General features: G+C 46.7%; 1 protein-coding gene across 1 annotated transcript; it reads right to left on the bottom strand.

Annotated features, from left to right (window-relative positions):
* Positions 1-82,143: 82,143 nt before the first annotated feature.
* On the bottom strand, positions 82,144-143,973 carry LOC149332332 (calpain-A-like). Its single transcript, XM_089557221.1, has 21 exons — positions 142,795-143,973; positions 119,442-119,621; positions 117,924-117,993; positions 116,784-117,036; positions 114,796-114,964; positions 111,852-111,929; positions 110,778-110,872; positions 110,015-110,092; positions 109,289-109,464; positions 108,267-108,433; positions 106,479-106,696; positions 105,053-105,095; positions 102,760-102,895; positions 99,611-99,697; positions 96,692-96,715; positions 95,378-95,436; positions 93,034-93,102; positions 91,127-91,205; positions 89,752-89,868; positions 87,184-87,242; positions 82,144-83,419 (listed from the first exon to the last, which is right to left on the bottom strand). Exons 1-21 carry the CDS (start codon positions 142,867-142,869, stop codon positions 83,393-83,395), a joined length of 2,259 nt encoding a protein of 752 aa, XP_089413347.1. The 5' UTR covers positions 142,870-143,973; the 3' UTR covers positions 82,144-83,392.
* Positions 143,974-144,179: the final 206 nt, after the last annotated feature.

Raw genomic sequence — 144,179 nt, 5'->3', positions numbered from 1 at the left:
AAGTGACTCTGCAGAGGAGCACTCTAGCTCTTTCTCTGTGCACTCTGTCAGTACAATTGCTGTTATCACCCTCAACTCAAATTATATCAATGTTATAATTTCAGAAGAGGGCGTTTTAAATCTATTGTTAAAACTGGATGTTAAGAAATCACCTCGACCAGATGATATTCCAAATGCCTTTCGTAAACAGTATGCAGAGTGGTGTTCCAAGTATTTGCGCGTCCTGTTCACTCGATCTTTGAAAGGAGGTGTTTTACCGTGTGATTGGAAAACTGCTAGAATTAAGCCTTTGTATAAAAGTGGAGAGAGGATGTGTATTGAAAATTATCGCCCTGTTTCACTAACTTCGACAACATGCAAATTATTAGAACATATCTTTCATAAGCATTTAACTAGTTTCCTCGACGAGCATAATGTACTGGCAGATGTTGAACATGGGTTCAGACGAGGGTATTCAACATGCACTCAGCTGGTCTAGACGATCCATGATTTTGCAACAGCAATCAACGAAGGAAAACAAACATGTTATGTTCATGGACTTTCGATAAGCTTTCGATAAGGTTTTAAGGCCGAAGCCTTTAATGCCTCATCGTTGTAAGCAGGAGCTGTCGACAGAAATGTCACGCTTTTCAATTGGTCGAAATGGTCGTGACGTCACAGTGCGTGAATTTCAAACTGGGCCAATTTTACTTTGGCTAGTAACCATGCAATCAATTAAAGGGATGGTGTGGTGATGCTCCATGTAATTGGGACTGAGTTTAGTTAACTGCTTAATTAACCGATTAGTTTAATTAACCTTTGTAGTCAGACCAGATAGATAAACAAAACTGAGTAGGAAATTGGTTGAGTTGAGGAATGGATCCTGGGTCTCCGGAGTGCGAGACGAGCACGCTAACCACTCCGCTATGCCAGCTCGATGGTTTGGAATGAACAAAGGTGCGTCTAGTGAATACTGTGTCTTCGTTCACTCCCATCTTCCTTCCCTTACCACAAGGTTCAGGTGTCCACCGAGATATGCCAGACAGATACATTTACTTTCCTCAAAAACCAATTTACTGACGAGCAAGGCGTACAGCCGAACGGGCGATGGTGTTCTGTGGACTCCCTGGCAGCATTGCAAGACGCTGTCGCATTCCACTCTTAGAGGCGACGCCTAACATTTTAACCACACATCAGTGACACAAGCAGCAACACTGCGCAGTAAGGCTTTCGCCTCACCGCACTTTAGGTCAACAAAGTGCCCCCCTGAATTTTTGCATAAAAAACTACTTCATAAACTAAGTTTTGTTACAAATAGTAAACAGATATTAACATGGATATGATCGTACCTGTCTGATCGCCATCAGCTTGTCGAACAACATAAAACATGCTCCAATCACGTTCCTGTCGATTCTGGCATTCCCCAGGGATCCATCCTCGGCCCCCTACTGTTTTTAATATTTATTAATGATATGGTTAATGACCTGTCAGTAGGTATTAAGTTACATGCGGACGACTGTGTGCTGTATGAGAAAATAAGTTCAACTGATGATCAAATTAGGCTGAATAATGATTTTGAAAAAATAGTTTCTTGGTGTGCGAAGTGGCAAATGTCAATTAATTTTGAAAAAAAAACCATATTCATGAGAACAACACTTAAAAAAACCTGTTCTATATCACTACACTGCTAATAATAATTTTCTTCATGAAGTTACAGAATATAAGTATCTAGGCCTATGGATTTCAGATAACCTTTTTTGCTGTTGCTTTTGCTGTTTGTTTGTTTGTTTGTTTGTTTGCATGCTATGTTACTCATTAAAACACAAATTCTCTCAATAATGCAGAATATTTATTCATTTAAAAAAAATTGCACATTGCGAGCACATCACTCATTTAAAAACTGTCAGATGAGTAGCATTAGAACTCATTCTGCACTCATGCAATAAATATGAGTACAAAGTGAATATTAAAATAATATACATTGAGGATTACAAGTACAATGTAAATAGTATCACAGTTCTTGAGTATACTGTCAGATGAGTAGCATTAGAGCTCATTCTGCACTCATGCAATAAATATGAGTACAAAGTGAATATTAAAATAATATACGAGGGGGTACCCAAAAGAAACCGGACTTATTTTTGTTTGAACTTATTTGTTCACATTTTAAGCATAGACCTTCAATCTCCTTCAAGGTATTCCCCACTTGCAATGATACGCTTGTCGAATCTTTCATTCCATTTTGCAAAACATTGTTTAAATTCAAATTTTGTGATGCTTGACAGTGCCTCCGTCGTTTTTTTCTTCACCTCAGCAACATCAGCGAAACGCTTTCCATTCACCTATTTTTTCATTCTAGGAAACAAAGAAAGTAGCACGGGGCGAGGTCGGGAGAGTATGAGGGTTTAGGAATAGGGGTCATGCCATTTTTGGTCCAAAATTGTCGTAGAGACAGGGCTGTGTGAGCAGGGGCATTGCCATGATGGAAAAACCAGTCACCCGACCGCCACAAATCTGGCCGCTTCCACCGCACACTGTTGCCCAATCTTTTCAAAACATCCAAGTAGAAAGCCTGGCTAACTGTCTGACCCTGCGAAACAAATTCTCAATGGACGACTCCTCTCACGTCGAAAATCAAATCAGCATTGTTTTGAGGTTTGGTTTCACCTGACGAGCTTTCTTGAGGCGAGGTGAATTTGAAGTTTTCCATTGGCGTGATTGTTGCTTTGATTCAGGATTCGATTCAGGAACACTTGAGTTGTCCCCATAGCATCGTCCTTGTACATCTTTCTTAATATTTCAAGAATTTCCATTCAACTTTTTCAGAGCAAAAATCAGAATTTCACCGGCGCACGCTGTTCACGAAAATCAGCCCTTGCAAAAACGACATTCACACAAAACAGTCGCCACTCTAAAACTCTGCCTGAACTAGTCGGACCTCCTTCAACGACGGCACTCGGCTTACTGACTCTGGAATGTTCGTTCTATGCGTTCCTAGTGGCAAAACGCGGTACCACAGAAGCTTTTCTGACCAAAAAATTCAGTTCGGTTTCTTTTGGGTACCCCCTCGGACATTGAGCATTACAAGTACAATGTACATAGTATCACAGTTCTTGAGTATACTGTCAGATGAGTAGCATTAGAACTCATTCTGCACTCATGCGATAAATATGAGTACAAAGTGAATATTAAAATAATATACATTGAGCATTACAAGTACAATGTACATAGTATCACAGTTCTTGAGTATACTGTCAGATGAGTAGCATTAGAACTCATTCTGCACTCATGCGATAAATATGAGTACAAAGTGAATATTAAAATAATATACATTGAGCATTACAAGTACAATGTACATAGTATCACAGTTCTTGAGTATACTGTCAGATGAGTAGCATTAGAACTCATTCTGCACTCATGCGATAAATATGAGTACAAAGTGAATATTAAAATAATATACATTGAGCATTACAAGTACAATGTACATAGTATCACAGTTCTTGAGTATACTGTCAGATGAGTAGCATTAGAACTCATTCTGCACTCATGCGATAAATATGAGTACAAAGTGAATATTAAAATAATATACATTGAGCATTACAAGTACAATGTACATAGTATCACAGTTCTTGAGTATACTGTCAGATGAGTAGCATTAGAACTCATTCTGCACTCATGCGATAAATATGAGTACAAAGTGAATATTAAAATAATATACATTGAGCATTACAAGTACAATGTACATAGTATCACAGTTCTTGAGTATACTGTCAGATGAGTAGCATTAGAACTCATTCTGCACTCATGCGATAAATATGAGTACAAAGTGAATATTAAAATAATATACATTGAGCATTACAAGTACAATGTACATAGTATCACAGTTCTTGAGTATACTGTCAGATGAGTAGCATTAGAACTCATTCTGCACTCATGCGATAAATATGAGTACAAAGTGAATATTAAAATAATATACATTGAGCATTACAAGTACAATGTACATAGTATCACAGTTCTTGAGTATACTGTCAGATGAGTAGCATTAGAACTCATTCTGCACTCATGCGATAAATATGAGTACAAAGTGAATATTAAAATAATATGCATTGAGCATTACAAGTACAATGTACATAGTATCACAGTTCTTGAGTATACTGTCAGATGAGTAGCATTAGAACTCATTCTGCACTCATGCGATAAATATGAGTACAAAGTGAATATTAAAATAATATACATTGAGCATTACAAGTACAATGTACATAGTATCACAGTTCTTGAGTATACTGTCAGATGAGTAGCATTAGAACTCATTCTGCACTCATGCGATAAATATGAGTACAAAGTGAATATTAAAATAATATACATTGAGCATTACAAGTACAATGTACATAGTATCACAGTTCTTGAGTATACTGTCGGATGAGTAGCATTAGAACTCATTCTGCACTCATGCAATAAATATAAGTACAAAGTGAATATTAAAATAATATACAATGAGCATTACAAGTACAATGTAAATAGTATCACAGTTCTTGAGTATTAAAAAATAGTTTCATAACAATGGGCACCTTGCCTAGGCATGAGCACTATCACAAACTTTCCATGCCTTACCACTGATCACAAACACAGCATCTCCAGCACTTGTTATGTAAAACAAGATAAAAGTCGGACTAAAAATGACGTTAATTTGTACACCCTTCGCTAACTTGCGACTGCAGAATTATGGTATTGCTTCTGTACACTTGACAAAGCTACCTGTTCCCAATGGCACATTAGAACCCTCAGTAATTCGAATGCAAGGGGATGAACAATATCTCTTAATAATGTGGAGTTAGGCACTGTTTTCTTACTATGTATTCTCTTAGTGAGCATTTCAGTTATATGAAGTAAAGACTTCTCTAATTGCATAGACAAGTGTACAATGAAATGTCACTTTCCATCACGGCGAGTCGCTTTGGTGTGTTAAAAACATAATAAAATGTAACAATGTGGAGTTAGTGCGAGCTTTTCTAAAAAAGTTTGTTTGACATTTCGTGAGTTCAAATGAAGCGAGTTAATTCAATCAGCGTGAAAACTGGACATTGTGACATTTTATCATGGCACTTTGGTTCCCTGGGGTTCACATTAAAGCAAAGTAAAAAAAGATTACTTAAAACTGGCCAAAACACAACTGCTGTCAGCACTTCATCAGGTATGGCACTTTAGTTCCTCTGGTATCACATTGAAGCAAAATGAAAAAAGATTACTTAGAACTGGCTAAAACACAATTGCCACCAACACTTCATTAGGTATGGCTCTTTGGTTGCTCTGGTATTAGAACTGGCTAAAACACAATTGCCACCAACACTTCATTAGGTATGGCTCTTTGGTTCCTCTGGTATCATAGTAAAGCCCAGTCATACCCGTGCCACACGCTCACAAGAAATGGCAGTAAATGCTTAAGGCCTTAAGTTGTTACAAAGCTGCATACTTTTCTACGTGTGGAATGGGAATGAGAGTACGCATTGCACGGGCGAATTAGTTGTGGCGAACTCAGTAGGTCGCGAATGGCAGTAAGGCTAATGCCATTAAATTTATGCGTGTGGCACCACAAGAATGTCATTAAAACTTAAGGCAGTAAGCACTTAATGACATTAAATCTGTCCATGTGGCACGGGTATCAGAAAAGGCCACTGCAGGCAGTGGGGTCCTTTGTACCAAGACAGTTCGTCTTTTTTTTTGACTGGGTCCTAAGCAGAGAATGCCTGCTGGCCAGTAAAAAAAAAAGACAGTCAGTTACTATTCGCTACATATTTTTCTATAACTGAGAGTACCTCTCTCTGGCACCTGATGAAGTCAACAGGAGACAAAGACCGCATCAGTGCTGCTGAGCCCTTTGCAAAGTGCGCAGCAGCGTCCTCTTGCTCCTGAAAGGCAGCTGCAATTTTTTCAATAGCTGCCGTTCTTTTGACCATCGTGTCAGTCTGCAATTGCCCACGATTTGCCGGCCTTGAGGCACTGCTGTGTGCTAGTACGGGACGGTCAGGCTCTCCATTGCTGGCACCAGGAGGTGGCTCGGAAACTCTCTCGACGTCAGGGGATGTACCTCTGTCATCGGGCTGATATGAAAAACACCACATCACTTTCAGTAATATGCTAATGCTGCAATGTTTTTGTAGGCTGAGCGCTATCAAAAAAAAAAAATGGGAGCATGTTCTTAACGCAGTGCAAGTATGCTGTATCGATTTTGCAGTACTTGAAACACAAGACACGAAGCTAGCACCACAGAGATTGATAAATAGCTGTACACATTGGCAGAAGACAACCAACTTTTATAGCTTATTTAATATACTATATGGGCTGGGTAAATTAAACAGGCAGTTGTCACTTTGGAAGACATTGGCACTAAATGGCATACTTGTTTAATGCAAAACACGGCCTGATGTGTTCTGATATGTGGATAGTGCATGAGGCAGCTGTAATCTTACCGCTTCGGATTCCTCGCCGAAAGCTTCGGTATACGTTCTGGACGATGCCGTTGGTTGTGTGGCGTCCAGAAACGCCATAGAGTTGAAGAATTTCCATTTCCCAGTGTAGGTTTCGCTAGCGGCCTGACCACTTTTCGTGGTTCTTATTTTCTTTTTTTCTGCCCTATAGGTCCTCCTCTTATTGTTGAAGAATGTGCGTAGGAGATCTGCAACAATGAGCAACATTTTGATTTATAACCGCACTCGAGACAGCGCACATTCGAAGCAATATATATTTGCTTGCAGTTGCCATACGTGCGCGTATACACCAGGCGAAAAAGCACAGGCGTGAACAGGCTAGTAGGATCTTCGAGCGATGTTCTTCGGAGCGCAGCAAGCGAAATTTTATAGATCATGTGGTTTCGGCGGGTAACGCTTGCGCTTAGGCGCTGCCGCCAGGCCGCGCGCACGAGAAAAGAACAAGCACCGGGCTCGCGACAAAGCACCTGCGCTGAAAGGTTATTTCGTTTGTCACGCAGCACACTGCCGTAGCGAAGGGGACAAGCCTGCTACCGTCTCTGCGAATGCCAGTAACGGCGAACGTACTCCCAGGACAACGCACGTGAGAAACTGAACAAATTACAACGTGAAGGAGAACTAGAGGAAATAGGTAACTCGGGGTTTTTTTAAACGTACCTGGAGTGTATGGGCCGCATTCCGGGTACTTGAGCTGCATTTCCTCGCCGATGTTCAGCCACAGCGCGGCACGAAGCGCATTATCGGCGTAATCGTCTCTGTGGGTATCCCACAGAGCGGGAAAACTTTCCACAAGGGCAAGAAAAAACAAGGTTGCGTCATCTGTGAACCTGGAACCGTACGAACAAGACGCGCTTTGGCCGTTAGAAAGTTCGCCAAGTGGTTCCATCTTCGCAGCTGTCAACAGGACTATGCAGTTTTTCGCGCTCCCATGTACTTTGGTTCGACCAGAGGCTTGTATTGGATTTTGTAAGCTTGCTCGTTGCCAGACTAAACAGTTTAACCGCTACTGCTTTGAGAGTCACGGCCAAGGATCTCAAGCGATCCGAAGTGTGAAAAGGTCTCTCGGCCATATCACGAATCGCTGCTCGCGAGTGAAGCGGAGCAGCAGGAATCAGTGACGTAGCGTCACGTGATGCCCATCCGCGAGGGCACTTCGCGATTTGGTCCGTCGTGTGAATCCACCTTAAAGGTCGTCGTTAGTCCCGAAAGAACGAAACATCTTCTCAGGTATACAACCAGTATCTCATTGCAGTTGAAAAATCGTTTCGCTTGAGTATTACGAAACATGGGGCTGTGGCAGAGACTGACATGAACGCAACATTGCACTCGAGGTGCAAGTGTGATGTCTGCTCCATGTTAATCCATTACCATGTCCTATGTGTTCTGCAGTGCTTAAGCGCAATGATTTCGCGAATGTATACAGCCCACAAGAAATCGCTGCCAACGAGGCACTCGAAAGCGTTTATACACTCACTATAAACGTTAAAAACGGTTTTATCGCCACTCAGAAGCGCAGAAGTCTCGAATGGAACTTAGCGTATACGGTGACGTGATGTTCTTCGTGCCGGGACCGGATTTCTGTCCTGACGACGGAGCAAGCAGTCAAGATGGGGAAGGGTAATCAGTAAACTGGTGGCGCGCGGTGTCCTGTACAGGATAAATGAATTGATTTATCCTATCAGCCCCGGCGTCACATGCAACATATGCCAGTGATAAATGGTTAAAAGAATGAATGGGAAAGAGAACTGTTACAAAACACAGCCACCCCACCATTGGCTTTGCCAGCCGGCCTTCGTTAATGCCATTCCTCCGAGTTTCCCCGTCTTCATTTCTTGCGACCAGACTGCAGGTTAGCAATAAAAGGATTAATCAGGATTACTTCTCTTCCACACTTACATGCTTGTTATCCTCAGCGTCGATTGGTAGACCCCGCCGATAGCGGAGGCCTATAGCGTCGCTTGAGCCAATCAAGAAGGAAAGAAAAACTACATAAATAAAATAGAATATAAAAGAATAAGACACTAATTTTTTTTTTTAATCGTAACGGTTTAGAGGCGCAGGAGCCTAGCCTAAACTTATGACAGCTGTTCGTTCGTTGAAGAGGTTCGAAAGGGGACAACAGCAATTTTATTGTGGCTGCCGCGTTTCGATGGAGGCGAAACGCAAAAGTGCGATGTCGGTGCACGCTAAAGATCCCCAGGTGGTCGAAATTATTCTGGAGACCTCCACTACGGCAGCTCTTTCGCTCTTTCTTCTTTCACTCCCACCTTCCTCCCTTCCCTTACGGCGCGGTTCAGGTGTCCACCGAGGCAAGTGAGACAGCGTCATTTTCTTCTACCACTTTTCATTTTCAATTTTTCATTCTGCTGCCTTAAACCGAGCTCTCACGACGGCCGAAGTCACGCCGGGCCCTGGGCCGGCTACGCATCGGTCTCATGGGTGGGTGTATACCATGACATAACACTACTTCGTCACTGCGCTTGTTCTTTTACTCCGCTCCTTGTTCGCCATGCTGTTTTTTCGACATGCTGTATTGTCGCCGTTCTGCTTCCTCAGCAGCGCAATTAATCGGCCCAATATTGGAAATGTATTGGCAAATGCCTGTCCTACAAAGGACCAAAGTGAGACCATCCATTTCCAATACTGTGCCGATTATCTGTGCCGCTTGAGAAATTTGTCGCCGTCCTGCTTTGTCAGTGTTCATTTCTTGCGTGCTCTTCACACGCGAGCTGTTTTGTCGTGCCCTCTTACGGCAATCCTGATACTTCTAGAATCAAGACCCCTGATTAGCTGGCACCGGCTTAAGTTTCCAATCAGGTGTCAGCGAATCCCGAAAACGATCTAGCAAACTACAACCGACGACTATAGAACGCCTCGCGCGGTACGTGTCGCACCGCTTCGCCAGCGCGCGCTCCGACCACGAATCGCGTAGCGCAGCGGGCGCAGGCGGCGATCACGATCGGTCCGGAAGCCCGGGCGGGCGTGCGCTAATGGAGATGGATCGAGCCGCGCCGCCGCTCCGCGACTTCCTCGTCACGCGCCATTCAACGCTGCTCACGTATACGCCGCCACTGCTTCTTCTTCTGCGGCAGCGTGTCGAACGCGCTGTGTACACATCGAAGAGGTCTTCCCCCAACCTCCAGCACCTCCCCCCCTCCCCTCCCCCTCCCTCCCCACTCGGCTACCGAGACGGTGCTCAGGGTGTACACATACATGCATCATCGCGAACAGCGCGTGGTCTGTATATCCCACGGCCGAGCGACAAGTATGAGAGATACGCGCGCGCGACAAGGGAGTCGGCGACAGGCTCTCGCCGCCTCCTTTGCCGTGAGAAGATTATAGTGCGGTGTTCGCGCGCGCGAATCGCGTTCGACACGTCCGGTCGAAGTCTCAGGCGTTGGTGTACACGGAGATATGAATTTTCAGGTCGAGCGGGTCGACGGGTTTGATGCTTGTTGAAAGGAGAGGAGCGATGGTGTATTTAGTCGTGCTGGACGGGAGAGGTTTTATGCGTTGTTTTGTTTCGCCTCCAGTGCTTTCTTTCAATCACGCCGTAGCTTTCGCTAGTTAATCAACAGAAAATTTTCTGTAATGACAGCAGATTTTCTGTAATGTTTTTGACCGTGAACTTATAGCAACAACAGAAATCCCCGTAGGAACAACATAATTTTGTGTAGTTACTACAGAAAAGTACTACAGAACAACAGACTACAGAAATCTAGCACAGAATAAATTACAGTACCGCAGAAAAATACCACAAAACAGTGACGAGAGGAGTAAGTTTTCTTTCTTTTTCATCCCCCCAGGAGGTGCTGTAAGCACTCGGAACAGAAGGGCGTAAAAAGGGAGTAAGTTGCGCAAGAAGACAACTTGCTCCCTTTTTACCCCCGCATAGGCATATTCGTGTTTAGAGTGCACGTACAACAACCTACACTCTAAACCGAAAGGAGTAAAAAGGGTGTAAGCTGTCCTCTGACTCCCTTTTTTATGGAAAGGGGTGCGCCAGAAGACAACTTACCCCCTTTTTACGCCCATATAGGCGTATTTGTGTTTCAAGTGTATGTACATTTTATAGCTTTCTGCAGATTATCTGTTATAGCTCGCAACGCGGCATCGCCGAAATTAGCTCACGATATTTGACGCCGTCGGTTTCCATCACGAAGCGGTCATTAATAACTTCCCAGGGCCACATCCGCAAGGCCTGTCAGCCCGCGGCAGCGCTACGCACGACTAATAAACGGAACCGACCGCAGAGGACGCCTTAAGCGCTGTTGCCATCACGAACTGCTTCCGCAAACCAACATGTAATTCCCGCGCCCGTCGTTGATTTAGAAAAACGGAAGGATTCAGCGCATACGTTTTCAAAGAGTCGTCTGCATGAAGAGTAAGTACGTAATTGTGCAGTTTCACCGCCAAAGTCGTTCGCACCGAACACCTACGCAGACTGGCCTAAACACGATAGTTCATGGAAGATTAATGTAGTAACACCGAACTGATGGAAATTCAAGCATGATAGAACGAGCTAAAGGGGGTGCGGGCGATCGTCTTCGTTGTAAAACGTCACCGTTCATCGGCCTCTTCGATGCTCGTGGCTTTTCAATTTGCTGTTTGGTGGTTTCTTCCCTACCGCTTCTGCTTTCCATTAGTCAAATGCACGGCGATGATTTCACGACTGCGAAGCATGCATGACAGCTAGATTGATTAAAAAGGGCGAGGCATAGACGCCGTAGTAGAAAGCTTCCATTTCTTAGGCTTCTTTAAAGTGCAATGAACTCTAACTGGCTCTTACGCATTTAGCCTCCATCTATATGCGACCACCGGAAACAGGAATGCATGACATTGCAGTGAATATTCAGATCGGCAGGACGGTTTTGCTTTCAGTACTGTATTTATTACACCAACGGACCAGATATTTTGGTACCTTTTTTTTTTTTTGTAAAACACGTCAATACATAATGACACAAACAAAGCAAAAAAAAATGGGTCAAATAAACTAAAGCGCATATACCTATTTAACGAATAATTACGATCTTAAAGAGGCACTGAAGATAACTCTATGTAGTTGCTGGTATCAGTAAAACGTGATCACCTGGCTGTTCCTGGGTACCAGTCTAAATACAAATAAGACTATATGCGAGTAAAAAAGCAGTTAGCTGTCCTCTAGAGCACTCTATCTTAGGGTCGGGTATGCGGCCCAAGTCCTGGAGTAGAATTAGATCGCAAAATATAATGAATGCTTACTTTCGGCAATGCAGGCTATTCCCACGGCAAAGCTTATATAGCAACTCAATGCAGTTAGCATGGGAGGAGGCTCTAAAACGCGACACTCGAGATATTGAAGTTGGCAAATAGAGGAGATCATCATCATCATCGTCAGCCTGACCACGCCCACTGCAGGGCAAATGCCTCTCCCATGTCTCTCCAATTAACCCTGTCCTTCGCCAGCTGCGGCCACCGTATTCCCGCAAATTTCTTAATCTCATCCGCCTACCTAACTTTCTGCCGCCTCCTGCTACGCTTGCCTTCTCTTGGAATCCACTCCGTTACCCTTAAGGACCAGCGGTTATCTTGCCTTCGCATTACGTGCCCTGCCCAAGCCCACTTCTTCCTCTTGATTTCGACTAGGATGTCATTAACCCGCGTTTGTTCTCTCACCCACTCCGCCCTCTTCCGATCTCTTAACGTCACCCCTAACATTTTTTCTTTCCATAGTTCGCTGCGTTGTCCTTAACTTAAGCTGAACCCCTCCACGTTTCTGCCCTATAGGTGAATACCGGCAAGATACAGCTGTTGTATACTTTTTTCCTGAGGGATATTGGTAAACTGCCATTCATGATCTGAGAGAACCTGCCATATGCGCTCCACCCCATTCTTATTCTTCTAGTTATTTCCCTCTCAAGATCCGGATCAGCTGTCACTACCTGCCCTAAATAGACATATTCTCTTACTACTTCCAGCACCTCGCCACCAATTGGGAACTGCTGTTCTCTTCCTAGACTGTTGGATATTACTTTGGTTTTCTGCATGTTAATATTTAGCCCCACGATCTGCTCTGCCTGTGAGGAGATAGCATGGTTAAAATCTTTGTAGCTGCTTGAACTTCGCATGTTTCGAAGAGGGAATTTGTTTCTGTTGCCAACCGTAAGTTTACGTATTTTTTGTGGAGGAAATTACCCCGGAGCTTGGACAGCACACCGTGCCGCTAAAAGGGAGCGCGCGAAAGGACAGCTTATACTCCCTTTTTACTCCTCTGCAGGCTAATTCGTATTCAGAGTGTATCTACGTTTTTCGGAAACAAAAAGCCCATTTATGACTACGAAATTTCAATTTTAAACATTTGCCCGCCCCTGGATTTAAACTCGTGATGTCAGTAACGAAAACGGATAGTTGCCGTAGTTTTAAAGTTCTGAGCCACACGAGACAAACGTGGCGGAGGTAAGAGTTAATTGAGAATGGAGGCAAAAAGTTAAGTCAGATGAAAAGTTCACATTCAGCTGTTGGAAGAAAATTTTAAAACTGTTTGCAGAGTCAGAAGAAGGATCTTTTCCAAGACCTATAAATATAGTACAACCTCGTTGATTGTGCATACGTTTAGAAACAGCGTTAAAAAAACCCTACAGCTGACTTCCATGCATGCTCTTAAGAACGAGCAGGGACTGCAGCGTCTTTTTCAGCATCCATCTCCACAATGGCGGAACCTTTAGTAGGCGAACGGGTAGCGAGGAAGGTCACGGTGGCAAGCCTATACAAACGGGTATTACATCGACTGAGGTCTAGGCCACTGCGCGCCAATGCCGAGGCCGCCGAGCGCTCAGTAGATAGCGCACGAACGGAAGAGGAAGAGGTGGTGTAGCACAGGTCGAAGTAGGTGAAAAGCTGAAAGAGCGATACTCCCCATGCATGCGCACATATGTGACACACACACACACACTCTTATACGCGCATTGACATCCACACAACGCGCGCGTTAACACGAGAACGCAGGCATGGGTCTAGGTCGTTGCTCATGCCTTCGCTACAAAAGCAGCAGCAGTGACAGCCGGAATACAGCAGCGACGAAAATTCTTCCGCGTCGTTCCTCCCTCGGAGACCAGATTAAATGTATCTCATCCGGCCCTCGTTCGCGATGCGCCGAGCCCCGAGTGTTACAGGGTCACACATACACACGCACGCACGCACGCACGCACGCTGAACCACCGCGAGCTCGCGCCCCCTCCCCATATCACCCCACTATGTACGGCCATATACCGCCGTCACCGCACTCGGCACGGGAGTACCTCGCGAAAGGCAAAGACGAACCGGTCTTCTTCCGCTTTTATGGGAACAGCGCGGGCAAAGGATGGGCAGGAGGAGGAGGAGGAGGAGGGATAGTGCTCGCCCACATGTCACCCCTCGTTCCAGAAGAGCGACAGAAGACGGTGCCACAGATAAACACAAAACAGCGCGCGCATCTTCCTCGATCTGCCTCTTTAATGGGAGAGAGGGAATATAAACCTAGACATACATACAAAGACTGACCGGGATCGGGGAGAGGGTATAAAGAGGGACGCTGGCACGCTGGTGGGTTTGAACAGAGCGAGGAGAAGGGTATAGGACGCATATAGTGTGTATATATATACATATACACAATATCAAACGTCGCGCAATTCACCGTCGCCACCGGCGGCCACCAGCATACACACTCGACGGAGGAGGAGGGGGATGAGCGCCGCCGCTTAACCTTTTTCCGGCTCGGCCCCGAAAAGACGGACGAGCACCTTGGCCGACAGATAAGCTCGGTCGCCGCCGCCAAGAGTCGCTCTTGACCCCGGCGCGACGCGCCGGGCACCATATACCGCTATCGGCAGGGCGCGCGACTCCCCTCCCCCTTTGCTGCTGCCATATGGCCCTCCTCCGGATTCGGAAACAAGTTGTGATTTATTTGGTGCACCCGCTGAACTCCGGCACGATCATCTTTCTCTCCTCTTCTTCAGTGTCCCTCTCTGAAACTGTATGCCTCTCTATTATTGAGCCCGGATGTTTCGCGCTTAAATCAAACGGTAGGGAACAGGAAAGACCCGCTGGTACGGGACGGGGGAGTAATCTTTCTTAATGCACCGATGGAGGTTACGGGCGTTCCGTTGACATTGACTCGGTCGCCGCGCGTCGTCGCCGGAAATTCCGCCCTGCACTATAACAGAAAGAGTAAAAAGGAGTAACCCATCCTCTAAAGCCCTCTCTTTTGTAGAAAGCAATGCGCTAGAGGACAGCATACTCTCTTATTACTCCCATATAGGCATATTCATGTTTACAGTGTGGAGACTGCAGACAGCACTAAGTGAGCTCTTCGGGAGCGTTCATTCTGTCTCCCAAGGAATGTGAAGGAATCGTGTGTACTGTGGTCGAAATCGCCTTCAAAGGACTTGTGGGCTAAGGAGGAAAGGGAAGACTCGAATACTGTGGCTCAGGAAGACAGCACCCGCTTTGTTTGTGAAACTTTAGAAAGCTTTAGCTTGGCGAAGACGTATACTAGCATAAGAATGGCTTAGAAGCAATGCAAAGGAAGGCAGCTGGTGAGGATCAGGTCGCAAGAGACCTCTCGAAGGACGGTGGGGAGAGTGTGCTAGAAAAACTGGCCAGCCTGTATACGCAATGTTTCGTGACCTCGAGCGTACCGGAATCTGGGAATAACGCTAATATTGTCTTAATTCATAAGAAAGGGGACGTTAAGGACCTGCAGAATTACAGACCGATCAGCGCACTGCGCTTTTTCTACAAGGTATATTTACAAAGGCTCATAGAATTAAAATAAAACAAAGTAAGACTTGAATAAACCAAAGAAACAGGCGGGTCTTCGTAAAGGGTATACTCGACCATATATATCATTTTCACTCTATCAATCGGGTGAGAGAAAAATGCTGATAATATAACGAATTCCTATCATAGATTACGCAAACAAGGGAAGGGAATGAGGGGCTCGTTATAAATACGAAAGAAGCCAACAGCCACAGAAACCAAGGGGCACAGGGGATTTTTTTTAATTTATTTGTTTTGTGGTGTTGGTCAATTTAGAATATTACTGAATATGTTATCGCTTAAAGCTAATTGTTTAGAAAAGCAGAAGAAAAAACAACCACTGCCGCCGGTGGGATCCGAACCCACGACCTCCGAATTACGCGTCCGGTGCTCTACCTCTGAGCTACGGAGACGGCTGTCAAATCTTCTGCTTTCGGGGGTATTTATGTTTACAAGTAACCTAACTTTTGAGAGTGTTCATCAGCGCCACCCACGTTCATAAGCGGCCGACGTAGAGCGTCCTGAGTTACCGCAGGTGTGACGTAGAACGTCATCGAACGGAGAGGGTGGAAGCTGCGTGAGAACCCTCTTATGCTTCCTATGGCGTCAAGGCTGCCAGAACCGAGGCCCTCGTTAAGCAATTAAGCAAACAAGGGAAGGGAATGAGGGGCTCGTTATAAATACGAAAGAAGCCAACAGCCACAGAAACCAAGGGGCACAGGGGATTTTTTTTAATTTATTTGTTTTGTGGTGTTGGTCAATTTAGAATATTACTGAATATGTTATCGCTTAAAGCTAATTGTTTAGAAAAGCAGAAGAAAAAACAACCACTGCCGCCGGTGGGATCCGAACCCACGACCTCCGAATTACGCGTCCGGTGCTCTACCTCTGAGCTACGGCGACGGCTGTCAAATCTGCTTTCGGGGGTATTTATGTTTACAAGTAACCTAACTTTTGAGAGTGTTCATCAGCGCCACCCACGTTCAAGGGTCATAGATTACGGTATACTTGCGGAGACGTAAAGCGGTCCAACCAGGTGCCTACTACGCATGCGCAGTGGCAGGTGGGAACATGTACCTGTCTCATCTCAGTAGTCACGCAGGCATTGTGGAATGAGGGTGTATAGAAGAGCTATGTGTATGAAAATTATTGTAAGATATCTCTAGCGGCTGCATAGCCATAGTCCCTCATAAAGAAAGCCACAAACTCCAGAAACCAAGAAGAAGTGGGCTCGGACAGGGCATGTAATGCGAAGGCAAGATTACTGATGATCGTTAAGGGTCACGGACAAGATTCGAAGAAAAGGCAAGCGCAGCAGGGGGCGCCAGAAAGTTAGGTGGGCGGATGAGATTAGGTAGTCTGCGCGGATAAAGGGTCCACTGCTGGCACAGCAGTGGATTAATAGGAGGGTTATGGGAGGTCATTGTCCTAGTCACGATTGATGTTGAATGCGGAGTCGTAGAGGGCGGGTCTCGTGAGTGACCCGGGGGACGTACTTTGCGACTGGTGGGTTTAGACAGGTGTGCAAGTCTTCGGATGGTGAGGCACTTGGAAGGCTTTCTTCAAGAAATTATTTATTACACATGTATATACAACTTATTTACATATGCCGAATGATTTCGGCCTCTCCACTTTAACTAAATATAAAACCTCAAAACTTCCATGACTCCGGACCACCGCCGGCCAACACACGGCCAACCCGTCCGGCCACCGCTCAACTAACTCGCGTCTCCAACTCTACGCTCTCGGCCCCGGGACCACCACCGGCCACACACGACCGATCTGTCCGGCTGCCACACACCCCACCCCGGCGCTCTCCTTCGCGCGCACCCATCTCGTCACATTCCCGCCAAAAACTCCATCCTCCGCCAATAAACAATCCTCCCGCCAAAACTTACTTTTTAGCCAATCGACGACTTTCCCGCCGTCGTTTAGAAGTAAGAGGTCACAAGGCAAAAGACAAGTAAACAATATAAAACATACACCTCGCTGTAAGCAGCCATGGCTAACTAAAAGCTATTACAACAGAAGGAAACAAACACCATTCAAAACACACGCTCCACTGTTAGCCGCTCTGGCCAGCTAGCAGGAACGAAAACAAGCACAGCGCGTGTCCTCCCCAGCCGTCCTGTCGTCGTCTCGGGTTTCGGACCGACTTCCTAGAAGAAACCATTCCCCACTCGCTGGGGCCGAGAAGCGCGACCCTCGCACGCTACGCCGTTTTAAGTCCTTCTCCTTTTGTCTGCGCATTCCCCTGCTCCCTTTCGGCGACACTCCTCACACTTTACCACGACGCATGCTAGCTGCGGCGTGACAGTCCTGCAGTGGGCGTAGTCAGGCTGCTTATATGATGATACTTGCGGAGACGTATACCGGTGCAGCCAGGTGCCTACTACGCATTCGCAGTGGCAGGTGGGAACATGTACAGTCTTTGTCAAAAGTAACCAAGCTGCATGGTTTGCTTCTAGCTCGTACAGTGGAGCCCTTACAGGTTCTTTGAAGCTGAAATGGTCGTTAATGGTAAGGACCGGGGGCCTTCTTACCTTCCAACACGTTTTGATCTTTAGGAAAGCCATAAGGGCTCCACTATACAAGCTGGAAGCAAACCATGCAGCCTGGTTACTTTTGACAAAGACTGTACCTGTCACCGCCTGGTCTGGCCCAATCGTACACTACAGTGCACGTCTCCGCTATGCTAAAAGTAAAGGTTAGTAGGTCAACGTAATCAGAAGCTGCGTTTCACACTGCCACATCTGTGAAATCATTTACTGCCAAAAAATACTGATACTGAAAAAAATAGTTTACGAGCAGTTCGTCCCTCTTTGCTGAAAAAGAGTGTTGAGAAGAGAAGGAAAGATTGTCGATGTGTATTTTCTGAGTATGCATAAAAGATTCTGTATGTGTACGGTGTATGAAATGATTTTTGCGCTGTTGGTATCTGCTATTTTACCGTATGATCCAGTGTATTTTTATTTCCTGTGTTGTATGCCTTTTATAGGGGTCCGGGGTCCCTCCAGTGATTTCCTATCACGTTTTGCCAGGACCTACCCCTACTATAATGTGAATAAATAACATGAAACACATATGCATCAGTAGTTCATCAATGAGGATTCCTTATACTAAAGCGATGGTGCTGGGTCACAGCATCCGGCTCCCACCTTGATGAATTTGTGGTGGCGCTAGATGTACTCTAAACAGAAAGGAGTAAAAAGGGAGTAAAGTTGTCCTCTAACTCCCTTTAAAATGGAGTGCGCTAGAGGACAGCTTATACACCCTTTTCACTCCGATATGGGAGTATTCATGCTTACGGGAGCCAGAATTCACCGTATGTTTTAATTTTTCCAGGGATAAACAACAAGGTCGACGCTGAACTGTTGATCAGAGTGTAACGGGAAAACGCTGGTTTCAACAGGGGCTCGGAAGAGATAAAATATTTCTTCATTTTTCACTCCACGAGACTAGGTCGAAGTGACCCCGAAATCCGTAAGCAAAAGATGAGGATAAACCGTCGCCCATTCATCTTTTCGTGAAGATGTCAAAAATGCCGGTCGCAGTTGACGAGAAAGATACTGACAAGTCATTATATTTGGTTCCTTGTCCTGTTCCTGGTCTTCCCGTTTCTGGCCGCAGGAAGCGCAGAAATCACGAACAAAACAGGCGTTGTTCGTCTTCGTGGTGGTGCAGAGACATGGCATACATGTTTCGATCACAGGTCACATAAAGTTGCCGGAAGTACGCTGCATCCTGCCACGTCTGCTACAAAATACGACGGGTCCGGACGAGCAGTCTTGGGGTTAGCAACTCAGGACAAAAGCTCCAAACCTTTCTAAACGCCATAGTTACACTTTAATGACTAAAATTAGGCTTTTCTTAGCGCGCTCGGAAGACGTGCGCATCAGCCTCGCATCATCTCCGCTCCCATAAGCATTCTAATCATAGCCAAGTTAAGCCTGTAAATTGGAAGCCACCATGCTGTGAACGAAAAGAGAGCGACCGACGTAGATACAGTACAGGAGTGCGAGGTCTAGCTCACTAACCCTTCACGCGTTAAGGTGCACAAACCCTTAATTGTCAAGCGCAGTTCAATTTTTCAACCATGCGCGCTCTTCCAGCACATAGGCTTGACTACTTAAACCAGGTGCACAGTGAAGTGTGGAGCTTCTATATAACGTCCCGTGCATGCAAAGCGAGAACGCAGTTTGCATGATGCAACGAGCTAAACGCTGGAAGCGATTTTTCTCTAACGCGTACAGTGTGCACAAAGGCTGCGTTCGTCCCATGACGGATACGTAACCTAAGTAACCTAACGTCACAGCCAAGCGCGGGCCGGTGCTTGTTTCGCACGGGCGCCGGGTGGCGGCGCCTCTGCAGCTAGCGACGCGTGCGCAGTCTCTCGGTCTTAGCACGCATGAAAGCGCGAGTTGAACGTTCTCCTTGACCACGAGCGGCGCCGAGTTGAGTGCAGTATTTAGAGAGCCATTTCGCGCTCTTAAAAGGCTCATCCGCTCGGCGATGATATACAAAGTAACCTTTTGCGCATTTTCAGCGACGATTCCGCTCTATATATGCGCTGTACGGTTCTCAGTAAGCACTGATCGAAGTACATGTGGGAAGCTTACAGTGCGTTAGTTTCTGTTACACGCAGCGCTCGAAGCAAAGTAATTACTAGCGGGTCTTTATACGTAGCACTGCGGTTAAAGACGAAGGGCGGGCTGTAGCCGTTGCATAGTCCAGCTACGATCCTATGTCATACACTTGACCGAACCGTGTACAAAGCACGTATGTACTCGAGCCATTACGCTTGCATCGAGCAAACTGATTCTAAACTTAGCATAGAAATCAACGCATCTATTGTTCTCCTTGATCGGCGCACGCTATAGCGTGGGCAGCGGACGACAAGAACAAACACCGACGTAATGTAGGTGGAGTTCTTGCTACCAGGTCCAGATCGGCACATCGTCCATGTATTCTGTGCGATGACATCGTTTGGACAAGGCGATATACCTACATAGTGGAACGCGACAAGCCGCAGTTATCGTGCGAACTGCGCCCGAAACGTTTGTGTTGCAGCCTCAAAGCTCATATACACAGCGTTCTAAAGACAGTGCCTTGCATACCTCGTAGAAGGCTATACACGCGAGCTCAGTTTGTCATAACGTGTGTGCGCTGCGCCCAACTGGCTTTCGTGAGCCGACGGCAGGGGCAGAAGCAGCGACCAAAACCAACAGGCGTCGCCCTAATGTGCTGAGCGTATGCGGGCGGGGCACTTTAAACAAGTGGCGCTGCGAAGAATAGGGGGAGGACGCGGGAGACAGAGCGAAACCAGACGCGAAATTAGCGCAGCGCGACTTAAATGCGCGCGCGGCTACGGCGGCGGGCAATTAATGAAGAGGCCGCCCGCGAATGGCCAACGCCGGCAGGTGATGATGTATGGCTGGTGGACACGAACACCGCGAGAAGGCGGCCTTTGTTTCCTTCATTTTTTTTTCTTGGGGGAGGGGAGGGGTATCTTCTCTTCCAGCCGTGGTGACGCGCAGTGACCCCAGGCGGCAGAATCGGACGCGCTGCTCTAAACCGCCGCTGCTGGCTGGGACCTTTCCCACTGCCAGATGCCGTGCTCCTCACTCTTAGGTGGTGGAGATGAAGGAGCCGCGAACGCACCACCGGTGAATGTCGTGAGTAACGTCTAGTGCGAGGACATCATAACGATTATATTCCAATTATATTCTATTTGGACTGATTTCGCTCTTAATAGTGCGGCAGCACTACACGAGACGTAGCAACCCCGAACAAGAATCTTGTCTGGGCTTTCCGGGTAAGCTCGGGTTAGTTCGGAGGAGAGTCAAGTAAGCTTCAGCTAATGGGAGGAAGCTGGGGAAAGTTCGGAGGTGCGTCGCGCCAGCTGCAGCCAATGGTAGGAGAAGAAGGCAAGCTGTACGGAAGCTCGTGAAAGTTCCAAGAAGTGTCGCGCTAGCTGTAGCAAATGGGAGGAAGCTCGGAGGAGCGGGAAAGCTCGGGAAAGCTCGAAGGTGCGTTGCGCCAGCTGTAGCCCGGTGGAGAAGAAGATAAGCTGTAGCCAATGTGAAAAAGCCTATGTGAGGAAGCTCGGGAAAGTTGGGAGCAGCGGTGCGCCACCTGTAGCCAATGGGCGGAAGCTAGGGAAAGTTCGAAGGAGCGTTGCGCCAGCTGTAGCCCGGTGGAGAAGAAGATAAGCTGTAGCCAATGTGAAAAAGCCTATGTGAGGAAGCTCGGGAAAGTTGGGAGCAGCGGTGCGCCACCTGTAGCCAATGGGCGGAAGCTAGGGAAAGTTCGAAGGAGCGTTGCGCCAGCTGTAGCCCGGTGGAGAAGAAGATAAGCTGTAGCCAATGTGAAAAAGCCTTTGTGAGGAAGCTCGGGAAAGTTGGGAGCAGCGGTGCGCCAGATGTAGCCAATGGGCGGAAGCTCGGGAAAGTTCGAAGGAGCGTTGCGCCAGCTGTAGCCCGGTGGAGAAGATAAGCTGTAGCCAATGTGAAAAAGCCTATGTGAGGAAGCTCGGGAAAGTTGGGAGCAGTGGTGCGCCAGCTGCAGCCAATGAGCGGAAGCTCGGGAAAGTTCGAAGGAACGTTGCGCCAGCTGTAGCCCGGTGGAGAAGAAGATAAGCTGTAGCCAATGTGAGGAAGCTCGGAAAAGTTCGGCGGTGCGTAACGCCAGCTGGAGCCAATGGGAGGAAGCTCAGGAAACGGTTAAGAGGAGTGTTGCGTCAGCTGTAGCAAATGGGTGGAGACGAAGAAGACAAGCTGCAGCCAATGTCAATATGAAAAAGCCTGTCTGAGAAAACTCGGGAAAGTTAGAAGGAGCGTCGCGCCAGCTGCAACCAATAGGAGGAGAGGAAGAAGAGGCGAAAAATGAACACATGTTTTCGGCCGCGGTGGTCGAATTTCGATGAAGGAAAAATTCTTGAGGCCCGTGTACTGTGCGATGTCAAAGCACGTTAAGAACCAGAGGTGGTTGAAATTTCCGGAGCCCTTCACCTTCACTCTACGGAGTGCCTTATAGCCAGAGTCGCTTTGGGGCTCTACAACTATACACCATAATCCAAAACACATGCTTTCGCACGTTTACTTGGCTAAGCTATATTAAAACCCTACCATTTTTTGTTCATGTTCCGTTACCATACGATTTGAGGGATGATAACGATGGAGTAAAATGATAATAAAAAAGCTCTCGAACTTTTCCCTCTCCCACGACGACGAAAGGTTGATAAGTTGGCATTTTGATGTGCGTGATATTGGTACCACCGCATGTTTACATGCTGCATGCGAGCAGATTTGTACCGAATTGCGGTGTTTTCCGAAGGCAGTTAAGCAGCATAAAAGCTCGCCCATACACAGCACCAAGCATTACGTAAGTAACGTACGTAATTGCCAGCAGGAGAGGGAAGTTAACTTCTTTTCAGACCTGCCGGTTTTCACGAGTGGCCGGAGGGGCGTCAAACTTCGATTGCATTCCAGTTGTGGTATTTCATGTAAATTTCATTTTAATTACCTACTCTCATTGCCATGTTGCGTCCGTGAAGACATCATGAACCTGTGCCAAGCCTCTGAGGCATCTTTAGGCATGCAATAAAAGGGACGCCGTAGTGGAGGGCTCCAGATAATTTCGACCACGTGGGGTTCTTTAGCGTGCACTGAAATCGCACAGTACATGGGCCTCTAGAGTTTCGCCTCCATAGAAATTCGACCGCCGCGGCCGGGATCGAACCCAAGTCTTTCGGGTCAGGAGCCGAGCGCCAGAACGACTGCATGCGCCACCGCGGCGGCGGCGGCAAAAAAAAAAAAAAAAAATGTTGGAGGGGTTAACGCTCGTGAAAATACCGTGGGTATAAGTATTTTAGAAATAAAACAGACAAGTACCAAATCCCCCGTTAGAGTCAGAGGCCACAAAAGACAATGTCGGAGAGTGAGTGAGTTCACTGGAATTAAACCTTGTTTACACATAAATGTGGCTATTATAAGATTTCTTCTGGCCCGCCTCAGTATCGTTTAAGTCAGGTGTTAAACTGACTATTATAAATAGGCCTCTCAAAACGGTTTTATTTATCTTTTGGTTAGCCGCTAGTGTTTTAGTAGCTTTGCGTCAAAGGGACTGATATGCCCTCAGTAAGTCAGCGAGAAGCAGGGCAAGCGAGCACAGTTTACTGAGATGCGGCCTTATGCAAGTTCAAGGGCAAAAGCGCAGCTGTATTTCCGGCTTATCATCGCGTGAACCGGCGTCAGGGGTCTCGGTGAGAGATCGTATATCATTTAGCCAAGCCGCAGAGTGGAATCATACGTTGGGTTCGCATCCGCTCGAAACGATAAGTGGATCGAGATCATCGAGGAGCACATCGCGCGATCGGCAAGCAGCACAGAGCAGAGTGTTCATGCGCTTCTGCGGGGAACCCCGATGCGGACGGGTGAACTCAGCTGACGAATTACCCTCGAGAGGAGCCGGGGCGCCACCAAAACGTGCGGCTGCCCCCTTGGCGCGCATACATATCGTGCGGGGCGTGATCGCCGTGCTCAGCGAAGCGCTCCGCGCTCTAACCGTGGATGGGAGATGCGGGGTTAACGCCGCCGGATCACGGAGCGCCGACAACGGAAGCCCAACAGTCATGAGGGCGAGGGCGACCAAAGTCACGAGAGGGAGAGTCAGGGGAAAGGCCCCAGCGAGAGAGAGAGATAGAGAGAGAGAGAGAAGCTCTACGGTGCACGGTGGACGCTCGTGCAGACCCGGCGGTGGTCATGCATGCTTTGTCTCCCAAACTTGCCTCTTCTCGATTGAGCCGTCCGCGTGATAAATGGATGCGCGAGTCGCCACCGGCGCTTCGGTTTCTCCGCTCCCTCGCCTTCCTCCTCTATGAACCTTTATTTCTATGCTTTGTCTGCTCAGGCTTCGCTATACAGCGCGAGCCAGCGCCACCGGATATTCCCTGGCGCCCGCCCGAGTATAATGCTCGCTCTGGCGGGTGCAAAAGCGTGTATAAACGGCCCGAATTCACGGAGCCTCTGGCGCGAGCGGTTTCGGGCCACGCGGCATGCGCGGAAGCCCGCGGCATCTGAAGGGCTAAGAAAAAGAGGGGGCAGGGGGGGGGGGGGGGGGGGGGGGGCGCCGTCGGCGCCCCGTAACAACAAGCTTTGTTGCCGCTGCATGCTCAGCAGCCTCGGATGACGGCGACTCGCAAAAGAAGACGTCTCCTCGAGCGCGGAAGAGAGCCGCCATTACGGCCTTGATTAATAGTGCCCCAGGAAGAAGACGAAGAGACGCTAGCTGAAGGAGGAGGAGGATAAAAATGGGGAGGGGGAGTCGATTGTGGGGGGGGGGAGGGGGGGGGGGGCTGAGCTGAGTGCAGACATCGCTGCCCCCTACGCTCCTCCCTACTCAACTTGTGGCGTTCCTCCTCCGATGCGCGGCCGCAAGTGGCAAGCATGAAGCCTCGGCAGCTCCGAGACGAGACTTCTACTGCGGATGGAACGTGTAATCACGCGGATGCGATGCCTGGCCGGGACCCCTGCGTGCGCGTGCTTAGCACATACACCGCATATCCAGCGCAGGGGCGAGAGCTGCCCCTCGTGAAAGCGAGCCTCCTTCTCTTGAGCGTTTTCTCACGTAAACACCGCTGCTAGCAGCAGCTGCGTCACACACTTCTCTCTCGGCTCGTGCACGGGTCGCGATGAAGCGAGCTTCACGCGCGCGAGCAACCTGATCGCTCCCTCCACAGCGCCCAGTCGGGGATCACGAACTGTTGTTGCTCCTCGCGATGCCTGGACGAACCGGGAACACAGAAGAACACAAATCGCAAAAAAAAAAGAGTAATGATGAAAGCTCTCTGTGTATAAACGGTCCGGCCTCATCCACCGTGGGGTCAAGGATGCCGGCCACATGATTAAATAATGAAATTCGAGCCCTTACGGAGCGGAACGTAGGTTGAAGGCATCTGAAAGCTGGTTGGGAAGATACAAATTAATTTGCGCCACCGCGGCACTCTAGTACAGCGGCTTGTTAAAGACTCGGAGAATGATTTTGCGTCGTTGGGAATGACCAGCGAATGTGGCGCAGCGATATCTTCTACAGGCTGTACAGCGTGAAAATGTTCTCTCTTAGGTTTCAGTGCACTGGTATTAGCAACACTCTAAGAAACTATGCAAATTTTTAAAAGCATGAAAGGTTACTAAGGCGGAGTCAAGAGGCTTCCAGCCACAGTTTCCGAAGTGCATCGTCTCGCACTTGTCAGAGGTTCTTGCCAAGGCTCACCTTATAATGGTTAGTTGCTGGTCTATCGTGTCCAAGAGCACAGAAATTCATGCACCACACAGGTCGACCCGCGAAGAGAACCATGTACTCGGCACCAAATGAGTCACGAGAAGGAGAGAGGTGTCACGAACCCTCAAACGGCGGCAGGTACGCGATATGGCCGACAGCTATGCTCATGACACCACTGAGTGCATGCACATCGAATTTCGATCATTCTAGCACGAAGAGGGCCGAAAATCGCTTCAGTTATGAGCAGTTCGAAGTAAGGGCTGCTCTTAGTACAGTAGACGTTCTTTTACGGCGAAAGCTATTATACGGAGGGTTCCATGGCGTAGAGCGCCAACATCCCGTCACGTGACCAGCGCAGCGCGCACCCGTTGCGATCGCCGTGGTAGCACAGGTTGGTATAAGGCGTGTAGCCTTTAGGGTTTACTGTTGTTCTTAGCCTAGCATTAAACGGGCTGAAGAATGGCGACAGCTTTCCACGAGTTTAGCGCATTGCGCAGAACAGTGTAGCCACTTCGCAATTTTTCTTTGTTTCCCCCATTGATCGAAAAATAGTAGGGGTGTGCGAATATCCAATTTTTCGAATACGAATCGAATACGAATACTTAGTTCCGAATATCGAATCGAATATCGAATAATCAAGGACAGACGCATTTAATCACTACGAAACATTTATTTGGGCACCCAAGAACATCGCAGTTCAACTATCGATGATTAAATGAACACAAAAGGTTTGTGTGGCTGCACAAAAAGTATCCAAGTCTCGAACATTATTCTTAGAAGAGTGGAAATATCCGAGAAGATGGCTAGTACACAGCATTGATTAAGGCTAGCTTGCCTTCAGCACAAAAGCGCGTTGCTGGGATGACGTAAAAGGTTGTCGTGAAGGAAAACCAGCTGCACCACATGGTTAGGCAGAAGTAGTTCCCTTCTAACTGAAACGACTCCTCCAGCTACAGAAAATGCCCTCTCACTTGGCACTGACCTGGCACGTATTGCCAGGTACTTCGTGCACACCTCTGACTATACCAGCTTCGCAGGTAGAGCCACAAAAAAGCTCATCAGTGCAGTCAGCTACCGCATGGGCCTTGTAGGAAGAGATAATTTTCCTTCCGTGTAGGCGCCGCCATGTTGTTATGTATCTGTCGATAGGGCTTGCGGACCGAAATGAACGCCAGTGCTCACAATGAATATTCGGCTAGGTACGAATATTCGTGTCGGGTCGAATATTCGAAACAACACGAATACACGAATCGAATTCGAATACTAAAAATATAATATTCGAAATATATTCGAAAATTTCGAATATTCGCACACCCCTAAAAAATAGCTAACCCGATCACTTTGGTTAACCCCCCCCCCCCCCCCCCCTGCAGTCCCCCACCTTCATTTGGTTTGCTTGAGTAATTAATGCGATAGCCTCAAAAGCCTCAAAGGGAAACAAATGTGTTGTCGGTCATAAAAGTAACCCACTGCCTAGAGAGAAGTGACGTCAGCAGAGCAGATAATTCCCACTGACTGGAGGTGACATCACTTCCGGTTAAAGCATCAACTGCTTCTAATGCTACAACACTGCCAGCACATAAGGCGATTAGGTGCGCCTATGAAATATTTTCATCTCTGTCTTTTTCGGAGCACCTGATTGTTATTGGACGAGCACGTCGTTCACGCTCGGAGTTTAACACCAAGAATTACGACAGGGACGATGGTGATCTTGCATTTCGATGATAAAAGCTGCTGTCAACCATCGTCTTTGTTTTTAAGGTTGAGGTGTAATGAATAGAATTTTGCGTGAAGTCTCTTATAGCTGCAAGCCACTTAAGAACAAAAAATCGGATATCACAGCTGCGAGAAAAATATGTGAAATGCAAAGCATCTTTGTTCATTCACATTACGGAAGTCACCTAAAGAGTTCGTATTGGAAGCTGATGAGAAACAGGAAAGCGTATTCGTTTAGAATTTTTGTTGACCATTCTGCGTTAATGAAATTTGCTGCCGGGCTGTACAGTTTTGTCCTAGCGGAATAATATGCGGTCACCACTCTCATGAAATTCGCATGAGAACTCGTTTTACAACAGTTTACACAAACCTAGTGCTGCCGCAGTAGCGGCTGCGGTTATTTTGTTTTCAATAAATGGCACCATAGAAAAGCCTTTCGGCGGCCGTTTCTACGAACACCCATTTGGGCACCAAAAAATCAATTCGGATCAAAAAATCCAGCTTCAAATTACCGGCAAAAGTTGTTCAGCATAGATTCTAAGCATCAAAAGACATCCCTCTTATTTTATTTGCCCCATGTGTCGCCAGAAGTACAAATCTGGACACTGCTAAGAGCTGTATGAAAGATTTGCTTTTTCGGTCCATCGGTCGATCGAGAGACAAAGTAACCGCTGCTCTTCTACCAGCTGCCACGTGACCTTGGAAGGAAGGACTGAATCCGTTGTGCGCAACGGCAAGGCGAACGCAGTTACAAACGAGAACCAGCATACAGCACATGCAGACGACAAGATAAATGACATCACCGTTACCGAGTGGCGCAACAAGGGATTCCCAGCAGAGGTCACTAAAAGAGGCAGCTTCTTATTTATCAAGTTCGCTCTGATCAAGGAAATGTGAAGGAGAAAACGAAGATAATGTCCGTGCACCTGAAAGTCGTAACGCAGAGCCGGGGACCAAAATTTATTCTCGACTGCGGCCAGATGTGCGTCCGGGCAAATTGCGCAGTGGTGTAGAGGTCACGGAGTCCTCTTTCTCACCAGTGATCTGCATAAGCATTTAGGTGCGAAACTTGCTTCATCTTTCCTTGAGAATGGTTCCTTTCTCTTTCTTTCTTTCTTTCTTTCTTTCTTTCTTTCTTTCTTTCTTTCTTTCTTTCTTTCTTTCTTTCTTTCTTTCTTTCTTTCTTTGTTTCTTTCTTTCTTTCATTTCTTTCTTTCTTTTCCTTCCTTTCTTTCTTTCTTTCTTTCTCTCTTTTTTTCTTTCCTTTTCTTCTTTCTTTCTTTCTTCCTTTCTTTCCTTTTTTCTTCCTTTCTTTCCTTTTTTCTTCCTTTCTTCCCTTCTTCCTTTCTTTCTTTCTTCCTTTCCTTCTTTCCTTCCTTCCTTCCTTCCTTCCTTCCTCCCTTCCTTTCTTTCTTTCTTTCTTTCTTTCCTTCTTTCTTTCTTTCTTTATTTATTTCTCTCTTTCTTCCTTTCCTTCTCTCTTTCTTCGTTTCTCTCTTCCTTTTTCTCTTTCCTTCTTTCTTTCTTTCTTTCTTTCTTTCTTTCTTTCTTTCTTTCTCCTGGCAGTAACCTGCAAACCATGCTGTTGCGCCAGGCTAGAGAAATGGACAAAGAGAAAGTAGGTTTTTACGACCACTTTTTCTCCCGAGTAAAGTGCTTTGAAATAATTTTTTATTCGCTTGCACAACACCTCAAGAACTGCGTAACGCCATGTGCACAGGTCTCGGCAAGCGGACATGAGCGCGGTCAGGCTATCTCGATGGAGCAATGGAAAGGCGTCTTGCCGAATTTTTGGCGCCGCTGACGGATCCGCGTTGCTAGCGATCTTTCTCGCACCATCGCCCGCATGCCTGTTCCAAGGTGCCTAGGCGGGTTTTCCTTCAACCGACCACAAATATACGACTGGAGACCGATACATGACAAACTTGAAGCGAGGATTATGCATCGCCCGAGGCGAGGAGCGCATGGAACGTAGACGAGCCGATGCAGCGCTGACCGCGCGCGCGCGTCCTTGGTGTTCGAATTAAGTCGGTAGCCGATTGTAATCGCTGTTCTCTGTGGAAATGAAATACGCCATGCGACCAGCTCCAGAGGAGTTGCATTAGCGTAGCTCCACTGCCCGCAGTCTCACGACCACTGAGTGCACTAGCTCTGTCTCCTTTAGATCTGTGCAGGCGTTGAAGGAGCTCCTCCTGTTCAACAGAACATCGAGAGAGATAGCATGCAGTATCACGCGCCGTCCATCCAAATCGTCTACGTAATTCCCAGCGTACTCGCTCCATAAATCAAGGTTTACGGTTTATGGCGGTTTAGCGTCTCAAAGCGACTCAGGCTTTGAGGGACGCCGCAGTGAAGGTCTCCGCAATTATTTCGACCACCTGGGGTTATTTAACGTGCATTGACATCGCACAGCACACGGGCACCTTTTCCCTTTCGCCTCCATCGAAACACGGCAGCCGCGGTCGGGTTCGAACCCGGGTAATCTGGCTCAGCAGACGAGCGCCTTAACCACTGAGCCACCGCGAAGACCCAAACCCCGTTGCCCGGTCATCATAATCATCATCATCAGCCTGACTACGCCCACTGCAGGGCAAAGGCCTCTCCCATGCCTCTCCAATTAACACTGTCCTTCGCCAGTTGCGGCCACCGTATTCCCGTAACTTCTTAATCTCATCCGCCCACCTAACTTTCTCCCGCCCCCTGCTGCGCTTGCCTTCTCGTGGTATCCACTCCGTTACCCTTCAGGGCCAGCGGTTATCTTGCCTCCGCATACATGCCCTGCCCAAGCCCACTTCTTCCTCTTGATTTCGACTAGGATGTCATTAACTCGCGTTTGTTCCCTCATCCACTCCGCCCGCTTCCGATCTCTTAAAGTTACACCTACACGTATGACGATGAAGAACCAAACTCCGTTGCCTGGTTACCTTTGCCAAAGACGGCGCCATTACCCATGGCCACGAAGAAACAAACACAGTTGCCTGGTTGCTTTTGGGAAAGACGGTACTTATACGTAGAGCAATGAGAACACTGCATAATCCGGAATTGAGGAGCGAGTGCTACGGAGGAAACAAACGAGTGCCGCAGAAGGGAATCTTAGCTCTTAATATAGCATGAGAATACATACTGAGCCCAGAGGAGAAGGCAACGCGCAGGTTTTCGCCATTCTTTTGTCTCAGCTGGACGACCAGCTGTTTCCTCGCTGTTGTTTCTCAGAAGGAAGTCTTGCGCCGGGTTATACCCTGGATGCACAAGGAACGCAGGGATGCTCTTGCGCGACTCCACTGCAACAATTTAAATCGAATTGTCTTTATGTGAAGTTAAAATTAAAATTCGACAGAGGTGAAACTTTAGAGGCCCGTGTACTGTGCGATGACAGCGCACGTCAAAGAACCCCAGGTGGTCGAAATCTCCGGCGCCCTCGGCGTCCCTCATAGCCTGAGTCGCTTTGGGACATCCGAGTTGAGGCCACTTCGGGGCAATTAATAGCGCTTCAAGCTGGGACAGTTGGTTTATTCGCGCTACTCAAGAAACGTCGACAGGACTAAGGCTAAAACAAAGACCTAACCGCGGGTAATTAGAGCTCTTCTATGATACCTTCGGTCACCCCATCCCAGAAAATTTTGCTAGTCTTTCCACCTGGTCCTCTTCCGCTCCCGCTTCCATTTTCTTTCCCTTTGCGTCCACCCCCTTTGTCTCTCCACAAAACCATCATAATCATCATCATTAGCCTGACTATGTCCACTGCAGGGCAGAAGCCTCTCCCACGTCTCTCCTATTAACCCCGTCCTTTGACAGCTGCGGCCATCGTATCCCCGTAAACTTCTTAATCTCATCCGGCCACCTAATCCGACCCCTGCTACGCTTGCCTTCTCTCGGAACCCACTCCGTTACCTTTAAGGACCAGCGGTTATCTTGCCTTCGCATTACATGCCTTGCCCAGGCCCATTTCTTCCTCTTGATTTCGACTAGGTGGTTATTAACCCGCATTTGTTCACTCACCCACTGTGCCCGCTTCAGGTCTCTTGACGTTACGCCTATCATTTTTCCTTTCAAAGCTCGCTGCGTTGTCCTTAACTTCCACAAAACCAACAAAACCAGCGCTTTACGATTCGTTTTCGCAACTCCTTCTCTGATCGATGATGATTTATTTCCTAACGCATCTCAACGCTATAATTAATGTTTTCCGTTCCGTCGCTCGCCATCGGGTGTACGTATACTTAGTTTGAGCCTTCACAAGCTTGACTTTAAGTTTCGCGCGTTTCAACTTTTCAAACGCTGTCTTCAACTGCACACTTCTCGTAAAACGAAGTGGGGCCCTTCTAGAAGTCTGCGTCGCGTCTCCGATCGCGCCCGGTGCTTTCTACCATCCTATACCCACAGTCATAAAAGAAAAGAAAGAAAACATTATGCACCACCCAGTGCTAAATGAGCACTGTTCCGGGATGGGCTCCCAGCTCACACTGCGCAGAGCGACCGCGCACTTTGCTTGCTTAAAATTCACCCGTGCGTCCTTGATCTAGACCCCGCTTCCAGCCTGCACTTAGTCGAAGCCAGAGAAGAAAAATAAAGCGAGATGCTATCTGCGCCCCCTATTAGCGCATACTTATGCGCTTTCGCTGCGTCCCCCCCCCCCCCCCCCCCCCCTCTTCCCCCGTCTTGGGACTGAGGAAAATCGCGACTGAAGAAAACGGTCGCAAGTAAAGATCCACGTTTCTGTTATTTAGGTTTTTGCTTCACTGGTACGTAATCCGAGCTGAGTTATCCATTTTGAAACCTTGTGCCCGCTGTCTAACTCATTTATATAAGGGATAACATTTGTTCTTCTTGGTACTTACCGAAGCTTAAGAACAGCCTACGAATTCAAGAACGACCAGAAAAGGAAACAGCTAGCCTCTGGCCACTTGCAGTTCAAACGGTAAAAAAAATAATAATGATGTACAAAAGGTGGAATAATTTTACATAATTAGGTTGAACACGACGCCCTGGTAGCTACAGGATGTTTGCTCCGTTGTATGTTGTAACGGTTTCTACAAGAGACATGAAGCGGCGCATGCTCAATTTTCTACGCCTGTGGGACCTGCTGTAACGCAGGCTCATAAAAGCGTTCGAATGCATGCTGCGTCGAATACGCATGCTGTGTGTGTATTCGTATGCTGCGTCTAATATGCTCAAGGTTTCCGCGCGCTAATTTTGCATATTTGCGCTTGGCATATTCCACAGAGAATTTGTCAGCGCTCAACACACGCTGCTATACTGTCCACTGATTTTTGTCTTATACAGTTGCATCCGAATTTCACGAAATCCGATGCTACATATTTTTCGACTTACAGAAAAAAAAAAACTAACTTTAACGAGTCTTTACCAATGACTCCCGAGAGATGGCATTTATGAACTCGATCTTAAATAAATTTCGTCGACAAACCCCTATGCACGAAGGACCGCCAAAAAAAAAATTGATACAAAAAGGGCAGGACACACGCATTCCTCCCAAGTCCCACGACTAAGGTGCTTCGGATTGGAAAGGTTTGGTTTGGTTTATTGGGGTTTAACGTCCCAAAGCGACTCAGGCTATGAGGGACGCCGTAGTGAAGGGCTCCGGAAATTTCGACCACCTGGGGTTCTTTAACGTGTACTGACATCACATGCACAGTACAGGGGCCTCTATCATTTCGCTTCAAAGAAGAAAGAAACAGGTGCCGTGTGAAGGGTTCTAGACTATTTTCGAACATCTGGGGTTCTTTAACATGCACTGACATCGCATGCAGAGTACACGGGCCTCTATCATTTCGCCTCAAAGAAAAAAGAAACAGGTGCCGTAGTGAAGGGTTCCGGACTATTTTCGACCACTTGGGGTTCTTTAATGTGCACTGACATCGCACAGTACACAGTGCTGAACATAAGCCCAGTAATGTCCTCTCCAGATGCCAGGGCAAAAGAGTGCGAGTTTGATGAGGTCCCATTGACTGCTTCTGCAGCTTTGTAAGCGCCGATTGCTGCGCGGGCAGCGGTGCACGGCATAAGTGTTTGACGCCGGGGATGTAGAAATATTTGCTAGAGAAAAAAAATGCCGAATAGCGCCAAGGACGCACCTGGGGTGTACCACGCCGATGATTCCAGGTGATGAGTGTGACAGACCTCGTGAGGAGGTGTGCTGGTTGGTGCCCACTCTATTTCCCGGCCTGTAGGCTGGTCGAGAATTTTGAGTTTTACGGATTGCTGCGTCACCTGTGAGCCAAGCGAAGAACTGTTTACTCGTTTGGAATTTGTCGGGTGCCGCTGATAGCGTCATTGTTTCCTTTTAGTCGAGAAGTGCGCCATAAGGCATAAACTGAGAAAGGGGGAATAGGATGCAGGAGATAGAAAGTTAGAAGAACGACTGAATACCGGTTTCGCGCAGGTAGTCGCAGAGGTTGCCGATGGAGGGATTGTTCATAGTCCACTTTCTACTTTCTATAATCCCATTCGCGGTTCCACCACTGGCCCACCTCCCTGAGGAGCAGTTTTCTAATGGGTGCCGTTGCTGGTCACGTCCACAAGTTCCGTGCATCGCGAATGTCCGGTGCAGCGCCGCAGTGAGGGCACCTGTCAGTTGCTGGCAGATCTTTTTCGCGCCACCGATGACGGACAGATGGGGTCAGAGCCGCCCCTGCCCGAATTCGGCGCACGCACCCCTCCTCCTACCAAGTAATACTAAGGGGGAGAGGGTGCGAACACGGAGGAATTAGAACGCGTGCTTGCTGGCACAGAACTTGTGAATCGGAAACATGGAACAGGAAGGGATCTGGGGGAAGAGAGGAAGGTGGCGTGTCGTCTGATGTGTCAAGGTGTGTCGTAGCATCCACTTGAATGTTATGTGGATCGTGAATTGATTGCATTGTTGGAATGTTATGTGGATGGATGGCATTGTTGTTCACTGGAGGCACATCCGTCTTGCTGACTGCCTATAGTCGGCAGCCGCAAATAGGCAGACAATGCTAGTGCATGAAACAATGTATCCTACTGGCTATATTGAACAAATTAATCATAAACCCAAACTTATTATTAGACTGGTTTCGGATATTGGAAAGTCTTTGTCCGTAGAATAAGATTCTGACAGAGCGTATGTATAGAAAAGATAAAAACGACGAAAATCCACCCTGTACCCTTCTCGCTGTCGGTACTCATCAATGCGACAGAAACGTAGAGGGTAACTAAAAAGCTTGAACTTAAACTAAGGACAGCGCAGCGACCTGTGAAAAGGAAGATTATAGGGCGTTAACAGAAAGGTAAAGAGCAGAGTGAATCCGGGTTCAAACACGCGTTAATGACATCCTAGTCGAAATGGGCTTGGGCAGTGCATGCAATGCGAAGGAAAGACGACCGACGGCCGTTGAGGTTAACGCAGTGGATTCCAAGAGAAGGAAAGCGTAGCAAGAGGCGGCAGAGAGTTGGGAGGGCGGATAAGATTAGGAAGTTTGCGTGGATAAGGTGCCCGCTGCTGTCACAGGACATGGTAATTTGGAGAGACATGGGAGAAGCTTTTGTCCTGCAGTGGAAGTAGTCAGGCTGAAGATGTCGATGATGACCATTGTCGCTTATATGTCCGAACATTAGACTATACCCCATTTGTAGCACATTCTCCCACCAGGGTTTATGTCTGCCATTCTGTACACTGTTGCACTGTTGGCGTGCGTGCTTAATCAGCTGCAATGCGTTTAGGGCACAAAGACGAATTTTTCTTAACATATTTAAGTTTTTGTCAAGGCTCTATAGCTTTCCATTCCAGCTGTATGGCTGCGCTTGGGTGAATGCTAATGACTAACTCTACTCTCTTATTTCTAATCTGTCGCACATAATTATTCAAAGAGTGTTAGAGATCTTAATACAGGGACCACCTTAATTGGTTCCATGCGTACTGCCACTTGTAGGCCTCACCAGTATGTGCCTATGCGGACAGAGTATACAGATTTGTTTACGGTCGAAGACTCCAGCAACAGCATGGTATGGTATGGTATGGTATGGTATGGTATGGTATGGTATGGTATGGTATGGTATGGTATGGTATGGTATGGTATGGTATGGTATGGTATGGTATGGTATGGTGGCCCTGTCGGCTATGAGGGAGGCCGTATTAATTGGGACAGCCCGGTTTTCTGTAACGTGCAGAAAATCGCACAGCACACAAGTATCTTTGCATTTTGCCTCCATTGAAATGCGGCCGCCGCAGCCTGCATTCGATCCCACGACCTTGTACTGAGCGTCCGAACCCCACAGCTACTAGCTTCGGGACACTACTAATTCGAATGTTTCCCGTACAGACAACGGATATTCAGCGTATCACGGAAGCCTAACCACTACGCAGAGATACAAAGAATAAGAAAGACACAACTGAGCATTCTTAATCACTCGCAATCAGAGAAACGCAAAGAGCAAACATTCAGACGCTGAGGCAAAGATAAGAGGAGAAACGAATAAGAAAGGAACGGACCTCCTGCGTGTTCCGCAGTTTCGAGCCTCGACCGATGGAGATGTCACGGGCACTGCGGGAAAATGCACGAACAGCAGCGGCGCGTACGTGTCCTCGCATATGCGATTATGCGTGGCCACTCGGATTTTCTTGTTTCCACCGCTTGTCGCCCAATGCACGTGCGGCTACACTAGACGCATTATGCAGGCGCCAGTGTGAAGTTGAGAAGGAAGAAAGGGGGTGGGGGAAAGGGAACGGCAACGCGAGACGAGACATCGGGAGACAGAACGTGGAGGGCCCAGGCTTGTCTTGATTTTTTTCGTTTACTTTTTTCTCTGCGAACGATTGTGACAAAAGGAGTGTGCTTTCGGACATTACAGCTTCCTGTGCGAAAGAGAATTCGCGAGCATCTTTAATACACCGCACATTTACGGGAGCACATTGAATGCGTATTTTGTCACAAAGGGAAGGAAGGGGGGGGGGGGGTGTTCACATACCAAAACGACTCAGGCTAAGGGAAACGCGAGGCCCATGTCTTCGACGGTATCATTTTCCTCTCATGCTTCTTCCACTGCTTCTAAATGCACCTGCATATCATCTGTAGCTTGTAGCCTCCTAGCATTGTGGCCATGTATGACGTGCAAGAGTACACTTGCAAATAGACAGATGACATATCATCTTATCCACTTGTTAAAGGACCCCAGGCGGTCGAAATGACTGGAGCCCTTCACTACGGCGTCCCTCATAGCCTGAGTCGCTTCGGGACGTTAAACCCGAATAAGCCAAAAAACATAAACTTATTCAGATTTGCGTGCTATCTAGGTCCGTGCGTGTACGGACGGGCTTGCAAAATGTGTGGATACGGTAAAGCGGACACAGTCAACACCAGTGGAGCCGAAACTGGAGCCGTATAATGCGTATCATGTAAAAGCTATGGGGACACTTAATTACACGTGTCGGGAATGCGATAACATTACAATCAGCGAATTTTACAAAAGACCAGAACGACGGGTGGTTTCGGTGATGGAGCTTCTCTTTGCCCTTTGCACTTCATTGTTATCCAGACCTTACGAGTATCCGCAGAAAAGAAAGCATGACGTTAGCGAAATTTACCACGCACAGTTCAATTCATCACTGTTCTCAAAATTGCTTTATAACGAGCATGACAAAAAGGGCGCGCCAATTCATTCCTAGCTGGATTTGCCATCGACAACAGCAGTCGCAGTCAACGCTTTCAACTTACCACAAAACTATTTGTCGTTGTGAGCAAGCGATTCAATCTGCTGACCCGAAAGAACGGGGTGCGATCCCGGCCGCGGCGGCTGAATTTCGATGGAGGCGAAATTCTGGAGGCGTGTGTACTGTGCGATGTCAGTGCACGTTAAAGAACCCCAGGTGGTCGAAATTTCCGGAGCCCTTCACTCCGGCGTCTCTCATAGCCTTAGTCGCTTTGGGGCGTTAAACCCCAAAAAGTCAAATTAAATCAACTGATTTAATTTCGTCGCAGGCAGAATACTTCTACGGCCTTGTGGCAACTTTCCGAGTACCCAACTCTTGCGCTAATTTGTGGGTACCCAGCACCGCCGCAACGCGGAGACTACTCCGTCATCGACGTGAAAAGGGGCGATGAGGACAAAATGAAGTTTGCCTGCACCGATAGATTACCGCGCTCTAATGTCAAAGAGACTATACACTCTAAACATAACGGAGTATAAAGGGAGAAAGCTGTCCTCTAGTGCACACTCTTTTATAAGAGAGCTAGAGAACAGTTTACTCCTTTTTTTACTCCCATATAGGCGCATTGTTGTTAGAGTGTACTCTATCTGAAAAAGGAGCTTTTATAAACTGGAAAAGGCTAAGAAACGAAATACAGGTATCAACTCCATTGGTCGTTATTACGAGCAAAATGCGGTGATGCGAACTGAAGGCATCAAATTCTACACGGATCCCTGAGTCTGCGCTACACCACCGCTCCCTTCTACACAGCTATCACGGAGTCCCTTTCGGTCCTGAAGCCACGAGGTCGAATCGACCTGGGAAACATTCTCAAATCACGTTTTCTGGGTAATAAATGCGCCTATTGTTGCCGAACAAACACCAACGTAACCAGAAAGGACCATGAAATCGATGTTTACTAGGAATGAAAATTAGATGGAGATGTCCTTAGTGTCGCATTAACACTTTAAGCGACAAAAAAATTTAGATATCACCGCGGCGACCCGCACTGGGAGAATGCGAATGCATTGACGTCTCCTCGGCACTCGTCATTTCTCTTTGTCTCTCTCAATAATTTTCTTTCATTTGTTAATTTAACTACTTAATTAGCATAATTATACTTTCATTAAATATCAGTTTATTTACTCTGATTATACTTTACCTCAACGACTTTGATTTTTTTCAAATTTGGAGCGTGGTTGCTTTCCCGTCCACTTACTATATCTCCGTCCAGCCTATTCAACCGTTCAATGGTTTTTGCTGGTAATTAATTAATTAATATGTGTGAGTGAAACTTTTTGTACGATTAATTATCACTCATCAAATGCATTTCAATTCATTTCAAACTTTATTTTCACTCCTTTGCCTACTTTCCCCATATTTTGCCGCCCACGGTTGTTTTCTCATCCACTCACTATATCCACGTATGCGCTATTCGGCGTCTTCTTCGACATTTTTGGCTATAATCAATTAGCTAACCATCCTATAAACATTTTTTTTTTTGCGCAGCATCCTCTTACCTTCCTCTATCGACCACGATTATTCGTTTGATGCTGCCTCTTCTGAAAATGTCACAACTGCTACGGACACGTTTTTCGGACACGTTTTTCGGACACATTTTTCGGACACGTTTTTCGGACACATTTTTCGGACACGTTCTTCGGACACATTTTTCGGACACATTTTTCGGACACGTTTTGGAAACACGACCCCGCCGACATAGCCTAGAAATGCTTTCGCATTAAAAATCGCACTCTTTTCAATGAATAGCAACCTTCAAGAGAGCAGACCTCCGTCCCTTCAAGGGCCGCGAAGAGACCGGCCCGCTCGCTTTTTACCTCCGCCCGTGAACTTCTTGCTCGACATGTGTTCGTGCCGATAACGCGGGCCAATACTAGTGACGCAGAGGGCATGTTTCATTCGTGAGGAGGCTTCGAAAGAACGCGAGCACTCCGCAAGCTTATCACGGCGGTGGCCGAAAAGCTTGTCTAGTACCGGGAAAAAGATGGAAACAGCCCGTAGACTGAGCTAATCTCTCAGCCAAATGGACCGCCTCGGAGATGAGTACCGGATAAAATGCCTCCGGGCCTTCGCTTCCCCGAAAGCGACGGCGGCGTGCGCCAAGTGCGTTGTCCACCGGTCATTCTCGTCGGCCGGGCACGCGAGTGAGGTTCGAAGGGAGTGACGTCAGAACACGTGCGCGAAACGAGGGGGAAAAGGGTACTGGAGTCACGTTCTACGCACGAAACGTGCACTATATAAGTAGTGACGACGATCACGTCGGCTTCCCCGGTGCGTTTTACTTTCTGGCGTTCTTTTTTTCTTCAGTTTCTGTCAGGACAGTGAGGGCATCCTAAGCAGACGGTTACTCACAGGAGACGCGGTATTTGGCCTCAGTTCGAAAAAAAAAAGAAATAAAAATAACGGCACAACAGGGAAGCAGATAGAAAACAAGTACATCGAAATAAAACAACCACACAAAAATCAGCACTCTCCCTCGCCGTAGAGAGTGTAGGTGTAAGCATGAAAGCGTTGCTGAAAAGGCGTAGCACGTTCCAGGGCTTCTTAATGACGGTGGTAGCCGTAGTATCGGCTGCTGGACGCGCCACCGCAATCGCCCGCTTCTGCTCCTCGAGCTGTGCACCGTGCTTGGTCTCACTGGCGGCTTTCGCGGCTTAAGGAGCCCTCACCAAAGCCGCTTCACATACACCGCCAGGTAGCACGCTCTACGTCCCTCGGCGCTTTCGCTGATATACGTGCAACCGTGCATGTTCGGCCCCTTCTTTTTCTTCGTGTTGAGCATGCAGCGCGCTCAGCGTTGCACGCGCTGTAGCGCTCGCCTGCTTTTGTTCGGCTATTAATGACGCGGATCCTACACCTTGGCTGCCTTCTCACATTTGTGTGCGGATATACAAATCTCAACTCATTTGTCCATCTCGACTCAGCATCATCATCATCATCATCATCATCAGCCTGACTACGCCTACCGCAAGGGAACGGCCTCGCCCATTCAATTAACCTTGTCATTTGCCAGCTGCGGCCACCATATCCCAGCAAACTTCTTAATCTCACCCCGCCACCTAATTTTCTGCCGAGCCCAGCTACGCTTGCCTTCTCTCAGAACCCACTCCGACACACTTAAGGACCAGCGGTTATCTTGCCTTCGCATTACATGCCCTGGCCAAGCCCATTTCTTCCTCTTGATTTCGACTAGGAGGCCATTAACCCGCATTTGCTCCCTCACCCACTCTGCCGGCTTCAGGTCTCTTAACGTCACGCCGATCATTTTTTTATTTCCATAGCTCGCTGCGTTGTCCTTAACTTCCACAAAACTCACAAAACCAGAGTTTTACAATTGGTGTTGACAACTCCTTGTCTGATCGACGATGATTTCTTTCCTAAAGCATCTCAACGCTATAATTAAAAATGTAAAAATGTAAAAATCGTTTCCTTGCCTCTGCGTGGTCACGGTGACGCTCGGTTGGTAGCAATAGACGAATTTACTACTGAGAGAAGATGATTTAAAAATGGAACATTTTTTTCCCCGCCACTCGACTCAAACTTGTGACGTAATAACCGAAACACACTCCGTGATCAACGTTTGCCAGTGAATGGCGGTGCAGCTTGGCATCAGAAATCCGAGTCCAATCGGCTTTTACCGTTACGCCAGTCTGCTTGCTCATAGGAGCCTCTGGAAGCGATACATATGCACTTCATTAAAGCAATAAAAAACGGCGCGAAAGACCGGACAAAAAGGAAAAAAAAAAACTCCCATCTTTGGCGCCGTTTTTATTGCTTTAATGATGAACCAACACAGCAGTACCCATCATCATCATCACCATCCTGACTACACCCACTGAAGGGCAAAGGCCTCTCTCATGTTTCTCCAATTAACCCTGACCTTTGCCAGCTGCGGCCACCGTATCCCCGCAAACTTCGTAATCTCATCCGCCCACTTTCCTGCCGCCCCTGCTACGCTTGCCTTCTCTTGGAATACACTCTGTTACCCTTAAGGACCAGCGGGTATCTTGCCTTCGCATTACATGCCCTGGCCAAGCCCATTTCTACCTCTTTATTTCGACTAGGAGCTCATTAACCCGTGTTTGTTTTAACGTTACACCTATCATTTTTCTTTCCATAGCTCGCTGCGTTGTCCTTAAGATCAGCTGAACCCTCCTTGTTAGCCTCCACGTTTCTTCCCCATAGGTAAGTACCGGTAAGATACAGCTGTTGTATACTTTTTTCTTGACGAGATATTGGTAAACTGTCATTCATGATCTGAGAGAACCTGCCGTATGGGGTGGAGAATGGGGTGGAGCGCCCACCCCATTCCTATTCTTCTCGTTATTTCCTTTCCCTCTCATGATTCGGATCAGCGGTCACTACCTGGCCTAAGTACTCTCTTACTACTTCCAGCACCTCGCTACCAATTGCGAACTGCTGTTCCCTTGCTAGACTGTTGAACATTACTTTGGTTTTCTGCATGTTAATTTTTAGTAGCGTGGCTTTTTGGGCTTGTTGGTACATAGTTCCAATACACTGTAGCGCAGCAAAAGACGAGGACACAAGAGACGAGAGAAAGCCCCACCATTCTACTCTGCCTGTCCAACTCAACGAAAAGCGGCAGCGACTACTATTTAGTGGCTACCAAATGCAACACCGGATGTTTCAGCGAGCACTTTCAAAAATTTCTGAACATAGGGTGTTTCAGGAGCACAGTCTCAGCCGCAACCGACGTTAATTACTTAAAGTTAAACAAACAGTTCAGCTAATTAACTAACATTAACTATTTAGCTTTTAATTAGCACAGTCTGGTGGGTAGTGATAAAGGCGGGTTCGCAGTCACGGGCAAGACGATGCCATATCAATTTATGAAACGAAAAAAAAGCTCGCTAAAGCCTTGCGGCGAAAGGAAATGCAGCGCCTGTTTCCGCATCAAACCGTAACAGCGCATGAGGCGCGCTGGAAGCCCAGTGAAAATTTCGTTAAATTTGCAATGCGCTTCCAGCGCGCCTCGTGTTGTAGCGACTACGGCACCAAATTTCAACTGCTTGGTTCGTACGGTATGCATTTCCTTTTGCTTCGCCGCTCTCAAGAATAACGTTTATGTATAGTTGGCGATGATTATCGGTTCTGCCTGCACCACGAGATGAAGCAAAGTAACGTGTAATGACGTGGTGAAAATATCGCAGGCAGTTCCAATTCACTGCTGTAGGCACTGCGTCAATTAACCATCGAATGTTGTATCTGGTATAAATAGGATGAAGGTGAAACTCATCGAATGTTGCATTTGGTGCAAACAAGATGAGGGTGAAATTAATCGAATATTGTATTGGTACATATAGAATGAGAGTGAAACTCGTCGAAAGTTGTATTTGGTAAAAATAGAATGAGAGTTAAACTAATCGATTGATGTATTTGGTACAAATAGGATGGGAGTGAAATTAATCGAATGTTGTATTTGTTACAAATAGGATAAGGGTGAAATTCATCGAGTTTGCATATAGTAGAAATAGGAGGAGGGTAAAACTCATACAATGTTGCATTTGGTACAAATATAATGAGGATGCAATTCCTCGTATATTGTATTTGGTACAAAGATGGGAGTGAGACTCATCGAATGTTGTATTTGGTACAAATAGGATGAGGGTTAAACTTACCGATTGATGTATTTGGTACAAATAGGATGGGAGTTAAACTCATCGATTGTTGTATTTGGTACAAATATAATGAGAGTGAAATTCATCGAATGTTGTATTTGGTACAAATAGCATAAGGGTGAAATTCATCGAATCTTGAATATAGTAGAAACAGGACGATGGTGAAATTCATCGAATGCTGCACTTAGTAAAAATAGGATGAGGTTGAAACTCATAAAATGCTGCATTTCGTAGAAATAGGATGAGGATGAAACTCATAGAATGTTGCATTTGGTAGAAATAGAATGAGGGTGCAATTCATCGAATGTTGTATTTGGTACAAAGAGATGGGAGTGACACTCATCGAATGTTGTATTTGGTACAAATAGGATGAGGGTGAAACTCATCGCGTGTTGTGTTGGTATAAATAGGATGAGGGTGAAACTCCTGCTTAGTTATGATAAACTGCTTGTAACAGTTTTAAACGGAGAGACCTGCAGAGTTCACTCAGTGAAACACAGCCCAGTTCCTTCTTCACGTTTCGTGTGCTAAGGAAAATATCTCGGAAGTCAAGAACAAATCAGTAGCAGCCGACTTAATGCGTTCAAGCATATCTACACAGGCATTGTAAATTGGCCACACGCAGGAAAGGCATACTCCAATATGGTTCTGACGTATCCTTGATACGCCACCTCACTAACTTATTTTCTAACAAGCAATTCGCTGCAAAAGCAAAGTGACTTATCTGCCTTACCAGCTACGCAATTACAATTTGCACCGGCCATGCATGCACTCACCACAGAAAAAGTGACACCCAGATATTTACACACGGTTCCTGACATTCCCCTATTAAAGGTGCACTGAAGAGGAATCTGAACTTGCCTTGTTGCCGCGGGAACTCGATCTACACGTTCGAAGCTTTCTAATTCTTATTGCGATTTATTGCCCTGTGTGGCCGATTTTCCTAATTAAATCGAATTAACGTCCGGCTCCTGCCTTTTTTTTTTTTTAATTCTTCCTCGTACGATGGGCGGAGTCGACCAACGCGTGGAGTGCCTTTCACCCAGTCCCGTGGCGGCTTGCCGCTCTACCATCGGCGGAGTAATACGTAGTAGTCCGTAGTAGCAAATAGTCCCCGCGTATTTTTATTTCTGCGGGCTTATTTTGCGGCTATATTATCTGGGAATGAAACTACTTGTTCAAAGAAACCTAAAAAAGAAAATAAAGCGAAAGCAAAGCCTCCACGGAGCTGGCTGAAGGGCACTTCACGCGTTGGTCGACTCCGCCCACAGTACGAGGGAGAATTCAAAAAATAAAGGCGAGAGCCGGACATTAATTTGATTTAATTAGGGAAATCGGCCACACAGGGCAAAAAACGAGGTTTCTAAGAAAGCTAGGAACGTGTAGATCGAGTTCCCGCGGCAAAAAGACAAGTTCAGAATCCTCTTCAGCACACCTTTAAGGAACAATGACGTCCTATTTTTTTTCCTTGTAAAGGGTGCGTGAATACATTTTTTTTTTTTACTTTTAAAGGACGTCCTGATGAGCAAAAGCTCTCAGTAACTTTGAGGTCACCCGTGAGCTGTGTGAAACTGGACACATGGACACTGGACACGCTAGCGTGTAAGACACAATCGTCCGCGAACATTCGCATTTTAGAACTAATCCCGTCAGTAGTATCATTAAAAAAATAAGAAACAAAAGTAGCCCCAGAACAGGCCCGCTAAGACGCTCCTGACGTAGCAGACGCAAAGCTTGAAAAAAAAAAAAAATAGATTGGCAAAGAGCAGTTGAGTCTCGCATACGTGAATAATTTTCCTGATGACGCACGCTCCGTGGAGGGTTGCCAGACTGCGACGGGTTGCCAGACTGCGACTTAGAACCGCTATGAAACAGCGCATCAGCGCTGCTAACTCGTTTTGTGTGCTAAGCGTTCGCACGCAAAAGCATAAAAAAAAACGTTGTCACAAGCTCGTCTGCTGCGCACAAGCCAGGATTAGATGAAACCTCGATAGTTGCACGCTTCTGAACACGAAATGTCTCTAGCTTCCACTATCGGCAAACTCGGGCAAACACCGCCCGTCAACAGCCGTATACCTGCTGAGCGCAAAACCTCAAGCGAGCTCGGCGAAAATGACGTCACCAGAACGGAAGTGACACCACTTCCGGTAAAGGAATCAGCGACGTTTAGTGCTGTTTTGTCATGTCATCTCCCCTCGTGGCGAAGTCCGCCGCTACTGCCTTTCCATTGGACAGGAGGCGAACGTGGGAAATTTTCGGTCGCAGCGTGCTTTGCTGCAGACGACGCCAGAAACCTCTGAGAAAGTCGCTCACACAGGGATTGCCGCGTAGAGAAGAACTGATACTGAGCTCATTTCATACAAATGTCATGTCGTGGACGAGGCTTAAGTTATCCGCAGTAAAATTCCGTTTCTAATACGTCTCATTGCGTAACCGCCCGAGCAGTACGCTACGACTCCGATTTCTCTTACGGCGTATGAGGGCGGCCACATGCTAATGTCGCCGAGCCATGCCGTATCAAGGTGAAGCCGATAGCCGTTAATCTGCCCGCCGGCTAAAAGAAAACGTACAAAGAAAAGCGTCTGGACAGAGACGTGAGTCGAATCTGCGGCAGAGGGCTTGCCTGTAGAGTATACGCGCTTCTGACCGCGTTATCCGGTGAATTCAGGGAAAACTTGCGAAAGGATATTTCGGCAATCACCCTCATTATGAGAACACTGCAAATAAGAAAAAATAAGGCAGTCCTCGATAAGTGTGGCCTTCAACTCCGGGACACAAGGGTACTCCGTTAAAAAAAATGCAATTAAAGAATTCTTCAGAAGAGGGCAAGTGCGGGCTGGTTGGTACATGTTTGAAGAACTGGATAAAACAGCGCAACAGAAGACGAGACAAGAGAAGGACAAACACCAGCGCTGTTTGACGTCTTTTGGAAGGGACTCAACTCCTTCCAAGATGCACCTGTTGGCGTCATCCACAGCTGCAAAAAGGCCAATCATGGATGACGCCAACAGGTGCATCTTGGAAGGTTTGGTTTGGTTGGTTTACTCGGGTTTAACGTCCCGAAGCAACTCGGGCTATGAGGGACGCCGTAGTGAAGGGCTCCGGAAATTTCGACCACCTGGGGTTCCTTAACGTCCACTGGCATCGCACAGCACACGGGCCTCAAGAATTTTGCCTCCATCGAAATTCGGCCGCTGCGGCCGGGATCGAACCCGTGTCTTTCGGGTCAGCAGCCGAGCGCCGTAACCACTAAGCCACCGCGGCGGGGCGCATCTTGGAAGGAGTTGAGTCCCTTCTGAAAGACGTCAAACAGCGCTGGTGTTTGTCCTTCTCTTTGCTCGTCTTCTGTTGCGCTGTTTTATCCAGTTCTTCAAAGAATTCTTAGCGGACATTAGAGTTAACACAACGAAATCTTTGCTACAGTTCTCCACATACTCTCAGTACGCAAATAATTTTCTTGTAGTCATAGACAAGAGTTTGTGGGATGCGAATTCGCAAGGAAAAAAAAAATTATTCGTTGCTTCGATACCCGCCGCGGTGGCTCGGTGGTTAGGGCGCTCGGCTACTGAGCCGGAGTTTTTGGTTGCGAACCCGGCCGCGGCGGCCGCGTTTCTATGGAGGCGAAACGTAAAAGACGCCCGTGTGCTGTGCGATGTCAATGCACGTTAAAGATCCCCAGGTGGGTGAAATCATTCCGGAGCCCTCCACTACGGCACCTCTTTCTTCGCTTCTTCTTTCACTCTCACCTTCCCTTACGGCGCGGTTCAGGTGTTCACCTTGACGTGAGACAGATAATGCGCCATTTCCATGCCTCAAAAGCCAATTTTCAATTTTGCTTCGCTAGCAAACCAGCCGGTATGCGTTTCAGCTGGCTCTCTTTTCAAAATTAACATTTGATTTTAATTTTTTAAAATTATTTTTAAATTATGGGGCCCACGCAGAGCTCTAAAATTTGATTTGAATGCATGCCCACAAAGACCACCTCTACAGATCAGTTGCACTAGAATATGCCCATATAAATCATTTCAGAGTCCCTTTAATATATAGTTTGTAGCATAACTTCGACAACAACGTCTGGCTATGCCGGAGAATATCTAAGGCAATGAACCAAATGAGCCAGTTCAGTGTGCCAATGCTTTGAAGTCGTTCGCGGCATTCGATTTCGCGAAAGTCACCAATCGGTTGTGTTCGGGAGTCGCTGAACTGGAGGGGATGACGACTTGTCTATCATCACTGTATAGCGCCTGGCGTCAACCTCTGCCGTCATCGCATTGAGCTTCTCATTGGCCAGCTTACGCCGACGCATATCCGGCTGTCCCAGGGTTTAAAAATATGCCGCGGCACTCTAAGACGACGCGAACAAATGCGACTAATTGCGCAATTAAGAACAATAAAAAAACAGTGTAACTTGCTCCATACATTAGTCCACACCATGCATTTGGTTGCATCGTCTTAGAGTGCCGCGGCATAATTTTCAAACCATGGACAAAATTAGCTGGGACACCCTGTATATAGCTAAGTGAGCGTTCATGCTCGCGGGCTTGTAGCACTCTGTCAGACCTCGGGCTTTTATCGCATTTTCGTTCCTGCCATCGCCATGGTAGCAGCGGGGAGCGAGGGGCTAACAGGAATTCTAGATAGTGTTCATCGCAAAGACATGCATGGTTATACATTCGTCTCCGCGACCTCCGCGGTGTCTCAGTGGTTATGGTGCTCGGCTGCTGACCCGAAACACGCGGGTTCGATCCCGGCCGCGGCGGTCGAATTTCGATGTAGGCGATGTGCCCCCGATGTGCGCGATGTCAGTTATCCGGAGACCTCCACTACGACTTCACATAGCCTTAGCCGCTTTGGTATACGTTAAACCCCATAAGACCAAACCAAACACTCGTCTTTACAGCAAAATTTCCTTCCGTCCTTAATCCGATATAGCTATCGGTAGACAGCTGTTGTGGCTCAGATAGCATTTCCACTTCTACGACCCGGATGAGGACTAGAAGTCGGGAGGTTTTTAATCTGCAGTACAATGAACCGTTCTACTTTTTTTTTTTTGCATTCTCATCTGCCTGACTGATCACGACAAGTTTTCTTCTTCTTTTTAAGGTAAAACGAAAGTTAGACAAAGGTTCAGTGAAGGCAGCCGACTTCAAAGGATCGGTTAGAACATGACTGTACACGTGTAACCCTCAGCGGGCGTCCTTCAGCAAGAAATTTCGCTTAACTACAGCCGCACGACTCGTTGAGAAAACAACGCTTAGTTTTGGCTTCGCTTCGAGGCAGCGAACCTGTCTCGCACGCCGTATACTATCTAGCGTTTAAACACTCTAACAAAGCACACCGTGAAGGTGCGTGCCGCTCTTCCCCCCCCCCCCCCCTCTTCTCCCCAACGCAACCTCACGTAATCCACAGGGTCTGTGCGTACGCCCCTAGCGTTACATCGACAACACCCCTAAGACTCGAGTCGAGAGTGCAAAGCAGCAGCCGCGAAGGCTGTCGAGATACGCGGGTAACCGCAAAAAAGAGAAACTCTCACGCTAAAACTGGCCTTTTTTTCCTCTTTTCTTTCATCTCTTTCTTTCTATTCTTTTCTTTTCCGTCTCGTGCAAGCCGTTACTTGCGCAGAGTATATGCATGCAGGCGTCCGCACACGCAAGTGGGTCCGGAGAGAATGAGAGGAGGAAAGCCAGGGGCTAAACGGTCTCCACAATGGTCTCCGCGAAACGACACGTAGGCGGGGCGCAATTTCCATCTCCTTACGGCGCGAACGATTCTGCGGGGAGTCCGTTTCGCCGCCGTTCTTCCTCCTCCTCCTCCTCCGCTCTCGACGACTCCGTGCGTGCCTGTGTGTCACTGTGCTGCCGTTCCCCCTCACCCGAGATATGCCGAGGCAAAGCGGTGCCAATTATACAGACGGAGGGACGACGGAAGGCGGATCAGATTATGCGCCGTTCTCTCGTCCGTCTCGCCGAGTGAGCCGTGTGACGCGCTACGGAGGAGCGGTAGAGGAGAAAGTGTGGGGGGGGGGGGGGGGAGAGAGAGAGAGAGTGCACAGCCTCGGCTACTCGACTATAATTGAATTATACCCGCTGGTGTTTCGTAACCCCGACTGCGCGTAGAAGAACGCTGCGAAAGTCCGCTACAAATTGTTCTCGCTCAGCATAAAGAGCCTTGGCAGCGCGGGCCAAGGTAGAATAGAGTCTGGCCGCGGAGGACACCACGCGGTGGCCGTTGTATTATTCTACCTAGAGCTCCGTTTTAACTTTCTCTTTCTCGCCTTGCTTTCGCTCCTTGATGCCTGACGGAGTCGCGAACTAGTATGTACAGTCGAACCTCGTTATAACGAAACGGTTTATAAAGAAATAATGGATATAACGAAGGAATCGCGGTTCCCATTAGAAGCTCGGTCAAAACCCGTTATAACGAAGTTACGGCTGTAACGAAGTAATATCACCGGGCCCTTTCAACTTCGTTAAAACAAGGTTCGACTGTATTGTTTCTGTTATGTGCTACACTACTGCTTAGTTCGGGTTAATGTCCTTAAAATTACAGCGCTCGTCCTTGTCCCCTCTTCGTCAGATATCACGCCTTTTAGCGCTATTTCTATAGTTAAGGGGCTACGCGGGGATCGGAGGTGAAATTTTATTTTTTTTGGTACAGATCAATGAAATATGGCGCGCTTTTTTGAAACGTCCACTGATGCTTATTAAATACAAAACTTCGTTGAAATATCTTAAGTATTCTTACAATATTAATTTTTGTATGCTACATTGTTATACGAAACTTGCAGAAAGTCTGGCATGACAACAAAGGATGGTACGAGCCTGCAGTTATTCTGAAGTTTCACCCAATGGGATGACTTATGCATTAACATTCTCCATATGTTTTTAGCAGCCGGAGTTTTCTTTTTCTTTTTGCACAGATTGCTATATCCAAGTTTGTACAATGCATTTATTATCGTCACGTCAAATTAGTGACAGGGTGAAAAATGAGGATGTAATTCAAAAGTATAGGAAGGTGGCTGCATAAAAATTTGTCGAAAACAAATCTAACAAGCCGCATGAAAAATCTATGAAGCCGTTGTCATACTATGCTTTCTGGAAGCAGAGCAGTTATGTCAAAAAGCACTTTTGAAAAAACTGGCATTTTTACGGCGATTTCAGCCAGTTTCTTGCTATCTACGGTCACAAAAACATTTTTTGAAGTCACTTCTGAGCTGCTTTCGGGGAAAATTTTTCGGGGTTAGGAAGACCTTATAGATACCAAGTCTGGTGTTTTCTAAAATGCAATTTTTTCCCCGAGGTTTTCGTGATTCCATCCCCTCGTGAACTTCCTTAGCTTTTCTTATTATTGAAAGCTTTGCTAAATTTTTTTCCCATGTTCAATCAAACGTCTCAAGGACAGTGGGTCTGAATTGGAGGTCGGGCTCCTCAAGGGAGAGTGAACATTCTTGTTTGAACTAGCAAAGTTAAAATTCTTTAGTGACGCTGGATACCCACCCCTTTTTTTCACTAAGTGCAAGCTTTTTTTCTAGTCTGGTGCTCGGCTGGTCTGAAATCCTTACAAAAATAGTTCTTTGACCCCACCCCAAACGTGCAGGCCAAAGAACACGTTTGCCGTGGCCCTTAAAAAATATTTTTTGGAAAGTTTATAGACTGTCCATATTGCATCCGTCTATGAAGTCTATAGACTCTCTATAGACAAATCCTTGAGAACATTCTATAGGTAATACAAATGCTATAGACAGTCTATAACAATCCACAGGTTTATGGCCCTACACTTTTAGTAGACTTGCCTATAGACAATCTATAGACTATGAATAGACAAAAAGAAATATCTTTAGCAAGGCAATAGAGTCTATAAGAAGTCTATAGACTATCTATAGACCATTCTTTTCTATAAGGGAGCTGTCCTTGCACCATTTAAATCAAGTCATCATTGTCATCAACAACGTTTAAATTATTTGAAGGATAACAAAATGTGACCCATGTAATTGCTCAGTGTGAGAAGTCGGGACGTTGGACAGGGGGCAATACAACTTCACTTCTCCAGCCGGGATCGAGTCTAAGATGTCAGCAGATGAAGGAAAGAAACAGCGCAGATACAGGCCGATGAAGATGGACGGCACAGGCACTTAATAGCAATTGAAGTTTATTCGAAGGGGCACACACAATATATAGTCTTGAAGTAACTTATTAGCTAACTCAGCGTCAGTGACGGTGAGGGCGGATAAAAGTAATCAAATTAATAAAAGTGATAAAATTCAACAACCTGCGAGGGTTTAGAGCCGTGCGATGAGTCAAAGGTGTAAAAGAAAACTAAGTACAAGGCAGAAGATGGGCATCGCCCTGTGTTCGCGCCGTTCCTTTCCATCGTGCCAATCCAACTATATCCCCTAGCAGTACCGGCCGTGTGAGCTCCGAGGCGTTCGTTCTTTTGTTTCGTTTCAATGCGCCCGTCGACTTTGCCTTTACACCCGTAATAATGTACGCAAAACCAGGGGGAAAACGTTTTATGTTGCTAGCCACAAACCTAACTTGATGACTGAAAGAGAACTATGTGGCAAGTCGCTATAAACAACTTTATTAGGCAACCGGTTGCGGTCTGCCACTGGTTGCACGGAGGGCACGGGGAACTCCAAATGTATCCTTGCGAAATCTGCATCCAATCAGCTGCCTCGACCGTGTGTCGTTTGTTTGTGTTGTTGCCCTTCCAGCGTTTGGATGCGATGAATATCTATCCCATTTTCAAAGCGGCACATAAAAAAAGACTTAAGGGAAGGAGCATTAGGCACAGGAATCTGCACCGACCGCAGTCGACTGAAGCCAACTTTAGTCAAAGCTCCCTGCGGAAATCCTGTGACAGCCGATATAAATAAAGTTAGCCGTTCTTTCTTTATAGTTGGCTGCCGTTGTTTGTCGATTTATAGCTTCTCATCGGAATGCTTTTTATGGGAGGGGGGGTTAGACGGATAAGGTCGCGTCTCATGGTGCAGACTGAGGCACGAGGAAGTGGACGCTTGCAACTTTGTATCGATCTAAGAGAACCTAATGGCGCTCCCATACCCGCGAGCCAAAGAGCGGAGATTGCCTCGGTTTTGATACAAGGTTCATCGTCATCCTGCTTTAGACCTCAGAGTATTATTTCCTTAGGTTGAGGATGAATGCACTTGTATATTCAGTGTTTCTTTATATGCCCTCAGGTTCAGACTGTAATGAACGGGGCGGGGGCTAATTTTATGTTCTTTCCAGTACTAAGCACAATTTTAAAAGAATGTATTCTAACAAGTTCACCCCTTTTATAAATGGTCTATAGACCTTCTCTAGACTTCTTATTGACTCTATTGCATTCCAATAGATAGTTCCTTTTGTCGATTCATAGTTTATAAACTGTCGATAGGCAAAAGTAAAAAAAAAAGTGTGTGGCCACAGATCTATAGATTGCCTATAGACTGTCTATAAACAACCGATAGACAGCCTATACTGGAAGTGAACAGCCATAAATCTGCAGATTTTCTACAGACTTTGTTGACAAAAGTCTATGAACAAGTTAACCCCTTTTATACATGGTCTATAGACTTTCTCTAGACTTCTTATTAACTCTACTGCATTCCAATAGATAGTTCATTTTGTCTATTCATAGTTTATAAACTGTCAATAGGCAAAAGTCTAAAAAAAGTTTTATGGCCACAAATCTATAGGTTGCCAATAGACTGTCTATAAACAACCGATAGACAGTCTATACCGAAAGTGAACAGCCATAAATCTACAGATTTTCTACAGACTTTGTTGACAAAAGTCTATGGACAGTCTGTAAATTGTCTAAAAAATTTTTTTTAAGAGTTAAGGTATGTGCTCGACGTAGCCAGCATCCATGACCACATCGTGTTTGCGTAACAGAACTAGGCTAATTGCATTATTTTTGTTGACTAACATGGCAGCGATTTTAGCCTCACGGTACTGGCCCGTAGTCACTACTTTCGAGCATTCCTTTAACGCTTCGAGCGTCTCGCTGCCTGGCGTGAACTGTTGTTCCCCTCCTAGACTGTTACCTTTACTTTTTCATCTATGTTACTGTGAGTCCAATCATTCTGGTTTGAAAGTTCAAGTCTTCAATAATGCACAGCAAAGTACACTGAGTTAAGGCTTTCAGTTGTACTACATACGGGCTGGTATATTATATAGTTATCATTCTGCTGCTACTATGAGTAGGAGGAGAAAACATTTATTGTAGCACTGTATTGAATTGGGAAGGGAAGCTGTGGATGGACGTTGACCTGGGTGGCAGTCCCTATTCCGGGACGCCATTGGCTGCCGCCGCTGCCCGTGCTCTCTGGGCCAGGACCCGCTGGTCCTCCATGTCCGAGCTGGACAGGGCCGCCTCCCATCCCTCCCTAGTTGGCTGACTTATAACTGATATATTTGTATTAAACTGGCAGGCCCACACCATGTGTGGTATAGGTCAGCATACTGCCCGCAGAATTTGCACCTGCCCCTGAATGTCGGGTCCGCGTGTTTTAGTACGGCGGGATTTAAGAAAGACCCGGTTTGAAGCCGTTTAAGGTGGCACTCCTCGGTTCTGTCGAGACCCTTGGCGAGAGTAAACTGTCCTCCAGCGCACTCTCTTCTATAAAACGAAACATGCTACAGGACAGTTTACTCCTTTTTTTTACTCTCATATAGACGTATTCGTGTTTATAGAGTGTACCTTACACTCAGTATAGGGGGGTCTTAAGAAGCCGAGTCGTGTATACCGACTCTTCCAAGCGGACTGAAACACAGGCGCTTTCTGCGAGGCCTTCGAAACGAACCGCTCCGCAGCGCTCTCTGTATACCCCTGGCGTCTCATCCGCGGTAGCAGAGGTCGCACACTCGCATGCGGTGTCGTCGCAGGTATGACCGCGAGCCCCCGTCTGGTGTGTAAAGAGGGGCGTGTCCGGCACTTATCTGCCATGCACGACACGACCGCGTCCCGGGAGAAGGACGTTCGTATCTGCTAACGCACCGCTGTTGTCTCGCAACCCACGGCCGCCTCGGTGGCAGCCTTTTCTCGCACGGGTTGCGGCAAGCACGGGAACAGAGGGAGGGGGGCTCGTAAAACGCGAGCTGCCCAGGAGAACCTCGTGGTCGTCTCCTGGATGCTGCGATTTAGGAGCCACGAAAACGGAAAGTACAAGGGCGACACTCTTGCCTTGGCACCACGGAGCAGTTGAGTCCCTTCGCATCCCATCCAGAGTCTCTTCCAAGTCGATGGGAGCCAACGCTGCGCACGCAGAGTATGAGTATCGAGCGTTAGCAATATAAATTGGCAAATTGTTTTTGAGGAAAGGCCCGCCGCGGTGGCTCAGTGGTAAGGCGCTCGTCTACCGAGCCGGAGTACCCGGGTTCGAACCCGACCGCGGCGGCCGCGTTTCGATGGAGGCGAAAAGCAAGATGCGCCCGTGTGCTGTGCGATGTCAGTGCACGTTAAAGATCCCCAGGTGGTCGAAATTATTCCGGAGACCTCCACTACGGCACTTCTTTCTCTCTCTTTCTCTCTCTCTCTTCTTTCACTCCCACCTTCCTCCCTTCTCCTGCGGCGCGGTTCAGGTGTCCGGCGAGATATGTGAGACAGATACTGCGTCATTTCCTTTCCTCAAAAACCAATTTACCAATTTACCGAATGGCGCAGTATCTGTGTCACATATCTCGGCGGACACCTGAACCGCACCGTAAGGGAAGGGAGGAAGGTGAGAGTGAAAGAAGAGAGAGAGAGAAATAGGTGCCGTAGTGGAGGTCTCCGGAATAATGTCGACCACCTGGGGATCTTTAGCGTGCACTGACATCGTACAGCGCAGCACACAGGAGCCTCTTGCGTTCCGCCTCCATCGAAATGCAGCCGCCGCGGTCGGGTTCAACCCGGTTACTCCGGCTCGGTAGACGAGTGCCTTAACCACTGAGCCACCGCGGCGGGTCCTTAGGAATATCGAACGAATTGTGCGTCATTACCCATCTTCGCTACATCAGGTACCAATTTTTCGTTACATCCAGACATCTACTTTTCTCATGCCAACGTATACAGCGTAAGTAGACAAATTGTTTGACACCACTTCAAATGTCCTACGTCAATTAGTTTGGCCGTAATGGACGTTTGAAATATCAAGAAATCACGGTTTGGGGAACCAAAGGTCGTCGGTGCGAATCCCTATGAAAAACTACGCTTCGATTCGACTAGTAATCTTATGCTCCGTAAGGCGCTGAACCGTTTGATACCACCCCGAAAATCCTACGCCAATTAAATGGTCCACAATCTGTGTACCAATGGTAACCCCCACTGGTCCCATTTTAATACTGGAAAATTGCAGCGCAGCAGTAACAAGGACGAGACGAGAAGGACGCAAACACAGCTGTTGCTTCGTGCTATATACCGCCTGGACCGTCGCCTGGACCGAGTCCAGCCATTTGCTCGGGATCAAGGATCTAAATTTGATAAGCCTACGCTTCCGATAAAGAGAGAGATGAAGAGGGAAGGCAGGGATGTGTGTACCAGAAGGGTGTTCTGGTTGACTAGTGACTACCCTGCACAGGGGAAGAGGGGATCGAAAACGGAAAGAGAGAAGGGGCGAGGGGCACATTCATAATTGGTCACTGAAGCCAGTCGTTCTAGCAAAACAGTGCATCGTAGGTATTGACGGCAGTCGACTGCTCTGGCCACGGTTCGAGGATCTTATCCTCTTTTAAAGGGCGACGGTCCAGGCGGTGTATAGCACAAAGCAACAGATGTGCTCTCTTCAAGGCTAGATGCCGCCTTCATACACTCTTAGAAAAAAAGGTGGTGAAAACGTAGTAACGGATGCTGTTACAACCTTTTTTTAACCCTTACTACCTATGTACTATGTTGCTACGACCTTGTTACTACCTCGAAAGAAAATTAAGTAGTAACAAGGTAGTGACTTCTGCTGTTACTACGTTTTTTGGCAGTTACTACACTTGCACAACCTCATTATAACCCTGGTAGTATCCATTACTACCTTGATCTGGAAATGGATGATCGGAATATGCACATGTACGTATACTAACATTCCCGGTGACATTGCTACTCAATGCCCATGTTTTTATATAATGAAAAGGGTTTCCTAATTGGCAGCAAATCTAACAAAATTGCCAGTGCTATTTTTGGTTTTCAATACAATATACGCAGCGCATGTGTTCCATTCTTTAGTTTGATTTCTTAATTGCACTTTTTCACCAACCCCAAGCTATTGTGCCTGACTTGTGCTCATTTTTCCTTCTGGTTTACTACAAGATGCACAAAAATGGGCGTTGAGTTTCTGGTGTCATGTTCATGCACTCCTTGTGACACATTAGAAAGTCACCACGAAGTCAGGCATTCATGTCTTTCGACAATAAAAACTCAGCAGAGACTCGTTTTCCTTAACACAGAAGATTTCCTTATGTCATTGGCCATCAGCCACTGAAAGGTCCTTCTCAACAACATTGTTGTCCCGTGCGAGAATGTAGATGCTGCTGCTACATTTACACGCAATGGAAAGAACAAGAAACAACTGTGGCTGCATATACCATGCCACATAAGTTGAGAAGTTAACGTCTGGTGGCGTGGCGTAGTGTTTTTTTTTTTTTTTTATCGTGGTAGGATAGAGAGAGTCTAAGGTGCGCGGTTCGAATCCTCGTGAAAGTAGGTGATTTTTTTTTCTTTTTTGCTTTTGCTTGCTTTTTTTATTTTGGCTCTTATATTGCACTATTATTATCATATAGGCATAAGATCCTAATGTCAAAAGTCATTAGATTTTTTTTCTTAAGGTGTTTTCTCTCCAGAGGCAGTAAATGTTACTATACCTTACAGTTACTACGTACAGTTACTACCTAGGTAGTCATATATGTGACAGTCGTTGCTACCCCAAAATGTAGTAACCTCAACTACCTTTTTTTTAGAGTGTACAAGTACAAGCGTCGACAACGTCCTCTACGGGGGCTTCAAACAACACCTCTCCAGGCAGCGCATTCTCTTTGGGAACCCGGCTGGCAACCGATGCTGCGGTTGAGAGCCTCATATCTGACTGCGGCTATAGCTGTAAAGCAGACTTTTTGGCCGTTCCAGTTTAACCGCAGGAGGCGCGCCTACGTAGGCGTGTGCGTCGACTTTAAGCTGTGCAGAGTAAGCAGCAGCTATCAATGAAACCGCACGGCTTTTTACCGCGACGGCTTTTTACGGCAGCTCCACGGCGCCACAGCGGTGTCGCCGAAAACTATCACGTGACCCCGTTGACAAATGAGAACCTTATCTAGGTGGGATGGGCGCTCTCAACGTCGCGTAGTCCAGCCCGTGGCTTGCACTGGAAACCTTAATGGTGCGAGGAGGAAACGGATTGGAAACGACATTAGAGCTCAGCTTGACGAACGCAACTACCACGTCTGCGACGATTTCGCAACGGCATCCCAGTTGTTGCTCTCATACAGTTTGGTCAGTAGCTTGAGCCCGCTTCATGGTATTTGTTTTCTCCCCGTTTTGTGCTACTGCGAGCTGCTCATTACAATGTCGGCCATTTCAAAGGATGTGACATTCAGATAAGCTCCAAGCTTCGAACTGGAGGGTGAGCGAAAGTCCAACTATGCAACACTTAACGCAAATAAAAGTGACCTATCTCAGCCTATCCCTCTAAACACGAATTAACCTATATACGAATATAACGGAAGTGAGCAGTCTCTAGCACTCTCTCTTTTAAGGGCAGGGCAGGGTACCCGGCCCTAACCCTGGGGTAGATTTCTATCACTAAAAATACGGAATACTTGCGGTTAGCAACGGGAACGATTTCCCTCTTTAAAACATGCGAAGTTCAAGCAGTCTATCCGCATGTCTTTCGCATGTCTTTATTTCACAAATTCTTCCACAGCCCTATGCACATCGCACCTTATATTCTTCCCCCAGCACGCATATCTCACCGCACCAGCCATCACCTACAAGTTGCCCGTCCACGCTCGCGCACCGTCACTTTTTCTAATTCCTTATTTCCTCGTGCAGCCGCAGACTGGAACGGCCTTCCAAACAACATTGTCATCATCACTTGCCCAAGTCTTTTCACTGATAATGTAGAAACTTTCCTGTTATTGTGAATTTGTGCTTTTATTCTTGCCACCCCTTATGTAACACCCCTTTCAAGGGGCTTTTAAGGTAATAAAATGAAATGAAAGTTCCGAAGATTTTAACTGAGGGTTAAGTTACCTCTGTTAGTTAACCTCAAGACCAACGATACGCGTTTAAAAGCCCCCACCTATTGCTAACTGCATCAAGTTACTACGCCTTGCAGTGGGAATGTGCCTTCGTTACCAAGAATAAACATTCGGTACATTTAATGATCGAAACCTACTCCAGGACTTGTGCAGCATACCCTGAGCCTAAAAGGAAGGGCGCTAGATGGCAGCCTACTCCTTTTTACTCCCATAGAGGCTCATTTGTGTAATAGAGTGATATACTGCCCGTCAGAACGCGTGCGAGCGTGAAATGCAGGAAGAGGAGGACAGGCACGACATCTCAAAATGCAGCGGCTACGGTTAGGTGTCGCTCGCGCAGGCGATGGTGTGATTGGGTCCGTTCCAAATGGCGACACTACGTATGCCGAGCAGCACACGAAGCTTAGGTGTGATCGCCGACGCTTTTAACCAGTGTATACGGCACGCCGTGGAAATTAAAGCAACGTGCACAGGCTTGGTCGCACCACAATTATACACCACCGAAGAGTATATACACCGCAACGGCGCGTCTCCGCATTTCTATCGCATTCCACCGGACCCGGCGTGCCGCTTCCAGTTCTGCACTTTTCCGTCGCCATTGGAATACATAAAATACCTCACATCTGTATTACTATTCCTTCCATTGGTCGCTCATTAGGGGCGAGCTATTTTAAATTTACAGCCTGGTAGTGTCTGTGGGGCCCAGCTCTGAGAAGCTGCATTCACCAGCGCAGAGGACGCAGGCGGTGATAGCCGTTGAAGGGGGCCATTATTAAGCGGTCGGCCCATCTTGGCTCCAAGCCCATTTTATATATACATACATATACCATGGAGGTCGAGGAAGAACAGAAGAGGTGGGCCAATAAGGAGGAGGTGCGTAGAAAATAGCAAGAAAAGAAAGAAAGAGGGATTCTAAAGGCCGCAGGCGGAGAGCCACAGAGGGAGGCCGTAAAACGACGGCGGAGTATACGGCTCTCCCAGAGGCTGCGTATACGCGATACGAGGCGCTGATCGGCGATAGCACACGCGAGGGAATATGTTTCTCTCCTCCTCACGCCCTCACTCGGTCTCTGTACCACTCTTTCCACTCCTTTCTGTCACTTCGGTCTGTCCGTCTCAATCTCACAGTGCAGCTGCAGAGATCACGTAGAGCTAGATCAGTTATTTCCGCCGGCATTACTTAGCTGCCCTTCCCATGCCATCCCTCAACCCCTCGGAACAAAAAGCAGCACTCTGACTCTCCTTTTCTTTCATTGTCAAGTATTCGTGCGACCGCCAAATATTTGGAATGCGAGCTTTCCAAGCGTGCGCCTAATGCGGCTGTGAAGAGTAATAAAACGAGCGAGAATCACTTTGCTCGAAAGAGATTCCGCACTTTGGTAAAGAGTTTGGCAGAGTTTGGTAGAGTTGGTAAAGAGGATGCATTGGCCTTGTCAGTGCATCCAACATCCTGCTCTCTCAAATCTTATACTGCTGGTATCTCATTTCTTTTTATGCGTAGCATATTGCAATCACTCAGTTCAGCCCTTGGGCGCGGCCGGGCAGCCACCAAACCACGTGACGTGACGTCACGTGGTTTGGTGACGTCATGTCACGTAATGACGTGACGTCATCAAACCACGTAACGAGGAAACAAAAAATAAAAAAAGTAATAAAAGAGGACGGCTGAGCATGGTGGCGGTTGCAACCGCCCCGTTTCAAAGGGGGCGCTCCTATCCATCCATCCATCCATCCATACGTCACGGAGGAAAAGCTGCTGAGAAAATCGAGTGCCGCCAAGCAATACCTCGCGCAAAAAGACCGCGCAATATGCAACGCATTCTTGGCTTAACTAAGCTAAGCCTGGGCATTTTTTTTTTATCTCGACTACCCCTCGCTAACGTACTACGTTAAGGTTAGGTCGCCAGCGCAGATAAACGATGTTTTTGATTAATGTCTTGAAGTAAATTATAATTGACAAACAACGGGTCATGCTGCTCTGGGTGTGGTTCGCTACAGTACACTACACTGCTACTAAGCAGCTGAAGGTTGCGGTGGAGGGAATCCCCACTCTTTCATGTAAACAGGGTTTAGAAGTGTACGAGATTTGTGGAATTAAACGCGACGCCAAAGGATCAGTATGCCGAGACGAAAAGACGTGCGCACCCATTTACTTGCCGCGAATCGCCGCCCTAGCGACACTAGCGGCACCTCGCGTTACATGCGGAAAACATAACCCCGCATTCATAGCGGGCGAGGGTGCAGAGCTGGAAACAACTTGTGTGGGTCGCCGTGCAGCCAGAAGCGACCGTACCAGATACAACGCGCCAGCCGTTCGCAGGTCTCTCACGCCTTGATTCTGTAACGTAATGGATGCGAGGGGCCTCCACAATGGATTATCGCGCTTGCATCAATGATATAATGCGCTTTGTCCCATTCGTGCACCACGGCTCTATCACCACTTGAAAACCAAACACCTGCTGAGTTGTCAGTTATATTCCCCTCAAGAGGAGGCAAAACAAAATGGCAGAAAGTAAGAAAAGGTGAGAAATCAGATTATTTTCAGAGGAAACAAGAAGAAGAGTGAGGTAGCAAGCGTAAAACTTTTCTGACGTCTACCGCTCTACTCGCAAACAGCGGAGCACATTCTTTTCCAATGAAATGACATCAACCTCTGAGAGGACCGTTTGTTTGTTTGTCTGTCTGTCTCTCTCTCTTTGTTTGTTTGTTTGTTTGTTTGTTTGTTTTTCAGTCAGTTCATCGCCAGCGTGTCTGACCGGTGAAGGTTTACTGAACAGATCGCAGTAGATTTGAAACCGACGAAAACAGCCTATGGGTAGCCGAGGCCTATTTGTTCGGACCACTTTGCCTGAATGTTCAGTCGAATCTAGGCACGTATACCTAGTCTGGCATCCATTCATTAGATATGGTGCACGGTAGCCCAGAGTGACCTCGTAAGGCGTATTCACTGCAGCTGTGAAAGCTCCCAACAAACAGCCACCGAGAAAAGGAACTTCGCGCTATGTTTTACGCTGGTATAATACACACGCACTCGCACACAGTCACACAGCTCGAACCGCAGCCGCGGCCAGATGCGAGTCGTCCACAATGCATAAACAAGAGTCTCTACAGCCCATATACAAACACACGCACAAGCACCACATTCGAGAGGGAAGTTTCGTGATAGCGGCGTCGATATCGAGCCTTACCAGCCAGCGTCGAACGAGGGCGCATATAGGAAAACGAACCGGCGGAACCGCAAAGCTTTCCCATGGCGCACAGGCTGGGATTTCTTTTTTGTCCTCCCCCCGCCCCAGCGCGCAGCGCAGCTTAAACCCGTCTGGCATCGGGCGAGCGACATTCAAGATTAACGCGCGGTCGTTATGGCATCGCGTCTTTCCCACCGACCCGCAAGATAATGCCTCCGTCGGCCGACAGGGCTCCCCGCCGTAGCAGCAACACAGACACACACGCGCACACACACACCGCGGGGACCACCACAACAAACATGGCGGCACGGCTACGCCCCGTGGAAGATGTGATACCATATATTACTTAGTATAGCGTCGCTGGCGCTGGCAAGCGGCGACCGCTTTCTTCCTCGCGGCCGCAGCGATATCCCCTGCGCAACGCGGCGCTCTTCGTCAGATCGCCGGCGACTTCCCGTCTAATCTAGGAGCTCCGTCTCTTCTCCAACCCTGCTACCTCCCGCCCCCCCCCCTCCCCCTCCCTCCCCTTCGCATCGCCGAGGTTCTTCAGGTTGGACTCGAGAGAGCGCTGTCGCCGCACGGGTCCGCGTCGCATGCGGCCGTCTCCTTCGTCTTCCACTGCGAGACCGTTTCCGATCTGTCCCCCGCCCCTGATTACGCAGCCTCAGCGACGAACTGCTTGAAAGGAAGGCAGGAGGGAGGGGGGGGGGGGGGGGGGGTTGAAGAGACCCAAACGGTCGTCCACCAAACAAGAACGACCGATAAAAGCAGGCACAGAGCGGCTGTTGTCGCCGCCGGATGTGTGTGCGTATGTGCGGTCACATCTGCCACCGCGAAGACGACACCGGGTGAAGCTACGGCGGCACTTTTTAGGAAAGTGAACACAAACGCACAGTTAAGAGCAAAACTTCCGTCCGCTCACCATCCGCTCGCTCTTCGTATTTAGATGTCTGAATACAGCTGCAGGAGAGTACCGACGCCGGCACGAAATTATGCGGTTTCCTCAGGTTAGGCCTACGACCGAGTGACGAGCGGCAAAGCGGGCGGACAGACCGAATCTCGGCGAGAGCGCGCATTTGGGAAGGGGCGTCCACGTGGGTCGTAAAGAATGATTTAGGGGCGGTACACAGGGCCCGAGGGACGAGCTTCGGGGTCTGTTTCTCGACATAAAATTGTTGCGAAGATGAAGGCACTACTCAGTGGGCTTAAGATAAGACAAGAATGTGCATATTTGCCCGGCATGCGCGCTGTCCCATCTGCCTTTCCTGCGGCCGTCATTAACGTAAAGCGAAAGGACGGGAAGGGTGTTAGACAGCGCGTATGAACGACGGAGTTTCGTACGCTCAGATGGATTGGTCGCACTCAGTTTTACAACGACGAAGATCAGCCTACCAATGCGAGAAAACTCGACGAGCTGCCCGTTCGCGAAATGGCCATGACCACTTAGCAATGTGCGCCAGGGTCGTAAAAGCTGTTTCTGTGGCAACTAAGTCACGGCTGCTCGGCCTCTGATTAGAGCAGGGGAAGGAATAGCGTTTTAAGAACACTAGTTCCATGGATAAAAGAAAAACGTAAGGTAGCCCTTGTGATGGGCCTCTCGGAGAATTAAAAAAAAAGGGGGGGGGGGGGGGGGGGGAGCGAGAGCACGGCGAACCTCGGCAAGCCAACCTGGAGCACCCCTTACAAAAATACTTGATGAGTTTATATTGACGTTTGTTTCAATCTACTCAATACAGCTCTCTGATAATAAACTGACTCGGTATTGAGGTTTTCTAGCGAGCTACGTAACTAACTGACCGCCGCGTTCAAACTTGAAACCCAATACAGAATCGCCATTGAGATGGGGGTTTAACGACCTAAAGCGACTCAGGCTATGAGGGACGCCGTAGTGAAGGGCTCCTGTGATTTCGACCACCTGGGGTTCTTTAACGTACACTGACATCGCACGGGCCTCTAGAATTTCGCCTCCATCGAAATTCGACCGCTGCGGCCGGGATCGAACCCGCGTCTTGCCAAGTAGCCGAGCGCCATAACCACTCGGCTGCTGACACGAACAAAGCCTCCACGGAGCTGGCTGAAAGGCACTTCACGCGTTGGTCGACTCCGCCCACCGTACGGGGAGAATTCAAAAAATAAAGGCGGGAGCCGCACGTTAATTCGATTTAATTAGGGAGGGAAATCGGCCACACAGGGCAATAAGTAGCAGTTTCTAAGAATGCTGGGAACGTGTAGATCGAGTTCCCGCGGCAAAAAGACAAGTTCAGAATCCTCTTCAGTGCACCTTTAAGGCGAAGGCCTTTAATGTCGCATACTCGCGGCCATGACTCCGTCCGTCCGTTACATCTGAAGTGAAAGTCATAACTAGTCAAGTCCTGGCTAACTAGTCATAACCAGTCATGACTAGTTAGCTATGCCTGGTTAGTTATGACTAGTTAGTCATTAACCAGTCATGACTAGTTAGTCATTAAGCAATCATAACTAGTTAGCCATCAACCAATCATAACTAGTTAGTCATGTGTCATGACTAATTAGTCATGACTACCCAATCCAAGTCGCCCCATAGACTCCTCGTGTGTGCCTATACGGCCCTGCAGACAAAGTTGCGTGGGAAGGCTTTCCCCTCGCGTACTTTAGATCGTTACCGTGCCTGAATTTTTGCTCACACGTTGTCACGTTTCAAAGTTTTGCGACTTTTTTGGCGTAAGGACTTGCGCGCTGGTTGGCAACACAGTTCTGTTAGTGCTTTTAAACGGGAACGATGCTATGAAGGTTCGGAGGCGCACTAGCATGCTGCACGGTCAAAGCGTACAACCGGCGGCAAAATAAGTCGGGGCACGCGACAAGCCGCCAAAATAAAGTAAAACTGCATTGCCGCTCCATCTGACGCTGCAGTTCTGCAGTGTCGAGATATCGCAGTGCGCGTCCGCGTCCTTTCATGCTCGCAGCTGTGTCTTTTTTTCTCGCCTGCAGCGGACTATCCGATTACATCCACCTTTTGGCGTTAGGCGTCGCTTTCTTTATTCACAGTGTGACTCTCGTAGTTCGCTAAACCCTTGCCATGCGCCCGCCTAAGTGCGAGCGTGACGCAGTGAATAAAGAAAGCGACCCCTATCGCCAAACGCTGCAGATAAGCAGCTGCTGAAATGCAAGAGAGAGAAAAGATAGGGCTCAGAGCGTGAAAGGATGCGCACGCGCACTGCGATGTCTCGAACGCAGAAGTGCAACGTCAGACGGGGCGGCGATGCAGTTTTATCTGATTCTTGCCGCCTGTCGCATACCCAGACTTTTTTTGCCGCCGGTTGTACACTTCGCGCAGCAGCACCCCGCTCTTTATTTATTTGTGCAGATTGTTGGGACAGTTGGCGAAGCGACATATTCAAGAAAACTTTGCGCAAAGCACGACGGGACACGGTGCAGAAACACGCACACATACACTTACGCAAACTTACAACTGTATTTCCATAAATACCACCTTAAGAAGCAAAGAAAGCGCATACGTACAGACTTTGTCAAAAGTAACCAGACTCCATGGTTTGCTTCTCACTCGTGTAGTAGAGCCCTAACGGCTTCCCTAAAGATAAAAAAAAAAGTTTTTTGAAGGTGAGAAGAGGAGTTCTTCTTACCATTAAGAGATTTAGAGTTTGTGGGCTGGCATAATAGCTTTAATATACGGTTGAGAAGAAAAACGTGCAGCCTGGTCACTTTTGACAAAGACTGTACACATACCAGAACCACACGTGTAGGAGCTGGCGGGCCCAGAGCTACTATGAGAACAAGCAACTATAATGGGCATAAAATGAAGCCACACCAGGCTAAGCTCAGCCCGACGCGGAAAACCAAGTAAAAAGAATCACAAGAACAGGGCCGTTATTTAACAATAAGGAATCCCACTTCTTTCTTGAGAAGGGCCACTGATGCCTTACTTAATCACGCGTCCGTCTTACTAATATTGAGAGCCTCCACAATTTCCCGGGTCATCCTATCAGATGCGCGCCCGATAACAACAGTGGAATGGAGGAGCGGACGGCACTGTTGTTTTTTTTTTTCTTATTCCTTTCGTTGTAATGTTCGCATCCAAGGCAATGCAAAGACAGGTTCGAGCCACCATACGAACCCAGGGAATCAGCATGCTCTTTGAGCCTGGCATTGAGACAGCGCCTGTCCGTACAGCGCCACAGCTGAGTGGAATTTTATACATCACACCAACTTTGCAAGGAACAAACTGAATTTGGTGTTTTATGTCACATATTTCCTTTTCCTTCTTGCCTTGGCACCTGCTGGTCATAGCACACAGGCGGGACAATTTCAAGAGGCCTGTGAAAACCACGTCCACGCTAAATTTGTTAGCCACCCTTTTGACATTGTGCGACAGTTTGTGCACATACGGAAAAGACTTGAAAAGGTATTTTCTTTTGCCAGCGCGAGACAGGGAACATCGATGATCCTCTCAAGCCTTCGCATTTGTTTGAGCAACGTCTCCGCCACGAAACCCTGCTTGCACTAAGCGTTCAGGCTGGCGATGGATTTTACCCTGCGCCTGCAGAACTTAAAAGGGCTTATCTTAAATACGAAGATGTAATGCCACGTTTTTACGAGCTTGGAGTGAGAGCTTGGTTTCTGAAATACAGCTGCAAATTTGCGCTCGTGTGTGTGTGCGTGTTTCTGCCTCGTGTCCCGTCGTGTCCTTGGCACTGTTGAATATGCCGCCCTTGGATGCTCTGCGAGAATCTGCAAACCGGTGAGTAAGCGAGGAATGAAGTACCGACCATGTAAGCATGCATACACCTTTAACAATCGGTCAAACTGCAGTGCTGAGAAAGATCCGCAAGAATCAGTTCACAGGCCCATGACTGACAGCTACTACTGCATCGAAATTTCATTGCGGAATAGGTGGCAGGACATGAGCCAAGGAAGGGATGCAAAACTCCAAATTCAAATGAACTTTGCAGATGAGGTCAGTAGAAAAGATGAGACGCGAAAGACGGAGAGGGGCGACTCAGTCACGTGACTGAGTCCCCTGTCCAGTTAGCGCTGAAATCTCCAGACAACCTGCTTCAAGTTTTGTCAGAAGTGCACACGTCTGAAAAGCTACAGCCCAAACAAAGACAAACGCCAGAACACTAACAACGCAAAGGAGCCGCACAATCAGCGGGGCGAAATTAAATGTTTTCTGTTGTAGTTTCACGTACGCGGAGAAACGAATGGCTTCACAATGAAGATATTTAATCACGCTTACCGAACAGAAATAAAAAAATTTCACACTCACAGTGCAAGCGTTTCGCGATGCTTCGCGTATTTCCGGTGCGGCGGGAAAAAGGGTGTACGCCTGCGCGTAATTCACGCTCTGAGAAACTCGTTTTCGCAAAAGTGCTTCCGCCGGCCCTGGTCGCACGCACTCACCAGATTCAGAGGCGGCGCATCTCGAGTGATGCAGAACAAGCCGAAAGGCGCTAACAAGCGCCCAGCCCTCACCTGCCTCGAAGCTCGTGAAAACTGGAGGCAAGTTTCGTTTCCTTTTTTATCTAAGCGCAAGCAAGCGAGGCGCGGGCAATCCATAACGCGTCTGTCCGCGGCCGGCTAGAATGCTCGGTCAGCGCCCCGACAGCATGACGGCTCGCGCATTGCGTCCAAGCCCCGCAGTCAACGCAGCGCAACCGCCACCACGCATAAGCGCAAGAGCGACATACCCTTCGGCGCGCAGCTGTTGAAGCAGCCTTGCCGTAGCCGAGACCCGGCGACAGAGCCACCCAGGAGAAGGCAAAAGACCCCCCATCAAGCCGCAGACCGCTCCATCATGCAGCGCCTCCGCTTCGCATACGCGCAACCGCCTGACAACAGGTGTTCGGTCACTTTCGCATGCCTTTCGTCGGCAGTGCCACCAACATGGCGGCCGCCGATGCGCGCACTCTCTGTCCATTGGACGAGGCGCGGCTTTTGCTGCTCCGCCATTGGCCGAAGCGTGTCACGTGGCTCAAAGCGCGCGCCATATTTCGGTTCTTGTTCCGGCTGGCCTGCTGGCCGTCCCGTAGGGAAAATGATTTTTCGTCGGGCGCTCCACTCCATCACGACCCGAGAGCTTCCTGCAGACAGCAGCGTTGATTGTTTCTGTCCGGCCGCCTTGTCACGCCCCCGAACTCAACGCTCGAGATGACGCGGGCGCAGCAGCGCTCGTCATTAAACGCGTTCCCCACGCGCTTTCGAGCATGGCGCGACGCACTAACTAGACCCTTTCATAGAGCGCTAATCTTGGCTCCCTTAAGTAAACGTGCTCACGGGCTACTTGCTATACTAACAGTCGGCAAGTAATCACAAGCGCACTGGTGATTCGTTACGGTTTACATGCGTTTCCACGAGGTGAAAAGTGGCTCGCTTCCTTGAGCGTTGTAGCAATAATCTTAAAGACAAATTGTTTTGAACGCTAAACGCTATGTGCATCAAGAGTGTAACGCGCTAGTCTGTACTGTCCACGCCTGTATGGGTACCATGCGACAGAAGTAATTTAATTGGACATGAAGACATTCTACTTGTCCGTGACGTTATTGCACTGTTCGCCGAGAGTTGTGTTATGTCACCTTGCCTGCTTTCTAAGCTGTCTGTAGTCTGTTTGCACTGTTATGGTATTGCCGCGAATCTATGTAGTGTTTGTTAGTTCATTCTTCAAAGCTACCGGCACGCCACTTTATTACTTTGTTTGCGATGCAAGATGCGCCTAGATTTATCTCGATTGATAGCATCCAGGCGGAGCCGATTCGACGTTGTTCCAGAATGTTCTAGGAACTTTCCAATCTTCATCTCGAAAGTTCGCTATCAGTTTTAAAGAGAGCTCGGCCGAGAGCGGCGGGCATTCTGTCAACTGGCAGGTACGCCAGTTGCTACGCCGCCGCCGAGTCATTTAGTTCTTTGTGGGCTGAAGTCAGCCCAAATAAAGAGTTTTGTTCAGAAGCCAATCTCGCTGTTTCCCTGCTCGCTGGTCACCACTTGGTCAACGTTCGTCACCACTACGTGACAGTATTTATGCAAAAAGAGATTTTTAGCCTATGCCAGCACACGATGTGCGGTTTGCGCTAGCCGAGTAGCGACTGCGTAGTTCCGTACCTCACTTAATTATTGACCCCGCCGCGGTAGCTCAGTGGTTACGGCGCTCGGCTATTGGCCCGAAAGACGCGGGTTCGATCCCGGCCGCGGCGGCTGGAATTTCTTTGGAGGAGAAATTCTAGAGGCCCGTGTACTGTGCGATGTCAGTGCACGTTAAAGAACCCCAGGTGGCAGAAATTTCCGGAGCCCTTCACTACGGCGTCCCTCATAGCCTGAGTTGCTTCGGGACGTTAAACCTCAATAAACCAAACCTTAATTATTGAGTTTATGCGTGGATGAAAACGTTCGCGCCTTGGCAATAAAAAAATTCCCCGACTGATCTAACACCGAGCTACGCGACGAAGGATGAGTGTTTGTTTTTCTAGTCAGTTATTTTATAGATTTGAGACGTGTCAAAAGTTGGTTGCACAATCTGGGAAATATGAGACTTCTTTTCACTCAAGCTCTTAGAATTTCTTATCGCAAAGTGTCGCGTTGCAGCAGGGAAGTTACCCAGCAAACCAGAAACCTCTCAGAGACGTCTAGCTAGACGTCTCTGAGAGGTTTCTGGTTTGCTGGGTAGTCTTTAGTATTCTACTGTTATTTCGAACCCAGGAACACGTGCTGTACTAGTGGAAGCAGGGAAACACCACGCATTTAAATTTAAGGTTCTGCAGATTTTGCAAGCTTATTGTACATTGTGACGGTTCTGTAAGGCCACTACATCAGCTCTGCAGACCCTATTTCGTAACTTTGTTGCCGAGTTCGATGAATGAAATGCTGCGTAATTGTGCCACAATGGGTCCATTCTAATCGAGCGGAGAAAGTACTTATTAGCCAACACCTTAGCGCAGTCACATGATCAAAAAAGAAAGTCATATGCAGCATTCCTTTGAGCTTTCGGACTACGGCAGAGTAGTGAATCAGCGTATATAAGCTACATGGACGGACTTAGGTACAGATTGTATACGATAACATCAGCTTCATCTTTGAAATAGAGCCTATCGCTTTGTTTTCGAAACTGGTCCTTGTCCCATATGGCAGCGCTTCCCGGCTAGCCACAGGATTATTTAATTACTTTCGCAAAAATAGAGCCAAGGTGAGTGTGGCATCTTGTCGAACCTTCACTGATCTTTCCTCTATATTCCCCAGTCAGCACATGTCAACGGCCCGATATTGGAAACGCGTTGGCGATCCGTGGTCTTATGGTGGCCGCTCTTGCCAGTGCGTGACCAATAATGGCGAATTCCGTTGAGAACATGTCCACCAGCGGCCCGGTCATGCCCATCATGCGTTCCCCAACAAAGGCATACACCGGTGAACAACGTTCAACGCTCTAAGTCGTTTTGCTTCACCTTGTCGTGCGCTATACAGACAAGGTTTATTTGTATATGACCACTGGCGCATTTTTTGCGCCTCTTCTTGCAGTCATCGCATGCATAAGCTCATCCGTTTAGCTCGCAAGGCATCTTCACGCGTTCCCGGCATGCTTCATGATCGAGTCACCTTTGTATCCTTTTACTATAGCATGATGTTTACCGCGCGGTTAAGAGATGGGACATCACTAACACTCGGTCCTTTTCTCCTGGTTTCTGTCTCGGATAGGTCTTCTGCATTGTGACAAGTAAAAATAGTAATAATTGATTAGGAGGAACTGAAAGGTGCAGTGACTACATTAGTGACGAAGGACACTTTAACCGCGCTGTTAGGGAAGAGCTGAACGAGGGTGAGAGAAGACGCCGCATAGTGGAGGCCTCCGGATTCATTTCGACCACATTTATGTTCTTTTAACTGAAAAAACTTTTGAGATCACTGCGGCGACCCGCATTGGAACAATGCGAAAGCAAAACGTCCACATACTATATCGACGTCCGCGGCTGTTCTGACGTCCGTGCAAGTGAAGTTCGCGGTGCCGTGTTTTGAAAGGGGTCAGTGAACCCAGCGGGAGAACGGAGGCGCTGAATGGCGGGGGATTACAGGAGACTTCAAACTCCCCTTATGGACGGAGTCGTTAGGCGGCATCCTGTGTGCACGTGTGTACGGCGAGGCTGACCCGCGTCACAGTGCGTGGCTCTTTGTACCATGTCTGCAGCGGCATGCTTTGACCTATTGTCACGCTAGCTGCAGGCATGAGGAGCGACGACGAGAAACAGATGAGTTGAAATGGCGTTCCTCGAACTTGGCGGCAACCGGACATTGGGAAAGCGAGTGTTCGCGAAGCTCGCAGCGGGAAAGCATAATTATCCGAAATCGTGATGGTGGAAAGTGTGCATATGTGTACAGTGTCGCGATGAGTTACCTTCTTTCCCCAATCATTCATTGGTTGTGTTATTCTTTCCCCAACTGCTGATTGGTGGTATTTCCCTTTCCCCAATAAGTTATCGGGTGGATGTTTTGTATAGTACTTGATTGGTTATTCTCCCACCGAGGGCGGGGACATAGGATTTAAAACCCGCTGCTTCGGCAGGACCGAGGGCTGGTTTCGTCACCTAGAACTGCGAGCCAGTCAAGTGTAAATATCTTTTCTCCTTGCTTGTATCTTCCTTTGTGCTTTTAATTGTTATAAAAAGTTAACCTCTCCTAAAGTGTCCTCTTGCAATGTGATTGTGCAATTCGAATCTTCAAGACGTCAAGAATCCTACAACAATCATCATTAACTAAATTTCCCTCTACGAGATCAAAAGAGGGAATCCAACTGGCGCAGTCGACAGGATTTGCTACGTCTTCCTGCTCGAGGTATCTGACGGAGGGGCGGAGGATCAAGTCGGTGGACAAGCTGCAGAGCGGTACGTCCTAAAGGAGGAACGTCAGCGTCATAGAGCGACGCTGAAAGCTTCAGAGACTGCTGGTCATTGTCAACGGGGCGTAGGAGGCTCAAGTCGGCGAGGAGCTGAAGGAGCCAGGCGACCGACGTGTCGTGGAGGTGCCTAGTCCGTGAGCTGAGGAAGGAACCAGGCGTCCCCGTTGAGGTTCAAGAGAAGAACGAGGCGACCAGCGAGTCAAACGAGGCAGGAGCTTCAAGTCAGCGAGCTGCTGTGAGAGCCGGGGCTCAACTCAACTCATCCGCATCAAGGAGCCCGCTGTCGTCACTCAGGGCGACGAGAGTACCGTGGCAGAGGAAAGCAACCTGCGAGGTAGGATACCTTTCTGCTTCCTCCGAATTCACCATGTCGGTGTAGTGTTTTCGTGCTATAAATGATAGCACGGAAAAGGGAGATGGCTGCCGTACGGTATAATTGGGAGGGCAAGATGCGATGTTTGAAGATTGAGGAGGCAGAAAAGCTGCTTGAGATTGAGAAGTTGAAACTTCTAATTGAGCAAGAAAAAACAAAGCTTGCACAGATGCAGTTGAAAGTAGGGCAGGGAACGAAAGCCGATAGCGGGATGTTATTTGCTGCAATTCAATGCTTTGATTGCATGAAATTTGGGCATCTAATGATTAACTGCCCGAACTCGAAGCGAGAACAAAGTGTTCCGGTTGTAAGGAGAGAGGTGTGCAAACTAGTAGCCCATGTGGAAATGATGGTGCCTGAGAGGCTGTGTTCCCAATCGGAGATGATTGTTGAGAAGGCCATTCAATCAGATAAGGCAGAGGACCAGGCATGCGGCGATTTGCGTACCAAAGGTCAGAGTTCTGAAACCTGTGTCGCGTCAGGGACCGAAATAGCGGTTAGGCAGCAGGGCCCAATCGGGTGTGCCGTGCCAGAAGAGATGGCTGAGGGTATAGGGGCGTTGTTCACGCCAGTGAAACTCTGCCTGTCAGAGCAAACTGAGGTAGAGCAGGCACGAATAGAGGCAACACTCTTTGCAGGCGAAGGTAAGCTGGCTGCCAAAGATGAATCGGTTAGCCAGCCGGAGCTGACACTCTGCGCAGTGACAGCAGACGCTATAGCTGAAGGTGTAGGGAAGTTGGAAACACCTGAGACACACTTGCTGCGAGAGCAGCCAGACAGGGAGCAGCTATATGTAGCAAATGAGAGAGCATGTTTTGAAGACGATTTCAAAACTGCGCATGAGTCTGTTCAAGACAAACCTGAGGCTCCAGTGGAGCTTGAGGCAGATCCGGAAGCTGCCAATGTTATTGCAGATGATCATAGGCTAACCAGGAAAGATGAGCCTGCATTTGATGCCGAGGAAGGAAGGGATGCGCGTTTGGTCACTGCAATGGCTTTCGAAGCTGATAAGGAACTGCAGGATTGGGATAATGCATCTGTCCCTGTGGGTATCAGCGTGGAGGAGAGACAGTGTGTTTCATTGCCAGAAGTGCGCAAGCAAGCTGGTGAAGGCAATTGTGAAAAAAGAAAACTGGAAGGCACGATTTTCTTTGAAGCGTACATCGGTGGGCACCTGTACGAAGAGCTAGCGCTACGTGAATCTCAATGCAAAACTGCACATGAAGTAGCCGATGGGAGGCCTGAGCATACTGTAAAATTCAAAGAAGTGGAGAATGCAGACGCGAGGGCAGTAGCAATCTTCGTGGCCCGCGAGCAGCAGGTGTGCTCTATTGATCCGACGGCGGCGGCAGCCTTTAGAACCGGTGTTTTCCCGGATAATTCGGAAGTTGGGTCCAGTCTTCTGGGCAAGGCTCAAAAGAAACAAGTGTTGTTTCGAGATGTAGGCGGCTAGAAGTAATTTCTGCCAGTTTGGGGCACAGATCTGACATGGTGGATTCTGGAATGTGCAGATTGGTTTCCGGCCTTGTGTGTGCGGGTTGAAATATCCGCTGTGTGCGCGCATGTGTGCGTGCTGGTGTACTGACCGGACAGCCGGCGCATATGTGCGTGTTGGTGGACTGACCGGACAGCCGACGTACGTGTGTGTGCGTGCGTATGTACTTTTGTTGTTGGACACCGTGGCTGAACTTTAATGTCCCACTGACAACAAGTGTCTCTGTGACATTCTTGGTTGGGAGGAGTGAAGTTCGCGGTGCCGTGTTTTGAAAGGGGTCAGTGAACCCAGCGGGAGAACGGAGGCGCTGAATGGCGGGGGATTACAGGAGACTTCAAACTCCCCTTATGGACGGAGTCGTTAGGCGGCATCCTGTGTGCACGTGTGTACGGCGAGGCTGACCCGCGTCACAGTGCGTGGCTCTTTGTACCATGTCTGCAGCGGCATGCTTTGACCTATTGTCACGCTAGCTGCAGGCATGAGGAGCGACGACGAGAAACAGATGAGTTGAAATGGCGTTCCTCGAACTTGGCGGCAACCGGACATTGGGAAAGCGAGTGTTCGCGAAGCTCGCAGCGGGAAAGCATAATTATCCGAAATCGTGATGGTGGAAAGTGTGCATATGTGTACAGTGTCGCGATGAGTTACCTTCTTTCCCCAATCATTCATTGGTTGTGTTATTCTTTCCCCAACTGCTGATTGGTGGTATTTCCCTTTCCCCAATAAGTTATCGGGTGGATGTTTTGTATAGTACTTGATTGGTTATTCTCCCACCGAGGGCGGGGACATAGGATTTAAAACCCGCTGCTTCGGCAGGACCGAGGGCTGGTTTCGTCACCTAGAACTGCGAGCCAGTCAAGTGTAAATATCTTTTCTCCTTGCTTGTATCTTCCTTTGTGCTTTTAATTGTTATAAAAAGTTAACCTCTCCTAAAGTGTCCTCTTGCAATGTGATTGTGCAATTCGAATCTTCAAGACGTCAAGAATCCTACAACAATCATCATTAACTAAATTTCCCTCTACGAGATCAAGAGGGGGAATCCAACTGTGCACTATATCGACGTCCATGGCTATTTTGACGTCTGAGTATTTTTCGCGTTTAATTAATGAACTAATTGCACCTCAGCAACGAAATTTTCGCTATGGCAACATTTTATCGCACACTATCTGTCACAATCACCCTTTCACACATTCATCTTCAGAGAACGACGCAATCGTGCGGACAAAATTGCGGACACTTTTATTGCGAAAGCAATACTACTCCCAAGAACGGCCTTTCGCGTAGCGGCGGCCACTTGCCACGTTTGACCTTTAGAATGACCCCTGACGTCATACCATGCCTAGTGACGTCACAGCGTGACGTCATACCAGGAGCGAGAGACGGGCTACCAGCTCGGCTCGTCCGGTAACGGCGGCCGCTTGGCACGGCGCGCCGCGCTCTTCCCACTAGAGGCGCTGCATATGCAGTATAAAACACCTGCTTTCGCAACCTACCAGGCTTAACCAAAGCTAAGCCACCGCCAGTTTTTTGCTGATGCGACAGAGCCATATAATACCGTATGCAGGCCGCTTCCTCATTTCTACGCGGAGCTTCCGTACACATTCGATGTCAGGCCGTTCTCAGTTGCCAGCGTTTTCCGATCAAAGTGCTTGGCGCCACTGTAAGCAAGCGTGTGCAGAAAACACAGTCTCGAATGTGCTGCCTCCCAGCCAGCGTTCGAGACTCTTCGTCTCTCATTTTGCGACAACTTTACCGCGTAGAATTGAAACCCATTGCCTACTGTCTGTGCGTATACTGTTTATTACCTACTGTCGTTCGGCCTCCGAGTTGGTTCGTGGACTTAGATTTCATCTTTCGCACATTTCGGACGACCTGCCCAAAATGAACCAAATGCTAATTGTTGCTAATTGGCGACATGTCAGTTTGTCAAAATTTATAGGCGTGAAAAAATTCTTATTGCCTTTCGATTGTGCACGTATTAGCATAACGCGGATGTAATAATTTTTTCCCCTGCGGTTCCCTCATAATTTAGGCTTTAAGGGCTAAAGGGACACTGACGCCAACACCGTCCAATTTTCGGTTTTGGAAAAAATCTACTTCATGCCTCTTTCTGGGCACGCTGATGTTTTTTTCGGCAGCAAAGGTCGCATTTAGTGCTGATAAAATTGCATCTCGAACTACCCCGCCGCGGTGGCTCAGTGGTTACGGCGCTCGGCTGCTGACCCGAAAGACGCGGATTCGATCCCGGCCGTGGCGGCTGAATTTCGATGAAGGCGAAATTCTAGAGGCCCGTGTGCTGTGCGATCTCAGTGCACGTTAAAGAACCCCAGGTGGTCGAAATTTCCGGAGCCCTTCAATACGGCGTCCCTCACAGCCTGAGTTGCTTCGGGACGTTAAACTCCAATAAACCAAACCAAACCAACCAGGCATCTCGAACTTCCTTTGTCTTTGTCGTTAGAATGCGGTAATATATCGATACAGGCCAATTTCAATTTGTCGAAGATTCTCTTTAAAGCGAACTGCCGTCGCACAGCACACGAGCGTCTTTTGTTCGTTTAAACGCAATATCGTTAAGGCTCCCCGGTCTGCAGAAAATTCGGCGTCATCGTCATCGTCGGCGGCGCCGTCAGTGTTGCGAGCGAAAGATCCCCGGAAAAGCAACCTAAGTGGGCCAGTTAGGTCACGTGACCTTGCGACGTCACCACTACTTACCTAATGATTGGTCGCTAGAGGTTGCTCGGGAAGAGCCCCGCAGGTGGCAGCACCTGCCATCGCAGGGCAGTGACTCCTCTCTTAACCGCTGCACCACTGCGCCAGGAGTGGTATGAGGACTCCCAGGGGTCTATGAAAGTAAAGCAGAGAATGACCTCCTGCATATATTGGAATTAACCCATTACGATATATCGCGGCATACCCTTAAAGGGCCACTGCCCAGGGTCCGGACATTTTTGAAAAACAAGTCCACTGCATAGATGAGGCATCGAAGATAACCTCTGCAAAATACTAGAGCCATGCGCGCCCCGAAAAGCTGCGAAAATTCAAATCAAAGCCCGTTCGTTCTTTCCTTCCTTCAAAAACGTGCCCGGCCCACTACTCTGCACCCCGCTGACGTCAAGGGGGGCTACTTTCGCTAGAGGCACTCCATTGGTGCATCGTTCTGACTGACGGGAGAAGGTTGGGCGTAGCCTTGGCGTCGCGTCGTCTGCGCAAGGCTTTCCGCAGCGCCTTCTGTTCTGGCTCATGCCTACAAACCCGCATGAAGGAACAAAAAAAAACTGCGGAGGGAGCGTGCGGCGACAGCCTTGAACCCTAGCCATAAAAAGTAAAAAAATAGTAAAACTGAGGGAGTTGGTTCGCCCCCCCCCCCCCCCCCGCCGTGATCACGTCACGAGACGCTCTGCGTGCGCGCCCCCTTCTCAGTTTCTTTTCTTCTATGCGAGCCCCCCAAAACAAGGTTTTAATTAGTAGTGCAGCAGAGCCTTTCCCTCGCTCGCCCACTTGACCGCTCCGCACACACACCGCTTATCTTTCGTGCATCTTGCGTACGCCTTGACTCCAATGAATGACATATGCTTTGGAGCGGAGAAAAGACACAAACACACAGAACACAAACACGCATGGAGAAAAGCAAACGGGCGGTTGCCGGGTCCGCGCTTCGCCGTGTGTTTCGAACACAACCGACTTCCGTACCTCCGCTCGTGAAACGGTGGGGAGGCCTAAAAGAAAATGAAAAGGTGGCTCGTTAACTGGGAATGACAAACAGATGTATGAAAGGATGCGCTCGCTAACAAGTCTACGTGGTCGAGCCGATCGCGCCTCTCGATCGTTCAGTGTGCGGAGAAAATGCAAAAACCAAGAAAAGAATTATATTGAAGGCGGGGCCATGACGTCGCCCTGTGACGCACTCCACAGACACCACGCCTCCGGCTTACACCGGAGAAGGAAGGGGTGATTTTGCCTTGCCGAGACTACTCGACGAGGAGCGGGAGAGAAGAATTTCGAGGAGGGAATGGAAGGAGAGGAGGCTCGCTCAAAGAGAGGTAGAGAGTGTCTGCTGCGCTGGGGTGGGCACGGGCCCTTTAAGGCGGGGCTTAAGTGTCTCCTCTAATTTCTGCCTCCATTGAAATGCACCCGCTGCGATCGGAACTCGATCCTCGGACCTCGTGCTAACGAACCGAACACCACAAGCGTTACGCCACCCCGGCACGATAGGGTGCCTCGATGCCAGCGCCGCCGTTCGCTGGCATCGAGGCACCCAACGGCACGAGCGACCACAGCGCCACCACTCGCCGGGATTTGTGCGTGGCCGCATACACAACTACATATTTTTTTCGCGTTCGTCTACGTGTTTACATAGTGTTCCGCATACGTTTCACGTACATATACTCTTGTGCTTCTCTTCTTTTTTCTTTTTCACTTGACAAAGCAAGCAGCAGAAGGCATCATCTTCTATCCATACGCTCGCTCAAACAGGAAAAGGAACGAAGCCAGGAGACGTGCCCAGCGGAGGCACAGGCAATTTCAGTCGGGGAGAACAAAACGAGTTAGATGGGATGTCATTCCTTACGGGAGTCAAGAAACTGCTAGCAAGAGCCAATCCTATTCTGCGCATGTTCAGCCAGCGCGCGCGTAAGAGGCGATCAAGCCCAGGGAATACGGAACTGCTGCTTTCGGGCGCGTCCGGTAAACTGCGCCGATGGCGAGCAATCGCGCAAACACGAGCCGCGCGCGCGCGCGCAGGCTTCGCGGCCATTGAACGTCGCAAGCAAACGACCGCCGGCGCTGCCGAATGGCGCCATAAAATTTGCATGGGGCCGCATTCTGGGAACGGCACCTACGCATATTGGCCGCGCTCTGATCGATTCGTTGCGCTGCTCTGGGGAAGCAATGATATATACAACCAGGCGCACTTCTGGCTTTATGTGCATCGCTTTCATTCAGCACAGCTCTTCAGAAATCGCAGTGCACGTCGCAGGAAGCGACACGCTTGACTTACGTGGAACCTTCTGGAACAGATCCGGCGCCTTTGAGTACGCCGGTGAATACCTACACGGACGTGCTCCTCAGCGTGCTTTGCACAATGGCTTTGTGGGCAACTCCAGGTGACCACCGAATACAATATACACGGCTATAGTCATCATCATCATCAGCCTGACTACGCCCACTGCAGGGCAGAGGCCTCTCCCATGTCCCTCCAATTAACCCTGTCCTTCGCCAGTTGTGGCCACCGTATCCCCACAAACTTCTTAATCTCATCCGCCCACCTAACTTTCTGCCGCCCCCTGCTACGCTTGCCTTCTCTTGGAATCCTCTCCGTTGCCCTTAAGGACCAGCGGCTATCTTGCCTTCTCATTACATGCCCTGCCCAAGCCCATTTCTTCTTCTTGACTTCGACTAGGATGTCATAAACCCGCGTTTGTTCTCTCACCCACTCCGCCCGCTTCTGATCTTTCAACGTTACACCTATCATTTTTTTTTTGCATAGCTCACTGCGTTGTCCTTAACTTAAGCTGAACCCTCTTTGTTAGCCTCCACGTTTCTGCCCCATAGGTGAGTACCGGTAAGATACAGCTGTTGTACACTTTTCTCTTGAGGGATATTGGTAAACTGTCATTCATGATCTGAGAGAACCTGTCATATGCGTTCCACCTCATTATTCTTCTAGTTATTTCCCTCTCATGATCCGGATCAGCTGTCACTACCTGCCCTAAGTAGACATATTCTCTTACTACTTCCAGCACCGCGCCATCAATTACGAACTGCTGTTCTCTTGCTACACTGTTCAATATTACTTTGGTTTTCTGCATGTTAATTTTTAGCCCCACCGCACTGCTCTGCATGCCTAACTCATTGATCATGCTTTGCAGTTCACGTCTTGAGTGACTTAGCTAGGCAATGTCATCAGCAAATCACAGATTACTTGGGTATTCTCCATTAACTCTAATCCCCAACTGTTCCCATTTCAGGCCCCGGAATACCTCCTGTAAACAGGCAGTACGGCTATAGTATAGTTTAATAATTACAATAATTTGTTTTGAGGAATGCAGAAGGGCAGCAACTGTGTCACTCTCGGCAGACAGCTCAACCGTGCAGAAGATTAAATTTTTTTTAGGAAAGAAAAGGGCGCAGTAACTGTCACTTCTCATTGGATACTTCAGCCACGTCGTGAGTGAAAGCATGAAGAAGCTAGGGAGTAAAAGTAGAGAGAGATGCTTTATGGGGCTATGAGGGACGCCGTAGTGGAGGGCGCCGTAGTGGAGGGCGCCGTATAATTTCGACCACCTGGGGTTCTTTAACGTGCACTGATATTGCGTGAACAGTACGCGGGCCTCTATCATTTGGCCTCGGAGAAAAAAAAAACAGGTGCCGTAGTGAAGGGCTCCAGACTATTTTCGAACACCTGGGGATATTTAACGTGCACTTACATCGTAAAGCACACGGGTGCATTTTGCGTTTCTCCTTCATCGAAATGCGGCCACCGCGGCCGGTGTTGAACCCAGGTCTACCGGCTCGGTAGACGAGCGCCTTAACCACCGAACTACCATGGTGGGGATGAAAGGGGGAGTAAAAGCAAGGGAGAAAGTGAGGGCCGCAGTGGAGAACTCGGGATAAATTTCGACCACTTCGGGGTCAATTAAGCGTGCATTGAACGGGCGGCACATGGGCATGATGAATTTCGTCTCCATCGAAACGCGGCCTCCGCGACTCCTATAAGTCCTTCACTCTGTCCATGTATGTGGGTGCGACTTAAGACTGCTCATATTTTCGTGATTGTAAAACATTCTATTCGTCATTAAGAGCTTGGTGCTAAGAGGTGCCGTTAAGTGGTCGAGAGTACACAGCCCTCGACGACTTTGAGTCCACTCCATCGCCAGACGTTGCGTTCTCGGGTCGGAGCTAGCCAGCACGGTCTCCCACCGCTCGAGAGAAGCAGCGGTAACTAGATCAGCCGGAGGTGGCTCTATTTTGCAATCCCATAGGATATGATCGTAGTTGGCTCGTTGGCCGTAAGAGAAAGAAGACTTCATTCACACCGACGTGGACCTCGGGGCAGGTGCTCAGCCAGGGGAGGGTCTCCCCCTTGCCGGCTCCCCTGCGCCGTGACCGCAGTGAAGGTCTTGGAGTAAGCCTCTTCTGCCAGGCGTAGGACGATCTTTTGTACATTACATCCGCATTTGCTGCGGATGTAGAAGAATGTGAATTTCCACTTTTGAATTCCGCGCTTTCGCCATTTTGACCCTCCCTGTTAAGTTCGTGGCGCCATCTCTTGCCGCTACAACGAAATGGGCATCACAGTTTTTTGGCGGGACGAGTGAAGAGCTTTTATTTTTTCACAGTTTTTTTGGCGGGACGAGTGAAGAGCTTTTATTTTTGCATGCTATCTTCTCAAGTGGTCGTGAATTATGCAATTTTTTATTCGGAATGTGTCAATTGGCTAATGTAGAAACGACACACCAATTTTCATTGTTATAGACGAAGGAAAAATTACTCTGGTGGACGTTCAGAGTGGCGCGTCCACTAACGCGGACATGGCGCCATGCCAAAAAAAGTGGCGTTTTCTGCCCACTGCGCGGTCTTTTCGATTAAGTGTGGTACGATTCCGTACGAAACGGGCTTATTGCTTACAGGTGTTGAAAACTGTGCCTCTACAAGGAGAACGTTGACCAACTCCTGCACTGAAGCATTTTTCATGAAAACAGCCGATGGAGAACCACGTGAAGACCCGCCGATAGTCGCTAATAACCTCCACTAAACTCGAGTTTTTTACCAAAAATGGAAGTGGAAGGTTACCCCTCGCGTTATAATCGAATTTTCGCGTTAATATCGAATATTACACGGTTACGCGAAGGCACACTCTGCCGTATTTAGACGCATATTGGTGGCTGCGTCGTACAGGTTAGCCCTCAACAGTGAGAAATTAAAAAATATATATAATACAGCATTGGTCGACCAACGGAAGCTCCGAGTCACAAATACAAATCAACACATATAGAAGCAGCGGCCTACGTAGCAGCCGAGCAGTCGGAAACTCCTCGCCTGATTCGCTGCATCGTTCTCAGAGCAGAGACAGTGCCGCCGACGCCGCACGCTAACGGAAAGCTTGGCGTTAATATTCCACGCGAAAAGGTATTGTCGATCGCATACTTTGTTCAGTGCCGCTATCTGACGTACTTTTCGGCGACATAAAACTCCCGCAATGGCTCCGCGCAAGACGTTCGGGAGGTACAACTCCCTGCTCGGCTGAGCGACTGGGAAAAAAATTTTTTACAACGAAATGTCCAAAGCGCATGGTCGACGCGGTAAAGCGCGGCGGGACTCCGTACTTATCTTCGTATCAGACTTATCGATAATCTTTAGTGCAGGTCTCTGAAACAGAAAGGACGCGTTAAAGCCATCTGTTGAGGTAATTTTAATCGTGAATTTCTATTCATCTTACCGTATACTGCGGCATTAAGTTCTTTTACACGTCCACAAAGCCGACCATCACATTACTATCGTGGGCGCGTTACGAACAGGTAAATACGGTATTTCCTCAATGTCTTGCAGATGTTATAATCAAGGAGGTCACTTTCAAGGTCAAGTCCGCACAAACTCTGTGAGCCGGATACATCTCGTGAAGCAATGCTTTTGCAGTAAAAGTGATTACGAATAGAAATGGAATAAGAACAGAATCAGAATTAAAATAAATCGGTGAGGGAAACAAAAATGCTATCGCATTTCCTCCACATAAATCCAATTGCATAATCGCCCCTAAATTTGCCCACGTCAACAACTCACGCAGAAATAAAATATTGCAGCGACTGGGTTTCGGACCCAAGACGGCATGCACAGATCAGCTTCGCTGCCCACTGCACAGGATGCTATTGCTGCAGCCAATCACACTTCATGTTGAACTGCATTGCACACTCTTGCTGTGCACTTCACATCGTAGTCTTCATCAACTTCCATTGTGGCGCAAACAGATCAGATCAGCTTAACCTCGATCAGAGCCTAACTGGAGTCTAATATCGCCAGATGTGCACACGACCCAGCAAAGAAAAACCACGAGCCAACAAGACTAAACACACATGATTTCACACATCTACTCGGTTTAGCTATGTTAAAAGCCTACCACTTTTTATTAGTTTTTGCAGTCATTAGTCATTTTTGCCGAGTCATTCTTAGTACAGCCTGTCCCTATTAGTGGAGAGACTGAAATCCCCCTAAGTACCACCTGTCATTGATGGCAGGTGGTGACGTAACACAGGCATGCACTGACACCGACGCCAGACAGTTTTTGCCTTCATGGCCCTCGTAGTGCTATTGCATTAATACCTAATAACACACACAATTTCCTCCCCGAGCAATTATTCCATTAGAGTCTTAGGGCCACTTTCCAAAAAAAAAAAGCTTTGAGCAAGGAAATGAAAAAAGAATACAGTGCACCAAGGAGACTCAGTCAGGCTTTTTTTATTGGTCAACAACGAAGCACCGCTCAATAATCGCAATCACGTTAAAAGGAAAAGTGCACAACAATCACAACAACGAATCTCTCGAAGCTTGCAACTTACAAAGGCTGCCATAAGAGGCATAACAATTCGTGAAAACAAAGGACAGGCATAGCGCTAAACTTCCGGCGAACATCACGTTAAAAATAAGGAAGAGTACAACAATGAAAATATGACATTTCATCATACCCTACTCGCTTAATTTAGTTGATAACAAAATTAAATTTTCCCATCGTAAGAACGCAAACAGCAATACACACTGAATATGACAACTGTCAACCACAGTTGAGTAACTGCTGTTAGGCAGTCCATATGTGGCACAATACACGGTGTAATAGAACAAACAACCAATATTTCTTTGCCGTAATCAATATCTTCTCATAGTTCAGTTTCATTAAAAACAATGCTGACTGAACTTATGTACAGATTAGTTTTTAAAACATAAAAGCATGGTGCAAAAGACGTTTCCTTATAAATACGTAATCTGAAATCTGTACACGCCCATATAAGCATACAATCATATAGTAAAAACAAGAACCAAAGCACCGGCCAACCTGCCTTCCCGAGTCCTAGTTGAGTAGTTTCCAACTTGTGACGCAGGAAAACATTACCGCTGTTTCAGTGTGAATGATGAACAGAAAGTGCCAAATGGGCCAAATTTCGCCCATGAAAGTAGAAAGTGCAAGTAGCTTACGCATACAACTACGCCATTAAAAGCACTGCTAGTGCCACTTTGTCAGTCACAATCAACACATTCGCCCACATGTGTTTTGCTTGGAAAGGCTGGGCACTGTCGTGCAATCGACACTGGTCAATAAGGGCACGAGGTATGCAGTTACGTAAAATGCTAGTTCTTTCGGCTTACTAATGGTTGTCTCAGCAAAAGATGACTAGTCATGAGTGTCCCACGCAGCACCTAATGAAATTTACGTTATGCTATATAAGCCAGCCCTATATGTATGCTGCTTCATAGCACTTTCTCTTTTTGTTACGCAATGCAAGCTGTACTGGCACTCTGCAAAAGCTACACAAGCATGATCCTGAAGCCTTGCGTTACTCGAGAGTCCATTTGTATTGAAGCAAAGACCCAAAAGACGTCTTGGAAGTGGCAGGAGTTGGCAGTATTGTTGGCTGGGAGGGTCTCCCGGAAAGACACAATCAAGCACGACCACACGTCCACAGCGCTTCGCTTCCTACGCGTACATTGTGTTCTCCAGCCACTACAAAAGAGCAAACAGTCAACATAAAGTTGTGGCACCAAGCATCAGACAAGAGCATTAATGCAAATAACATCCACATCAATACAGTAGGGGTGTGCAAATAATAAAAAATTCAAATATAAGTATGATTGATATTTAATTCAAATTCTATTCAAGAAATTTATATCCGAGAATTTCCCAAATTTGCAAGCAATCAAATATATCGCACTGATTTTCATAAATTTTACTGTGACATTATCTGACAAAATCTGGACAGTATCTGGGAGAATAATCTGAAGATCGAGTTTAAAGTGTCAGTCGTTTATCGCGAGTACCAATAACATTCGGGAGCTGCTAGACTTGGATCTGAAGTGAAATTCCACATATGACACCATTTGCAAACAAGATGGCAGACCACCAGCTTAAAGCAATCACAATGCGAAAGTGTCTTTTCAGTTTGATCTTTCCATTATGTGTTACATACCTAAAGCCCATACCCATGGAACTCTTTGTCGCCTTCGCAATAGACCCTTTACAAAAGTTAGCGCCATCTAGTGAGAAAAACATGAACAGCGCACGGCGGCCATGTTTGGTTCAGTCCGTCCGCGCCGCCCGGAGTACTCGGAGGACAGTTCACTGTAGCCGGAGAGTACGCGCCAACGTGAGCCCTCGTGGAACTCGTGCACGCACAGCGAGCTTCATTGGAATTCCCGCAAGTGATTGCGTCATTTGTTGGCATCACAACAGTCGGTGCTAGCACCAAGCTCCATTCGGAATGCCAGCATGTTGCTGCGTGCCTTTCTGCAGCCAGCGCAGCGTCGTAGACGCGCACGGAAACAAGGTGTGTATACGACCGTTCGTTTGCATTCTTGATCGGCTTTACAAGTGTCACTTGCAGCATGTCAGGCATTACGGCATGTACCTCTGACTGGCAGATAGCTCATAGAACGCGATCGCGATCACCTGAAACAGCGAGGTTGTTTTGCGTGCAATGGAGCCTTGTGAACTTCACGAAAGCTTGTGCTGAGATGGAAAATGACACTTGAGAAGGAGCAATACATGTGTAACGAACGCTAAAGCTCGAATAGATCCGTTGGAGCCTTTTGTACGTGGATTGCATTCGCCATTCTCTATTTGACTTATTACAAAGGCATGATTACCGAAGCTAGTTTTCAAACCATTGTGTGAAATGGCCGTGCATTGTGCAGATGGCAAAAAGGTTGCCTAGGGCGCCCAAGCTGCCTATTTCACGCTACAAAAGCGCCTGCCAAAGCCGCGGCGTCCTGTAAAGCAGGAAAAGATGAGGCATCACATCCAGCCCGTTTCAAAAGATGTTATCGCCTGATGACGCGTGCGAAGTGCGGTACGCGTCCAGAGCGCGCAGCTCAGGTTTGTAGTCTGTGCCTATGAATACTTGCCAGCGCGATCCACAAAATAACGAAGCTTGCGTTTCACTCTAGTGGGTTTTCTCGAATCCCATGATGGTTTCTTAGTTGACAGCCACCCGAAAAGTCAGTTGGTTTTGTAAAGATGACGATTTCTTGTTTATTTCCTCTTTTAGTAGACATTTCAAGCTTTAACCTCATATGCAAGAGCTGAAATGGGCGGCCTCGGGAAAAGGGAACTGTGCTGAAATGATAAGGAATTTTAAAAATCAGCTATCACCGCGCCATGCCTGCTTCGCGCAAGAGTTCGTGTGATCAGATTTTCCAGTATTGCTATAAAGTATAGCATCCACAGCTATAATGTGGTGCTTGTTGACAAAACCTGTTTATTATTTGTGCAGGTCTCCTTCCATGGTTTCCCAAGCAACCCGGCTTTGAGAAAGAAGTGGATTATTGCAATACGCAGAGATGTGGGGAAAGACTTCACTATAACGCATCACACCACGCCTCGGCTCTCAAAATATGCCTCTAGCCGTCGCTGGCAGAAACCGTCAGGGACAAAAGAGAGGTCCCTAGACCAGGAAAGGACTTCGCTTGACATTGAAAATCCGTTCCACGCACAGTGCACTTGGCGACAACGTTACAAGCACGGACACAACGGCGGGCACTGACGGCCGGACACGGAGCGGACGGACGAAGCGATCCAAAGATGGCCGCCACCTCGGGGTCAGGCGAGGTCAGCGTGCCTGTCACTGTGGCCAGACCTACTTTTGTAAACCCTCTATTCTCCTAGAATGAGAGAGAGAGAGAGACTTTATTGAATAAAGGAGAGGTCTGCCTGGTTATGAGCCCAGCAAACCTCTCCTTTATTCATTAAAGTCTCTCTCTCTCTCTCTCATGCTAGGAGCATGAGCTCCACCATCTCGTTTTGGTCAACTATGATATGCGGGAAAGCCCATTTGAAAAATTTTAAATTTTGCACGAGAATCCCGAAGGGGTGAATAGACATGTCACAGCACAGCAAGCCATTCCGCCTATTGCATCATGCACTGTAAGCCGCGCACCTCTTAAGCGCATGTAACGGCAGGCGTGACGACGATTGGAGGGGTCCTGTCGCTAGGCCAAAAAATAGCTTGACCCCGTAGTTTCGGCTTCTCAGCTTCGCCGCTAGACCGTGGTGACAACAGTTGCCGGCACGCGGTCTCGCCGATCATTTTAACACAGCTGCGTGTCACTCTCGAATGCCAACTGGTGTGTTGCTTCATTCCTTTTTCCTTTTTAAAGGCGCTCTCATCATTCCGCGACGCCAACGTGTGCTCCCTTCGCTTATGTTAGCGTTGTTCTTCCAGCACGCCGAAACTGCACGCTTGTCATGGGCTTTTCGCAGTTTGTGCGATGATGCTTTCTTCTTCATAAGGCTTCACCACATTTTCAGCATTTTTTTTTCTCAAGGCTGCGGGGAATTAAATCGGCCTTCGGATAATTCGGGAACTTTTTCCAGCCCCTTGAAACCTGAATTAATGAGTTTTCAGCTGCCATTGTTATTTTTAGTTGCCAGTCATGTGTAATTCATTTCATTTTGTCACTCATTTTGAATGACCACGATTCAGGCTGCATACTGTTATGCTGTCTAATAAAGTAACATCATTTCTGTGCACATCATGTTTTTTTATATGGCACTGAGTCAGACTAGTTAAGTTTATTTCAGTTGCAAAGACCATACACAATTTTTAAAGAAATAAAGTGAACGACATTTGCCTATTTATCTTTTTCTGAAGCGTTTTTTTATAATAGAACAAATATTTGATATTAATTTTGATATTCAAAGCCATTCTTTATTGATATTCATATTCGATTCATATCCAAAAATCCAATATTCGCACACCCCATACACTACAGCAACATCAGTGTGAGAGAAGGTTTCGGTAAGAGGAATTGCTCTTGGGTTAATCGGTTGGATATCATGTCAGTCAAGTCAAGGAATCAGGGCGCACCTCAACTCATTGTGAAATTAAAGATTTCTGTGACCAGGCCTCTAAAGTTGAAAATGCACATTTATGCTAGAAACATGCCTTCAATAATGATTGTTACCAGCATATGATGATTTAAAAAAAAACTAATCTGCAACACTACAATCGCTGTTTAGGAAGACAAGGAGAGTTTGGGTTAAATTTAAATGCTGGCCACATATTTTCAGGTTTTCTGCCTTAAACTGCGACCGTCCACTGCTTAGCAACGCTGCACATATTTAACACTGAGGGCACAATTAAGCACCCACACTACCAAAAGAAGTTGCATGATCGCAACTTGGAAATTCTATAATTCTAGAAGTAAAACAGTGGCTCAAAGCTGAAAAAGTGAAATGCTGAAATAGAAAAAAAATAGAGCGACCAGACTTACCTCATCAATCGTAAACACTGCACTTCCAATATTCCTTGTGTCTTTCTCCTTGAACACCTCTGAAATTGAACACCAGAGGTTCGGTCAAAAAGAGTACAGTTGAGGCTGTCCTGCGTGCCATTTTAGATATTTAGGATATTGAAAAAAATATATATATATGTATTTTTTTTCAGTTGAAAGGAATGACGAAATGGAATGAGCTTGCATTTCACATGGCCGCCATTTACTACACGAATCGCACCAATATAGCACCTATTAACGCATGAGGCACAAGAGATCTGGCATACAGGCTGTAAAGAAAGCATTTGAGATAATATATTGCATGTTATTTCTGCTATACTTGGTACCAGGTGAATTCAGTGGTATTATGTTATAAGGCAGACCATGTAGATGTCCTGGCACCATGCAGTTATAACTCATTATACTCTTTAGCTCAAAATTATACACTTGAGAAGTTTAAATTATATGCAGACCACTTTGCTCAGCTGAATACAAGCTGCCATCAAACCTCCCAGTAATATGGTCAAGTCGAGCAACCACATGTTTATGGTTTATATATACCACACATCTCTTTCTCAATATGACCGAGAAAGACAGAAACCTAGAACGGTGTGCAATTATGAATTACGATCTGTCTGAGCCAATAAGGGCTTGTCTCTTTGCTAGTACAAAAGAATTCTAAATGAAGAAACGCAGCTTGCCCATGTGTACATGAATTGAGGAATGGCCCTACCATAATAGATAGCATAACACATCTATCATACAGCTATAATACAGCTACCATAACATAATACAGCTATGATGTCAATGTAAAATGAAGAACTTGCTTTGAATTTATTTATTTTTATTTATTTATGAATACTGTCAACCCTCATTTGAGGGTCATTACAGGGAGGGAAAGTGAAGAGACAAAAAAAATGCATATATAACCATGAATGAACAAGCTTCTTTGAGCATACAATACAAGACAGCATTGAAACACAACACAGTTCACACCACTGTAGAACCACCTGCTATACAAAAAGCAATATTGGACAATCAGTTACGCGCCCATTAAAATGCACCTGTCGAATTCATAAGTGAAATGAAAAGTTATTTTATTGAAACATCATGTTACAATGGGCTACCTGAGTTTGGAAGCATGCATTGTTCAAACAAATTTGAAAAATTATAGGTAACACCCATACTGCGTTGTTGGTGAAAGTCTACCCATCCACCGACATTGGCTCTGTGTGCAGAGTCAAAGAACAGCTCCAAGTTAGGCTGTGGTTTGCTACACTGCCTGGAAATTCTCATGAAAGCTTACTTGGAGCATGCCCAATTGTTTTGCATGCATGACTGCATTCATGACTAACATAAGAAGAAAAGATGGATGCAGCTGTGTGTGTTGCTGTGGAGTCATCATGAAAAAATGACTGCCTGAAATTCTTCCAATGTGCTTAGTAAAACAACAACTTCATTCTTTCAAGACAACACAAAAACTGATACCCCCCCCCCCCCCCCACCACCAAAAAAAAAAAAGATCACCGATTGCATAACTTACGCCTTGAGACTGCAAGAAGGAAAGAAACATGAGAGAGTTGTAATAGTGTGCATGGCACATCACCGCAAGAAAGGCTATTTAAGGACGACCATGCAGTGCAAATGCTGTCCCAGCAAACCAGAAACCTCTCCAAGACGTCTAGAAACCTCTCAGAGACGTCTAGCTAGACGTCTCTAAGAGGTTTCTGGTTTGCTGGGGTGATTGATCACTGGCTGTTCAGAAGCGGTAGAGAAAAAGCATGAAAGTGTGATGGACAAAACCACACTGTGGAGATATCTTAAGAGCAATGTGTTCCATGTTTAAAAATACACTTCTAATGGTACCTAACAAGAACAGAGCGCACCCAAGATATCTGCGCCAAGGACTTACGGTTTTCATGAAAAATTTCTGAAAAGATCAGTCACAATCAGGAAACACGATCACAGGCCTTACGGATGGTACACGTTTTGCAAAAAAATTTTTGAGCCCACATTACAAGTCGTATTCTTTCATAAAGCTGAGTTGTAAAGGAAGAAAAAGTAATATTTTTCACAATTACATTTTAATTGAACATAAATTATTTGCCATAGCAGTTTGCACCCATTACACACAGATTCAGATGTCAGGTCTCATAATGCCCACCACCTAAATATAGAGCTAAGTGAACTATAAAAGTGTACATTTTTGCAAGACTTTGTTTATTTGATTTATTAGGGTTTAACGTCCCAAAGCAACTCAGGCAATGAGGGACGCCGTAGTGAAGGGCTCCGGAAATTTCGACCACCTGGGGTTCTTTTTGCGTGCACTGACATCGCACAATACACGAGCCTTTAGAATTTTGCCCCCATCGAAATTCGGCCGTTGCAGCCGGGATCGAACCCGCGTCTTTCGGGTCAGCAGCTGAGTGCCATAACCACTGAGCCACCACGGCGGGTAACAACACTTTGTAGCACGAGATCAAGCAAATAAACAGCATACTCTTATGAAGCACAGCGTCAAGAGTTATTTTAACAGCTTGGAGCATGAATTCGATGCGTGCATCTCACCTATCATGGTTCTCAGCTTGACAGCACACCCAATGAAGTCCTCGAAAGCTATGTTACCATCGTCATTGCCGTACCGCAGGACCAGAGCTTTGAGAATATGCTGGTTCACTTGGTAGCCTGTGCAGCAAGGTATAGAAGAGATTCAGAACATAAAAAATAGATGCAACAACGCAACCTAATTTGTTTTCTACGCCTGACATTGCACAGCCAGTGATATGCGGCAGCTGTTAGCAGAGAGTCTAGAAATGCAAAAACGCCTCAGTTGTGAAGTGATTTCAGAATTCAGCCTCCAGGTTGTGACAACAAAGCTAAAATAAGGTTCCAATACGTTACAGTGGATAATTAGCATCGTTTAATATCTTCAAGTCAAAACTTGAAGGCGTCTTTCAGTTTCGTGTCTAGTGCATGACACCTCAGCTTAAGCTCAAAAGGCTTTCATCTCTTAGCTTGGCACTAATCGTATCATTTCATGACGACTATGGAGACTTACATAAAAAAATGAGAAGTCAGAATAAAAAAAATGTTACATTATGGGAACCAGCACATTAGTAAATGGGCCAGAGTGACAAAGTCTCAATACAGAGGCAGACCCTGCCAGATATTAACGCCAGCTCAGCCAGTGCTAAATGATAAATGGCATGTATCACATTGTAATTTATTCTACCCAAGCTCGCAAGCTATTCAGCGAATGCAGTCACTGAAATGCATCACACCAACACTGAAACTTGCGCTATGGCAGCTACCATGAAAGGTGGCTCAAAATTACTTGCGATGAACATAACCGATTCATGAAGACAAACCATTTCACTACATCACATATAATTCCCTTAAAACTCACTAGGAAACATGGGAGAAGCAATTTCGAACTGCTGGTATAATAAATTCATTGGTAGCTGCAATGCTTTAAAAGAAGTTATGTATTTGGTAATCTGGCCATAAAAACACAATTTCTAAATTAATGTTATTGAGTTATACTAAATCATAAATAGTGTAATTCCAACCAGTTCTACACATCATGTCAAAGGATCTTTGTTTCTTACAGAATTTGCCACCAGAAAAACTTGCGCATTGAGCTCACACTTTAGGCACTCTTGAAAGCCAGTAAAGGCAGGTTGTACCACAATAAGTAAGCTGCAACAAGCTGCTGCATCATTATTCATGTAGACTGAAAATGTATGAATGAGCTACTTTTATTCAGTAAGTGTAATGATGTGAACTTGAAAGAAGGTAACTGCCTCTACAACTTCCTCGTCTACATTTAGGGTCACAGAAATAACTTAGCTCAGCTTACAATAACTTTTAGTGGATAACTTCACAATGGCACATGTAATGAGGCATCTCCATATCAAAGGATCATCCACAGCATGCAACTCACCGGCGGAATTCAAGGCAGCCCGCAGCTCGAACGTGTTCAAATAGCCTGACCCATCTTTGTCAAATGCTGTGAAGACATTCTGAAATCGAAGAAGACGGCAGCACATTAATCAGTTTCTTGCCCCCAAAAAAAAAAAAGGTTTACATTGAGCCTCAATATAAAAATGCTGCCATAAAAGTAACCACCACAATTATTCTAGAGACAACATAAAATGCTCCTTTTCAGGAACGCCTTGAGGAGCTGCTATCACTGTGTTGCTGAGCTCGAATATTTAAGACGGATACTTGAACCAAGTTGATACATCTTAAAGAAGGAAAAAACAGTGCCGAAAGACCAGACAAAGAAAGAACACGACTGCATGTGTTGTGCCACGATGTTCTTTCTTTGTCCTGTGTTTCTGTGCTGTTTGTGATATATTTACACTGAGCTGGACATCAAAAACAACAAACCTGCCACTTGCTGGTAGTAGATGTTTTTTTTTATTTACATGAGAGCTCTGGGAATGTTGTCACTTTTTATCGAAGCCAGTTCCTTTTTCTCTCGTAAGAAAATAATGCTCAGCAAAATGAAAGCATGAAAACCTTAAGTACTTCCACACAAACCAATTCTCTGTGCACAATGTACAAGCCACTCATAGCTACGCATGGCTACAAGAGGTGTCATAGCAGAGAACTTCATATTGTTTTGAAGCACGTGGGGTCCTTGACTGTGCAGTACCTACCATGCTCTACCACTGCATACTGCTGAATTACATCATCACCCAATCATAGCCAGGATTTGTAGTGCTTTTCAAACTGACAGCACTGTTGCTACTTCAGTTTTTACTGCACCTTCCCAGAACTTGTCAGTATACTGTTGCTTATGGAACTAGTAGCCTCTTTTGGTGATACTGAGACCAATTTCCTTCACAGTAAGCGTTGAAAAAGATTCTGTTCAGAAACAAACTGAGAAACTGAGAGTCTTAACTGAAAATTCCGTCTCCGAACTGGCTACAACACTAGTGGTTTGAATTTCTTTTTGCTTGTTGAGCCATCAGAGTTTTTAAATGTGGTGAAACTTCATACAGGGCCCATAGGCATGTTACTCCCCTATAGGCACTAAAGCTCTCTTGGATGTCTTGTATATGTTTAGGACGTCCATGGGACGTCCAAAAGAGTTCCAATGGCCATTGGGTCAGTTTTAATACTTTCAAAATCGTCAGATGTTGGTTGGTTTATGGGGTTTTAACGTCCCAAAGCGACTAAGGCTATGAGAGACGCCGTAGTGGAAGGCTCCAGAAATTTCAACCACCTGGGGTTCTTTAACGTGCACTGACATCGCACAGTACACGGGCCCACTGTAACAGCTATACCTCTAGACTAAAGAAATTACAAAAGTTAAGACAAAGCGGAATTCACATTGCAAGAAAGCAATGGAAAAGAACTTCTCAACAAGCTAAACATTTCAATCCAATGAAGCTGCAAATTGAACCTGCACGAAACTACAGACGAGAATTTCTTGGATCTCCATTTTAGTTTTCAAGTCAGGAATAAGCCAGTGGCCTATTTTGTTACTAATGCACCTGTTTTTAAAAATTCCAAGCTGCGCTTGCTGGTTCTCACTGTGCCTTTCAAGTTAAAAGAATGTCACTATAAATTCTTAGGCTCACATAGAATCTCGTCTCAATTTATGAAGGCCAACAAACCTGCGAAACCCTATTCACGATGTTAAGAAAAATGGCATTTCCTATTGCTCTAACAACAATGTGCTCGCGAGGCATAAATATTCTATGGCAGGACCAATAATTATAAGAAAAGGCACAAGAAATTTTTTCATTTCTCCAAAAAAAAAAAAACGAAGAAAAACAAAAACAAAGGAGAAACATAAATTAAAGAGCAGCCTTAAAACTTTCACAACAAAAAACCCACCTTCCAGGTCCTAACGAGGATCCAAAGAGCTCTGAACTCATCCAGTCCTAGTTTTCCTGAATGGTCATCCTAAAGTGTGCAACAGTAAGTCAAGGACATGGTACACTGAGGGAACTGCTGCGTACAATGCAGAGGTTGTTCATAACCAGACATCAGAGACATCCTTCCCTGTCATATGGATGTGAGAGGTTTTGCCGTACCGCAAAGCTAAGGAAGAGTAGCACTACTGTACTGTATCCTTTTCAGCAAGCTATCTGCTTCTGGGTTACACGCGAATCAGGGCTAGCCAAGCTATATCCTGCACCTTTCATCCTGTCTTCCCAGCCACTTTTTATGTGCTATCGTATACAGGGTGTTTCACCTAAGGCTTTCTGCAATTTTTAAAAATAAGCTATTTGAATTAGATGTGCGCTTTTTCTGGCATAGCATTGTCAGTGGTGTAGTACATCATAATGCAGCCAAGACGTGCTAACTAGCAGGCTTGTTAACCAATATTTAATAGCTAACTTTTAAACTATTACCGTTGGGCTTCTTAATTATTGAGAGGCATGCAGCCCACCGTAAGTTATGTCCATATCCGTTTTTATAATTTCGAGAACGCGATTATCCTCGGCGCTGTGGCCCAACAAATTTTGGCTATTTCGACGAGTTAGGCTCACTGGAGAGGTTGCTTTGCCTGCAAGCTTCTCAAACCGCATGTATTTTGGCGCGATGTAGGCGAAATTCGTTGGGCCACAGCGCCGAGGATAATCGCATTCTCGAAATTCTAAAAACGGATATGAACATTACTTACGGTAGGCTGCATGCCTCTCAATAATTAAGGAGCCCAACGGTAATAGTTTAAAAGTTAACTATTAAATATTGGTTAACAAGCATGCTAGTTAGCACGTCTTAGCTGCATTATGATGTACTACACCACTGACAATGCTATGCCAGAAAAAGCGCGCATCTAATTCAAAAAGCTTATTTTTAAAAATTGCAGAAAGTCTTAGGTGAAACACCCTGTATACATTCCAATTTACTGAAAAAAAAAGAAAAGCGTCAGTTTCAATTACATTCCAATAGTAAAACTACATTAGCAAGACGCTGACATCACCTAGAAATAAAATAACCCTGTTTTGGATTTCACACTATAAACTGCAATCAGATTTACGTCTTCCTCGAACAGATGAGCAAACCAATTATCAGGGTGAGACAAAGAGACTGCAATGTAAGCCAACACTTGGCAGATAAGAAAAATGAAATCAGTGTGTGTGCCGAGACAGACAGTACAACAGTGAGACGTGGCCTAGAAGTGTGTCCAAAGATGGTGCAACCAAAAGGACGCATTGAGGAACACAAGCTGCAAAAAGCGCGCTTTCCGAGAAAAGCTGTGCAAGTTTCCCGAACTGCTATGTGATGGGAGTGTGGAATAATGGCTATGCGTTTACAACGAACATGCTGTGTGACTTCTTGTGGGATTGAACGTAGAATAAAGGCTGCTCATTCCATGATTGACATGTTTTTACTTAAGAAAACAAAAAATTCGCACATTGCGTGCATGGTCCGCACCCCGAAAATTGGCTCTCAAACCTGGAAAAGAAAGTGTGGCTCTTACACGCGTTTATACAGTGTATATGCTAACAAATGCTTCCAACAGAGTGCTGGCTGATGAAAGACAACACTTGGTTAAAGACCAAAATAGGTTTGGTTTGGTTTATGGGCTTTAACGTCCCAAAGTGACTCAGGCTATGAGGGACGCTGCAGTGAAGGACTCAGAAAATTTCGACCACCCAGGGTCCCGGCTCCGGCAGTTGAATTTTGATGGAGGCAAAATTCTAGAGGCCTGTGTACTGTGCGATGATAGCGAGCACTGACATCGCACACTACACGGGCCTCTAGAATTTTGCCTCCATCAAAATTCAACCGCCTGAGCCGGGATCGAACACACGTCTTTTGGTTTGGTTTGGTTTGGTTTGGTTTGGTTTGTTTTGGTTTATTGGGGTTTAACGTCCCAAAGCGACTCTGGCTATGAGGGACGCCGTAGTGAAGGGCTCCGGAAATTTCAACCACCTGAGGTTCTTCAACGTGCACTGACATCGCACAGTACACGGGCCTCTAGAATTTCGCCTCCATCGAAATTCAGCCCCCGCAGACGCATCTTTTGGGTCAGCGGCTGAACATCATAACCACTGAGCCACCGTGGCGGCCAAAAGACCAAAACAGTATCTGCATCTCTTTCTCACGCTAAATGCAGGTATCAGCTGAGCCTTTGGTAAAGGACAGAAGCACTCTTTTGGCTGGCGGAGTTTATGACACACAGACATTGATTTGCAACAATCAAAGTGCAACTGCAGAAGGATACGTCCATGAGAGCAACCATGCTTCGGCACACATCCAGAGAAAACTGCTCGGATCGGATTTCTGGAAAAGGGATAAGTGCTGATGGTGACAAAACGGAAAATATGCTCCATTTCAGGAGTGCCTTTGAGTTAAGAAGTGAATTTTAATAGGCTGGCACAGATCTCTCGAACAAAAAACAGAAAATGGCAGTCGCTTCAAAAAAAAAACAAAAACGGGGGGGCATGCAAGACTGCAGCAGACACTTTCACAGAATGCAGCTGGACCGAGTATACGGTTGCCCCTAAAAATCTTGGAATGAATGCATCCAGCAAACGATGCCTCTGGAGAGAAAAAAAGTAACCCTTAGTTATTAGTACTGCACGCTTCCAAGACAATGCACACTCAGACAATGCACTAAGTACTATGCTGCATATTAGAATGACAAAATGCAGACAGGATAAAGTTACAGCAAGAGTTTAAAAAATGATCATTTCGATTCAAACAACAGGAACAGCGTACAGTATAACTGTACGCTTAGCTCTTAAATCTCACAGGCAGGGAATTTTTTTTCTGTGGCTGTAGGATTCAGGCCCCATGCTATGGTTTTGCGCACACAGCACAAATGAAGACTGACTATCAGGCAACGTTTAAGGTTACCAAGCTAGGAACACAAATGACTCTAATTAACTACACATAAATATTAGTCACTAAGTCAGTTCCTCAAAAGTTAGCTGTGGCTCTCAAAAGAAACAAGCTGTGGTATTATTATGGGGCTTTGGGAAGGCTTAAACTGCACTACAGCTAAAAATTTGTAGCCTTAAACTCGAGTAGAAACCTCCCACGTAACGGAATAATGTTACTACAAAGAAAACTGTTTGAAAATAAATTAATAAGAAACAGAATAATGTTGCTGCAAGAAACACCACTTGGAAATAAATTCACGCCACATGAAGCTCTCTGAAATGCACCACCTTGACGACTTTTCATCGTTAACATAAAAGTACCCTTTGCTAATGATTTCATCAACAGTTCACCACCAATTATCGCCGAGAGCAGATGCTTCATGAAATGCGCCCCATACGAAGGCTCATAATAGGAAAGCCACCCGAATGAGGCAACAATATCCCCTTGTTTGTGGGTTTCCTCATTAATGCGAGCCATTACATAAACACGGAGTCCACTCACACAGCACTCAAACGAAGTCACAAGAAAAGGAAGCAACAAGAGATTGAAGTGGGCCGGGAAGATGGAAAAAATAATGGCTGACAGAGGTGGAAGCAGGACAGATGAACAACAATCCATGCACACAACACACTGGAGAAGGGCGACCGCTTACCGTCATCTTCATCTTCCCGGGGAGCTGAATGGGCATTTGTGAGTGCCCGAAACGAACGTGGGGACGGCGGAGGAGGAGAGGAGTGAACGAACACCGAGAAAAACAACACAGTTCATAATGCTTAGACTCTTGCATGATGATTTCGACCAGTGTCTCCACATGTATAGAAGCAAACCTAGAATTAAGGCTGAACAAATCCTGTTTCTTTGTAAGCACCTACATTAGCCTTGATTTATACAACATGCAAAAGACAAAAACTACATGACAAGGACTAACCTGTTAGTTTGAGCTGTGCTACACAAATTTACAGTTTACAATTTAATCTTTCTGGGCGAGTCAAAAGTTTCATCATGGCCATACAGATGACTGCTTTTAAGACGAACATGGCGGGACATTGTAAATCTGTTTGATTTATTAGAAGTTCAGCTTAAAAAAAGTGTTCTAGTTAGGATTCGTGAAAGCAAATAGGTAGTAATAGTAAACTAGAAATGACAAACATAAATGAGAAAGAGTCACAAGAGAACATTTAAGAGGCACTGAGCATGAAAAATATTTTGAAAAACCCACAAAGCACCTATCATCTACCCCTCAGTTCTGCATTATAGCATTTTCTGTAATAAAAGCTCCTTTGCCACAGCCACATAAAAAGGACGTTTGTCAAATTTTTGGTAAACACTGCTTACAAATATTATGCTCTTGAAAAAAAAGCTCTTATTGTACTTAAAGAATTATAATGTGGCTTAATATGTTACATTCAAGGCAAGGTGAACAGCAGTTTACACCTGTGCATAAAACCTCTTTCAGTTATGAGTTTGTGACTCAAGAACAGTTCACATTCAAGCAGCGAAAACTTTCTGCAAACAATCATTTTTTATTTTTTCATTGTGCCTATGGAAAGCTAAAGAACAGTCCCTGAACTCTTCAGCTTACAAGAGAATTTCAACAATGTTCGTCTTAAGAGCAGTCCATTGTATGCCAAGGGAGCAGACGTAACAACTTCTGGTTGACTGCAGTATTAAATAGAGTTCGGACGATGATGTTTAAGCCAGATGCAACTAATTTACATGTGCAGTTCTGCAGATGAAATGCTGAGTCACATCAACTGCACAGCCTATTTTTAGTTGGCTAATTGTGATGCCACTTCACTGTGTTTTCAAACACAAGTTGCTAAGAGTAGTTGATCTGAACAAATGCTGCACAATATTTCAGCCGCTCGCATCACATAATAAATTCATGTCGAAAAAATCATAATCACACAGATAAACCTGCAACACATCGGATCCTTTAGTTACACAGTTAAACCTGGATATAACGAACCACCATGTAGGTAATTCCTAGATTTACTAAGAGTTTCTATCTGCAAATGCCGCCTCCATGTTACCTTGTTACAACGAACACGGATATTACGAATTACTGGCTATATCAAACTGCTCCTAAATATTTTTAACAAACACACTCATTTCTTGTCGAACGCGGTTTGCCATAAAACGGATATATCGAACTGCCGAGTGCCAAGCTCTGCCCATTCAGATGGCAGGCGGTGGGTTTTGCCTCACTGCATGGGTGACTGGCGGTGTAGCGGCAAGCGTTCGCGGCACCGCTCACGCTTTATCTCGCATTTGTCAAGAGCGCCACAGAAGATATCGCGACGATAACAGCTGGCTGTAGCTTTGGCTTTCCAACAGCCATCCTCTGCTTACGTCGACTGAGCGCAGGTGGTGAAAACTGCTTCTGTCCTGGCGTCTAATTTTTTTACGCGACACCGCTGTAATGCGAGGAAGCCACCGTGGCAGGCGTTTGACCTGCCGCCACCGCGTGCCGTGCGGCGAAACCAACTTAACTGGCGTTTGCCGCTCGGTTTTTTGCGGCCTCCGCAATCGCCGCGAGTGGTTTCGAAGCAGTGCTAAAACTACGAAAAAGGTCTCTACCAATTGCCGTTCTTTTGCTGAGACTAAATTTAGCTTCTCCAACGCGAATTTTCTGGCGAAATTTTGTGTTACGAATTTCGGCTATTGCGAACTATTTTACGATTTTTTATCGGTTCGCTATAACGAGGTAGGGTAACGAGGTCCCAGGGTAGGGTGCTTACTCAAGGCAATGACGGCAGGGCAGACCGAGAAAGGGGCCACGCGAGAAGAGATGGGTGCCTACATTGAGTTTAAGCACCTCTGACTCCCCCATTCCCTTAACCACACGGGTTGCGGCATCGTGCATTCCTTGTTGGCAGTGTTTCTTGCGTGATGTACCACTACATGTTGCTTTTATTATTGCTCGGTTCTCATAGTGGCGTTGACGTTGTAAAATAAAGCTTACTGTGCATAACCGGTACACTCAAAATTTCAGTCTCTCATTTATTTCGAAACTCCATATTTCTCTAAATGTTTTTACTGCTTTCACAACTTTGCATATTGAGGGTTACTGCAAATGTCTGCAGCGAATTTACTAGCACTGATTTTTGCAATTTGGTTTTGTTTCCGCATTATCATTAAGTCTTCATGCTAAAACACTCCGTAACGAAGACCTTTACCAAAAATTGTGGACTTTCCTTAATTTTACTCTATCCAGGTTTAACTGTATGGATAGCTCATAATGTACACAGCCTCAAGTGAATGCCGGCTGAACCGGTGTTACATTAAACCGTATTTTGAACTCAAGAGTTAGCTGTCTCGTGTTAAGCAGAGCCGCAGAAGAGAGAGAGAGGATAGGATAGGAAAGTGCTGCAAAGCATACGAGAATGGAGGTGCTACACAAGGAGGCTCTGTGCCAGTGCTCTCTCAAGCAGAAGTTGCGTCCCGGCCAAGCAGACGACAAATACGCCAGGGTGCTTCTTCCTCTCCGATCACAGCTCAATGGACTAGAGACACACGAGCATGTGGTGCGTGTTCATGTGCAGAAAGAAACCACACGGTGGGGACTTACATGACGAGCTAAAGCAGTCAAGACACTTAAGCAACTGGCGCCAATCTTGCTCGGACGGTGGGGGCTTTGACACCTTGCGCCGCAATTCTACAACGGAAACCAAGGACAGGCACACGGGACATGCGTGCACCGTGCTGTAGGCCTATGGGATAGTGAACTCACCCAACTCAAGAAAATGCAAAGAAAAAGAAACTATGGGGACACTCAAGTCACCTTAAGAGTGGAATGCGATAGCATTAAATTTCACATCTGACGCAGCTTCTGCTGCAAATTCTGCTGGTGTTTACATCAATTTCTTTGCAATTGTCGGTCTATCAACCGCTATATTCAAACTGCTAGCTGCAGTAACGACCCAGCAAACCTAGCTAGACGTCTCTGAGAGGTTTTTGGTTTGCTGGGGAATATCCGCTATACTATGACTGTGTCAGTCTTTACATCTATCACTTTTTTTCTGATTGTTTACTTTGATTCTCTATCTAGGTTGCTGCCTAGGTTGCTCACAACCTAGTGGGCAGATTGTGATGATGTCACTAGGTCATGTGACCTCTGTTGACCAATCGCGAATATAACTGCCGCCTGCCTTGGTGGGTAGGTTGTGATGATGTAGGAAGGCCATGTGACCTCTCTCGACCAATCAGGGTGGCTCAACAGGGCAGTTTGTGGTGACAAGGTCACGTGACCTCTCTCGACCAAACAGGGTGGCTGATCAGGGCAGTTTAAGGTGACATGGTCACGTGACCTCTCTCGACCAATCAGCAAATTTTGTGACACCGGCATCGGCGAGGTTTCGGTGCGACGACAATTATAATGCTATCGCATTAAAAAAAAGTGTTGCTAGCTGTAGCACGCATAATTTGATTACGGTATAAAAAAGAACATGCTCGTGCCATACGCATGCTGTGAGAGTATACTACCACTTTGCGATCACACAGTGGGGTCACAATGCCCGATTTAATCACAAATCGTGCCAGCTAGCTCATGAATTTACATTACTCTAACTGAAGAATTACTGTACTATTCTTTTAACTGCAGCAATTTCAAGAATGCCTCAAAACCTTCAATATTTATGGAAATGTAAACTTGGGGAGAGATGGATTAACAGTACATGGCAAGAGTTCTTCCATGAATATTAGCTAAAAAACAATAAACAAATAAATAAATAAAAGCTACTATGCATACTTCCAAAAGTGTAGAAGAGTTCGCCATTACGCCTCAGATAAAAATATTCAGTGCGAGTAAGATTATATTGCTCACTAAAAATTTAAGAAGAGTTCATTATAACGCCTCCTTGAATTGTTTGGTTGGTAACAAAATACAAAAGATGAACATAAAAACTTGGAAGTTAAATAAATGCAAGCAGGTTGTTAGGATGCTAGTTGCTAAAAGTGCATCACAGAGCCACAGTGATTTTCAGTGCAAATCTGAGTGTGCAATCCTTGGCAAGCAGGGTCAAGAAGGCACGGAGGGGGGACACACAATTTCACCAAGACACCAGGACTACTGATAAGTAACAAAAATGATTGCAAACTTGCAAGACAACCACGCTACAAAAACAAAATGCTCCAAACTATTCATCATTCCAGTTTAAGCTAAAGTGAATGAAGGTATTGAAACCAAACTGACTCAGCAGAAGTCTCCAATTAGTCTGCAAGTGGTCCTTCACACTTGCGTAGTTAGCAAAAAGCGATACTTCCGCTATACAGTTAGTTGTCACAAATGCTGCATCTCAAATAGTTGCCTGGAATAATCAATTCAAATTTAAGCTGTTAAACATGATTAAATAGGGGATATTCAAAATTCCGCAAGTGCGCTTTCCCACATAACTATGTTGCCCCAAACAAGATGGCCGACTTCGCTATAAAGGAACTACGTGGGCATCAGGACAGGCGCTAAAGGTGTGGATAGAATGTAAAAAAACGTATTTTGGAAGAATCAAACAAAAAAACCAGTCTTCCTTGCTTTGTTTCAGCTGGAAACGCATGGTCAGCCATCTTGTTTGGGGCAACATTGTTATGAGGGAAAGCGCACTTGCGGAATTTTTGAATATCCCCTATTTGCTCAATTCTTTCTTACCCTGTACTAGTAGTTAAAATTATATTATAACTCTAAACAATGCTCCGAGATAGCTCCCACAATACCTCCATATAAAATTAAACGACGAGCAGAAATTTCTGCAGAGCTACAAATATATTACTACAATTACTCGTAGCATTATTCACATTAAACTGCGATACCGGACTCCCTACAAAATGTACGAATGTCTAAATACTATTTTACAAAGACCCATGCCATGTTACCTTCTATTTTTGATCAATTGAAGGTAACCACCAGTTCAGCGCCAACTGTGCTGTTTAAATGCAACATTCATACAATGAATTTGCCAACTATTAACCATAAAAATTAATCAAATCACCATCTTCTTAAGAGTAATTAAAGTAATTAAAGTCACATAAGGTGTCATTCCAGGGAGATGTGACCAATGCCACAAGCAATGTTATGAACCCATGCTGCACGTGGCATTTCACACAAATTATCACAGGCGCAGTAGCTATTGGTGAGCAATGAAAAAGGAAGACCGGTGGTTAATGCAACATGATGCAAAGCACACTCTGCACACAATCATCTAATGCTTCTAATCTCACACATTTGCACAAATGCAACAGGATATTGATTAGGACTCAATATCGAATGCATTAAAATTCCGGGGCCAGCATGAAACAAATATACATGTAATGTGAACACTTCAAAACATTCCTATGACTGCCTGATAAAGCTGCAAAAATAACGGTATTTTCACATGTATATTCATATCAAAGTAAGGAAATTTTTTAATGCTAGTTAGAGCAACAGAAAAATTTATTATAGAGACTTCTGTTATTACTCACAATACTAAATAATCCTCGTGAGAACTGCAATGCTACAAAAATGACGTACATATTTCTAAACTATAACAAATACAGTTACACTAAGATGGACAACAATTAGCATTATTTTCAACCTTTAACTAAGTGAAACTGGTGCAAAAGTATGATAACTGGAACTTAAATATATGAGAGAACAATGGCAACACTGATGAACTAAAAGTAGAACATAAAATGCGGAATTCACAGCAGCCACAAAAGAATGCGAGAGCAGCAGCGGGAGGCAACCTTTGCGGAAGACCATGTTGAGGATCTTCTGCAGTTCATAGCTGTTGACTTCCATGTCATCACCAGCAATCTTTGCAAACAGGGCTCGCAATTGCTGAGCACGATCAGAACTGGGGTCCTCTTCTTTCGCACGAACCTGCGAGCAGTCACCGCCACAGGGTCCCACCAGTGAACGACAGAAACTACCAGCCTCAACTTGAAGGGACTACTAAACAGGCAATACTGGCAGAAAAACCAAAGTAGAACACTTAACACTTAGTAATGAAAACTTCACTTTAATGAAAGATGAACAGTACACATCAACTTCACTTTAGTTAAGGGGGGAAAAGGGTCTTATAAATAAATTTTTATTAATGAAGTCACAACCATGAAATTGTCAGGGAACATGCATTTTTGCGTGCCGATTCCAAACATGTAATTTAATTTTATATACAACAAGTCCTTATGCACTTATGCAATATGTTCGGCAACTTTTGTCGGGAGTTTGAAAGAAATTCTACTGCAGGAAACTTGCTAGATTACATGCCATTAATTTTTCTTGACAGCAAGCTATGAAATAAGGGTAAAATTATCATCCTGCCTGTAATAGAAGGCAAGTTATAGGAATTTTGAAATCATCAGTTTCTTCCCATTTGTGAAGTGGCAAATTCAAAACCCTGTAACTAAACTTTTATGAGAGGTAGGATAATAATTTTGCCCTTATTGCGTACTCTGATGTCAAGAGAAGCCAACGGCATGTGTCTTAGCAAGTTTCCTGCAGCAAAATTTACTGAAGGCTCTCACTAAGAAGTTAACATATTAAATAAGTTCACAAGGATTTGTTTTACATAAAACTAAATTACATATTTGGAATCAGCATGCAAAAATACATGTTTCTTGAAGTTTCCATTATTGTGACTTCATTAACAAAATTTTTTTTTTTCCAAGACCAGCTTCCCCCCTTAAAGGTGAACAGTACACATAAATGCTGTCACTTTTTTACTACCAGGACAAGTCCTGCTTGCCTAGTGAAATTACACTTTACGTCAGCTCCTAAGGCCGAGGCAACTTAACAGCTCACTGATAAAGTTTGCATTCAGTTTTAAAAGAATGAAACTGAGTAAAAGAGGACACGTATCTCATCACATGACAGCCACACCAAACAATAAGACAACTTGTGCCAACACATAACGTGCACAGTAAATCCCGTATAGCAAATCATATGCAAGCTGAGAGCCTAAAAATCCACAACTTCTTTACAAAGAAACCCTCCAGTTTATCTTCCAAGTCAGCATAGCTACTGCAATGCAGTGAAAATAAAATGTGACACAAGGATAGTGGCAATTTTGCAATTATTTTAGTGTCATAGGTTGCCATAAGGTTCATGATAAAAATGATCATCACAGTAGGCCGCTTCCTGACATGCTATGCGAAATTACATTAGAAACAATTATAGGCACACAAAAATGGCCTAATGAGCTTTCTCCCTTTCATTTGTTAGAGCAGCGGAAAGTGTGAAGAGGTATCAGAAGTAACTGTGCAGACAGAATAATTCTACTGTACCCACATAGCAATGATCTTGCATGTGAACCATTAAAGGTCATTTTAAAACTGGCACAAATGGCGTTGAGAATATTGGCAAGAGCTGAAAGCCTCCACTAACGTTGCTTGACTATCACTGAGATAGACTTCCACCATCCTTCTGCAGCTTTTACAGCAACATGGCACCTTCATAGCTTCTTTGTGTTTCAATAAGAAATTGGAAAGAAGTTTGTTCATTGCAACAGCGTGATGCAACAGCGATATTTCTGGTTTAGACCATGACACCAAAAAAACCAAACCACTGATCCAAAAAAATTTTTACACATCTCATGACCGACCAGTCACACCCAATCAATCACTGTACTGAAGAAGATAGCAACTGAAAACTGTAGCTCCAAATTTACAGTCAATGTATACAGTTTGCGTGCCACCATAAATGCGATCTTGTGTGAAGTCTAATCATACAGACAACTGTGTTACAATGTGATCTGATAGTACTTTTGCAAACGCATGCGCACACCTGTTATGCTTCCCAAATAGAATGTGGTGTTCAAAGTATCGTTATACTCAAACCAATGTGGGTTTGCACCCCAATAGAGACTCAAGCTGTCAATCCTTACTGTGGTGGGCTGCTGTACAAAACCGAAGCGAAACTGCAACAAAATGCAAGGCCACAGTAATAAACAGATTATGCGAATTTGTTGAGGGCTTGAACACCTTGGTAAAAATGTGGTCACAAAATATTGTACAAGAGATAAAGACAAACGCTTACATTATCGGCAGGAGGAACGATGGCAGGAGGCACATCATGTTCACTGTAAACGAAAGAAAAGAACATCATGAAGCAAAGTTCGGCCAGCCAGTAATAAGAAAAAATAACAGAAATGTACAAGTGATTTTTATGGCACACATGACAAAGTTCGGAAAGGTTTGGTTTACTGGGGTCTAATGTCCCAAAGCAACTCAGGCTATGAGGAACGCTGTAGTGAAAGGCTCCGCAAATTTCGACCACCTGGAGTTCTTTAACGTGCACTGACATCGCACAGTACATGGGCCTCTAGAATTTCGCCTTCATCGAAATTCGGCTGCCGTGGCCGGGATCGAACCCGCGTCTTTCAGGTCAGCAGCCGAGCGCCATAACCACTGTGCCACCTTGGCGGGGCAAAGTTGGAAAATGTATCCGCTCAGTGTCAGTTTGAAGTTGCTATGTTTAGATCATAATAAAATCTGCTCTTAATTAAACAAATGCATAAACATTGCACACACCTCGGCTGAAAAAATGTTCATGTCTTAGGCTTAGCGGTGCGTGCTCACTTCTCCAAATTATTTTTTGCCACCTGGGGTTAATGTGCACTGAAAACACACAGCCCACGAGCATTTCAGCATTTCAGGAATGAGAAAGGTGGCCAGGATTCCTAGTGAAAAATAACGCCTTGGTCACCAGGTTATAATCTTCTGCACTTTTGGCTGTAATGCAAGCAAACCTTGTGCTGCACAATATCTACCACCAAATGCTACCTTTTCACTCAAACTAACAGAAAATCAGCAGTTCAGGAGGGAGGGCAATTCTGCCCATCTCATGAGCAATGCAACAACCAGTACAGGGTGTTCCGTATTTATCTGTCCGTGTTGTGAAAAATGCTCCTGCACAAACCACTGGTCTATTTCTGCTGAAGCACAGACCACGAGTAGCTTATGGAAGTCTGCGTTTTTCAATAAATAATTCAACATCGGAACTTGTGTGTACTTCCCGGAATCGGTGAAAAACTGGAGTTGTCTGCGTGCAGAATTTTCATCGAGGCGACTGGGACAGCTGCAGCTGAATGGAGAGGTTGCGCCATCTGGCGAACAGCGAGACAACCAATATCCCTGCTCAAAGCTCAGGTAGGCATCGCAATACCCCAGATGGCGCAGCCTGTCAAATCTGCTGCTGTGCTCGCCTGAATGAAAGTTCTCTGCGCAGACGACTGCAGTTCTTCGCCGATTCCAGACAATTCAGGCAAGTTTCGATGTTTAAGTTATTTACCGAAAAACGCACACTATCACAAGCTACCATGCGATCCGTGCTTGAGCACAAGCAGGCAAGTAGTTTGCGCAGGATAATTTTTTACAATTCAGACAGATAAATACGGAATACCCTGTATATTCACAGACAAGACCCCATAGACCAACAAAATGCCAGTATAGAGGCCACGTACTGGGAGATGTTCCTTTTTTCGGTGAATATCCGCAGGAGGAACTCTCCCGTCTGGTTGGGCTCGAAAGTGGAGGGAACCACGCAGTAAGTGCCAGGGGGAAGGCTGAAGCGAGTGGTCACCTCGCGGGAGTTAATGAACGTGTGCGACCTCGCGGCCGATGGGTTGAACTTGAAGAAGGTCAAGTCAAGTGGTGTTGGACAGTTGTCCGGATCATCAATCTGCATTGACACATGTTTGAGAAGTCTTCAGACATATTGAACAAAGACCGTCGTGATGCATTTTAAATTGAGGACATCAAGCAAGGCGTATTTTGCTCTGCTTGTTTCAGGTTAACAACAACACCACAGCCAAGGGGGGGAAAAAAAGGCAAACTGCAAGCCTGTCATTTGCAACTCTAATTGTTCCCAATAAGGAAGATAGTGGCTATGTATAATACTACCCCGCCCCCCTCGTTTCTGGGAGATGTTTGGAAAGGTGTCACTGCACAGATGTGATGGGCATTGTACTGTAGGGTGCCAGGATCACATCACTGTAATGTTTCATATCGCTATAACAGGCTTGCTTGTGACCATGTATTAAAGGTGCACTGAAGAGGATTCTGAACATGTCTTTTTGCCGCGGGAACTAGATCCACACGTTCCTAGCATTCTTAGAAACGGTAACTTATTGCCCTGTGTGGCCGATTTCCCCAATTAAAACGAATTAACGTCCGGCTCCCGCCTTTATTTTTTAATTCTGCCTCGTACGGTGGGCGGAGTCGACCAACGCGTGGAGCGCCTTTCACCCAGTCCCTTGGAGGCTTTGCTTTCGCTTTATTTTGTTTTTTAGGTTTCCATGAATAAATAGCTTCATTCGCAGATAATATAGCCGCAAAATAAGCCCGAAGAAATAAAAATATGCGCGGACTATTTGCTACTACGGACTACTACGTATTACTCCGCCGATGGCAGAGCGGCAAGCCGCCACGGGACTGGGTGAAAGGCGCTCCACGCGTTGGTCGACTCCGCCCACCGTACGAGGCAGAATTAAAAAAAAAGGCGGGAGCCGGACGTTAATCCGATTTAATTGGGGAAATCGGCCACACAGGGCAGTAAATCGCAGTTTCTAAGAATGCTCGGAACGTGTAGATCGAGTTCCAGCGGCAAAAAGACAAGTTCAGATTCCTCTTCAGTGCACCTTTAATATTAGAACATTATGAATACCATGAAGGCAAAGGCCAGAACACTCATGCACTTTGCTTAACCCCCATAACGGACAAATTTTGTTTAAAAATGGGGCCAAAATGGTTACTTAGCAAGCCGTGCTGCCACCTGTTGGCAAACAAAAAAAATGCTTTGGATGAGCCTTATTCTTCTTAAACCAGACACAGAGTGCCAGAAACATACGACAAGCTGTACTCTTCAAAAGCCAGAAATTACAGTAGGCTTTTGACGAGCGCTATGGGGTAAAAGTCACCGATCCACGACCAATCTAAAGTTTACTATTTCGAATCAAGCTCAGAAATATTGAGAAAAAATTATTAAGGCTTCAGAGAAAAGACCTTCTGGTGTGCTTGACTTCAGGAACAGGAACAAAAACCTTGATATCATAGGGACAATAACATGTAATGTCAGTTTTGCAGCTCTTGTAACACACTTGTGGCAAATATGTTTCTGCCCTTACACATGTGAACAAAAGTCGCGCCACGTATTCGCATGTCCAGAGCATGGACAACTGTGCCAAAGCTCACTCAGCAGCAGTGTTGTTCACACACCACGTCCTCGTGAAACGACAGCCACGCATCCTTGCCTTGTATATGGCGAAGCCGATGGTGAGAAACAAGCCAGCACCCAGAGTCCTGGCCGCTCGTCTGTTCTTCTGCATTAGAGCCACGATCAGGGTGCAGTTCTGTTCGTCGTCGTCGTCATCCGGGTCCTCCAGCGTGATGAAATACTGGGGGTTCACCCAAAAGGTGTCTGCGCAGTTCATTTCGAAAATCAGCGGTCAATGTCCTGGACTTGAGTGCTGAGAGATCTTTACACATTCTGAGCAAACAACGACTAGGATTAAGTTAAATGTATGCTAAGGACAAATTTAAGTTGGCCTATATCGATAGTCTACAGCATTCTATAGTAGAATCAAAAGTTGAGCATTTCGCAAAAAAAAAAAAAAAAACGGACCAAGGACAGAGCAAGTGCACAGGGCCGACGCTGTAAAAAATATCAAAACGCTGATACTTTAATCAGCTGCGTCAAATACATCAATTTACATTCATGCATGACAATAGAAAGCAGTACCCATGCATATGTTTCATTTCTTGCAACAGCACTGTTTTTGCTGAAGAATACTGCCTCTGGTCAAATGTTTTAGGGGAATCCCCCAAGGTGGAGTTCCCACTACGAGTTATTGATCATTTCGCTCTCGCCCTACCATAAGCTTGCCGTCCTGGTTAGCTCAATTGGTAGAGCGACTGCTCCGGTGAAGCGGTGGTCCTGGGTTCGATCCCCGGACCAGGACGAATTTTTCTTTAACTACGAAGTTTCTGAGAAAGCTGTATAGCTTTCCTTTGTAGCCGTATGGCTGCGCTCGGGTGGATGCCAATGAGTAATTACTCGCTTATTACAATACTGCCTCTAATGACAAAAAGAGCTAGTTTCACTGAAAATGGCTAGAAAATTAAAAAATGGCTAGAAATGGCTAGAAAATGGCTAGAAAATAAGCTAGAAAAGTCAAAAATACTTCGTAAAAAGTTTTAAAAAGACCATATAGTTTCTCTCGGTGCACTTTTTAAGAGAAAGTGAAAGAGAGTGCGCCACAGTAGTCACACACACCGAGGTAGTTTCGGCATCCTCCGGCAGTGGCTCCTCGTACCCAAGACCCTTCGAAGATGGACACCTCCCACTTCTTCTTGGACGTATCCGAAAGTACTTCCTGGTCCAGGGAGTCCGGACCCAAGTTGCAAATCTCCAGAAAGTGGAACTCCCGCAGAAAGTCTCGCTCCGACATCCTTGAAAGAAGAACATTTCGAAGAACAGACGAGATTCAATCGAAAGAAAGAGCCCTTACATATCTGCGTTACAACAAAGTGCAGCTCCTCCTCAGAAGAAAAAGCATCAAACAGTAAGCAGAGGTTTACTCACAAGATATTACACTCAGATTCTGCATGCAGTTTTCTTTCCAGACCTCAATCATAAAACCCCTACAAAAAACTGCTCAACCACTACCACTAATAGCTAGCCTTAACGACAAAAAGCTAATACCATAGTCACTCAGAATACAGGCAGAAATTAAGAAAGGCAAAAAAAATGAACAGAACAATGCGTAAGAAGGTAAAACTCAAGCCATCATTAAATCAGCACTTAGCTCACTCATTTATTCCTAACAAAATATCCTGTCATCCCTGATAATGTTATCGGTGAGGGCACGGGTACAGGAAGAGTATTGCTATTACGGGACTACTGGTATGCAGCAGACTATTCACTTCCCTGTAATCTCGCAAAGAAGACACCACCATTTTTTTTACGCAGGCCCGAAAAATAAGAGGAGGTGACACTTGCCAGAATTCACCATCGGCGTCAAATGTAAGGCCGATGGCTTCTCTTTCCTCGGCACTCACGAGGGACCACTCACGCGACCTGTGAACGACACGCAAACAGCCACCACAAGAGAATTAAAGCGAGCAATGATGGTTCCCGCTGAACAAAGCATTGCACAAGGCCTGGTACACCAAAAATTTTGTCTGCAACGTAAGGGTGCGCTATACTCGGCTTTGGTTCATAGTGAACAACTGCACCGCTTGAACACACACAAAAAAGAACTATATTGGCACACGACAAAAATTCTGAACAATCATAATCATGACACTGCAGGCAACTGATTTCCTACACTTTCCAGAGCAAAACTGGATAGCATACACATTTCACCTCATTTCACTCAAAACGCACTTTCTAAGGAAACTTTCCTGAATATGTCTAATAAAGAGCCGGATAGGTGCCAGTTAAAGATGTAGACATTCTTCTATCTCCCCCAGCAGTACACCAGCAGCGGATTCACATACAATAGATTGTTGCAGCAGGAGATTGTGGAATGCACTATACTAAAATCCTCCGATACATTTTCGCATAGCAGGCAGAGCTAACAGACAGAGCTAAATAGGCCTGGTAAGACACCATTCCTTGTTCTAACATGAAAGGAGTACACTGCATTTACAGCAGTTCAAAGGATTTGCATTTAGACTAACAAGACCTTCCGAAGCACAAGGCCACTGTAATGACAAGCAACAGCATCAAAGCGTGAGAAAAACAAAAACCATTTCCTTACTGGTCACTCCAGGCCCCTCTCCACTCAGTGTCGTCTCCCCAGGGATTCCTGAGCCGGATCAATGGCATTCGACCCTTTAGCCGCTCAATGTAAACCTGCATGCGACATTCACTCAACCAATCAGAAAAGATGCTCACTAATCACTAGAATGGCGAATGGTGAGGCATGAAAATGATGATAAAAAACAATACATGGTAACAAACTTGTATGTGCTGTTTTTCTATTTACTCACTTTTTCAGCTAATCTGCCAAAAAGTTTGCACAACATTTTCCAGCCGCTAATTGATCAGCATCACAAGGTCTTATTACATAGAGTTTTGTTTGATTTCTTTTCGGATCCCACTGAAAAAAAAGAAAAGCTTTACTCTGCTACCATAGTTTGCTAATATGAAGTGGCCACAATGTCCACAAGCAAAACTTTTAAATTTGGCCGATCAACTTGGCACTTGAAACAGGGCCACAGATTGCAGTACTGCTCTTATCTGGCTATTAACAATACTGAAGTCACACAAAACAAACTTTACAGCAAGAGAGAACACAAAGTTCACAGGGCCCATAATGCGAGTTGTCGGAGACGAAAAGGGGGACAAAATGCGGCGCCATTCGACACGCGATTTCCTCGGTCAAGGACCCTTGTACATCTGTGTGCGCGCCTGTGTGTGCGTGTGTGAGTGTGTGCGCGTGAGCCGACCAGGCGGCAGGCGCCCGAAAGGGGCTCCCGTGGCCGTTCTCCCGCGACCGTCCCTGAACCGGGCGGCAGGCCTTCCGGGAATTCTACTATCCAAGGTCGGAGAGACGGGAGCGGCGGCAGAAGAGGGAGAAAGGAGGACTCGGCTCGGCATCGTAGGGACAGTGCTTTGTGAGACGCTCAACGGAAAAGTCGTGCTTCCAATCTCTTTGTAAAGTTTTCTGTTTTACCATTTGGCCAATTAAACCAGTCGTTAAGTTTTACCGGAGTTCCTTCTTTGGGAACGAAACTAACGAACACGTACGTAGAGCACGTATTCCCTCACGTACAATAAAACAACACACGAGTGAATAGGACAGCAGTGAAATCTACATCAGCACGCTTACCAGTCGCACCGCAGTGATGCTGTAGGCATGACCTGCTACGAGGCCGCTGGCCAACTTCTCTTCAGGAATCGAGCCCACCTGGTGGCCAGAAAAACAATACACAAGTTCACAAAGCGACACACATCAAACAGGGATGAGCATAAAAGTGGGGGGAAAAATAAATAATAACAGTGCCTCGGTGCCCCACAGTAACTTGGCAGTCTTCTCAAACGTGCAACAGTGGCAACCAAGAGATCACTAAAGGGACACTAAAGGGAAATAGCAAACTATTTCAAAGTAATTCGTTCTCCTGAAATGTCAAATCTGAATAAATTTTGCCTTGTATTGTGGCTGACATATCCATTTGCGTTTATTTCTTTGTATCCTGGTCAAGTTGATAAGGGTGGAGGAGGGGTAGAAGGGTGGGGTTGTTTGCACTGTGCATATCAGTGAGCAGAGAATGATGAAAACCTTCTTCCTTGATATTAATCAGTGCTGGCTCTAAAAATGGATTTGCTGTGAAATGGAGAGATGTTAACTGATCACTGTGAGCACATTATTTCAGGTCATAGCTATTCAGTTCTTAAAAAAAATATTTACTGTGCCGCATTTCATTGGAGTAAAGCACTACGTATTTCCATGGGACACTAGTACGTGGGTCTAGATTCCTTGAGAGGCAGCATCATGAAACATGCTTGCTCGTCTGCACACCAACCTCTTGCACCGTACACTAAAAAAAAAAGAAATTATACCGGCACACTGCCAGTAAGATGGTTTTCCGGCGGTAGCTGTCTCTTGCTGTCGAAATAGCACTCTTTGAGAAAGCAATGAATCAATCATGGCCGACAAAGAAACCACGTCACCAGGTGTAGTTGAATGAACCCTCGAGAAGTGTCACCTTATGTGGTTCACTTTAACTCAATTTTCTGGCTTATCAGAGCTGTTTCCGGTAACAATGATCATTTGCTATCCATGGTAGAGGGAGGTCAGGAAGATTGTTTTGTGATATCTGCTATCATGTGATACTAATCTATCAATGTAGCTTTACCTAGTATTCCACTTTAGTGGCCCTCTAAGAGCTCCTTCAATTGACTAAAATGTGAGCAGCTCTGAACTCTTCTCCCATTTTGATGACACTACTTCAGCACTGGCAACACAGAAACAAGAGACACCACCACCTGTGTGATATCAATGATGTGAAACATTGAAAATATCCTTAATACATAGCAACTTAGTTCACTAAAACAAGGGCTTAACTATGTTCTACCTCAAATAGCAATTAAACCATACCGTTGTGGAGTAAACAACTGTTTGCCGCGCTTGTATGAACGTGCTGTCTTTTCGATGAGAAAAATACCATGCTTGAAAGATTTTAATGAAAATGAACAAAATGAGAATGCTACTCTACAGAGTAGAGGACAATGATATCTTCCAGCACATCCCATGAAACTAACTACAAGTACAGTCGTACCATACATATTCCTGCATTTCCTCAGGACTTTTCATTCTGTGGTCTAGAATTACTGTGAGGAGTGAAATCACAGTGGTTGAAAGTAACGCATGAACTTATAAGAAAATGCTGCACATCTTTGAAAGTTTTGTGCATTTGCACATAAAAAGTGATCAACGTCCACCAAGGGCGTGCAACTTACCCTGTTGTTGCATGGGTGACATGCTTTAAAATGGGCTAGCAAAGTACATATGATCTCCAACAAGGTGCGCTTTACCTGTGCACGCAACATCAACAACAGGTTGGAACAACACAGTTTTCTCACTTCACGCCGTGTGGCAAAAAATCCCAAGGCTTCAATTGCAACGGTGGCTTGCTGGTGCACTGAACAAGCTTTTCAAACCAAATGGCAGCAGCTCAGCGACACAGCACATATGAATATGCAATGATGGGCAGCATTTTCTTTTTCAGAAAACAAAACAAAACTTACCGATAAAAAACACAGTAAAAAGCAGAAATTAAGAGAAAGTGAAAAGTGCGCTATGTAACAAGAAGTAAACTAAGCAACAAAAAATAAAATGCATGCAGCCATCAGCAAAACCAAAGTCCAACTAAATGTAATATCTCAACCAATAAAAGCTCACGGCAATCAGGCCATCAAATATTGAACATTCTAAGTTGCCTAAGAGGATAACGCAAGAAAAAATTTTTCAAGGAAGGCACTCAGCAGTGAGGCCATGCAGGATTGAAAGAATAATAACAATTAATAAACTATGTACTGCAGCCATTTACCACTATGCAGTTGCTTTCTTATTAGTACAGCAAGAAAAGAAGCTCAGTGGGCATGCATTGCAAATGCAAATAGTTTTATGCTATATTGAAAGAGAAAAGATCAGGAAAAGACAGCACACTAACTGACTTAACGAATGACAGTTAATGATGTGGGTAACTGCACAGGTAGGTATACAACGGAGGTTTTTCAACAATTGGGGTGAGACATGCTACAAGAAAAATATTTTGCTGCAGGCCACGTGCATAATGCGCTAAATATTTAATGTGTTCATTCCCCCAAAGAAACTGGTTTTACAACCAGCTTAAAACAGACATTGACAGTGATATCAATACTGCCACTCAAAAGATCTCTCCTCGCTGAACCGTGTTTTTAAGTTTGGAAAGAAAAAGGCAATATGTATATGGGAGCTGCCTGGAGAACACGACAGATGAAGAATCAATTTGTTGCTAAGTTTGCACAACTCAGTGATAGCAATAAATGATCACTTAACAAAACTTACTTTGTTTATCTGGCACAAATGAACAGTGTGCCACTTATAACTAAACCTAAGCCTATCTGGCTACATCTGGAACTTTCCATTGATAATTTTTTTAGTAGGCAAGCTATAGCAAAGAGAGAAGCTAACAAGCCATTGTGTTATGGCAAGAACTGTTCCGGACCACTTAGGAACTCTTCAAACCCGCGTCAAGCATTCCGGGCAACTTGTGTGGAGTCCCACGTACCGGGATGGAACAGCTCATGAGGGAGGAACGCTCATACGCTTTGAGCATGAGCAGAAACAGCTGCTTTGGAGGGTTCTTCAGGTCAATGGACTCTGTGAGGCCACCGGTGAAATCCTCCATGGCCTCACAGGCAGAGCCTCCGCTGAGGGCTTCATAGCTGCCATGGAGCCTACGCAACAACGGACAAAGCACACCATTATCATCATCATCAGCCTGACTACGCCCACTGCAAGACAAAGGGCTCTCCCATAAGTCTCCACAATTAACCCTGTCCCTCGCCAGTTGCGGCCACCAAATCCCCGCAAACTTCTTAATCTCATCCGCCCACCTAACTTTCTGCCGTCCCCTGCTACGTTTGCCTTCTCTTGGAATCCACTCCGTTACCCTTAAGGACCAGCGGTTATCTTGCCTTTGCATTACATGCCCTGCCCAAGCCCACTTCTTCCTCTTGATTTCAAGGACAAAGTAAACCACTACAGAAACCCCGCACAGAAGATGATAAAAAGGGGTCCAATATAAGGGAGAGCTACAAGAGGCAAGGAGCTGCCTTTTACTTGGAAGTGTTGTCAAATTTCGAGGCAAGACACTCAAGAAATAAAATTTTACAACGCACCTCAGGGAATAGAGTTCAGTAAAGCAGAAAGTTGGGCTAGTTGGTAACGATCCATCTAAAAACGGCACACACGTTTTTCGTGTTTTTCTGCGTGCCGCTTTTAGATGCACCTCAGGGAAACTGGTCCAACATATTTTTTTCCCAGCATGCACCCTGCCATGGTCAAATTCTGTTTTCACTGCAAGCTTCTTAATACCTTGAATAAACACGGCAGTAATGCCACAAAAACTCTCAACAAGGTGAGTTTGCCGCCGTGTACCAATTTATTTTGTTACCCTTTTCTCAGCTTACCCTGACGGCAACATTCTGTATCATCATTACAGAATTTCTCAGCAGATTGCTCTGTTTTGTTGCTTGCAATACAAGCCCTTCAAAATTGTTGCCCTTCTTTTTTTAAGCAAAAAGTCTACTTCATGACCAAAGTTGCAAAAGCCATTTCATCGCTGAAACCTGGCCTAAATAAAAATAAATAAAATAAATATTGCCGCAATTTGGTTTCAAACCCGCTGAAGCACGAACAAATTAATCAGCTTCATTGGCCAGAGCACGAGAGCACCATGCTATAGCCACAGCCACTCCCACACTGTGCAATGCACATAGACGTCGTCTTCAACTTCCATCTCTGGAGCTAACAGATCAGATTAGCTTAACCTGAGTTTAATATCATCACCAGGCACGCCACCAACCAACCAAAGCAAAACCATGAGCCAATCAGTCTCAACACATGCTTTCGCACGTCTACTCGGTGTATATTAAAACCCTACCATTATTTTTTTTATTTTTTTTTGTATAGACTGCATGCAGCATTGAGACTGATCCATTGAGCACAAATACAAGGTACCTAGCTGTTTTCTGCAAACACAGCTGCTGTAGAGTACGCTCAACTATTTAATCAAACCAGTCGGAGGAAATTGCATGATGAACAACCTTGGCACTGCTTTCAATGCCTTTGTTCTTCCACCTCTTTGCAGATGGCGACTGTCACCAGTTAAGCTTGCTGGCTTTACATTACCATGGCTAGGCTTGCAGACAATGGCTACACTTCCATAATTACCAGACAGATGATAAATTAGGTTACTGAATGCATAACAAGGGGAACCAGAAGAAAGGCCATGTCCTATTTTCACAACAGCTCCAAATATCTACTATAAGCATGAAGAGGAAAAAAGCATCAGAAATTAGTAAAATTGAAGTTAACAAGCCTCATAAACCTCATCGCATAACACAACATGCTTCCCTACAGTCAACCTTCATCCACTGTGCCAATGCATCCCTTCTAGGTTCAGATTGCGCAGATAAGCACCAAAGCTGACTTTTGCTAAGATCACGGTAAACAAGCTGCAATATGTTCACATATGCTGGCCATAAGACTTACTTGGCATATGCCTTCTCAAGCAGAGCACTCCAGAACTCATTTCCCGATCGTGATTTCATGAAGATCAGGCTGCCGTCTAGTGTTGGCAGCCGATCGTCCACCACGACATCGATCCACCGGTTGGCCTTCCAGATGCGGAAGTGGAAGATGCCGGCATAGTCCTGGTCGAAGGACTGGTCCTCGGGCACCACCCGATAGAAGAGCTCGTCGCTCAGCGTCAGGTTGGCGGCAGAGGCAACCATCCAACAGTTCCCTGCAAAAGGTCAGCCATGAGATATCACACTCAAAACAAAAAGAATGTTTCAGCTCAATTTTAAACTTTACAAGTTATAACTATGCAATATTTTCAAATAAGCTATGAAAACAAAAGGCTTTGCTTAAGCAGTACAATTGCTCTTGAGTTTGAAAAACTTCCTCCTGCAGCATTGCGGTCTGGGTATAAACTGATACACAGGATGCTGCAATGGAAGCATTAAGTAGCGAGGGTGGGGGAAGGGGGGGGGGGGGGGGGGATGGAATTTAGCAATTTAGCAGTGTAGTATGCAATTCGCAGAACTTTTTTGGGGTATGTTTAACCCAGTTTTTACATCTGTATGCATATCTCCAAGAAGATGCCCATAAAAACACACACAGCTTTCAATACATTCACAGTACCTGCTTGGCGAGTCAGAGCGACACAAAAAATGCAAAACTGAAGGAAAGGATATACCGTTGAATCTCGTTATAATGAAATGGTTCATAAAGAATCTCGGTCAACACGGGCTATAACGAAGGAATTGCCAGGCCCCTTCAACTTTGTTATAACAAGGTTCTAGCAGCAAACTATACAGTCTAGTTGATCCACTTCACACATTCCTTAACTACTTCACAGCCAGACATTATAGACGACAAAAACGGAAACGAATAATTTCATGCATCATTAGTAGCCCAATCTAGAAGTAACTGACCAGGGCTCAGTTAAACACACCTAGGTACTCTGTGTTTTAGAAAACATTGTTCAAATCATGCCCAAGCTTGGCTGACTAGATAATCCAGTGTTTACATGCTAAAGATTCTCCTGCCAGAGCAATATGTTGTCATCAGTGATTCAATTTCAATTTGCCCACTAGCAAACCTCGAAAGTGCAAAAGTTCTTCATACCAACACTTCCTTGTACGACGTCAAACCTTGATGCTCCATCCACAAACAGCATGGGAGAGTGGCACATATCCTGCATGAACATTAAAAGAAAAAAAAAAATTAACGACACCATATGGCTCGTCTCCATCTAAATCAAGGATATCAAAATCCATCACATCAGATGAGAAAAGCTAGGTTGAAAGGGCTGCTGTGATGGCCAGAATAAAAACTGCACAACCAGCCTTACAATCTGCAATTTGCATACAACTGACAGCCTAGTGCCTTGGGTCTTCCATTCCTTTTGTAAGCAAAACCTCCGGAAGCATTACCTGCTAGCTACTTTCTTTTAGTTATCAGATCTTAGGGCCAGAAATGGCTTATCCCCAAAAAAGTCAAATGTTTCAGGGATAAATTTTTTCACCATCAATTCAACTCTGCACTACTCTAGCTTCAAGTTTTACAGACGTGAATCCAGAAAAATAAAACGAGAGAAGAAAAAAAAAACTCCGTTGCAAACAGTAGGTATGGGCATAAAACATTTGCACACAGCTTACTGCCATCTGACATGTCACAAAAAAAAACTTAGCTGTTCACCATGACAGCGCTGCTGTACTTTACTAGAGCCTGCGCAGCTGCATTCTTCTGTGCCTCGACTCTTCAGCACATCAGGTTTCTTTCTACTCCAAAAACTGCAGGGTAAAATTGTTTCCACTCAAAATCTTCATTTAAGAGCTAAATTTACAATCTTAAGGATGACCAGATACTGAACTTTGCTGCACGATTTTCCTCTCAGTTTTGCCGGATTCTGTTCCAGAAAAAAAACCTATACAATGCCCCTTCTGTTGATTTCATACTTTGAACAAAAGAGAAAAAAAAAAGAAGAGACGGTACTGGTCTTCCTACTGACCGGGGATGCCAGATGAAGCATGGTACTCCGTTTACCAAGTGTTCCATAGGAGTGGTTTACGCTATCCCCTTAACGTGTGGGAAACATTATGTCAGCCAGACAGGCCACTGCATCAATGAGCGTTTGGGGGACCATGCCCAAAATTTATCAGATATGAAAGATAAGTACACACATTTGGTTGTGCACGTAATGAGCTGCAACGGTTGTGAGGCTCAGTTAAACGAGACTAAGATTCTTGGCAAGAGCACGGATAAAACTGCACGTGTTAGTCTGGAGGCTTTCTACATAAAAAAATTTGGTTGCAGGTGTGTCAGCGCTCCATCTTTATCTCTTTTTCTAGATTCCGCTATCAGGTAACTGTTCTTTTTCTTTTGCGATTTTTGGCTGCCTGCCTGTTTCTGCGTTCCCGGATGGTTGGCTTTGTTCACCTTCTCCTTCTTGTCACCCTTCTTTCCCCTTGAAACTTTACCTTATATAAGGTGCTTCCTGGCTTCAATAAAATTTCAGTTGTGAGTTAGCGCTTGTGTCTCGTCCTCGTTCCTTTCTTGTGGTTTGCATGGTTTGGTGCTATTTTTTCCTCTAATTCAAGTATGCGTCAATTAGCCCAAAAAGAGGTGTTAATTCCTACTGACCGGTGGTCGCATCCATGTGATCGGGAACTTGGGATCCTTGTTTCCCCAGACCGAGCTTCCCTTGCAGGGGAACTCGGGGTCCTCAAAGAGCGTCCCATTGGCCAGGCACTCCTTGCGCAGCTGGTCAAAATCCTGGATGCGTCCACTGCGGTTCTTCAGGCCAGCACCACGCTCACCCAGCTGCAAGGGTGAAATGAAAAGTGTGAGCAACATAAAGCTAGCCTTCGCAGATGGGCCACTGTTACTGCTTCCAATTAACGCTAAACCACAGCCATCAAAAAGCACGCCTTTTGAAGAAGCCCCAAGTTGTATGGCTTTTAAGACAAAAAAAAGCCCATGCCTCTCTTCAGTTAAATCAATGCCGGGTAAAGTGATACAGTCATCAAGAAAGCCCAAAAAACATTAGAGATCACTGCAGCAACTCGCACGGGGAGAATGAGAAAGCACTGATAATTCCACGGCACTTGCTGTCTCTCATTGCCTCTCTTTTATACTTTTTGCCCCTCTGATTACACCATTTTCACCTCAATCACGCATCCTGGTTTTTCAAATTTGGAGCCAATGCTGCTTTCCCGTCCATCTACTATATCCCCATCCAGCCTATTCAACTGTCCAACGACTTTTGCTTCTAATTAATTAACTAATTAATCTATGTCAATCAAACTTTTTGTTTGATTAATTATCACTCATCAAACACATTTCAGTCCACTTCAAACTTTATTTTCACTCCTTTGTTATTTTTCCACTACTTTGCCATTCACGAATGTTTCCTTGTCCTCACACTATATCAATGTCTGCACTATCTCGACAGTTTTTCGACATTTTTGGCTCTAATTAATTTACTAATCATCCTTTTGACATTATTTTTTTTGGCGCATCATCCTCATATCATCCTCTTGATTACAACCATTCATTTCATCCTACCGCTTCTGAGAACGCTACAACTGCTGCCAACATGTTTTGTGGACATGATCTTGCCGACATAGCCAAGTAATGTTTTCGAATTAAAACAATTGGTTTGGCAAGGGTCTGACAAGGTTCTGTCGAAGAAAAAAGCCTCCTGGTTGAGTGAGCCGCATTGAAAGCTGATAGTACTGGTAGAAGCAAGGCGGTTTGCGTTCAACGTTTATATAAGTGGAAGTCATATTCACAAGCTACAACATATACAGTAGTGAAATTAGGTGACCATTGACAAACATGGCACCTATGTGCAACGATCGCTTTTTGTGAGCCCTGGAAACTGTCTTCCCAGCAATACCACTCAATATTTAATAAGTCATCATATGCCAGACAGAGCAGCATTAATAAAATTCAATGCACTCATTTAGTTCTTACAGGCAGTGCCAGTTGCCAGGGCAAGCTAGTGAAAGGCATAAAACTTATGCATGCCAAGACTTCTTGAGAACATGCTAGCTTGGAATTTATGTGGATTTACCACGATGCAAAGAGTGCTAACAAAGCCATGAATACACTTGAAGTTAAAGTGAATGCAGTATATATGTTTGTAGCCAATAAGAGGCAAATTATATGGTGGCAAGTCCACACGAGAAAGGACAAAAATTTAAGTCAGAAAGTGGCCTACAATTCAAGTCACTATCTACCCACCGCTACCCCCATCATAAATTCATGTGGCATTAACATTAACCAATGTGGAACTTAAACAAATGCACATTTCGTGGTTTGCACAAAAAACATAGCAATGTTTCAAATGAAACTATTGCATTTTATGCAAAAGATACAAGATGTATTAGTACTGGAAAGTTGCACACACACACAAAAAAATTCAGTTTGAGCATTGAGGAACTAATTAAGGCTTGCGTTTTCCGTGCTAGCAAGGCTGCTGCTCCTGATTACTGTACACTATATAATTAATCTTGAATATGTGGATACAAACACGAAAATTTGAGCCTCGAATCTCACAGGCGGTAAGCTTTGTAATGTGAAAGGAGCACCACGTACGGTACAGAATCGGAAGCGGTGGCCTGAGGGGGCAGTAAGCCCGCCGCCGCCGGGGCTCGGACCCGCTTCTTCGATCGCGGGTTCCTTGCCCCTGACCGTTTGTGCCTCAGCTCTCCTCGCCGCTTGTACGGTACCGAGTCCGAATCACCGCCTTCTCGAGCGCCTTTTCCGTCGGCGTTTAGCGAGCAAGACGGTTGCGCCGGACTTCGTACTTTCTACTATTTATCTCGGCTTTCCCCTCAGTCATTTGGTGGGGCACGTGAGCGAGTATGATCAGGCATGATACGCCTCGCCTTCTTCCTCGGCGATGCGCTTTCGTCTTGGTGGCTCTGTCTTCATCGTCGTGAGTAGTGACTGTCGGCAGTGTGGAATACAGTGCACGGAAAGTGCAATATAACGATTCCGCAACCGACTCCATGCCATTTCTGAACTTCCCGCGTTCATCATTGGTTGAAGTGACGCCACATCCCGCGCTCGCTCTGAAGCCTAGGGCATGGCGCCGCCAGTAGACGTCGCTTCCGACAGTGGCGAAGGGCGGGAAATTCAAAGTGACATCGATTTCGGAAGGAATCGTTATATAACACACCAAGGTCACGAACAAAGCGAATTAACTTTACAGCACTTTGAGGTCTGGGAAAATCGCGGGTGTGCGGCAGCCTATCACACCCTACCGTTTCCGCGACGTCGCGACACTGCTCCGCCTCTTTGCCGCCAGTATGGCGAGTGTTTCAGTGAAGCCCACCCCTAATTTTAAAATAGCCTTTTTGAGGTACAAATAGCTTTTGTCGTAGAGTAGTACCAGTGCTGGCAGACGCGTCAGAAAAGGTTTTAACGCCCCAAAAGCAACCCTAGTGAAGAGCTCCGGAAATCGAGGTCTATCACGTTAACTAATATGCTTCATGTTTAACTAAATTCCAATATAGTCCACTTTCAATTACAGCTAGGCGTGTGAATGCAATTACAGAGACTTGTAACTGGTCATTTGTATCAGCCATATAAGTTTGAGAATCTGGAGAACGTGATTACCCTCGGTGCTGTGCCTCGACAAATTTTGACTATCTCGCGCGCGCCATTCGAAAGTCACGCAAGGATACCAGGTGTTTCAGTGAACACTTTCATAAACTCGTGAGTATCGGGAGTTCGAAATAAGTATTTCGAAATAAGCCAATAAGTATTTTCAGAAACAATTAATGTCAGCCCTGGCGGGCGGCAGTTATAGATATTATATGGAACTAACTCGCAACTGTCTGGTGATTAGTGCCAATGGGGAGTTGGAAGCCATGGACAAAACGATGAAAAAGTCAGTCACTAAAGCTCTGCAGAACGAGGTACTCCGGCATTTTCTTTTTCTTTTCTTTTTTTCGCGCAAAACCGAACCTGAGTGCACGACGTGCGCAGGAAGTACAATGCAAACGCAATGTCCGCTGATGACGTATTTCGTGCCTGTGGCGCACCATTTGAACTGACTGCGCTAATGCACATGTCAAGCGCATTCTTTTACATCACTGCTTGGCGCAAGGAAAAGAATAACCCTCGCCAACTGCGTCGTCGTCATTTTTGAGACCAATGAAGCCAGAAAAAGGTGCATATGTCATGGCATAATGGAGCAGGCAGTTCGAATCTGGCGCCGTGCTCACTGAAATACGTCATCAGCGGAGGTTGTTTTCGAACTGGGCCTTCTCCGCACCACAGTTGTAAGGATGAAAAAGTACGCTGACGTGAAAAGGTAAGTTTAATTTTGTGAACTGTGCCTACAATTCAGCGGGGCGTCACACATCCTGCGATGGCGAAGAAGGTTCTTTTCTACAGTAACTTCCGCTTCCCGCTTTAAAAAGCCACAACAACGTACATCAATCTTTTCGAGAATAAACCGACACTCTTCTTATCTTCGTTTTTTAATTTTATTATATCGATGCGGTGTGTAATACCATGGGCGAAAAAATAGCCAAAAGGAGCGGGGGAGGGGGATACAGAGCTCAGAAAATTTCGGGGAATGTTTGACACCGAAACACCCCTCCTGGCTACGCCCCAGCTGGCTGGCGGCCATTTTTCAGCGCTTGCTGTTAGCGGGACTACGGCCGTGCGGCAGTTTCGCGTTGTCCGAAGCCGTGCACTTTTATGACGTCAGCATAGCGTGGCTCGTGTTTCGTGCTCTATGGCGCGACGCTCACCACCGCGCCGTCATTCATTCGCTCGCTACCGTGGCAAACGTGGGTCACCCGCAGCAACACTCGGAAATACGCCGCAAATGCGTTCGCCGGCGACGGCGACGTTAAGGTCAACGGAGCGAGAGCGTCAGCGGCGAGATCTTGACGAGCGAGGTCGCGACGCCGAGATGAGGCAACGGCGCCGAGATCAGGAAGCCCGCGGTCACGATGCCAAAGCCGCCGGACGCAAGAGTTGGGAGACAGTACTATACGCCAACTCGTGCGGGTTCGCCTGCTCTGTTCGCAGCACTTCACCGCTTCATTAATCAGTAGCAGGTTTTCGCAGAAATTCGCAGCATCTTTGGTGGTCGCCTACTAATGTTTCTTTTTTTTTCGGCGGAGAAAGTTAAAGAAATGCGGTGTATAAGCAGGACCACAGCGTCTCCCCCACCCCCCTTCCTTCCTTCCCCGTCCCACCACCGCCTTCATCATCATCAGCAGCAGCAACTACGCCCACTGCAGGGCAAAGGCCGTTCCCATGCCTCTCCAATTAACCCTGTCCTTCGCCAGTTGCGGCCACCGTATACTTGTACACAGTAGCGTCTTCTTTAAGGTGCATCCCCCCCGTTTGGTGTCTTTATAAACCCTGTAAGCGCCAAATAAAGCGTCCAGCGGAAGTTAGCGCTTGTGTCTTGTCTCAAGTTCTTTTGCGGAACCTCATGCCATTAGTCCGAACCACCATCCTTCTAAGATACGATCACAGTTGTTACGAATTAATAAAATTCCCTGGCCGAAGTGCATTGTGTACAATGGGCAGAATTTAGGATGTTCCGAACACTATCCCGCGCCAATACACTCTAAACAGAAAAGGAGTAAAAAGGGAGTAAGATGTCCTCTAACTCCCTTTTAAAAACGGCAGTGCGCTAGAGCACAGATCACTCCCTTTTTATTCCCAAAAAGGCGTATTCGTGTCAATAGTATACGCATACGAACGCGCGAGCCGCGACCCCACCCTCGTACACTCAGTTCTGCCCGCACATCGCCGACGCCGCGATCGCCAATCGTGCGGTAATATATGCACTGCGAGCAGCGAGAAGTGGCCGCACGGCCGTAAATAAATCCCGTCAGCCGTAAAAAGACCTGCGTGAATACATTTCTCTTGCACACAGTGCACGGATTTGGTTCGTTCTGGATGATACGAATTTCGGATGATGCGAAATTTTTATCGATACCGCAAAATTGGATCATCAAGATTCTGCTGCACAAAGTTTTCTCGGGAAAATTCGTTGTCAAGAAAATTTCTGCCTGGAAAGGAGCGCAATTTATAGAATACAGCAGTACTGACGAATGCGGGTGAAGTTTAGCTCTTGGCACTCTCAAAAGAACGCAGGGAAATGCAGGAAAGCGAAAAACAATTATTATAAAACACTCGAATCTCATGTCCTTTGTTTATTGCTGCCTGAACGCGCCCTTATCAAGTTTTACTTGCTACGCGAGACCAATGTTCCTCTTTACGACAGAGGGACCTTACGTGCGGCAGTTGGAGATTGTTGTCGACGTAATGGGCGTCTTGTATATCTCGAAAGTTCGCTGTCACCTTTGAAATGAGCGCGGCCCGTTGAGTTCGCTTGCTGCTATCGCCGACCCCGCGGGCTCCGTTGTTTTGAGGGAAATTCTGTGCCGGCCAGTCTTTCTGTCATCAGCGTCATACGCTGAACCGGTCATCACAGTCGCGAGAAAGCGAGGCGACCTAAACAGCCCGCTGCCTTTTAGACAAGCATCTAATTGCGACTATGACATCTAATCAAGTGCATTTTTTACGTTTGGCGTATATTTATGTACCGACGAAGGCACAAAAATGAACAGAAAATAAGAGGAGATCGTCACAAAATAATTTAGCAGATGCGACTATAGACAGCTTCAATATATGAGTAAGCGAATTAGCAACCATGTTCTGAATCACTAACGAACAGGAAAACATCCGCAAGAAAGAAAAAAAAACAATTAACTTCAGACGGGATGAACCTTTCGCAACGTGTACGGACGAGATAAAAGTTGCAAGCTGGCTTCGCGTGCTTATAAAGAACGACCGCGGTAAGTGGCAATGAAGATAAATGCAGCCTGAAGATGAATGTGACCCGCAAACAACCGCGAGGCGAACGCCCGACAGATGGACGCCGTCCAGCGATCAATAATTAGCTCCGAGCTTGGTCAAATCACCCTAATGGAGGTCCCTGCTGTAAACAGATGTCTCCCGCGCATCAAGGGGTGGGTCAACACAGCAGCAAACGACAAGCGGAACGTCAACGTCACCATTAGGGTACGTCGTATTAACAACGTTTTTTTTTTTTTTTTTTTTCTGTGGGAATTAAGCGTGACATTGCTCCACTACGTTATCGTCGGACTCCGGCATTCCTGCAATTCTAGCGCTTATACGCGAACGAGCCCGCAAGAATCGACCGTTATAAACACCCAGCACAGGAAGCGCTCGAGACGCGCTGACGGGATGAAGCGAAGCAGGCAGTTCCGTCGGAAAGCGCGGCCGCAAGCAAACCCATGCGTATACAAACACACGCACGCACAGCCCCCCCTCCAGGATATCCTACTGCCCCACACTTGCTATATCAGTAGAAGCGCGCAGCGCTGCGGAAGTTACAGCCGGCGCCAGCCAATCACAGACCGAATAAAACTTTCCAGCGGGCAAAAACGATCCGTGCTCGGCCGGAGGCTGAGCGAACTGGCCAATCATGATGAAGAAAAGCATCGATGACTGGCCAATCACATGTCATTCTTCAGCGCTTCGTTTATTCGCCCCCTGTTAGCATCAAGCTGTAGGCTATTATAAGCTTGCGCAATTCACTCCACGCTCTTGTTTATACAGCGTATCGTTCGTACACAGAATGCTCCAGGCGACGCATGAAAGAATAAGAGGCCATTCTATTGCGACGGACACAAAGTATTATTGTCCCCAGCGATCGATCGCCATCAAGGAGATAGCGCGCTGTAAAAACAGTGAGCGAATGCATGCGACAGGCGAGTACTCCAAGCCTGGATAAGCTCACCTTTTTCGTCAATGTCTTGCGCCTCCACATATCGGAGAACGTCATCGTAGGATTTCACGAAGAGCGGGGCGCCTCTGAGACGTTACACCCGACAAACGGTCGTAAAAGGCGGGCGTTGTAAACCTCGGCGCACGACGGTCTTCAAACCCTCAACGGACGCTAGATCCAAGTGCAGCCACTAGCTTGGAAACGCACGTATCCAGCGGACGAAGTCCCAGTTAAGAAGGCTCAGCACAAGCGTAGACGCAACACGGACAGACTTGAATTTGCCCGGTGACGTCCGGAAAAGTGACAAGAAGGGTATGGTCGTCTGCTAGCCCAAAAGCGATTAAGCTGACGAAGACTAATAAGGGTATGCTCTCGAGCTAATACAGGCACCTTTCAAACTGGGCAAAGCTGCCAGAAGAGAAAGTCGAGAGGTGCGCGACAGATATATACAGTATGAAGCAGTGCCTTGCGCTCCACGTGCGAAAATCAAATCGTGGCCTGCTGGTGCACAAGTGTTATGCTATACCCACCGCAGGGGAGAACTTATCTACTCGCCTGCAGCAGACGCAGACTAAGCAGGAGTCAAGTTTTTTTTCAGCTTGAAAAACACGAGCCAATTTCACGTGGCAGTGCACTCCGTGGAAAACTGCCGAGAGAAGGGAAGATATATATACCGAGAACGAGGTCTGAAGCACCGACGCCGAAGATCAGAGTGAAGAGCCGCAGCAGCCCATATGGGTCAGGCTAGAGCCGCGGTCGGACAACGCCCTGTCCACGGGCCCTGGGTCGCGCGGCGGCCCGGGAGAGAACGTCCGTATTACGGGCGTTACGTGCGCTGACGAGTGGCAGAGTTCGTAGATGAGGAAGAGAAAACTATATAGCAGAGACTAACTATCAAACTGAAAGCTACCCTTGTTTAAAGTTGCTCGAAGCAATAGCGAATTGCCGGAGGATTCACTGGGACCGCTCCCGAAGAGTGCAACAGGTGCTCTTTCAGATGCTTTTAAGGAACTGTTGAATGCCGCCGACTGTGCAAAGTCGTCGACTCCGAAACCCCGCTGTTTTGCCGAACTTCAATCGTGGCGTAAACAGGCACAAACACCAACCAGAGGGTAGCACAGTCTTCGGGACAGCGTCGACGAAGAACCCTGGAGGAGCGAAGTGATCGTCGACGAACTACCAGCCGGCGCCGAACCAACTGAAGTGGCGCACACACAATACACCCGGCCTTTTATAGCGGAGCCCGCGCGGCGGGGTCACTCGGGGTTCGGACCCCGCGCTCCTCCGGGGGGTCCAAACACACACTCGCAAATGCGCAGCTATATCCCTCGAAGCAACAGGCAGCAGCAGCCATCCACCACCACTTCTCCCGGGTTGCACTGGCGGCGGAAACTGCGCTCCGTTCGCGCACATAAACTGCGCGGTTTTTTTTTTCTCTCGCCGACTGCGCGGAGAGGAAGGAAAAGGCTGTGTGCGGGTTCTCCTAGGCGACGAACGCCGTTGCCGGGAGGTCTTTCCCTCCTCCTCCTCATCCTCTCCATCGCCGTCGCCCGACTGAACGGCAGTATGCGGCAGCGGCACAACTATCGCCGCCTCCAGCGAAAGCTCCCACCCTCTATTTTTACCGCTAAGGCAGGCAATATGTTCGGTGCGAAAGAGGGACCAGCAGCACACCATCCCATGTTTCTCTCTCTCTCTCTATCCTCCTCACTCTCCCTCCACTCCAGCTAATGTACGCGGGGAACTACACCCCCCCCCCCCCTCTCCTTTCCCCTCTCGAGTCTGTGACCCCGAAGATGTCGTGCAAAACAAGCTCTCCGCTAATGAGCGCATATACACACACAAAGTGCGCGTCTGCACTTAGAGAGGAATGTTTGCGGTCTATAGAGTTTTTTAAGTGAATGACCGCGGGCGTCGTGGGAATGTGTTTTCTCCGCACTTTTTCTAACGGGAACTGGCGTAGAGACGGCCGGGTTACGAAATGGATTTTTTTTTTTTTTTGAGCGACTTGTTTTGCTCGCACTGCCTGTTGCTTTCGCGCAGCGGTTTCCTCGTTTCGTTGTGACCTCGAAACGGGGCTCTTCAAAGACCAAACAAAATTGTGTGTTAAGTATGATGGGAGACAGAAATAGGTGTACCCCGGCGCAGCAAGAAGCCATGCACAAAACGCACATATGACTGCTGCTATAACAAACGTATACTTAGAAAGAGGTCCGCCAGTACTATTAAGAGCGCCTCTACAAAGAGCACTTGAACGGCGCACACCATGGGCCAGCGCCGTTGTTTCTGATCAACAGGCTTAGCAAAAAAAAAAAAAAAGAGAGAGAAAGCTTGGAAGCGAATTGCATACAACGGTGTTTCCCGCATGCTTAACCATATCGTTATAACGTTAAAAACAAAAACATGCGTGTTTTCTGCGGCAGTCATGCGTCATACTCGATGCCCGTCAGATCGTCTGCTTGGATAACTTCTCTCGCAGTGAAAATAAGCGACTGTGCGCCCAGGCAACCAAAACATCTCACACTGGTGATTTATGACCTGGCGCACGCCGGCAGCCACACAGCGAAGAAAGCAATGTGGTCTATATATGGAGAGTGAGAAAAACTCCGTACAATTGATGTTCTTAGTAAAAATCGTTTTCTTCTTCTTAGTGGTCATGGTGACGCTCGGTCGGTAGCAAAAGACGAATTTACAACTGAGAAAAAAAAAATGGAACAATTTTTTTCCCGCCGCTCAATTCAAACTTGTGACGTCATAACCGAAACAGACTCCGTGATCACCGTTTGCAAGTGAATGGCGGGGCAGCCTGGCCTCAGAAATCCGCAATCCCAATCGGGCTTCACCGTTACCTCAGTTTCCTCAAAGAGGCCTCTGGAGGCGATACATCTGCACTTCATTAAAGCAAGAACAAACGGCGTGAAATACGGGAACAAAAAGAAAGGTTTCCCATCTTTCGCGCCATTTTTATTGCTTTAATCGTGAACCAACTGGCCCCGCAGTAATCACATGCATTTAATTTTTTTTTTACCTTTTCGAGCTTTATAGAAGATTCACACATGGTAATCTATCTCTAAACACAGGCCGATATGAATTCGTACTCAATGTCCCTTTAAGACACCGTGCATTGTAGCACATGCACAGTACTGTATGCAGCACAAGAGACGCACGCAGTAAAAGGTATACAAAGCGCTGCGTCCCAATCAGTTCGCCCCCGTGTGGTCATCCAGCAAAGGCAATAAGAGCCCTGGCTGAGATATTATATAGAGAATCCGCTCCGCTCTAATTATATTTTAGTTCACTCGCCCTTTGTTACTGGATAAAACAACATCAGATGCCCTCCCAATCGCTAAAATGAGCCATTCCGCGCGGCGGACAGCGCGAATGAAATAGAATCGCAGGAGAGAAGAACGGTTATTACAAACAACTGCATCTCTGTATATCCGCTGATTAAAACCGCACATACAGTGCCCAGGGTCGATTACAGTCGCACACAACTCAAGAACGAAGCGACAAATGCCTCTCAAACGAGCCCCTTCAGCCAATGGCGGCGACTGATTTTTATGACGTCGCAGTTAACCGTGGTTAATCCCGTCTCGCAATTAACCTAGAGTGTCAGAGGATTAACCGATGATGAACTGCGACGTCATGAGAATCGACCGACGCCATTGGCTGAAGAGCCTACCGCTTCGTTCTTGAGTTGTGTCCAGCTACACAGTGGAAACGAAAATAACATATCGAGCGACGTAAACAATTAACTGCGCAACGGAGACCCATCAACAAGCACGGGTCAGCGATCCTTCCGGTGAAGCCCAGCCCCCGACAGGGGCAACACACTCCGCGAATGCAGAGCTCCACACACCTGCGCTTGGCTCCACCGCGACACGTGGGTCGGGGGTCGTTGCATCATTAGCGAGGGGCACACGGCGCCGTCGGAAGGGTGTGAATAAATAATTGCGAGCCGTCCGCAGTTGTAACGGAGCCAAGTCTAGCTGTGCGTGACCGAGGTCACTCGAGCCGCCACCGCCGCAGCACCCGCGGTCGTGCTCGTCGCCAAAACTGCGACGTCTCGAAGCCCGACAGCGATCCGCGCGAGAGTGTCGAGGACAGACCCGGCACTGCTTGAGTCAGGCACTGTGCCACGCCATTCAGGTGTCAGTCAGCGCCTTCAGACTGTTGGATTACCGATGTTCCCTGCCAAAAAGTGACTGAACGACAAGACCCTTTCTTTTAACGCATGAAAGGCTTCAGTGAAATTGTTACAGAGCTTGCTCCAAACATGGTCCGTCATCAGGGGCGTGGCTACACTCTGAACGCAAACACACCCATATGGGAGTCAAAAGGGAGTAAAGTTGTCCTCTAGCCCACACCCTTCTATAAGAGGGAGTTAGAGGACAACTTTACTCCCTTTTTACTCCTTTCTGATTAGAGTGATAGGAGGGGTGTTTCGGTGTCAGAACACCCCCGGAAATTTTCTGAGCCCTTTCTTTTCGGATGTTCTACTTAAGGCTGACGGATGGGAACTAACAATTATCTTTTAAACGCAATCCAACGTGCACACCCTCACTACTTGAAATCTGTACGGACAACATGGTACTCTTTAAGGTGCAGTGCTTTTTGCCGCCGGAACTCAATCTACACGTTCCGAGCATTCTTAGAAGCTTCGATTTATTGCCCTGTGTGGCCGATTTCCCTAATTAAATCGAATTAACGTCCGGCTCCCGCTTTTTTTTTTCGAATTCTCCCCGTACGCTGGGCGGAGTCGACCAACGCGTGGAGTGGCTTTCACCCAGTCCCGTGGCGGCTTGCCGCTCTGCCATCGGCGGAGTAATACGTAGTAATCCGTAGAAGCAAATAGTCCGCGCGTATTTTTATTTCTGCGGGCTTACTTTGCGGCTATATTATCTGCGATCGAAACTATTTATTCACGGAAACCTAAAAAACAAAATAAAGCGAAAGCAAAGCCTCCACGGAGCTGGCTGAGAGGCCCTCCACGCGTTGGTCGACTCCGCCCACCGTACGGGGAGAATTCAAAAAATAAAGGCGGGAGCCGGACGTTAATTCGATTTAATTAGGGAAATCGGCCACACCGGGCAATAAGTCGCAGTTTCTAAGAATGCATGGAACGTGTAGATCGAGTTCCCGCCTCAAAAGAACGAGTTCAGATTCCTCTTCAGTGCACCTTTAATATGAAGCCTCAAAAATTTACGCGCAACGTTGATATTTACTCCATATGCAGCGCAAGTTAAGACTTCATCTCAGTGTTTATGCGTGTAGTGGCTTTAAGAGTGCTACAAGTTATGCAAATGTAAACGTAACCTTGCGATTCTGTAATGGAGCAATCAGCAGAACAATGAAAGCTGAAAAAAAAAGGGGGGGGGGGGGGGGGCCTGCGTACGTCACGGTTTGTTGCAGTAAAGAAAAAACTGTCGGCTTAACTTAACGTTGCGAAAGCCGCTTGAGCGTAAGCGTCACAGCAAGTTGCCCACTGCACGTAACTTGCTCTTGCTGCTGCCGTTAGCTGCCGGATATGAGAGATAGCACGTGCACCGCTGGTGAAACCAAGAGCCAAACGACCTTGGGTAGTAACACTCACAGTATACTTTACGCAATCACACTATCAATATGACTTTTTTAGAAGTCCCTTGTGCAATGGACAGGGGACAAAGCCCTGCTGTGCCCTTGATCGCAAAAGTGAAACATTCCTAACTGATCTTGTACTTTTAGAAGTACAGAAAGGCGGGCAAGTTGGTTATTACTATCCATGTTCCGTCCTCGTCGTGTTGTCGTGTTTGTTCCGTCCTCGTGTTTTTTCCGCGCTGTTTTACCATGGATTGATCTTGTACGAGGAACGCTTAAAAAAAATAACAGGAAAGCAGCAAATGGACGCCGGAGAGGTCTGCCAAGTCTAAAGGACGTTTGCAAGACCTCGCACGCTAACGATGAACGGATAGGCTAAGTGGTGACAGCCATGGCAACGTTTGGCGTTTCTGCGAAACAGCCGTTTACCCAACCACTTCGAAAGCACTAAATCTTTCTCCAAGAAAAAGGGGGAAGTTATTGTGAAATCTAGCGGCCGCGTCCTACAGGCGAGATAGCGTCGCAACATTTTGAGCACAGTATACGGACTATACACAGACGTCACACTGGCCGCCATTTTAGTGCACATCCAAGCACGTCCAACGCACGTCCAATCGGCTTCTTGCCACCTGCTAAGACTTCTACCACTGAAGCTGCGCGCTGCATCACAAAATGGCGCCCGTGACTTGAAGTGAAATCCTTCTATAGTATGAAGAGAAATACAAGGTACGCTTAGGTGTTCTATTTTAACGCGCTCTGAATAAAGAAGTTTCTTCCTCTGCTTATGCACAAGGCACACCAGCAGCATTTGCCAGCACAAGCACCACGTGTCACCTAATTTTCCCTAGGTAAGACGTGAAACAACGCAGCGAGCTATGGAAAGAAAAATGATAGGTGTAACGTTAAGAGATCGGAAGCGGGCGGAGTGGGTGAGGGAACAAACGCGGGTTAATGACATCCTAGTCGAAATCAAGAGGAAGAAATGGGCTTGGGCAGGGCATGTAATGCGAAGGCAAGATAATCGCTGATCTTTAAGGGTAACGGAGTGGATTCCAAGAGAAGGCAAGCGTAACAGAGGGCGGCAGAAAGTTAGGTGGGCGGATGAGATTAAGAAGCTTGCAGGGATACGCTGGCCGCAACTGGATAGGGGTTAATTGGAGAGACATGGGAGAGGCCTTTGCCCTGCACTGGGAGTAGTCCGGCTGCTGCTGATGATGATGACGAAAATGATGAAGACGTGAAAGGAGTTCGACCGCCGAAGAGTGTTCCGTACTATTATGGACGCGACTGCACACTTCGAGATCACCCCCGACTGCATTCAGTGAGAAAGCCGAAACAGTGTTCTCCACAGTGTTTCTAGTAGGCAGAAAAAAAAATAAAAAAAAGACTAGAAAGCTATGCAGTGAAGTAGCCAGCGGGAGTGCGCGTATTAATTTTGCGTTAAGTCCTAAATGTCATAAACGAGAGCTATCCGAGAATGAGACGAGCAAATAATTAAACAGAAGCAATTACGACAAGGACAAATAAAGCAACGACAGTGTGATCAACGCCGAAAGCCTCCTAAACGTCGAAAGCAAACAATCACCACCCTGAGAAGGAAAGTGAACAGCCTGGATACATCAGTATCGATACACTCAAAGCTTTTAGAGAAGGTACACGCCTACTCTCTTTCACGATCACTGACCGCACGCCTAAATCCGCCCAACGATCGAGCCCGTGTACAGCGACGAGTCACCACCGCACACAAAAATTATTGCTCGGCGCCACGAAAGGCAGGAAAAGCACCGAGAAAGTTGCACACGCATCCGTGCAAGCCCTTTAAACCGGCATCCCACACTTTACCTGCGTTGCAAAGCAAAACCGACGCTTTTTTTTTTTTGAAGAAAAAATCCACGTTAGACACGGAGCCCACGTATAGACTGCAGCCCACACACAGATCCAGGCATTGCCGCGCGAACATCCGCGCCGTTTTCCAAGCCACTCGCGAGCGGCGTTGTTCAGACGCGAGTGACTACAACCCCGCTCGGCTTGACTCATCGCGCTCCGCCATAGCAGGTCGCGTAAATATTTCCCTTTGAGCCGGGCCGCACGAGAGGTCTTGGGCAACGCCCGTGTGTCGCCCCCGTCATCGTGTCTTCTTCGCACCTCCTCCTCTTGAGCGGTTTATTTCGTGGTACTACGCTTTGCCGTTCTTTCCATCTTTTATTTTTTGTTTTACTCATTGTCCGCGCTCCAAAACCCACGAAGCACGCGAGCGAGGGGTCCTCGTTCCTAAAATTGGCTCGCTCCCGCTCGCCCGCGCTAATGCCCACAGCGTACGGGTGTAGGGGTCGGCGGAGTTCACTTCGCGACGCTTACGTAAGGGGTCGCTGTCGTCGCTAGCGCAGGGGATTGTGGGAGGGCAGCCGCTAAGTGACAGGGGGCAGCATCTTGAGCGGTTTGCGCAAAGGGCGGCAAAACACGTTCTCATTCAAACAAAGGCCGTAAAAACGGCTTGCCATGAAAACAAGAAAGATAGTTGTAAAAGACCCGAAGAAGAGTACGACGGCGGGGGATGAAGAAGAGGTAGAGGACGACGCTAAAGAAGAATAAATACTAGATCTGCGCGGGGAAGTACTTCAGAAAAATAAACAGTGTGTGAGAAAATGGCGGCGAACAAACAGAGCACTCCTCTGAAACGGAACTGAACAGCGTGTTGCACGGTGCTGTGAAGAACGACTCTTGCCGAGGTACAAGAAATCAATTAGTCACTTCCACAGGAAACATTTAAAGCGCCGACGGATCCCTTCTTTCCTAGAACGCGTACCGTTCATGTTTGTGCGGATGCGCTTGGATGTAACAGCATGACGATGGATAAAGAAAAGGAGAGCGGAAAGAAAGAAAAAGAAAAAAAGTAAGAGAGAAAGAAAAACAAAGAAAGAACGAGAGAAAGAAAGATAGAACGAGAGAAAGAAAGATAGAACGAGAGAAAGAAAGAACGAGAGAAAGAAGAAAGTAAAGAAAAAATAAAGGAGAGAAGAAAGAAATAAAGAAGAGAAGAAAGAAAGAAAGAAAGAAGAGAAGAAAGAAGGGAAGAAAGAACGAAAGAAAGATAGAAAGAAAGAAAAGGAAAGAACGAGAGAAAGAAAGAACGAGAGAAAGAAAGAAAGAAAGAGAGTAAGAAAGAAAGAAAGAAAGAAAGAAAGAAAGAAAGAAAGAAAGGGAAAGAACGAGAGAAAGAAAGAACGAGAGAAAGAAAGAAGGAATTCATGTGCGCTGTTAATCATGACGCCACGGAACCCATAACCGTTCGGCTGATCGTTTGGCTATCTGATAACTGATATTAGATTCTTTGTTCTCGTTATTCCTTCCTCCAGAGACGGAGATGCTAATTTTGCTACTGAAATGCTGATCCGGTGCTTCGGACTGCAAATATAGCCGCCGAGGGAAATTGTACACGGTATTCGGATACAGCTCAAGAACGAATCGACGAATACTATATGCTCCTCAAAGAAGACCATCCAGCCAATGGCGCCGATAGATTGTCATGACGTAGTTCTTAATCCCCCTTGCACCAGCTAGCGTGGCACCACGGGCGCTTTCAGGTGCAAGGGGATTAACCACGGTTGAAGTGGATGAACCCCGACGTCATGACAACTGGTCGTCGAAATAGCTGTAGCGTAAATCCCACTTTCATTCATGAGATGTGTGGGACTATAATTACTAATTTGTTCCTACTAGTTACTTGCTCCATTCTTAGTAATCTGCCTTCCATTTCAACACACGGAACCATAAAACGGCATGTATTCATGCAGATTATTTTAAGTATTTTTGGTCTGCCCGTATTTTATGTGCGTACTTTTCCAAGAGAATCGTTTTGACACCGGGCCATAATCAGCGAACCTAAAACAGGCGAATCGGCAATGGGCTTGGAAATCGTTACACGCAGTTCGGGCGTTTACTTCGCTTTCCAAGCAGCACAGGGTCTCGACTCACGACTATGATGCGACCAATCTGTGATATGTCTGTACATTTGTGCACCTCGCAACCATCCCTATTGTTACCTATCATACCCCTCTTTCTTCCCCTCTACTCTTTCCGTATCGACAGTACCCAGTCACAGAATCATCACTCAAACCAACGGTCCTTCCTTTCTTTGTTAATCTCTTATTATAACCGAATATATACCCACAAGGCTAGTCTGTAGATACAAATTAATTAGGCCGCCGCGGTGGCTCAGAGGCTATGGTTCTTGGCTGCTGGCCCGAAAGACGCGGGTTCGATCCCGGCCGCGGCGGTTGAATTTCTTTGGAGGAGAAATTCGAGGCCCGTGTACTGTGCGATGTCAGTGCACGCTGAAGAACCCCAGGTGGTCGAAATTTCCGGAGCCCTTCACTACAGTGTCCCTTATAGTCAAAGTCGCTTTGGGACGTTAAACCCCAATAACCAAACCAATCATTGTATTTATTTATTTATTTATTTATTTCCTCAAAGGTCTTGGTTGAGACATTACATGAGGGAGTGGACGGTATCTGGCAAACAATGGTAAAAAAATGTTAAGATGAAAGGTTGGCGATGCTCCGCTTGAATTCTGGTGGGTTGATGATAATGGCAACTTCGGCCTCCAAAGGCCAACAAATTAATTAGGCGTCGGAGAAAGGTAGCTTTCACCGCGAAGTACAGGAGCGCAGCTTCAGGCCTTTTTTTCCCTTCGTTGTGAGACACACTTCTCTCCAGTCAAGAGCCGGTTTAACCATTTTTCATGTTCCCTCTAAGTATGACGCCTACTGTACATATGAAAGTGGAGCAGAGAACGGCGTGCGCTCTGCATTTCAAATGACTGCCAGTATAGCCGCCCGCAGTGCGCTGTAGACGTGGGTTAGGCTGTCGCGTGGAACATGCTTGCCCTTTTTTTTTTTTTCAACCTTTTTTACTTTCACCTGCACACTTCCAGCGTTGAGTTTGAAACTCACGCTCCGACTCGCCGGCCTGCCGCTTATGTGACAGCCCAAGAGCCGACTACGCTCACATCTTATTCTCCTGCCCAGCACACTTGCCCCCTGCCTCTTGGCACATAAACAGTCCGCAGCAGTGGGAGGCTGCTTCGTCCAGCACCGAGCCGAATCTCCAACTTCGGCTGGTGACCTGGGCAGAGGACGTCGCGACTAGGCACGGCCTGGACGCCACAACCGGCAGCCTGAAGGCCGCCCGCAATGCTGCTGCATAATTTGTTTTTTTTTTTTTAGGCCTTCAAAAAAATAGTTTTTCACCACCACCACCGAAAGCAAGCTTTACTTGACAGTCCATCAACGTCAAAGGCTTCCTTATCTTGCTTAGCAAAATAACGAATCCCAATTATGCATTGCTTTATGCCAAAATGTGTTCGCGCGTAAAAAAAGGCTTACGTGGAGGCCGATACCGCACATAAACATAGCAGCTAAAAATTCGTCTACCAGGGCGCAATAAAACAAATTATGGTTCTCAGACCACAGTGTACCAGGTAATCATTCTTATAAATTCAAGCACCCAAATAAAACACCTCATCTGTAAATCCAGAAGCGAGTCCTTATTGAATAAAAAATTAACAGAAGTGTTCTTTTTAGAACCCACAGAAATGAACTTTGTCGAAATCGTTCCTTGTCGCTGACGGATATATTATTTTTATTCCTCATCTTAGCACGTGTTGGTAATTTACAACTGAAATATTTGTAGGTGCGAAATTGTGCATGTTCTACCACCATGTATATAGTTGTGTTGCTGTGTCAAGTGCACTATCAGGCTATGTATGCCAGGCTATGTATGCCTTTGCCCTCCCACTCAAGTAAGTGTTCATACTTGGAATAAACATCTATCTAAATAAAAAAAATGCAGAGAGGAGCGGTGCGACAATGTAGCGCGCTTGAAGGCCGACGACCGTCCTTGGCATTCGAAGCTGCTTGCAACTGACACCCAAACACAAACACAGCTGCATGCCAAAGAAGTGCGCCATGAAAATGCATTGCGTACACGCGGCCTCATTGTCCCCGGTTATCGACATCACTCGCCCACGTGCAGTACGGAGAGACATGCTGACCTGAATGAATCAATGCGGTCGGGAACAATGGAGTACGCGCAGCGTGATCAGCACATGCATGCACAGACGAGTAGGGGCACGCGTGCACGCTATCGACTTCCAAGTCAGTATATAGCAACCGTCACTGCGCAGCTCCTCCGAACTTTAGATTGACTGATCGATCAAAGATTCGGGGAATCTGCCTGACTGATGAAAGACGACTGACAAACGACTGACAGACGACTGTTGACAGACTGACTGACTGACGACACACTGGCTGGCGACAGACTGACGACAGACTGGCTGGCGACAGAATGGCTGACCGACGACAGGCTGACCGACGACAGACTGACGACAGACTGACTGACGACAGACTGACTGACGACAGACTGACTGACGACAGACTGACTGACGACAGACTGACTGACGACAAACTGACTGACGACAAACTGACTGACGACAAACTGACTGACGACACTGACAACTGACAGACTGACAACTGACAGACTGACAACTGACCGACTGACAAACTGGCAGACTGGCAGACTGACGACTGACAGACTGGACTGCACTGCACCGACTAAACTGCCTGGACTGCGCTGACTAAGCTGGTCGATCGATTGATTGATCAAAAAAATTTTAAGTGGGCTGCGCTTCAAGCGAAACGAAATATATGTTCGTAACCCCAACAAAAAATTCGGCAATGGTAGCACAGCCCTCCCACAGTGGTTGAAAATGAATGACCAATTCATAGAGCCAGACGCGCTTCATGTACAAGCGCTGCTATTTTCAATGCAGACTTCCAACCGCCCAAATGCGACGATCTCGTTCGGAATCAAAGCATCCCAAAGACGCACGGCGGGAGACTTCCGCTTTAAAATAAACTGTCCCCTCCCGGCCGGCCACAGCGGCGAGCAAGGAGGACGCCAGGGGCCCAGAACCGCGATGCCTGCCGACACGGAGCTCCCTCTCGTTTGGCTCGCGCAGCAAGGAGACAAGTGGGGGAGGGGGACGCTCTCACTGCCAAGGTTGGAGCTACCGCAGCTGCGCTTTTCCGAGCTAAGCCATGTAATGGGGCCCTGAATTAGGGCAATTAGACACCGTGCCAACTTTCTATACGCACGGCTTCCATCATGAGCTGCGTCGGCAGCGCAACTTTCGCCCGGGCGCGAATCGAGGAGGAGACGGCAGGGGAGGGCAGGAAGGGTCGCTGCTAACCCAAGGAGCTCACGCATCTCATCGGTTCCACCCCCCACCCCTGATTCCCCGTCGGGCTTCAATAACAGTGTACACTCCGACGCCGCACCCAGCATGCTGCCGCGATCGTTCTGCACGGGAGGGAGGGTTCAGAGCCGCCACTATAGCCGCAAAAATTTCTTTGGACAGTCTAAAGACTATCCAGACTAGTCTATAAACTCTAAACACTTTCTATAGACAAATCCTGTAGACCAATCTAAAGGCAATACAAACCCTAAAAACAGTCTATAGACGATCAATAGATTTATAGCCATACATCTTTAGTAGACTTGTCTATAGACAGCCTATAGGTTATGACTAGACAAAAGGAAATATCTATGGAAGGCAATAGAATCTAATAAGTCTAAAAAAGGGCTGACTCCATGTCAGATCAAGACGACGGTTCAGATTCTCGTCTCTCATCAGCTAAGTTTTGGAGGATTTGTTCGCTGTCGTCACCAGTAACAAGTGGTAGTTTTCCTATGCGCGGGACATATGCCGACTTCGTATTGCGTGTCCCCTAAAAGGTCAAGTGTTGCGTCTTTCGACAGGTGCAGCTGTAACTCCAAGACTTATGGTGACGCCACTAGCGCTTCGCTCTTTCACGCGAATATTCGCTTCGTACGAGCATTCGCACGTGCAGCGGATATTCGCACAAATACCTAATTCGTATTCGATTCAGTTTCTAACTGCACTATGTTCGCATTGAACTCGGCTGCAAAGCTAGCCTTTTCGCATTTGGTATGGTTTTAGAAGACGTACTATTCGCACAACCCTACTCATAAGATTCGTCTGCAGTTTTCTTTATTCCCGAATTAGCAAAAAAAAAGGGAAGGACTGTGACCTGGTTCTCCTTGTTTAGACATAACCGTCCTCAGACGACCAGCCCGTATACGACAGCGCACAAAGTAACAGAAAAGCAATCAGCGCGTGTGGCTCGTGTACGCGGCACTGCCGTATCTGAGCGCCCTTGCGTTCGATGGAAGAATGCACCGCGCGTATACCTGTACGCAGGTATGCTGCGTACAGGCGCGCAAGGGACCAGGTGCAATCGCAGACCGGCTCGACCGGCATCGACCGCCTCCACAAAGCGCGGAGTGAGGCGCCAGATATAAGCTCAATATCGTACGTCCATCAAACGCTCTCCGGCGTGTATTGTCCGCGACTGAGGAAAACAACGAATGACAGAAACCCAGAGAACAAAGCATTGCGGACAAATGTGGAAACAGGACGTAACAGCTAGCTTGCCATTACGGTGGCGGATCTATGGGCAATGCTTGGATGGGGAGGAGTGGGAGGGATCGGTGTTGTTTGCGCTAAGCATTTCTTTATCATGCTTAGACTAAAAAATATGACGACCAGCACAGCAATGCATGGGCGAATTTATGAGCCACTCATAAGGGAGAGGTCGGTGGAGGTGGGGGGTCAAGTTTACACAACGCATTTCTCGAGCTTTTTTTTTTCTAAAGTAAATGGGTGTGTTTTGTTGATTTATTGGGGTATAACGTACCAAAGCGACTCAGGCTATGAGGGACGCCGTAGTGGAGGGCTCCGGAAATTTCGACCCCCTGGGGTTCTTTAACGTGCACTGACATCGCACAGTACACGGGCCTCTAGAATTTCGCCTCCATCGAAATTCAACCTCTGCGGCCGGGATCGAACTTGCGTCTTTCGAGTCAGCAGCCGAGCGTCATAACCAGTAAGCCACCGCGGCGGCCGCTAAATCGGTGTGAACGTACAAAATTTGTCGTCTGAGGGGGGGGATCACCCTGGCCCCTGTTCAAATCCTACTACGGGCCAGCGTGATCTACGTAGCTCGCTCAAGGACTTCCGCTCTTACATACGCCCGTGCTTATCTGGAATATTTCCTAAATGTATTTCTTCCCCCTATGTATCCTACAACCGAATATATTTTTAATGAAACCTCCCCCCTTACGAAATTGCCCTTCACGCAGCGCTGCAAGCTTTGGACATCGCCGAGCGATCGGTGTAGCGGTGTCGTAACAGTGCGCGAAATTAGAGCGCGCTGATTTTTCCTCGTATCAGCTGGGCAATTATCGCTGCACCTTCCAAGGCCACGCCCATTCATCTCTGCCGTTTCTGAAGAGCGGCCAGTCGGTACAGGCGGGAACGCAAAGAACGCTCAACAATTCGCTCTTTTCACTAAAATACCAGCTCTCAGCGATGACATATAAAAAATGTAAAAACAAGAACAAAATTTAGAAGGGGAGTTCAGGTAACGTGACAGGAGTTGATCGTCAGTTGTATCTGCAAGGGGTATGTTAAGAATGTGACTAGAAAATGTGCTCAGGTGTTCCCATTAACAGGTCACACATGACCCATTTAAACGGGTCACGTGACATTGCCACGTAATGGCGTCATGCCATGTGGGAGAAGACTACAGGGGACAAGTGGGGGTGTAGCTATAAACCTAAGGCAACCTATGTTTGGGTCCATGCGGTGAACTTGAGGAAAGCGTGAACTCTGTGCAGACGCTGAAGAGAAATTTATATCTCCGAAGCAGCATGTGTATCGTCGCGTTTTCAGGCGGTGCTGGCTCAGTGTCCACTTGCGATGCAGTGTGTTCTCCTTTTCCAAAGCAGGACTTTCTGATACCACGCCTATCAGATGAAAAGCTGTACTTGTATGGAGTAAATCCTGTTACTTCACACCTCTATACGAAACTGGGGGCAAGTGAATAATTGGAAGTAATATCATTGGTTCTGACAACATGCTTGATGCCCTGCTTGACCTGTTACCTCAAACCTCTATACGAAACCAGGGGCAAGTGAATAATTGGAAGTAATATCATTGGTTCTGACAACATGCTTGATGCCTTGCTTCAGGTATAATACGTTGTCATTTATTTTGTCCGAAGAAGGGGGCGTTTTCCCAGATCGGACAAATAATCCGAACCCCTCTTTTGTGGCAAGGATCTTTGTCTAACAAACTTTCTCTTTTCAAAGCTGTGGAGAGTTGTAAACATTTCCGCAATAGCTTGGCCTATCCTTACTGATCTCGAAACGCCTCCCACAATACGTTGGGCAAGGTTGTAAAGTAATCTCTTCAGGTGAACCGATAAAAGGCTCGCTAAACTTAAGTCTAAGCAGCTTGGCAACACTTCAAGCAGAGTGGTGCGCTATCTTGAGATAACACTTTTTAAACTTTTTAAGTATAAACTTTTTAAAGTATAAAAGACGGGACAATGCAACAAAATCGCTGCACTGTCAGGCAGGACAATCGTTATAGTAGGAAGAGAAGGGTCGTCTTCTCTGTCTTTTAAGCTAGTACAACGTTTTGAAAGTCGTGCTTGACAATCGCACACGGGGCGTTAAAATCCCACAGCTGCTCACTTTATAGATGGGCGACTTTGTGTTCCACGTGTTCCAGGACAGGCGGCGGTCCTCTGTCGGCACTCCGAGACCCATGGTGGAGGACGTTTACAATAACCGCAGGACGACCAGACGGATGACCGCAATATGTGAACGACGGCTCCGTGAATCGGGAGTGGATGGATCTTGCGTCCACACCCCGTCGTTAGATGATAGCCGCTGCCACCTCAAGTTGGGTCCCGCCCGTCGTCGTCGCACACAGGGTAAGCGGGGGTCGTCAGACTAGGCGCCAGCGTTCCGGCCGAAGATCGAGCAGAGACTACACACACACGAGAATATGAAGCGACCGAGACTAGCTGCCAGGCGTGTAGTCACAGTGGAAGATGCGGAAATGTTAGTCACCAGCACGCACCCCTAGGGAGAGTCTCTGATAGGACAGTCGATGTGTTGTGAGCGGAAAAAAACACACACTGAGCTGCGCAGAACAATACGGAGACACACCTCCGATTACAGTCCGAGCGTTCGGCGGACGACCACGACAGCAGCACCACCACACACTCGGGGAACCCGACCTTGGGGAAGAACCAGGAAGCCGCAAACGACGAGCGAGCCGAAGCCGGCGCGCCGGGACCCTGCGGAGGGCGGGTGTGGCTTTAAAAATATCCCACGAGACGACGAGGGCCGAACACGCAAGCCGGTGCGGCGAGCGGACGGGTCCTCCGGGCGGGAAAACAAATCGTTCGGTGCACGTACAGACGGTCCGTTGTGTAGTGGCAATCCACGTCAGCTGTAGTTGCAGCGTTTACAGTCACTGCGAACAGCGAGCGATGCCGGTATCCCGCGCAGCCAGGCTAGTGCGCGCTGAGCGCGACAGGTGGGTCGTCTCTCCGTTTCCGCTGCGGCGCTCACGACCAGCTCGGCGGTGTATGTCACGGCCGGACTGGCAGCATATGCGAACGGCGGCCTCCCTACGGGGCTGCGGAATGTGCCGGTGAAACTCGACAAGCAAGTGCACGGACAGCGGTGGCGGCTGAAGCAACAAGTGTCCGCGGTCGCGCGAAGTCCACGCCGCGCTGGTCGGCCGGGCAACCCGCGACGACGAGATTCGGCTCGGCGGGTCCGCCAGCAGAAACCACGCCGCTGCTGAGCCAAGTAGGACGCCGAGCCAGGCGTGCAAGCGACGCTAGCGACGCCGCATGGCATCGGCGGGAGGGCGACCGCTTTCGAAAAACGGCGTGGGAAGAGCGGGTCTTTGCCTCCTCGCCGCCGTGATTCGCCCTCCTCCCCCTCGCTTCTGGATGTCCCTCTCCTCTTCGCCGGGGGTCATCACGTGACTCCAGCTCTTGACCGATATCAGCGCTGCTGGACGACTCTTCTTGCATGGCTCCTCGCTAGCACGGCCGGGG

This window comes from Amblyomma mixtum, chromosome 8 (genome assembly GCF_055824585.1).
Source record: "Amblyomma mixtum isolate Tamu chromosome 8, ASM5582458v1, whole genome shotgun sequence".
NCBI lineage: Eukaryota > Metazoa > Arthropoda > Arachnida > Ixodida > Ixodidae > Amblyomma > Amblyomma mixtum.
This window is presented reverse-complemented; position numbering and strand designations above follow the sequence as displayed.

Coding starts and splice junctions, on each gene's coding strand:
- LOC149332332 (XM_089557221.1), bottom strand. CDS start 142,869: ATGGGTCTCGGAGTGCCGACAGAGGACCGCCGCCTGTCCTGGAACACG. Junction 111,930..114,795: donor TCATGAGCTGTTCCATCCCG/GTACGTGGGACT, acceptor TCTGGCCACCAG/GTGGGCTCGATTCCTGAAGA. Junction 83,420..87,183: donor CAGTGTTTACGATTGATGAG/GTAAGTCTGGTC, acceptor GCTCTTTTGTAG/TGGCTGGAGAACACAATGTA.